The sequence below is a fragment of the Oncorhynchus nerka genome, linkage group LG9b, assembly GCF_034236695.1.
Source record: "Oncorhynchus nerka isolate Pitt River linkage group LG9b, Oner_Uvic_2.0, whole genome shotgun sequence".
Classification (NCBI taxonomy): domain Eukaryota; kingdom Metazoa; phylum Chordata; class Actinopteri; order Salmoniformes; family Salmonidae; genus Oncorhynchus; species Oncorhynchus nerka.
In genome coordinates, this window is record NC_088424.1 from 5,931,214 (window position 1) to 6,074,153 (window position 142,940).

The following is a 142,940-nucleotide window of genomic DNA, read 5'->3' on the forward strand; positions in this document are numbered from 1 at the left end:
TTCCTTAAAGAGGTGGGGTTTCAGGTACTCAGGTGTCGTGAGGGAGTTTGTTCCACCATTGGGGCCAGAGTAGCGAGTTTTGACTGGGCTGGTGGACTGTACTTCCTCAGTGTTCCGGAAGGTGGTGATTGACCGCTGTCCTGGCGTCGTGAACTGTACTTCCTCAGTGGTAGGGAGGCGAGCAGGCCAGAGGTGGATGAACGCAGTGCCCTTGTTTGGGTGTAGGGCCTGATCAGAGCCTGGAGGTACTGAGGTGCCGTTCCCCTCACAGCTCCGTAGGCAAGCACCATGGTCTTGTAGCGGATGCGAGCTTCAACTGGAAGCCAGTGGAGGGAGCGGAGGAGCGGGGTGACGTGAGAGAACTTGGGAAGGTTGAACACCAGACGGGCTGCGGCGTTCTGGATGAGTTGTAGGGGTTTAATGGCACAGGCAGGGAGCCCAGCCAACAGCGAGTTGCAGTAATCCAGACGGGAGATGACAAGTGCCTGGATTAGGACCTGCGCCGCTTCCTGTGTGAGGCAGGGTCGTACTCTGCGGATGTTGTAGAGCATGAACCTACAGGAACGGGCCACCGCCTTGATGTTAGTTGAGAACGACAGGGTGTTGTCCAGGATCACGCCAAGGTTCTTAGCGCTCTGGGAGGAGGACACAGTGGAGTTGTCAACCGTGATGGCGAGATCATGGAACGGGCAGTCCTTCCCCGGGAGGAAGAGCAGCTCCGGCTTGCCGAGGTTCAGCTTGAGGTGGTGATCCGTCATCCACACTGATATGTCTGCCAGACATGCAGAGATGCGATTCGCCACCTGGTCATCAGAAGGGGGAAAGGAGAAGATTAATTGTGTGTCGTCTGCATAGCAATGATAGGAGAGACCATGTGAGGTTATGACAGAGCCAAGTGACTTGGTGTATAGCGAGAATAGGAGAGGGCCTAGAACAGAGCCCTGGGGGACACCAGTGGTGAGAGCACGTGGTGAGGGAGACGGATTCTCGCCACGCCACCTGGTAGGAGCGACCTGTCAGGTAGGACGCAATCCAAGCGTGGGCCGCGCCGGAGATGCCCAACTCGGGAGAGGGTGGAGAGGAGGATCTGATGGTTCACAGTATCGAAGGCAGCCGATAGGTCTAGAAGGATGAGAGCAGAGGAGAGAGAGTTAGCTTTAGCAGTGCGGAGCGCCTCCGTGATACAGAGAAGAGCAGTCTCAGTTGAATGACTAGTCTTGAAACCTGACTGATTTGGATCAAGAAGGTCATTCTGAGAGAGATAGCGGGAGAGCTGGCCAAGGACGGCACGTTCAAGGGTTTTGGAGAGAAAAGAAAGAAGGGATACTGGTCTGTAGTTGTTGACATCGGAGGGATCGAGTGTAGGTTTTTTCAGAAGGGGTGCAACTCTCGCTCTCTTGAAGACGGAAGGGACGTAGCCAGCGGTCAGGGATGAGTTGATGAGCGAGGTGAGGTAAGGGAGAAGGTCTCCGGAAATGGTCTGGAGAAGAGAGGAGGGGATAGGGTCAAGCGGGCAGGTTGTTGGGCGGCCGGCCGTCACAAGACGCGAGATTTCATCTGGAGAGAGAGGGGAGAAAGAGGTCAGAGCACAGGGTAGGGCAGTGTGAGCAGAACCAGCGGTGTCGTTTGACTTAGCAAACGAGGATCGGATGTCGTCGACCTTCTTTTCAAAATGGTTGACGAAGTCATCTGCAGAGAGGGAGGAGGGGGGAGGGGGATTCAGGAGGGAGGAGAAGGTGGCAAAGAGCTTCCTAGGGTTAGAGGCAGATGCTTGGAATTTAGAGTGGAAGAAAGTGGCTTTAGCAGCAGAGACAGAGGAGGAAAATGTAGAGAGGAGGGAGTGAAAGGATGCCAGGTCCGCAGGGAGGCGAGTTTTCCTCCATTTCCGCTCGGCTGCCCGGAGCCTTGTTCTGTGAGCTCGCAATGAGTCGTCGAGCCACGGAGCGGGAGGGGAGGACCGAGCCGGCCTGGAGGATAGGGGACATAGAGAGTCAAAGGATGCAGAAAGGGAGGAGAGGAGGGTTGAGGAGGCAGAATCAGGAGATAGGTTGGAGAAGGTTTGAGCAGAGGGAAGAGATGATAGGATGGAAGAGGAGAGAGTAGCGGGGGAGAGAGAGCGAAGGTTGGGACGGCGCGATACCATCCGAGTAGGGGCAGTGTGGGAAGTGTTGGATGAGAGCGAGAGGGAAAAGGATACAAGGTAGTGGTCGGAGACTTGGATGGGAGTTGCAATGAGGTTAGTGGAAGAACAGCATCTAGTAAAGATGAGGTCGAGCGTATTGCCTGCCTTGTGAGTAGGGGGGAAGGTGAGAGGGTGAGGTCAAAAGAGGAGAGGAGTGGAAAGAAGGAGGCAGAGAGGAATGAGTCAAAGGTAGACGTGGGGAGGTTAAAGTCGCCCAGAACTGTGAGAGGTGAGCCGTCCTCAGGAAAGGAGCTTATCAAGGCATCAAGCTCATTGATGAACTCTCAGAGGGAACCTGGAAGGCGATAAATGATAAGGATGTTAAGCTTGAAAGGGCTGGTAACTGTGACAGCATGGAATTCAAAGGAGGCGATAGACAGATGGGTAAGGGGAGAAAGAGAGAATGACCACTTGGGAGAGATGAGGATCCCGGTGCCACCACCCCGCTGACCAGAAGCTCGGGTGTGCGAGAACACGTGGGCGGACGAAGAGAGAGCAGTAGGAGTAGCAGTGTTATCTGTGGTGATCCATGTTTCCGTCAGTGCCAAGAAGTCGAGGGACTGGAGGGAGGCATAGGCTGAGATGAACTCTGCCTTGTTGGCCGCAGATCGGCAGTTCCAGAGGCTACCGGAGACCTGGAACTCCACGTGGGTCGTGCGCGCTGGGACCACCAGATTAGGTACGCGGCCACGCGGTGTGGAGCGTTTGTATGGTCTGTGCAGAGAGGAGAGAACAGGGATAGACAGACACATAGTTGACAGGCTACAGAAGAGGCTACGCTAATGCAAAGGAGATTGAATGACAAGTGGACTACACGTCTCGAATGTTCAGAAAGTTAAGCTTACGTAGCAAGAATCTTATTGACTAAAATGATTAAAATGATACAGTACTGCTGAAGTAGGCTAGCTGGCAGTGGCTGCGTTGTTGACTTTGTAGGCTAGCTGGCAGTGGCTGCGTTGTTGACACTACACTAATCAAGTCGTTCCGTTGAGTGTGATAGTTTCTACAGTGCTGCTATTCGGGGCTAGCTGGCTAGCTAGCAGTGTTGATTACGTTACGTTGCTAAAAGAACGACAATAGCTGGCTAGCTAACCTAGAAAATCGCTCTAGACTACACAATTATCTTTGATACCAAGACGGCTATGTAGCTAGCTATGTAGCTAGCTACGATCAAACAAATCAAACCGTTGTACTGTAATGAAATGAAATGAAAATGTGATACTACCTGTGGAGCGAAGCGGAATGCGACCGGGTTGTTGAGTGAGGAAGTTCTATTCGGTAGACGTTGGCTAGCTGTTGGCTAGCTAGCAGTGTCTCCTACGTTAAGGACGACAAATAGCTGGCTAGCTAACCTCGGTAAATTAAGATAATCACTCTAAGACTACACGCTCTAAACTACACAATTATCTTGGATACGAAGACAGCAAAGACAACTATGTAGCTAGCTAACACTACACTAATCAAGTCGTTCAGTTGAGTGTAATAGTTTTTTACAGTGCTGCTATTCGGTAGACGGTGGACGTTAGCTAGCTGGCTAGCTGGCTAGCTGCTGGGCAGATAGCAGTGTAGACTACGTTAGGACGACGAAATACGATAATTACGCAATTATCTTTGATACAAAGATGGCTATGTAGCTAGCTAAGAAGAAATTGCTAAGATTAGACAAATCAAACCGTTGTGCTATAGTGAAATGTAATGAAATGTAATGAAAAGTTATACTACCTGCGGGCCGAAGTGCGAATGCGACCGTTCGCTCCAACCCGGAAGTCATAAAAGGAGAGAGTATGCCAACAGGAGAGAGACCAACAGTTTTTCACATGGTCTGTCCTTTCTCCGGGTTTAGCGACCAATCGTTTTTACAACTCCAACCCCTGTATGTTCTTCAGCTTTTTAATTTTTTTATTTGACTAGGCAAACCAGTTAAGAACACAATCTTATTTACAAGGACACAATGGAGACATTATGTAAAAAATAAAAATGTAAAAACGTTACAATCAGCATAAAAAAAGCACAAAATAGCAGAACTGGTCAGGAGCCCGTAAAATGGCTGCTATCCACTGCAGCGCCATCTGGTGCGAGGGTACACAAATAAAGAGCTGGTTTCACCAGACACTGTTTGAAATGTTCATGTAGAAGTACAAGGATGCTTTGCTTACTGTGAATTTGCTTTGACTGTAGTTTAAAAGGGTGGTCGTTTTATTTCCTGTGTTGTGTGTATTGTGGCTTTACCTTCACTATGGTGAAGTTAATAATTGAGAGACCAAAATATGTTATTCTTGCAAAAGACTGACATTTTGCAACCTTGCTTGCACAGGTAGGAGAGACATCAGAGACTGTAATATTCTACCCTCTGCCCAGGCTTTTATCTGGGGGCCGAGGCTAGTAGTCTCCCTAGTCCCCAGGCAGACAGGTTGCCTCCCACATGAACAATGTTCTGTTGCCCTATACAAGCTGCGTTTAGACAAAGAATATATATTATGTTGACAAGATAGTAGTGACTGCTCTAATGGAAATACATGTTCTCAATGATTGAAGGCAGGAGAGAGCAGGTGGGACCACTCTAGCCAATGAGAGGGCAGATAAACGTGTGAACAACAGGCACAATTAAGTTGTTTTTCTAAAAGTTGCAGGAATGCCCCGCGCATCATCCACCTATATAAGTACATTTGTAACAGCCTAAGCATTAAGAAACGTGTATTCGATCAAATAAAGCCTCACGTAATTCGACACTCTCATAGAACGCCATACAAAATGGGTTTATCTCCCGCGGACAGATTTTGGGCGAAGTAAATCCCCTCCGATTGAGACAGGCTGAATCGGGTTGATTTTGATATTGGTGGGATTCGTTTTGCATGACCCGGTACCCCGGTTGAGCTGATTTTGTTCATTTTAGACCGTTCCCTTGGCCCTTAAGTGAAGGTTTTACTCACCTGGTGCACAGGGAAATGCAAAAATAAACTCCACCATTTTTACTATTATCACATCAGGGCGGGATGATCGAGTGACGAATTTTCGGGCAAGGGCGGTCCATTTAAAACCCATTCCTTCCTCCCTCGCCCTGCATACACGTCAGACACCATGTAAAACTCATCAGATATGTCCACTTCATTTGAGGATTGAGGGAATATGGTGTTTCTTTAAAGTGTTTGGAATGCACTAAAGTCAGGGATTTCCCGAGACTACGAATAAAATAATATTCATACAATTTTCCTCCCATCCAGTAGGTGGCGTGCTTTACCGTTTCTATTCATAGAAAGCGGTATCCTGTCTGCGACGTCAGCATTTTTGACCAACTCTGCAGCTACTTGGGAAGACTTTCAACTGTGAAGTTGGACATTTTTCAAAAATGGTCAGTATTTTGTCATAATATGTTGACAATCCTAAACATGTTCCGCGTATACATGTAATATGCATTGTCATGTCGGATAGACGTTTCTTTGGAAATGGATGAGGGTGGATTTGTGCAGCATACTTTCGCGGGTCTGCTGTATGTTTACTGCAGGCTAGGTTCCATCGTGGCGATATGGCGCTCAAAGGCCTACCTCAACATTTCCAATTGCAAAAAAACCTGTTTGTTGTCGATGTCAGCCTAAATGCTGTGTTTAGATGGTACGAGGTAGACGGCAAACCAGATGTCATTGTTTTCAACGAGAACACGATGGTAATGTCATTAAGCCTGGCGGTGAATTCCGCCAGCCTCCACGGTAAAACAGAACTAAAATAATTCAACTTTTGCCTTCGCGTTGTTTTCTGCCTGATTTGTACTGCGTACTGAAATCAATATAGTAATGCATACAGTCGTGCTAGTTTACTTTTGCCCTCAACCAAAAAAGAAATGGAACAAGAAAAAAGTTTCTGCCGAGGTGCACTTTGAAGATGCTACAACAGTCCACATGTAGTTTTCCTCTGCAAGGAAAACTTGTAATAATGAATAGAAAGACAGACGACCCCATAGTAGAATAGTCTATATTTTTACCTAGTGGGCATGTTGTGTTCTCAGAGAAATATTAATCTAGAGACACATTCAAATTATGAATGCAATAGGGGGGAAACGTATATTCGTACAAGCAGTCAATGCATAACTATTCGTTACTATCGCAGTTTTAATGACATGTGTTAAGGTGGGGATCCCGTTTTCCGTTTCTAATATCCACGCGAGCTGTACCATTTTTACACACGGAAGTCTTAGCGGCAGCATGTTAAGTACATTATGCGTTGCAATTTGCGGTGACTTCATACCGGAGAGTGGCGCTAAATATATAACGGGTCAATTGTAGACCAACTTGGGGTAAAACGCCACCCTACCTCAGTCATTTTGGAGTGACATAAATTGTGATGAGACGGATTACATTTTTTGTTGAGCAAGAGTAGTGACAACCAGGAAAGTGTTGGGTTGGGGGTTACATTAAGTGGTTTCTGTGAGAAGCTCCGGCAATATTATCCTCGGTGGCGTTAGGCCTACATTATATTACATGCACTTTATTTGGGGCCCAGACTGCAGAAATGTGTATTGCGTGTTAGCTGACACGCCTGAACCATTCGCCAGAAGTCTGCAATGGCAGCTGTCTCAACTCTTTCTCTCTACAGGGCTTTGTGAAAGTCGTTAAAAGTAAGGCCTACTTCAAGAGATACCAGGTGAAATTCAGGAGAAGGCGAGGTACATTTTTCTTGATATGTAATGCACATTCACGCACCCTTTTATATATCATATTCTCGCCAACTTCTGGCTGCAATTCAAACTCAAAAGACACACCCTATTTGTCTTTGGTACAAATTATTAGCCAAGCAAGGGAAGTTTGCAATGTAAGCCCCTCAGTCCTAGTTTTTAATGGAGTTTGCAAGTGTACAATTATGTACACTTCGGGCGACTAAGTACCGGGCAAGGGTGGTCCATTTAAAATTCACTTGCCCCGAGGGGAGAGGGTGTGTCTGTTAAGTGTTTGGAATGCAGCCACTGACTGAATAGAATGGAGAATAAACATTTGTTTATTTTTATGACTGTGATAAATTCGCTGCTTCTTGATGATGATTCCAAGATCTCTGAGCAAATTGTAGTTGGTCCTTCATTTGCGACGGCTGATGTTTTTTTGTTCTTTCAAGACGGGGCTGAGAGAAGCGAGATGAATGAACTACTAGAAGTGCTGAAGATAAACAGTCAAGTGCTGATTCTGGCATACTAGCCAGTTGTGTGTTTGGTGTGATTGTCTTTGACAGAGGGGAAGACTGACTACTTTGCCCGTAAGCGCCTGGTCATACAAGACAAGAACAAGTACAACACTCCCAAGTACAGGATGATCGTGCGGTTCTCCAACAGAGATATCTGCTGCCAGGTGAGTGCAGTGTGCAGGCTTTTGTCCCTACCCAGCTCTAAGAATCTTGATAAATATTTTTTTTACCACATCCAGACCCTCACCACTTCTATCTCTGTTTCAGATTGCTTATGCCAAGATTGAGGGTGACCAGATTGTCAGTGCCGCCTACTCCCATGAACTGCCAAAGTACGGCATCACAGTGGGACTGACAAACTATGCTGCAGCCTACTGCACAGGCCTACTGCTGGCTCGCAGGGTAAGGGACACACACATACTGTATGCATACACACGCCTCACGCTCATACACATAGAGGAATGCATAGCTGCATGCACACACCCTTGGCAATCCCATAGAGATACACATACGCAAGCGTGCACACTTGCGCAAAAATGTTCTCGTGTTTTCATGAGGAAGCTGGTTGACGTCACTGTAATAAAACTGGAATGACTTCATCCTGAGTAAAGTTGTTTGTCAGGGTATTGTTGGCACCTGTGTAGGTATTCATCTGCACTGGCAAATTAATTTATTTTTAAAATTAAAACCTACCACTGCTTCCTGTACCAGTATCATTATGCTGAAAAGGGAAGACAGATCCGTGTGTACAGTTTTCTGAAGCGTATCATTTTCTCTAATACTTTTTTTTTGCGGAAACCTGTGACGCTGGTATGGGGATATTCTTTACCTGCTTTTACAGTCGTGTGGCCTCCCGTCTATCATTGAATGCAATTAATTTCAGTATAGCAAGCTACTATTTGAGGATATACATTTGCATTTCTCTAATGAAACATCGTTCTCTCTCGCTCCTCAGCTGCTGAACAAGTTTGGTCTGGACCAGGTGTATGAGGGCCAGGTGGAGGTGACGGGAGATGAGTTCAACGTGGAGAGTATAGACGGCCAGCCGGGGGCCTTCACGTGTTTTCTAGACGCCGGGCTCGCCAGGACTTCGACGGGCAACAAAGTGTTCGGAGCACTAAAGGGCGCCGTCGACGGTGGCCTCTCAATTCCTCACAGGTTAGTGCAGGTTGAAGCTGAGCACTAAAGGGCGCCGTCGACGGTGGCCTCTCAATTCCTCACAGGTTAGTGCAGGTTGAAGCTGAGCACTAAAGGGCGCCGTCGACGGTGGCCTCTCAATTCCTCACAGGTTAGTGCAGGTTGAAGCTGAGCACTAAAGGGCGCCGTCGACGGTGGCCTCTCAATTCCTCACAGGTTAGTTGAGTTGAAGCTGAATATGGATCCCCCTTTTTTGCCCATCTAGGACTTGAAATGTTCTATATGACCAACACAGAGGGGTAAAGTATTATAGTTCTCTCATAAACCTGTAGTGAAGGCTGAACACCTCACTGCGGATCCTGTCGGGAGATACAAAATGTGTCCACGTCCTTTCTCTTGCACTTCATCGGGAAAATGTTTGCCCAAAACTAGACTATCAATTCTGCATTAAGACTTTGTTATTTTAAAATGTGATTATGGAAAACGTTTTTTTTATGACTACCGGTATTCAAAGTCGCTGTACACTAAATCAACCAAAGTAATCAGTGTGGTACCTCTCGCTCCTCAGCACAAAACGTTTCCCAGGCTATGACATGGAGAGCAAAGAGTTCAACGCAGAGATGCATCGCAAACACATCATGGGCATGAACGTGTCGGACTACATGAGCTACCTGATGGAGGAGGACGAAGACGCCTACAAGAAACAGTTCTCCCGCTTCATAAAGAACGGCGTCACGCCAGACACAGTAAGGCCGTTTTACACATCCCACTGAATCAGACATTAGTGACGGAAAAGCCTGTACTCCAGATCCTGTAATGGGAGAGTATCAGTTGGTTTGGCAACTCCTATTTAAATTCGCTGCTTCTTGATGATGATTCCAAGATCTCTGAGCAAATTGTAGTTGGTCCTTCATTTGCGACGGCTGATTTTTTTTGTTCTTTCAAGACGGGGCTGAGAGAAGCGAGATGAATGACCAGATAATGCTGAAGGGCTGTTTGTTGGTTTTCTGTGGACCCTGGTCCTGAACTGTTTACCTTACCCCCGCCTGAACAATGTGTTCTTTCAGGTAGAGCAGATGTACAAGAAAGCACACGCCGCCATTAGAGAGAACCCAGTCCACGAAAAGAAACCCAAAAAAGACGTCAAGAAGAAGAGGTGGGTTTGGTACACAGTTGCTGGCTTTACACTTGGGAACATTTGCATATTGTGCATTGGGGTAGTGCTTCTTTATGATGATACGAAGTATGCTGAGCAAAATGTAGTTGGTCCTTCATTTGCAACAGCTGATGTCCATTGTCCTTTCAAGACGGGGCTGAGAGAAGCGACTGTATATTGTAGTTCCACTGGTAGCGTCAACATTGAGCTATCAGCCTTTAATCTCATTCGCTGTGCTGATGGTTAATGGGGGTATTGTTTTTTTTTGTCACAGGTGGAACCGCGCCAAACTCTCGTTGGCACAGAGAAAGGACCGCGTTGCCCAGAAAAAGGCCAGCTTTCTACGAGCACAGGAAGCAGAGGCGGCGGATGGTTAGATGGACCACTGGCTTAATAAATGTATTGCAAATGACTTTGTTTCACCGTCACTTTGCTCCCTGCGGAAGCACCGTCCTGGCAGTTTGCGAGAATGGCTTCCTGTATACTGCAGTTTTTATATTTGAGGGAAATTCTGGTGTGATTGAATGAGTTGATTTAGCAGGTTCTCCCACACATTCCATCTTTTACAAACCTTTTTTAGTCTGCATATTTTTTTTCATACTCACTGCACATACGGTCAGGATAATCCACTTTCAACTTGACTGAGACCACAATGGTGAGTGGTATGTGGTTTTTATTGTGCAAAATCATGCTGGTTCAAACTTCAAGGTAAACATACATCTACATTGCAATTCATCCCTCAACTGAAGGTCACAGCTGCATTTAACTCCTTCAGAATCCACATCGGACTGGGTTTCCATTTTAAAAGATGTACAGTTTGAGTTTAAGGACGTAGAAACAGCAAGTCAAATGTAGTTCATGTACACTACCTCCTTTAGTGGAAGATAACAAGTCTGGTGTTTTCAGCATGATCTATAGCTTGTACAGAATATGGCACTAGGATGCTACATAATGGAAAATGACAAATGTTCATGGTATGCAAACTGGCATTTATCAGAGGGTGTAGAAGAGACTAATTATTAGTCCAGTTGATGCAGCACTGCTATATGCCAATACAAATCATCAAGTGAGGAAGGGTGGTGAAACGTCCAGCAAAGTGGATGACTCCATGGGGTGTGTCCCAGTATCTTACCTCCTGAAGTATACACTCGTTCCACTACTTCCCATGAATCTAAAAGCAAAGGATCAGTCAAGGTATGGACTAACTGGTAATACTGGTCATTTCAAAACATGGCAGGAAAGATTATTGGGAGAAAGCCATAGGCTTATATACGCTTTCCTCAGATATATTGGTCACATTGTCTTCATGTAATGTGCAAGTGTAGTTCATACTATCGCTTCAAAATGTTCCATGAGCTCCTTCATAAACAGCAAATATCTCTACAGTTTCCCAGCATCCTGAATATGAATTGTGGTAGTCCAACGACTCATGCCTAGATTAAATTGGATCAAGCTTTAACCAGCGATAGCCGACACCCACACCCGCATAGCTAATGTTTTGTCTGAGATGGAGCTGTCAAATCGGTGAGCGGCTGCTTTCGATTGTCATGAAGCCACTCGCGTTAGAAGTTCAGAACGAGAAAATGTAGGCTATATAGAAATGAGCTCAAATTGAAAATCATTCATCCGTCTAATCGAGGTGTAGACTACATCTGAAATTAGTGTTTTAATTTAAGGAAAAAATGTGAAAATGGCACATTTGTTACTTAGTAATTTAAAAAAAGGAAGATTTCCAATGACAACCAATTAGTAGGCAATGTCTACTTATAATGGTTAAAATTGCACGATGCTCACCGATGTCACTGGAAACACTTTTCTTCCTCTGTTTTACTACAAAACAAAGTTGTGAAAAAAAGCTTTCGAAAAGGTAGTTCCACATCAATTTCCTTTCAAATAGGTATGCCAGGAGCCGCTTGTGGATTTGACAGCTCCAATGCAGCATAAAAACAGGTGGTAGATAAAACAATATAGTACGTCTTGAATGAACAATCCACCAAAGTGGTTGAGTTTTTAGAAATAATTTCCCCAAAGGCTCCTCTAACCAAGCCAATGTGCCAGTAGCAGACTTGTCAATTACATCATGAGTCTTTAGTATGAGAGATCTGTCTCCACAGCAGAGCTTTGAGGTTGTTCAGGATGAGCGAGTGTTCCATGTCCATCTGGCCCGCTGAGCCCCTGAGGGCCATGCAGGCATACAGCTGCCTCTCTAGCTCCTCCCTCAGCTCCGACGGTGTTCCCCTCAGGAGGTAGTCCCTCAGAGCCCTGCACGCCTTGGCCAGGTTGGGCTGGGTCACCTCCTCCCTGCATCGTTTCTGAGCCACGTCGCACGACGTCCGGCAGTCTGCCCCAAACAAGCAGTCGTCGTCCTTCTCGCAGTGCAGCGCGCGCATGGTTCGCCTGAACGTGTCCTCAGAGACGATGGCCCGCGGGTCGGTGAGGCGGAGGTCGTGGCGGTCCGTGTAGCCGAAGTGGCCGGCGCTCAGGTCGCACATGAGGAAGCTGCCGTAGTTGCCGTGGAAGATGTCCTCCACCAGCTCCAGGAGACCCATGGAGATCTTGGCTTTGCGGGGCCACGAGGGGGTGAACCACTGGTCCATGCTGCGTCGGGCCCCACTGGGGACCCAGGCTTCCAGGGGCCAGGGGAGGCTGACACCGTAAAGGGGGCCATAGGGTACCCTCTCGGTCACGTACAGGTCTCCACAGAAGCCCATCAGACGAGGGGTGTGGCCCCGTTCCTGGAGGAGCAGGCCCAGCAGCACCTCGTCCAACTGGAGAAGAGCCCAGGCCGAACGGGCCTCTGGGAGCGAGACGTGGCCGTCCTTGTTGCCGTCGGCGACGCTGAGTATTTGGGTCACCAGGCTGGCCAGATTAGCTTGCTCGCCCAGTTTTGACTGGAGATGGGAGAGAAAGTGGAAGGAAGAAAGAGGTTTAGCTGGTATCCTCTATAAACTATGCAGATTTCTGGTAAAAATGTTGGTGCAATAAATAACCAAAGCATCAAAGGACTTCGATGGAGACAAAAACTCATGTCAAAACGGTATGCTGATTATTTGCGACAGCATCTGCTGAAGTCAAAAGCGGCAATAGTTCCAAGACCTTGAGGTGATTGAAGACCATCTCTCGGAACTTCTCCACAGATGTTCCGCGGGTGGGTTTGTCGAAGACTGCAGCCTCTCTCCGGGGCTCCGGCTCCTCTCCGAGCTCATAGTGCAGCACCTCCCCCACCTGGCAGCGGATCACCCCGTCCACGTCACCCCAGCCACCTGTGTACACCTGAGAGCCCCAGGCAAGAGGGACAACCAGAGAGTGGCATTACATTATTTATACACCTACAGTCGATAAGAAGAACTGATGGTACTGGATTATTATCCTGAACTGACGGTGCATGGAAATATTGTAGTGAACTTCTACTGAAGACACCACGCCCTTCAATAAAACCATTGGCCACATACAGGAACTTGCTGAAGCGCCTTCTTGAGTCAACATTAGGGCTGTAGGTCCGGGTCCTAGGAGGATGCACTGATCTAAGGTTGGTTTTTACTGATCCTGGACCTGTACTTGGTACAGACCAAGACAACAGCTCAGAGGTAGGGTGCACGGTCTGTTACCACACCTGGTTGTTGGGGCTGGTGGAGAGGCACCTGCCCAGGTAGAGGGTGTCTTTGTCACAAAGGCTGCTGCAGGCCGAGCCGTCAATGATGCCTCTCCTGTATTTGTCACACTGGGGGAGCAGTGGACATGGGTCGGTGTTAGTCTCTCTCTCCATTGCCTTTACTCTACAACAGTACACCAGATTTTACAAAGTGAGATCTATAGAGGGCGGACCACTTGTGACGATGGGTGAGATGCTATGAGATGCGCGCCCCCCACACACACACAGTGTTGTCATACCAATCTGGCTCCACTGCCTGTTCAAAACACTCCTCCTGTCTATCAATAAATACAGCAAAATATGTAAAAGACAACAACAACAAAAACGAAGTGGATCATGGATATGACCGATGTGTCCGTACTCACTATGGCGTTCTTGCACTCATGTCCTCTGCACAGCTCGGTGTAGTTGGAATACTGGACATAGATCACCCAGCCCCCGACAAACACCGTCAGCCAGGTGAGGAACAGGTATTTCACCCGCACAAAGGAGATGCGAGCCTACAGGGGTCAAACAGAGCAAACTGGGTTAGTTGGTTACTTTATTCTTCGCCTTCCCTTTAAAAATGCATAAGCATGCACCAATGCATCAATGAGTAGAGCATTAAGTGCACAATGTTTAACCACCATGTTCAATCTACCACATCGTGTTGTAAAATAGCGTGCCGAGTCCCCCCGCCCTACACAGTAAAACATCACTCCATCTAATTCTAAAGTGCAGTTGAAATGGCGGCTTTTTCATTAATGGCATGAGTTGAGGTATTCCGTTAGGATTCTGGACTTTTAACGGTACACATTCACATGCATCTACAAACAAATGGAGAGAGAGAGAACAAACCCCTATTGTGCAGTGAGAGTCAAAAATGAGGCCAGCCTGGTCAATGGCGGTATACTAATTAGCGCTTCCTAATCAACACCGTCATGTGACCAACAACAGACAACCAGCGGTACTGTAGTTTCCACGGTGACAGTGGGGTTCACATAATCAAGCTATTGATCTCAACCACAGTGGTCCAACAATGACCCGTTGAGACTAAACAAGAGTTCTGGGGTTAAGTGTTGGTTTGATCTTAACGTAACCAGACTCCAGACATGGTTCTCAATCAATTGAGTTACAGACCTAGGCTATAGGCTGCCACAGGCCTCATATCACATGACAAGATAACGAACCCGTGTGCAGTCAGATGCTTACGTTCCAATGTCCACACTAGCATACTACCTATAATAGAATGCATGCCTAATCAGAGATTGATGCCAGGGATCAGAGATTGACTGCCCTGCCAATAAATTGCATCATACTATGTGTGGATATTAAAACAGAATCAGAGTATGTCTGAGAGGTAAACTGTGACCAATTAGATACTTGTGAGGGGAAAGGGACAAATCACCTTTGATTTTCTCTGACTAAGTGTTTCTAATCAGGACTCTATGATCAAGCCTGGAGCAGTGTTGTTTTGGGATGAGAAGAATAAGCTTGAACCATGAGGGAGTTCTGGCTTAAAGGGGTTAGAGAGAGAGGGGCCTCCAGAGGTAGGACCAAGTCACTGTTGGTCGAGTCACAAGCCAGGCCTCATTCTACAGTGAGCAGTAAAGTATTGTTCTAACAGCATCATCTCTTCAGGAGGATGTAATGTTAGAGAACGTTCGGATTGAAATGTTGTGTAAAACAGATAGGATTGCCTGTCAGAAAGAACAAACAAATTCATATGGAGCGATTTAATCATATCTGCTCTACTTGTTCTATTTCTATCTGCAAATGTAATCATGTCTGCTCTACTTGTTCTAGTTCTATCTGCAATGTTCAGAGCATTTCACATCACTGAATACAGCAAAACATGGGAACAGAATACAGTTAGAGATGGGGGGGAATCAAAACAGTTACATATTGGGATATTATTTTGACAATATATCATATCGTTTTGACAATATTGGAATATTATTTTTGCACTAGTTGCCTGTATGTTTGCACCAAATGCCAGTATATTCCCTTCTTAGCTAGTTCTCCATTTATTTTTATTTTTAAAGGGAGCCAATTTGTTTTCAGAACTTTTATTTCCATGACTAATCAAAACTTGTTTTCTCAGGCTCTCTCGTCTCTTTGTAGTAGTCATATGGTGAGCAATATGTTTGGAACATTGAATCGCCATAAAATCACAGTACTGAACTGCAACACATATAGAATCGTGAGAATTGCAATACATATCCTATCAGCACCTAAGTATGGTTATAATATCGTATCATGAGGTCCCTGGCAATTCCAAGCCCTAAATACAATCATGTGCTATTGAATGCACTCATCATACTGCAAAAGAAAGTCCTCTAAAATGTATTCTGTGGTTTGAATAAGTTACATATTATATAAGTCTATTACATATTTAACAAAAACATTGGGCTCCCAGGTGGCGCAGCAGTCTAAGGCAGTCTCAGTGCTAGAAGCGTCACTACAGACACCCTGGTTCAATTCCAGGCTGTATCACAACCGGCTGTGATTGGGAGTCTCATAGGGCGGCGCACAATTGGCCCAGCGTCGTCCGGGTTTGGCGGGTAGTCATTGTAAATAAGAATTTGTTCTTAACTGACTTGCCTAGTTAAATAGAGGTTAAATTAAAACAAATTATAATAATAAGCAAAGCAAGCATGTCAGACATTGAGAGCAATGTCAACATTACCATAGTGATGGATTGGGAATCATAGTAATAGGCTGTGCATCACCGGCCAGAGTCACATGCAAGCAAAATATTATTTTTTACATTCTATCCAACCCAAAACAGACAGACACACTCACAGCGCGTGTTCCGTACATTAGTGCATATGGTCCGTCTCGCCCTCTTCCCACTAAGCCTCTTATGGTATAGGGCTAGGTTCCCCCATACATACATATATTTTTTTTAAAATCACTGTTGGACATAAAAGACTAAAAACACCAGGTAATCAGCTCCAAGTGATTTTAATTTTGGAAATCTGTACAAGTATTCCCACGCATAATAGAGAGACGTGACAGTATACAATTGTAAGCAAGGTTTGAAATTACTAAGTTTTAGACAGATATTATATCAATTTTGGCTTCTACGTTCCGGCTCCCCATCTGCGTAAGAAAAAGGCTGAATCTACACTAAACAAAAATGTAAACTGAAATAAAAGATCCCATAAATGTTCCATACGCACAAAAAGCTAATTTCTCTCAAAATGTTCCACAAATTTGTTTACATCCCTGTTAGTGAGAATTTCTCCTTTGCCAAGATAATCTATCCACCTGACAGGTGTGGCATATCAAGAAGCTGATTAACAGCATGATCATTACACAGGTTAACCTTGTGCTGGGGACAATAAAAGGTCACTCTAAAATGTGCAGTTTTGTCACAACACCACAGATGTCTCAAGTGTTAAGGGTGTGTGCAATTGGCATGCTGACTGTAGGAATGTCCACCAGAGCTGTTGCCAGAGAATTTAATGTCAATTTCTCTGCCACGTTGTTTTAGAGAATTTAGCAATATGTCAAACTGGCCTCACAACCGCAGACCACGTGTATGGCGTTGTGAGGGTCAGCGGTTTGCCCCAAGGTGATGGTGGGGTTATGGTATTGGCAGGCATAAAAGCTACGGACAACGAACACAATTTAATTGTATCGATGGCAATTTCAATGCACAGAGATACCGTGAAGAGATCCTGAGGTCCATTACCATGCCATTCATCCAACGCCATCACCTCATGTTTTAGCATGATATAATGCCCCATGTCGCAAGGATCTGTACACAATTCCTGGAAGCTGAAAATGTCCCAGTTCTTCCATGGCCTGCATACTCACTAGACATGACACCCATTGAGGATGTTTGGGATGCTATGGATCGACGTGTACGACAGCGTGTTCCAGTTCACGCCAATATCCAGCAACTTCGCACAGCCATTCAAGAGTGGGACAACATTCCCCAGGCCACAATCAACAGCCTGATCAACTCTATGCGAAGGAGATGTGTCGCGCTGCATGAGGCAAATGGTGGTCACACCAGATACGGACTAGTTTTCTGATTCACGCCCCTACCTATTTTCTAAGGTATCTGTAACCAACAGATGCATTACTTCTTTATTCCCAGTCGTGTGAAATCGATAGATTAGGGCCTAATGAATGTATTTCAATTGACTGATTTCCTTCTATGAACTGTAACTCAGCGAACTCTTTTAAACTGTTGCATGTTGCGTTTGTATTTTTGTTCAGTTTTGTTGATGATCCCTGGTATATGGGAATTGCAGCCCCCCCCAGTGCCCAATACTCTTGGTTCAGCCTTATTATCCAGCACAGCAGATCATTCCTGCCGCGGCACTGGATAAACAAACTGTTGCAGCTGCAGAATCACATATTCCACTGGTGGCCTCAGGCAAGGACAAAGGTGGTAGCCCAAATGAATTTGAGTACATTCAATGTGTATTAAGCTATATGTAATAAAGTGTAGCATAGTGCCTTAGTCCCATAACATAATAATAGGCCTAATTTATTTCTGCTAGTTTTTAGGGAGACTATTTTTCCAAACCAAATTGACGCATCTCATGGTAGCGTCAACAATTTCAGCATGCAAGAATATGCATCGCAGCCAAATGTTTTCTACCTCCATGAACTGCTGGTGTAGGCTACTATTAAATGAACATTTTAGTCCCGTCAGAATTGTAAGAGTCTGCACGACGAAATGCATACACTAGTTACAGCAATCAATGACAGTAACCACACGGTGTCAATCTTATTGACTGCAAGCTCTGTCAATATAAAATGTGTAAAACGCGTTAGAATAGCACTGTTTACCTGGAAAAATAATGATTTCTTTATCCAGGCCCGTGGAAACAGACCTCTCGCCATCACAAAAATAGACCATCTCAATACGTGGAACTGCGAAAGAGAATCCAAATAAATGGAGTGAAGCTGGAGCTCATGAAGAGACTGTCCGTGTTCGTAGGCTACACAATTTTCAGTTTCCAATGCGTTTTAAGCGCATTCTAGATTTCACAAAATATATTCTGACATCGAACATCTCCCGGTACCCAATTATTCTTAGTTCTCCATTTGTGTAGAGCCAAAGACCGGCTCCTTTACGCAGTTCACGGGTCTGGCAGCGCTGCTGTCTTGCTCGTGCAGCTGACCAGTAATTCTGCCAGCAGCACAACGGATGACGTCACGCTCATATGGTCATGAGAAAACCTTCAAAATAAAACCACACATTTCAAAATATTGCAATGTGGATAACTCATTCAAAATATATTACATTTTAATCAATGGCCTGCAAGGAAAGGCAATTAGTAATTTATGAAAACAAATACAAAATATGGTTTAAAAAAACATTTTTAACCAACAAATGAAAAAACACTATCGTTGACACTGGTATGTTGAGAATATTGGGCTGCAGAGAGAACTTTTCTACCCTTCTCAGCTAAAGTGGGGTGGAAAATACTCAGTTGGTTCTCAAATATGTGTAGTTTTGGAGGGGGGACTGTGCCAGACATATCCTGTAATAGCCTGTACACGGGATACATATTGGCTTGTAGAGAGAACTTTTCTATGTTTTGCAGACTCAACCAAGTAATTCCAATAACATGCATTTGTGTATTTCTTTAAATACAGTCTACACAACAGCTTTCAACATACGAGTATGTGTGTGTGTAAACTTTCAAAATGAATGATGGTGTGAATAAAACAATAAACAACAAAAAATAAAATGTCATTATTCACAGGCCTTCCTCTGACACCGCCTGGTATTGAGGTCCTGGATGGCAGGGAGCTCAGCCCCCAGTGATGCACTGGGCTGTACGCGCTATCCTCTGTAGCGCAGCTAGCGCCTTGTGATCAGATGCCAAGCAGTTGCCATAACAAGTGGTGATGAAGCCAGTCAAAGATGCTCTCAATGGTGCAGCTGTAGAACTTTTTGAGGATCTGAGGGCCCATGACAAACCTTTTCAGCCTCCTGAGGGGGAGAAGATGTGTTGTTTGTGCTCTCTTCATGACTGTGTCGGTGTGTGTGTGGTCCACCATCGTCCTCTGTAATCAGGCCCACCACTGTCATTTCGTTGGCAAACTTAATAATGGTTTTGGAGTTGTGCGCGGCCACGCAGTTGTGGGTGAACAGGCAGTACAGGAGGGGACTAAGTGTGCTGTTGCCTACCCTGGCCACCTGGGGGCGGCCCGTCAGGAAGACATTTCACTGTACTTGTGCACGACATTAAAACTTGAAACAGTTTCTGAGGGAGGTGTTCAGTCCCAGGGTCCTTAGCTTAGTGATGAGCTTGGAGGGCACTATGATGCTGAACGGTGAGCGGTAGTCAGTGAATGGCATTCACACATAGGTGTTCCTCAGTGTATATTGTCCATGTCCTTGTTCAGCCACGACTCCGTGAAACATAGGATATCACAGTTCTTCAGGTCTAGTTGATAGGATAGACTCGAATGAAGTTTGTCCAATTTGTTCTGCAGTGATTGTACTTTCACCAATAGAACAGAGGATAGAGGCGCTTTTCATGTACTCGCCAACGTAGTTTCGTCAGGGTACTGGCGGTGTCTCTTACGCCGCCTTTTTCTTTTGAGGATTAGGCCCTGGTCCAGGGTGAGCAGTATGTCCTGCGCCTCCGACTCGATGAGTTCATCCTAATCGAGGTTAGTGATCGCTGTCCTGATCTCCAGAAGCTCCTTTCGGTCATAGGCAAAGATGACGGAAACATTATATACAAAAATGGTTTAGATTATCCATTTATTTTTTCAAGGTTGGTAGCAATGGTTTGAAAAACAGTTTTACTGCACCAGAGTGCAAAAAAAAAAAATCGATAGTCACAAAGTTTAGCATGTCTTTGCAAGGGGACTCTTATTTTGAGAAAAACATTTATCCGCAACCGTGCTGCCAACATAATATCCTGGTGCAAGGAGAAAGGATTTTACCACTAGCAGCCAGCCACATGCTGTATCTCACAAGGACTGCAGAAAATAAAGGCTGAGGGACGATTTTTTTGCCGACGCAAAAGCTTTGATCCCCTCTGTTTATAGCAATAGATAGCCATCATTTCCTGTATGAAATCTATGATATTAAATCATTATAATTACTAGGAAATAATCATACATTAATAAATTATAACTATTTTTCTCTGTCACTAATTCAGAATTTCATGAATGCTGGAATTTGCCATACAATGTAAATGTTTGAAAAGGGATAGCCTACAGCAGCTCGCAGTTTTAAAAAAAGCAACAATGTCGCAGCTATTAATTTTAACAAATAAGGAACTGTTACAATATATGAATGTTACTACTTTGTTACATTGTAACGCCGCGGTGAAAATGGTCCAGTTCATGGTTCTCAAGCGCCGACAAGTGGACGGTTGATGCATCCATATCCTTGATGGGAAGTAATATTATTTTTTAAATTCCCATCAAAGATATGGATGTATAAACCGTATTATTAATAATACTAATGATAGGCCATTCTACTACAGCTCTACATTTCCTATAACTTTCCCCCCAAATTCCAGAAAAGTAGGTTAGAATGAAGTTGTGGGCTCACGACCTAGATATACAGTCAAGGTGAGACTATAAAATGAATGTAGATCATCAACGTTGGATCGGTCCTTCGACTCTAGTCTAAATCATAAAAAAAAGGTTAAAGTGGGTCGTGGAGGAAAAAGTCCTGCCTACATTTTCAAATGTATGAAAAAAAAGTGGTTAGTGGCTGGTCGAGCGAACGACTCCCACAATGCACTCCCAGATCAGCGGGAAACCAAAATGGCGAATGTATTAGGGGAAAATGACCCGTTTGTTATTTTCTAAAAAACCTTGGTAGTGTGTCATATTAAGAGAAGTGCATTTCAAAGAGATTTAACGCTACTCGGACACGAGGCCAAGCACCGATTACGACCGAGTATTTCAATATATGTGGCATTTTGACCCTCCGAACTGACCGAATGAGGTACCTTATCAACATTACGATGTTTTTATATTGGGGGTGTGGGTGCGCTCCAGAATCATTCCGTCTGTGATAGCTCGAGACCTGTCTGTCACTTGTTTTTAGCCTAGACAACCGCTAAGACTAATTGCATGCATGCTGCATCGAACTTACTCGTTGAACTGAGAACGTATGTGCAGGTAAATGTATCCATTCATTAATTCATCCTGGATGCAATGTCCTGACAGCCCACGAACAAAAGGAAACGGTGACGGTGCACAGTGGGATAGGGTTCGAATCGAACACCCCCATTTTAAAACCAATTAATGCTTTTTATTAAATTTTCTCACAACTTGTTAGTCTGATTAATCAGGCTGTTATAAACAAGTAATTGTATATACAGCCTGAAACTAATACCTGCAAAATCGTGTCAATGTTCTTTACAAGCCAGAATATTGAATACAATTACATTTTAAAGTTACTAGACCGGTTGTCTGCGGTTTCCTCTTCAATAATTAATGATATATTCTGAATCAGGGGAGGATGCAGAACAATTGACACTTGTTATGTGTGATTTAAAAAATATATTTAAAATGTAAATCTTGTCATGCTTGGGTCAATATCTAATTGACGAAAGAACCGAATATCCAGTATAAAACGAGTTTTACCTCGGGGTGCCAAACTGAACCACATACTACCGACTGGCTAGCCAAAAAGTAGGGCGAACAATACTTTCCAGTGGATATTTGTCTCAAATTTAGAGCAGCTAAAGGACAAACTGCACAGACAACCGGTAGAGTAAGTTTAAAGGTGCCATATGCAGGAATCGCTTCGCAATTTCCTGGTCACTAAAATTCTAATAGTTCGCCTAATTTCAGGATATGACACAAAAAAAGCAATGTATAGAAAACCATTGTACCATCTAAACCCCTGTGCGAAAAAAATATATTTTCAATACACAAAAAATATTGTGTATTTTCAGCTTGTTTGAAGTTGATGTACACGAACTAAAGTAAAAGACAAACTAAACGTATCAGGCTAGAAGGTCGAGGGTTCGATACCTGCTCCCTGCCTGTTTCATTACAATATCAACCGCTTCCTAGACTTGCATTCAATGAGAATGACAGATATATAACTCATATTTCTATGTGCATTTGGTTGGGTTTCCCAAAAAGTTACATACTGCAGCTTTTAAATGTAATTTATTCAACCATCTAGCCTGTAAGGAACACTCATGATTTTGCAGGTATTAGTTTCAGGCTGTAAATAGCGATCAATTGTGTATTACAGCCTTGTTAATTGGAACTAACAGTTCGTATGATGAGTTACTTGGCAGCTGAGTTGCCAGCCTGTCAAATTCTATGCAACTATTCTAATCTGCAACAGTTTCTCAAAAATATGTGATTTAGGCTTTCCAGTGTTTCTGTTGAAATAATCCTCCTTTATTCTGTGTCTCCCTTGAATATTTTGGCAATGTCAGAGATGCTCTCATGGTGAGACTCCACTCGCCTGTAGCTTTAATACAATGACAATGCTTGACAGTGACACCTATTTTTTTGGGGGGTACAATGTAGGAATTAGGCTAATTCACCTCTCTCTTCCAATATGACAGAGACTCAACAGAATTAGAGCATTTGCCGGTCCACCAGCGGAAAGCAAATTCTCATCGGCAGCACAAGACGCCAGTGTCCCTGACCAGCGTCAAACCTGCCGAGGATGGACATGGAGGGAATATGGACACCAACCTCAGCGACAAGTTTAAAGAGGGACAAGAGGTCCTAGCCCGATGGTCGGATGGCCTGTTTTATTTGGGGATTATCACTAAGGTAAGCAGCTGTTGCTAATAGGTGGAAAGTTTCCATTTGATGTTTTTGTTCACATGTTCTATAAAATGCCATTTCAGCCGTATCTTATGTCATTTTGCAGAAAAGGATCATGTACTAAAAAATGATCCCTCCCTCAGATAAATAAGGGGAAGCAGCGCTGTTTTGTTGTCTTTGAAGATCGTTCGAAGTCCTGGGTCCTGTGGAAGGACATTCAGACAGGCAAGTAGTTCTCCTCCCAAGACATGGCGCCATGTTAAGTTCCAGCCATTTTGTTCTATAGTCAACGGGATGAACAGTTTTGCGCTTGCTTGATATGTTGACCGTGCAACTTGTTGCATATTTGCCATCTGTGTAATATGCTTGTATTACACTCTAAATAATAATAAAAAGCCATCTGCTAAGAACAATACATTCCTTTCTATTTTCCCCACAGATATTACCAATACACGATGGGCAGAATCCTTTGAATTTTGCCTTTAGAACGTGTAATTATTCTCCGGGCTGTACAGTTTTCAGTTAAACATGTGTTCATTAATGCCGTTTGGCTTGCCCTCATTCATTCTATCTCCGGTTGGGTTGATATCCTTGGTTGAGTTTTCTTCTATCTCCTCCGTTCAGGCCGGGTTTATCTTTTGTAATCTTGTCCCTGACAGTCAACTGACCACAAAGATTCTGGGCTCACGCCAAACGTTAAGTTCCCCACGGAGCCGCGAGACAAGCATAGGGAAGGTACTCCTCAGCTTGTATTACTACTGTGTTCATTGTTCAGTTCACATGCTAATTGGTTACACTTCAGTGAGGGCCCTAGACATTAGACGGGCATGCCTATTTCAGTTAGATGACACATGACTAATGTTTGACATACTGGAATTGGGCAATCTTTCTTTGGTCTAAGTGGCAGGAAATGGGATCTCGTGACTGTGTTATGTTGAACCTCAAATGGCACCCCCAGTGGTATTTGAGTATGAATTCTTATGATGGTAGGCCCCTCAACTGAAGTCCCTCTAAGTAGTAAAGGTTAGGGCCCTATAGAATCCAGACATTAAAACAGAATTCAACTATATTAAAAAAATGTAGGGAATCAACCAAATGTATTGATTTGCCCAAGTGTATCATAAGACCTGAACAGAATGCATCCGTGATTCATATTTCTTGCAAATTTCTGTAGAGGCAACGAGCAACTGCTTTGTGTGTAGCCGTATGCGATGATGCTAATGGAAAGTCTTCTGGTAGATGGAAAGGCTTTCCCAAAAACCTTCTAAATTAATTGATTGTTGATAACAAAAAATAAAAATGATTTTATAGGGCCCTAGAAAGTAATTTTCACTGTTGTTTATCTTGTCATTTTACTCTGCAAGGTTGCAGTTGTTGCCCCCCAAAATGTCCCTTCTCTGTTTGGGCTGGATATGAATGACATATTTTAATTGATCAACTTTGGGTGAAAGCAACAGCTTATTCGATTTACGTTGGATTGGAAGCAAATGGGGATGTGTTTGTGGAGATGTGCACACAGGATATATGAGGTCATATCACATTAGTAAAATGGGGATTTCCCACCTCGGTCTCTCACTCTTTTTTTTTGTCAGTTACAAAGCACAAGTGTGAACTGTTCTGCGTTATTGAGTTATCGTTCGTTCTATCTCTTCAATCTCCTCCCTGAAGCTCTCTCTTTCTTGAAATGTTCTCTCTTTTCTTTGCTGTGTGATGCTGGTTGCCCGGCTGTTCCCTTTTATGAATTAAAGGGCGGTGTGCGGTTATCTAGAGGAGTGACCCGTCCTGTCTGTTTTCAGGGGACGAGGGAGGGGAGGACATGGTCTGCACAATATGCCAGGACGAGTGCTCCGAGGAGCCAAACGAGATTGTCATCTGCGACAAGTGTGGACAAGGTTAGGGCACAATCACCATCCTGACCCCTTCCTTCCTTTTAACCTAACCAGGTTCAGAAATTTCACCTGGGACAAAATGTTTGCTGGTTCATATCCAAGTTAAGGAGTCCTTGTTTATCTGGTCATTAGAGGTCCCACCTCTGGAAACACATCAATACAATAGTAATTCTCTCTTAACTGTGATCTAATCTTTCCCTTTTCAGGATATCACCAGCTCTGCCACTCCCCCGTCATCGACTCCAGTCTGATCGACACCGACGAGAAGTGGCTCTGTGGGGAGTGTGTGTTGGCCACAACAGCAAATGTACGATAACTATACAATAACTTATATTTCCATGGAAATTCATTTTGTGAGTTCAGCATGCAAGGTACACAAACCAACACACTATTATACAAATAATGCAATATGACAACACCGGAAAGTGAGCATACGCATTCACATGTCTTGACCTTACAGACTCAGAACCGCTGTGTGAAAAGGTCGTAATAAATGTTAAAGTGGGGACGCTCCAACCAATTGAGCTCACAGTCGGGTGTGTGTGTGTGTTCTCTGACAGAAGGGCGCGCTGAAGGGTCCCAGAGCCCAGCAGGAGATGAACCACTCTTTGCCTTATGCCCTGGAGTACCTGGTGTGGGACCAGGGCCACAAAACCAACAGCCAGCAATGCTACTGCTACTGTGGAGGACCTGGAGAGTGAGTCTCTCTCACTCTCTCTCTCACTCACTCACTCACACACACACATCCTTTGTTTTAAGCCTTCTCCCCTCTCTCCTTTAGCTGGTACCTGAAGATGCTGCAGTGCAACAGGTGTAAGCAGTGGTTCCACGAGGCATGTATCCAGTGTTTTAAGACGCCCATGCTCTATGGAGACAGGTACGAAACAGCCCCCCCCCCCCCCCCCCTTTTTTTTAAAGCCTCACGATACGTCATCTTTCAGGAAGCATGTGCTGGCTACCAATGCGGTGCCAGAAAATAAACAAGCGCTTGTGCTTCTTTCTCACCAGGTTCTATCTATTTATTTGTTCAGTTTGCAATAGTGGACCGGAGTACCTCAAACGACTGCCTCTTAGATGGTGAGTGGAACTCGTATAGAAGAGATTTTTTTTACGCAATGGATTGATGTTCTTCAATTGATCTATTATTTCCTGTATTGGAACAAGCAAGATCAGTGTATGGATTGTTTGATGAAACAGAAGTTCCCTCTAGGAAAAATTGAGCAATTCAATTCTATTGCACACGAATCGTTTAAAAAATCATATTTAATTTTGACCGTTTTGAGCTTCCATCTTTGTTTCTCTCCAACAGGGTGGACGTTGCACACCTGAGCCTCTACAATCTGAGTGTGATTCACAAGAAGAAGTACTTTGATTCTGAGCTGGAGCTGATGACTTACATCAACGACAACTGGGATCAACTACAGCTCCGGGAGGTAGGACAAACCTTGACGCAGTTAGAGAAACATTAATTAATTAACTTAATTAACTTCTCAAATATAAAAAATTTAAAAAATTCTACACTGAACAAAAATATAAATGCAACATGTAAAGTGCTGGTCCCATGTTTCATGAGCTGAAATAAAAGATATGTTCAGAAATGTTCCATATGCACAAAAGCTTATTTCTCTTTTAATTGAGGAGTATTTCTGTCTGTAATAAAGCCTTTTTGTGGGGGGAAAACTCATTCTGATTGGCTGGGCTTTGTCTGGGCCTTGCTATGCCTATGCCCACCCATGGCTGCGCCCCTGTAAAGTCATGTGAAATCCATAGATTAGGGACAAATGACTTTATTTCAATTGACAGATTTCTTTATATGAACTGTAACTCAGTAAAATCTTTGAAATTGTTGCGTGTTGCGTTTTATATTTTTATTCAGTATATTTTATTTGACACCGCAATATATGAAATTCCAACCTCTCGAATTAATCTTACTATTGCCTTTTTCCAGCTTTCAGCTACTCCTCAGTCGGACCGATATGAAAGTATTCTGGAAGCACTGAATAGCAACCACAGCATGTGAGTTACACCCTCTCCCTATGATTTCATGATTGTTCCAATCATGTCAGCATAACTATTCTCATGTACAATCCATCCCCTCTCCCTTCCTCTCTCATTCATGTCCTCCACTTCTCCATCCTGCTCTCTCTCTCTCTCACCCCCTCTCTCTCCCAGGTTCATGTCGGGGAAGGAGATTAAGAAGAAGAAGCACCTCTTTGGGCTGAGGATCCGTTTTCCTCCAGGTCCCCAGAGCTCTGAGGTGCTGGCCGACAGAGGGGAGCCAGAGAGGGCCTCCAATGAGATCAAAATCAAAGGCAGGAAGGCTATCCAACCGCTGACCAACACCAGGTGAGACCCATCTTTCTATGAGAAACCCATTAGAAAAATCTATACTTTTGCATGCTATATACCCTGTTAAGGCTTTTTTTTTAGTTTTAGTTTTTGTTTGGGTGGCCACAGGTTTTAAAGTAGCAGAAGGGAAACTGATGACTCAGTTTTACGATTTTAAATCTTGTTCCAGTGAATTAACCAATGGCGTGGTGAAGAAAGCCAAGAAGAGGAAGAAGCAGGGAGGTCACTCGCTGGAGACTCTGGCCAAGCTAAGGCGCTCCAGTGAACTTTTGGCGCAGGTAACACCTTTTACCCAAACTTAAAACATTTGAGGCATGTTGTTTATAAATTGAGATGTCATGTCTTTTTATTCCCCCTGAAGGATGTGACGCCACCACCATTGCTTGATTCCCACTCGTTGGATCTCTTAGCCTCTAGGTTAGTTATCCCCCCAAAATTAATTTGTGAGAACAGTTGCTCAATTTGTGAAAACTGTTGAATGGTGTTGTTAACAGTGTTGTTAACAGTTTCCCCTTTACTCCCAGCAGCAGGACCGACAGATCTCTGCCATCCTCCAGTACCTCGGACGTGGACTCCGTCGGTGCCGTCAGCACCACTGAAACTACCTCAACTAACCTCTCCAGGCAGTCCAGGTACATTCTACATGATCAGATTCACACTCAGGCTCTCACAAATTCACATAGAAAGTAATTGTACTGTTGTATTGTAGTCATTGTACGGTAGGTAATTGGGAGTACCTCCTAAGTGTTTTTCTAATCTTTCTCCCTCCCCTATTCCACCCCAGCCTGTGCATCTCCAGTAAGACGCGCACGGGCCGCCACTGGCCCATTGCCAAGCCCCCCCTGAAGAGAAGACGGGGCCGGCCACGACGGGTCCCCCTGCAGCCCCCCAACCATGCGATTCCCCCTCAACACCCTGGCCCCCATGCCCCAGAGCCCCAAAACACCTTGCCGGGGCTCCACTCCACGGATATAGTGCACGGCCTGGGCCCAGGCGGCCAGTTGTCCCACCTCAAGAGCTCAATCAGCAGCTACTTTGGGGCGGCAGGCCGCCTGGAGTGCGGGGAGAAGTACCGCGTCCTGGCCCGCCGGGTCACCCTGGATGGCAAGGTCCAGTACCTGGTAGAATGGGAGGGCGTCACTGCCTCCTGAACGTCTCGCAGCGCTTACTTAGTTTATTACGTGTTTACACAGCGCTTATAAAGCATTATACAACGAGCGGGTCTAATCCTGAATGTTGATTGGTTAAAACCGCATTCCTGCCAGTGTCTATTCCGCAAGTTACCACCGGCTAAATTTACTCAGTTCCATCTGACTGCGCAATCCACTGTCTCTTCAGCCCAGCCAAGCGATTTATAAACAAGGTCTCCACTATAAAAAGCATCTAGATATTATCTAACTTTTCTTTTAGACTAACGTTTAGTTTTCAACAGTGGAGATTTGTATAAACCTTGCTGTCTGTCTCCGACATTTGCAACATTGTTTCAATATTCAAATTCGATCACCAGCTGTCGCATAGTAACGAATGTGTCAAGAATCGGGATGAGACCGGCAGGCAGCTTTTCTCAGTCGGTCGAAATCATGAATCCGCATCATTTTTATCGATATATACAAAGAGATATCAATAGAAAACAGGTAAAATGAAACTAGGTGCAGCTAGTTTGCAGTCAGTTTGAAGTTATTGTGTTAGCTGTGTTGTTGGCTAGCTCCTCTGAACAACAGTGTCCTGACAAGAGAGCACATTTTCAACGCCAGGTGAAATCGCACATCCTTAGCTGATTGTTATGGATGTATCCAAATAAATGTCACTAGAAAGCTGCTTAAACAAACGCCAATGCAGCTACTTTGTTATTCTGGCTGCACTGTTTGGCGTGACTGTTAAGTTAGCCATAGTTGGCTAGCAAACGAGCAAGGGGTAAGAATGTTACCAGCCAGTATGGTAATAAAACATTTAGAACGAACGACTCGGTCGTGTCCATAGATTCAGAACCAAATGTAATGACTGCCAACCAAACCGATAGAACGGATGACCAGCCGGCTTGGGTAGCAACCCTAGATTTGTGTCGGGACTATATCTTGTGGAAGGATGAAAATGGTATGAATAAATTCATAAAAGTAACGTTAATGAAAATATGTAAATCATCATTTTTAATATGTTAACCCGTTGTATAAAAGTGATAATGCCCTCGAAGCCAGAGTTAGGAGGATGTATTGGCACCGTTTGCCAGCCCTTGACTTTGTCTCGGGCCTAACACTCGTGCCAATATATCCTCCCAAAAAACTGGCTTCACGGCCATTATCACTTTTAACCCTCGCCTTCTGAGAACGGGCCTCTGTGTTGCCCGGTCAGGGAGGGAGCTTGAGTTTCCCTATTTTAGTGTTTCCTTTTCGTCCAGTGATATGCTCTTTTCTGTGACTCGTTGACTTCAGTGTTTCAGATCTGTTTAGATTTTGTGAACTGAAGGGGGTGAGAGACCAGTTTAGGCAGAATGTAAAAGGGTTAGATAGGGGGGGTTTGAATGGTGTTTGGGTGCCTTGGCGCCTGACCTGGTGTGTCGAAAGTGTGCCTGTTTGCAAGTAGTTGATGTTCGAGAGGGACTCAACGACAGAGATTTGTGCTGCTGCAAACCAGTTTTATTATGTCGATTTACTTTTCTACTTGTATTTACTCATGTCAGTGTCCAGTGAGGCGCAGTACATTTCTTTTTTCCCTTTTTTTTTACAATTTGGATTTGATTGCACATCAAGTTCAGCCTGTTGTACCGTAAAACCATTCTCCTAAACACGTGATAGGCGAGCTTATTAATTCACAGAGGCGGAGATGCGCGTTGTCTCCTTTCCCTCTCTCAGCTGAAAGTGTGTAACCTCTAGCTCGAACCTCTGCTTCATGTTCTGCAAATCATCTCACTATGAACAGTGTTATTTTCACTGTGTTATAGTTCAAGTGTCCAGATTTACTTACAGGGGCTTTTTTTTCTCCGAACACACGATTCATGAATAAAACAAGGTGAATTTGCTTTGAGGGCTGAGCTTGTGAGAAGGAATGTTAAGAGTGAGTTCAAGTGTAAAGCGGTAACTTAGTTGGACGTAAGGTCTTCGTGTTATTACATTTGAAAGGTTGTGTAATGTACCTACATGTGTTCTATATGTTCTGAAGATCTAAATCTTTGCTGTATTTTGCATACTCAATCTACCCCTTACATTTTATAAACGCCTCAACCAGGACTTTGTTCCTTCATTTCTGTCAGGCTGCTGTTGTATTTTATGACATTGATAAGTTCGTTAGAACACTGACTACAAAAAGCTCTTGGACCTTGTACTTTTAAAAACTGAATTCAGTTCTCATAGCCGCCTATGCAACTCGACCCTAAAAAATGGTTGCTTTTGTATTTCAATCACCTAACGGCAACAACAATATTTTTTGCTTAAGTCAGTCTTTGATTTTATTTCAGGTGCTATTTATTTCACTTTCTCCTCAACTGTGCACTTAGACTTCTGCTGGTACAGCCAAGCTCACCTAGAACCCACTCAGGACATGCGCAGTAACTTCACTGTATGTATAACGTGCTCATAGAACTCCAGCAAAGATGTGGAATGTAAAATTGAGGTATTAATGGGATGGAACATTTTGTGGTGTTAAGTATTTCATTGATATGTTCATTTAAAAAAAAAATGGTAGCATTAATTTAGACATTCCTATGTGACTGGTTGTTTTGAAAAATACTGAAATTCAGTCCATTATGCTACAGGGTCAAAAATGATTTGTTTATCCAATAACATTTCTTCCACTTATCTCTGGAAAATAAAGTTTCTTCTGAGTTCCTTGTTTCATTTTAAGAGTTCAAGCAGTTAATGCCTCTTGGTGTTGGATGTGCTACGTTATTCTCAGAAAAAGCCATTTTCCCCTTCAGGCAGTGGAGTTGGATCTTGATGTTCTCTTTATTTAATAAAAAATAAAAAATAGTTTTTATTTGAGGCTTTTCTCCTGTATGTCATTGTGCCAGTGTTAGACCCTAGATCTTTTTTTCTACTGGCTTTGAGCAGGCTTCTTCAGCCACATAATAAATATTTAAAAGCCCTAGTTCTGAATTCATTGTTTATTTTTTGAAAAAGACTTGCAGTCTATTAAATTGGCACTTTTGATAGAAATAACATGATTTCCACTGCATGTTTATGCCAGTTAGATGTATTATTTTATGAATCAGGTCATCTTGACAGAAAGATATGAATGGCATGTAACATTTACTTGAAGATGATGTAGATTAGTCATTCCGGTGATGCATTATTACCAGCTAGCTCATTAACATTACACCAGAAATACATTCTTAGAGGTCCAGTGCATTCAAACATGATTTTCCATTTCCACACAGGTTGGAATTTAGCATAAGAGCTGTTTGAAAACACCACCTGAAATTTCAGCCTGTTTTTGGTTGGATGGAGTTTTGGCCTCCCTGGTGACATCACCAGGCAGTTAATTAGGTAATAGTCCAATAGGAAAGAGTTCCAAACCCCTCTGCCAATAACAGCTTGTTTTCATTTCTCAACACAGAACACTCCCAGACAGTGCTGAGAAATTGCTCTTTCGTCGAAGCTGTTTCTTTTTGCCGATTAAAAACAAAAAAAAAATCACAGTAAAGTACTTACAGTGCATTCAGCAAGTGTTCAGACCCCTTCGCTTTTTCAAATCAAACTTTGTCACATGCGCCGAATACAAGTGTAGAGCTTTTTGTTACGTTACACCCTTATTCTAAAATGGATAAAAGTACCTCCCCCCATCAATATACACAATGTCCCATAATGACAAAGTGAAAACAGGCTTAGAAAATGTTGCTAATTTATATATATATATTTTTATTTACATAAGAATTCAGACCCTTTGCTATGAGACTCGAAATTGAGCTCAGGTGCATCCTGTTTCCATTGATCATCCTTGAGATGTTTCTGCAACTTGATTGGACAGGATTTGGAAAGGCACACACCTGTCTATATAAGGTCTCACAGTTGACAGTGTATGTCAGACTACCTTTATAAAGCAAGGACTTCCCTACAGGATGCTAGACTGAGGTATTGAACAGGAATATGTGGTATTGAACTACAATAATCTGTGTCAGATATTGGACTTGGAAGTGCTGGAGAGGGTGGAGGGCCATGATAAAATGCCCCCAACACGCTCTGGGGGAAACGGATGGATGGAAATGCCATGTCATGGAAAATCTAATAGAAATAAACAAATCTGGTGTGCCTGAATGATGGCTGAGGGACCAGGATTGATGTAACCACAGGGAAAGAGTGCCTTGGACCTCACTGGTATCTAGTGCAATGGCAGGAATCTGTGAGTGGGAGAAATGGGAGGAGTCGACAGTAGGGAGTGATCATTACCTCATAGTATGCACAGTAGGCCGGAAGGAGGAGGAAGTGTCAGTGGATGGGGTAGGCAGGTGGGTGTTTGGAAGGGCAAAGTGGGATCAGTTTCAGGAGCTGAGTGAGCAGGTGATGGCTCGGGTGGATATGAGGGGGGGATGTGGATAGTATGAATAGCTGGGTGGGGGAAGCTACTGAGGCTATACTTTAGAGTTCAGGGAGGAGGATGAAAGCAGTCCCAAGTTGGATGGAGGAGTTTGGGGAAATGGTGAGGTGTAGGAACAGGGCATTTAGTATACTGAAAAGGATGCATAACTTCCAACATCAGATTCAGTATAAGCAGGCCCTGGTGAAGAGAACTATTCGTCAGGCAAAGAGGTCATGTTGGCGTCGGTTCTGTGACACAATTGAAAGGGTGACACCAGTGGGGGATGATTAAGAGGATGAGTGGGGTCAGAAGGGAGTGGGATTATCCAGTGTTGACTAGTGGGAAGGATGTGGCAGTAACCGATGAGAAGGAAGAGATGATGGCCAAAGCGTTTGTCGAAGTGCATAGCTCGGCCAATTTGTCAGAGTAGGGGCAGAGTGGGAGAGAGATAATGAGAGAGGAGCATCCTGAAGTGCTGGGTAGGAGGGAGGATGTAAATGATGCATTGAATGCACCATTTACCATGGCAGAGGTGAAAAGGGCAATAGGTAAGGCTGGGTTCATTTCACCTGGGAAAGAGGAGGTGGGCTATGTTATGTTGTCCCATCTTAGTGATGAGGCACTGGATAAGGTTTTGGTGTTGCACAACACAGTGTGGGAGGAGGGGAAACTACCAGGCAGTTGGAAGGAGGCAGTAGTGGTACCAATCCGGAAGCCAGGGAAGGACCCAACGAGGCCAACAAGCTATCGGCCAATAGCTTTAACATCACATGTATGTAAGATTATGAAACGTATGATTACAGAGAGGCTAACTTACTTCCTGTAGAGAAGGGGGCTAGTATCGCTACATCAGAGTGGGTTCAGGAAGGGAAGGGGAACTTTGGACCCAGTGTTCTGCTTAGAAGCAGAGGTCAGGAAGGCTCAGGTGAACAAGGAGATTGTTGTAGCTGTCTTTTTGATGTGGAGAAGGAGGGATTGTTATTCAAGCTTGATATTATGGGGGTAGGAGGAAGAAGGTACAACTAGATAAAGGATTTCATGTTTGGAAGGTCGATCCAGGTGAGGCTGGGAAAGTCGGTATCAGGCAACTACCTGTGGATAACGGTACACCACAGGGGAGTGTGATTAGTCCTCTGCTGTTCTCAATCATGATCAATGGCGTTTGCTCTCAGGTACAGCGGGATATTCGGAGGTCGTTATTTGCAGATGATGGGGCCTTATGGAAGAGGGGAAGAAATGTGCCATACATAGTCAGGAAGGTCCAGGAAGCGATTGATGTGGTAGAGCGGTGGGCATTAATGTGGAGATTCAGGTTCTCTGTAGAGAAAACTCAGTGTTCTTTACCAGGAGGAAGGTGGGAGATGAGGTATGCTTGAGGTTATATGGGAGAAACTTGGAGAGGGTGGGGGCCTTCAGGTTTCTTGGTGTATACTTTGACACTAGACTGACATTTACATTTACATTTAAGTCATTTAGCAGACGCTCTTATCCAGAGCGACTTACAAATTGGTGCATTCACCTTATGACATCCAGTGGAACAGTAGTGCATCTAAATCTTTTAAGGGGGGGGGGTGAGAGGGATTACTTTATCCTATCCTAGGTATTCCATAAAGAGGTGGGGTTTCAGGTGTCTCCGGAAGGTGGTGATTGACTCCGCTGTCCTGGCGTCGTGAGGGAGTTTGTTCCACCATTGGGGGGCCAGAGCAGCGAACAGTTTTGACTGGGCTGAGCGGGAACTGTACTTCCTCAGTGGTAGGGAGGCGAGCAGGCCAGAGGTGGATGAACGCAGTGCCCTTGTTTGGGTGTAGGGCCTGATCAGAGCCTGGAGGTACTGAGGTGCCGTTCCCCTCACAGCTCCGTAGGCAAGCACCATGGTCTTGTAGCGGATGCGAGCTTCAACTGGAAGCCAGTGGAGGGAGCGGAGGAGCGGGGTGACGTGAGAGAACTTGGGAAGGTTGAACACCAGACGGGCTGCGGCGTTCTGGATGAGTTGTAGGGGTTTAATGGCACAGGCAGGGAGCCCAGCCAACAGCGAGTTGCAGTAATCCAGACGGGAGATGACAAGTGCCTGGATTAGGACCTGCGCCGCTTCCTGTGTGAGGCAGGGTCGTACTCTGCGGATGTTGTAGAGCATGAACCTACAGGAACGGGCCACCGCCTTGATGTTAGTTGAGAACGACAGGGTGTTGTCCAGGATCACGCCAAGGTTCTTAGCGCTCTGGGAGGAGGACACAATGGAGTTGTCAACCGTGATGGCGAGATCATGGAACGGGCAGTCCTTCCCGGGAGGAAGAGCAGCTCCGTCTTGCCGAGGTTCAGCTTGAGGTGGTGATCCGTCATCCACACGGATATGTCTGCCAGACATGCAGAGATGCGATTCGCCACCTGGTCATCAGAAGGGGGAAAGGAGAAGATTAATTGTGTGTCGTCTGCATAGCAATGATAGGAGAGACCATGTGAGGTTATGACAGAGCCAAGTGACTTGGTGTATAGCGAGAATAGGAGAGGGCCTAGAACAGAGCCCTGGGGGACACCAGTGGTGAGAGCACGTGGTGTGGAGACGGATTCTCGCCACGCCACCTGGTAGGAGCGACCTGTCAGGTAGGACGCAATCCAAGCGTGGGCCGCGCCGGAGATGCCCAACTCGGAGAGGGTGGAGAGGAGGATCTGATGGTTCACAGTATCGAAGGCAGCCGATAGGTCTAGAAGGATGAGAGCAGAGGAGAGAGAGTTAGCTTTAGCAGTGCGGAGCGCCTCCGTGATACAGAGAAGAGCAGTCTCAGTTGAATGACTAGTCTTGAAACCTGACTGATTTGGATCAAGAAGGTCATTCTGAGAGAGATAGCGGGAGAGCTGGCCAAGGACGGCACGTTCAAGAGTTTTGGAGAGAAAAGAAAGAAGGGATACTGACCTGGGCAGAACACATTGAGAGAGTGGTGGGAAAGTGTAAAAAGGTGCTAAATGTGATGGGCTGTCTGACGTGGAAGGAGTGGGGGGGCTGGGCGTTCCTCATTAAGGACCATGTACGTTGCATTGATCCGATCTGTAATCGACTATGGCAGTATACCGTATGGTTCGGCAGCCCGGACATCCTTGGAAAGGCTAGATGTCACACAGGGGCAAGGACTCGGAATATGTAGTGGGGTGTTTCGTACGTCCCCAGTGGCTGCACTACAGGTGGAGATGGGGGATATGCCATTGCAGATTAGGAGACAGCAGCTGGCAATTAATTATTGGGTCAATCTACAGGGACATGGGTGTCTCATTCTGCAAAAGGGATTTTACAGGCATGCTGGGGACATGAGCGAAGACAGAACACAAGCTTTTGGTGGGTGGGTGATACCCAGAGGAAGAAGATGGAACTGTATGGAAGGGAGTTTTTCCCAACTGTAGCTATTCCTGTTAATCCACCATGGCTCCTCCCACCTCCAGTAGTTGATCTAGAAGCATTGGAGAGACTACAGAAAGATAGGGAGGGGGTTGATCCATCTGATTTGTTTAAGAGACTTCTGGATTCTGTGTATCAGGATTTTGTGGCCATTTACACAGATGGTTCAAAAGATCCAAGGACAGGATGTACTGGGTCAGCATTTGTGGTGCAGGAATATAGTGTAGAAGTCAGGAAACGTATTACAGATCATCTGGCTGTATATATGGTGGAGCTGGTGGTCATACTGTTGGCCTTGCAGTGGGTGGAGGAAGTCAAGACAGACAGAGTAGTTATTTGCTCTGATTCATGTGCAGTGTTAATGAGTCTCCAGTCCTTTAGGTCATGTAGCAGACAAGACCTGCTTTATGAGGTGCTACAAACCCATGGTAGGATTAGGCAGATGGGTATACAGATAAAATTTACTTGGGTCCCAGCCCATGTGGGGGTGAAGGGGAACGAGGCAGTTGACGTACTGGCTAAACAAGCACTTAGAAGTGTGAATGTTGATGTCATAGTTTCAATGAGCAAGGCAGAGGGAAAAGCCTGATATGGACAGTGACGGTGCAGAGATGGCAGGAGCAGTGGAATAGAGATACTCAGAGCAGGCATTTATTTCAAGTACAGAGGAAAGTCACGGAGGGGAGGATGGCAGGAAGGGACAGAAGAGAGGAGGCTATTTTACAAGATTAAGGGTGCGACACAGCCGGTTGAATACGACGTTAAATGTGATAGGAAAGCATTCAACGGGAAAGTGTGATTATTGCCAGGAAACCGAGACCATGGAGCATATATTGATACATTGTGGACTGTATCAGAGGGAACGAGAGAGGTTGAGATCTAGTATGAGGGAGAAGGAAATACGGGAAATTAGTTTAAATAGTATATTGAGTAGAACGTCATTAGATAGAGTCTCAAATATGTTATCTTTTTTTAAGAGCAACGGGGCTGGCAGGTAGGATTTAGTTTCTCCCTGCCTCTGGCTCACACTCCAGTACAGTAGGTGGCGGTAATGCACCATAATGTTGGATGCCAACCAGCGATAAACCCCACCGAAGAAGAAGTGCATGTCAGAGCAAAAACAAAGCCATGAGGTCGAAGGAATCGTCTGCAGAGCTCCGAGACAGGATTGTGTTGAGGCACAGATCTGGGCAAGGGTACCAACATATTTCTACAGCATTGAAGGTCCCCAAAAACACAGTAGCCTCCACCATTCTTTAATGGAAGAAGTTTGGAACCACCAAGACTCTTCCTAGAGCTGGCCTCCCGACCAAACTGAGCAATCGGTAGAGAAGGGCCTTGGTCATGGAGGTGACAAAGAACCCAATGGTCAATCTGACAGCGCTTCAAAGTTCTTCTGTGGAGATGGGAGAATCTTCCAGAAGGACAACCATCTCTGAAGCACTCCACCAATCAGGCCTTTATGGTAGAGTGGCCAGACGGAAGCCACTCCTCAGTAAAAGGCACATGACAGCCCGCTTGAAGTTTGCCAAAAGGCACCTAAAGGACGCAAACCATGAGAAACAAAATTCTCTGGTCTGATGAAACCGAGATTGAACTCTCTTGCCTGAATGCGAAGCGTCACGTCTGGAGGAAACCTGCACCATCTCTACGGTTAAGCATGGTGGTGGCAGCATCATGCTGTGGGGATGTTTTTCAGGGGCTGGGACTGGGAGACTAGTCAGGATTGAACATCTCTGGAGAGACCTGAAAATAACTGTTCAGCGATACTCCCCATCCAACCGGACAAGGCTTGAGGATCTGCAGAGAGGAATGGGAGAAACTCCCCAAATACAGGTGTGCCAAGCTTGTAGGGTCATACCCAAGGCTGTAGTCGCTGCTAAAGGTGCTTCAACAAAGTACTGAGTAAAGGGTCTGAATAGTTGAGAGTAATCTGCATAGCAATGATAGGAGCGACCATGTGAGGATAGGACTGAGCCGAGTGACTTGGTGTATAGAGAAAAGAGGAGAGGACAGAGAACCGAGTCTTGGGGGACCTCAATAGTGAGAGCATGTGGTGCAGACAGATCCTCTCCACATCACCTGGTAGGAGCGACCTGCCAGGTAGAATGCAATCCAGGAATGTGCAGAGCCTGACACGCCAGGTCTTGAGAGGGTGGAGAGGAGGATCTGATGGTTCACGGTGTCGAGGCAGTGGATAGATCTAGGAGGATGAGAACAGAGAGAGAGAATCAGCTTTGGCAGAGCGGAGAACCTCCGTCACAAAGCAGAGCTGTCTCAGTTGAGTGAGCCGTTTTGAAGCCTGACTGGTTAGAGTCAAGAAGATCATTCTGAGAGAGATAACATTATTATTTATTATAGACAGTACGCTCAAGTGTACAGGGACACTAATCTGTTTTTCAATATTTTTTGCAGTGTTTCTTTAGTGCCTTGCCGCAAACAGGATGCATGTTTTGGAATATTTGTATTCTGTACAGGCTTGCTTTTTTTCACTCTGTCAAGTAGGTTAGTATTGTAGAGAAACTACAATGTTGTTGAGCCATCCTCAGTTCTCTTATCACAGACATTAAACTCTGTACCTGTTTTAAAGTCACCATTGTCCTCATGGTGAAATCCCTGAGCAGTTTCCTTCCTCTCCGGCAACTGAGTTAGGAAGGACGCCTATATTTGTAGTGACTGGGTGTATTGATTCAATACAATTACAGATAATTGTATGCGTGGGGTACAGAGATGAGGTAATCATTCAAAAATCATGTTAAACATTATTACTGCACACAGAGTGAGCCTATGCAACAGATTATGTGACTTGTTAAGCACATTTTCACTACTGAACTTAGGCTTGCCATAACAAAGAAGTTGAATACTTATTGACTCAAGACATTTCAGCATTTTAATTTTTAATGAATTTGTATAAATATCGAAAAACATAATTCCACTTTGATATTATGGGATATTTTGTATAGGCTAGTGACAAACTCAATGTAATCCATTTAAATTCAGGTTGTAACACCACAAAATGTGGAAAAAGTCAAGGTAGGTAAATACTTTCTGAAGGTACTGTAGGTGGTCGATTCCTGGAATCAAGCTGTATATTGCATGTCTAACGAATGAAGCCACACGTGATAGAAACATATGTATGTGAAATGGCACTCATACATCGTGGCATATTGGCGCATTCAATTGAATATTGTATTAAACTGTATATATGGCGTTTCTTTCCTTCCTCTTAAATTACTTTCAAAGTAAATGCAATTTTTATGATTGGGCTATCAATGATGACTTGTGTCAAAAGGTTCCTGTGAGAAACGTTTTCTCTATTTATTAAGATGTCTGAGGGTCAGTCTCACATTTTGAAGGGAATTTATTCAGCTATGACTCATGATATGATATGTTGTTGTCAACTACATGAATCAAAAGTAAACATATCTATGCATCATTTTTTTCTTTCTTATTATCCACTATATTTCGTCATTCTGCATATTTCTGCTCCACAAATTGAGATGAATAAGAATTTGCCAGAAACCAACACAGACAGAAAGGAAAGTTCTAGGAGGCCGGGATGCATATGCTTTTGAATTGGTCCGCCAAAACGCGCCACCATTCGCGGCCTTTGCAGTTCACGACCTCTTCGTGAAACCAATCACTTTTCACACAGTTCCCTCTCGTCCAATCGAATGACGCGATGCTGAGCGATGTTTACATTTTTGGCAGTGAGCGACTGAACTGCCAAGCAGTAAAAGATGTTTAAACTTTATGAACCTTTTCAAAGATGACCGCGTATGTTCCTATTCCACTAGCGAAGTAACTTTATCCAGAGTACCACAGCACATAGTTGCTATACATCTTCAGTTAGCTAACTAGCTAGCTAACAAATAACCCTAGCAACCTGTTGATTGATAAACTGGCTACGCGAGTTGTTGATGTTAGCTAGCTAGCTAACGTTAGCGTATGCAAATGACAGCCACCAATGTTTAACAACAACGACGAGGATCTTATCGAAGATGTGGCCAGTTTAAGGAATCAATTGCGATTGACGGAGATTAGTTTGCAAAGTTTGGGAGAACAATTAAGGTAAGCGACGCTAACTTGCTGCTAGGTGTCAATATAACGTTACTTGGCTAACTCGATTTCCCCAATTTAGTCACAGGTAGGTGCAAGTCAATGCAACTTCCTCACGCACATAGCCCAATTGACTAACAGACTGTTAGGTCCTCTGAAAGTCCAACAGGTGTAGCACTTACTTTGACATGCCTTTTTGCCATCCTCCAAGTCACTCAGGACATGAGAGTCACAGTGAGCGGTCTGAGAGGAGTTTAGTACATGGGTTGCCAGGTCTTCTGTCCCTAGAGGACCTACAGCGGCCTGATGTCCCACATCCTCCACCTGACAACCCACGTATTGAGAGACCCCTCCACAGAAGTAGGACAGCTGAGAGACAGGCCTGTGAAAGCCTACCCACCAGTACTGACTCCAGGGTGAGAGAGAGACAGCCACTTTATTTACAGATGGACTGGTCTATGTTACTGTATGTGTGTGGTCATTTGTACACTAACTCTGTAGCTATAATGTCACAGACTTTGTCTGTTTGCTTGACAATCTGAGTTGAGTGTGTTTCTTGTCTTTGATGTTTGTTTGTGTGTGTGTGTTGGGTTTGTGGTTCATGTCTTAACCTGTCTATACCTCTGTATTCATCAGTGCTCCTCGTCTAGGGCAGTGGAGATGGAGGTTGCCCCCCTCAGGAAGAAGCTAGGCTGCCTGCGTCAGGAGAACGCCTCCCTGGCTCTGGAGAACAGACAGCTCATCAGTGACCTGGAGGCGACCCAGATTGAACTGGCCAGCTCTAAAACCAAGGTACTAAGTGAGAACAACCATGCATGTAAAGATCATTGACATTCACTAGGAGAGATGCTAAATGGTCGGTGTATCTGCTTTTTCTTCAGGCCCGTCTCCTGGGCTCCACAGTAGGGGCTAAGACCTCCAGTGTGACTATCATGAGGGAGCAGATCCTGGGCTTGGAGGCTGAGGTGGAGGCCCAGGCCAAAGAACTCCGGTCAGTAGGCATATTTTTTTATTGCTGTGTCTTTAAATGTAAGATTGTGATTAAGTCTCACTGAATTTGTATTTTCCAATATCTTTTTCAGAGTGAAAATAGAACTGAATTGTATGTTGTTGACTTGTTGTTGATTTAGGACTGCAGAGTTGAAGGCAGAGCAGAGCCAGCAGGCAGCAACTCAAAGTGACAGACAGGTAGCCGAACTCAGAGACGAACTGAGCATGCTCAGAACAGAGCTTACCGACACAACCAGACAAGGAAAACGGTAACACTTGGCACTTGTTTCCCCTTGCATTAATTTGTTTTAGTTTTGATTCTCCCCATCTAAAATAATTTGTCCCCTATTGTTCTCAATTGATTTTGTTGCTGGCATCCTAGGATGTTCCTTCAGGTCCTTTGTGCCCGGACATAGGCAACAATCCAACTAAGGAAAACACTGACACTTGTTGCTCATTCACAGGCATAACAATGTCTTTTAGTGTGAAATAACGACAATGTACTGAGCTGTCTCGTTTCTTACAGAGCGGAGCAACAAAGGAACCAAGCCCTTCGCAATGCGGAGAAACTCACAGACGCTTTCAAAGACTACAAGACAAATATTTCCATTAAGCTGAAAAAGGTAACTAATTGAACCCTTACTTAGTTCAGCATAGGAAATAATGAGTAGTGACCGCCCCTTTGACCTTATGCCTCGACTGTGTTTCCAAGGTCATGGAGAGCGAGAGCAAACTGAAGGAGAGTCTCATCGTGTGTGACCGAGAGAGAGAGGAGCTGGAGAGCAAGTGCACCGTGTTGGAGAGAGCGCGAGAGGAGCAGGGCCAAACCATCAGGTGGGTGTGGGCATTATCATCAACAGGGCCTAAAATTACCACCTGCCAAATGCAGGTAGAGTTGGACATTGGCGGGTAATATCTCTACTTTTTTAGCCTATTCATTGGTGGAAATACCAGTCGATGGAAATATTTTTGTTTATTGAATGGGCATGCTTATCAGTCTTTAAGGGAATTTCAATAAGATTTGTGGAATTAAATTAGGTTGTGTGTACGGTATTCGTTATGCATCTTATTTATCACACGCGTACAGCATACAGATACAGAGTGGAACATTTGAGCTGCTGCAGCATCTTGTTGTTCTTCCAAGACAACTGGGAACTCTGAAATATACAAATTCCGATTTGGATGACCATTCAAATCAAATCTTATTTGTCACATACACATGGTTAGCAGATGTTAATGCGAGTGTAGGGAAATGCTTGTGCTTCTAGTTCCGACAATGCAGTAATAACCAACGAGTAATCTAACCTAACAATTTTTCACAACAGCTACCTTATACACACAAGTGATGATACAGAACGGCATGGGCAAGATGCAGTAGATGGTATCGAGTACAGTATATACATATGAGATGAGTAATGTAGGGTATGTAAACATATAAAAGTGGCATTGTTTAAAGTTGCTAGTGATACATGTATTACATAAAGATGGCAAGATACAGTAGGTGGTATAGAGTACAGTATATACATATGAGATGAGTAATGTAGGGTATGTAAACATTATATTAAGTGGCATTGTTTAAAGTGGCTAGTGATACATTTTTTACATCAATTTTTCCATTATTAAAGTGGCTGGAGTCGAGTCAGTATGTTGGCAGCAGCTACTCAATGTTAGCGATGGCTGTCTAACAGTCTGATTGCCTTGAGATAGAAGCTGTTTTTCAGTCTCTCAGTCCCTGTTTTGATGCACCTGCACTGACCTCGCTTTCTGGATGATAGCGGGGTGAACAGGCAGTGGCTCGTGACATCGGGTGGTGTAGGTGTCCTGGAGAGCAGGTAGTTTGCCCCCGGTGATGCGTTGTGTAGACCTCACTACCCTCTGGAGAGCCTTACGGATGTGGGTGGAGCAGTTGCCGTACCAGGCGGTGATACAGCCTGACAGGATACTCTCGATTGTGCATCTGTAAACGTTTGTGAGTGCTGCTGCGCCTTCTTCACCACACTGTCTGTGTGGGTGGACCAATTGTTTGTCCGTGATGTGTACGCCGAGGAACTTAACTTTCTACCCTTTCCACTACTGTCCCGTCAATGTGGATAGGGGGGTGCTCCCTCTGCTGTTTCCTTAAGTCCATGATCATCTCCTTTGTTTTCTTGACGTTGAGCGTGAGGTTATTTTCCTGACACCACACTCCGAGGGCCCTCACCTACTCCCTGTAGGCAGTCTCGTCGTTGTTGGTAATCAAGCCTACCACTGTAGTGTCATCTGCAAACTTGATTATTGAGTTGGAGGCGTGCATGGCCACGCAGTTGAGGGTGAACAGGGAGTACAGGAGAGGGCTCAGAACGCACCCTTGTGGGGCCCCAGTGTTGAGGATCAGCGGGGTGGAGATGTTGTTACCTACCCTCACCACCTGGGGGTGGCCCGTCAGGAAGTCCAATGCCCAGTTTCACAGAGCGGGCTTGAGACCCAGGGTCTCGAGCTTGATGACGAGTTTGGAGGGTATTATGGTGTTAAATGCTGAGCTGTAGTCGATGAACAGCATTCTCACATAGGTATTCCTCTTGTCCAGATGGGTTAGGGCAGTGTGGTTGAGATTGCGTCGTCTGTGGACCTATTGGGACGGTAAGCAAATTGGAGTGGGTCTAGGGTGTCAGGTAGGGTGGAGGTGATATGGTCCTTGACTAGTCTTTCAAAGCACTTCATGATGACGGAAGTGAGTGCTACGGGACGGTAGTTGTTTAGCTCAGTTACCTTAGCTTTCTTGGGAACAGGAACAATGGTGGCCCTCTTGAAGCATGTGGGGACAGCAGACTGGAATAAGGATTGATTGAATATGTCCGTAAACACACCAGCCAGCTGGTCTGCGCATGCTCTGAGGACTCGGCTGGGGATGCCGTCTGGGCCTGCAGCCTTGCGAGGGTTAACACGTTTAAATGTTTTACTCACGTCGGCTGCAGTGAAAGAGAGCCCGCAGGTTTTGGTATCGGACCGTGTCAGTGGCACTGTATTGTCATCAAAGCGAGCAAAGAAGTTGTTTAGTCTGTCTGGGAGCAAGACATCGTAGTCCGCGACGGGGCTGGTTTTCTTTTTGTAATCCGTGATTGACTGTAGACCCTGCCACATACCTCTTGTGTCTGAGCCATTGAATTGCGACTCTACTTTGTCTCTATACTGACGCTTAGCTTGTTTGATTGCATTGCGGAGGGAATAGCTTCACTGTTTTTATTCGGTCATATTTCCGGTCACCTTGCCCTGGTTAAAAGCAGTGGTTTGCGCTTTCAGTTTTGCGATAATGCTGCCATCGATCCACGGTTTCTGGTTTGGGAATGTTTTAATAATTGTTGTGGGTACGACATCGCCTATGCACTTGCTAATGAACTCGCTCACCGAATCAGCATATTCGTCAATTTTGTTGTTTGACGCAATGCGGAACATATCCCAATCCACGTGATCGAAGCAATCTTGACGCGTGGAATCAAATTGGTCGGACTAGCTTTGACGAGACCTGAGCGCGGGAGCTTCTTGTTTTAGTTTCTGTCTGTAGGCTGGAAGCAACAAAATGGAGTCTTGGTCAGCTTATCCGAAAGGAGAGCGGGGGAGGGCCTTATGTGTGTCGCGGAATTTAGAATAACAATGATCCAGGGTTTTACCAGCCCTGGTAGCACAATCGATATGCTGATAGAATTTAGGGAGTCTTGTTTTCAGATTAGCCTTGTCAAAATCACCAGCTACAATGAATGCAGCCTCAGGATATGTGGTTTCCAGTTTACATAGAGTCAAAGAAAGTTTGTTCAGGGCCATCGATGTGTCTGCTTGGGGGATGGGTATATGCGGCTGTGATTGTAATCGAAGAGAATTCTCTTGGTAGATAATGCAGTCGACATTTGATTGTGATGAATTCTAAGTCAGGTGAACAGAAGGACTTGAGTTCCTGTATGTTGTTATCATCACACCACGTCTCGTTAATCATAACACATACCCCCCACCCCTCTTCTTACCAGAAAGATGTTTGTTTCTGTTGGTGCGTTGCGTGAAGAAACCAACTGGCTGTACCGACTCCGATAACGTGTCTCGAGTGAGCCATGTTTCCGTGAAGCAAAGAACGTTACAGTCTCTGATGTCTCTCTCGAATGCTACCCTTGCTCGGATTTCATCAATCTTGTTGTCAAGAGACTGGACATTGGCGAGTAGTATGCTCGGGAGCGGTGCGCGATGTGCCCATCTCCGGAGCCCGACCAGAAGACCGCTTCGTCTGCCCCTTTTACGGGGTCGTTGTTTTGGTTCGCCGGCTGGGATCCGATCCATTGTCCCGGGCGGTGGGCAAAACACAGGATCCGCTTCAGGGGAAAGTCGTATTCCTGGTCGTAATAATGGTGAGTTGACGTTGCTCTTATATCCAGTAGTTCCTCCCGACTGTATGTAATAAAACCTAAGATTACCTTGGGTACCAATGTAATAAATAACACGTAAAAAAAACAAAATACTGCACAGTTTCCTAGGAACGCGAAGCGAGGCGGCCAATATTTTCCCAATCAGAGCACTCCCCCCACAGTTCCCAGTTGCCTTGAACGCACTGAAGTCGGAAGTCTGAGATTTCCGAGTTCCCAATTGTTTTGAACGCGCCATCGATCGGCTACGTTAAGGCAGGCTGTCACACACCACTGCAATGAGCTGGAGGCAGTATGCATTTTGAAAACATACACCTAATTGGGGTCCCGAGTGGCGCAGCGGTCTAAGGCATTGCATCTCAGTGCTAGAAGCTTCACTACAGACCCTGGTTTGATTCCAGGCTGTATCACAACCGGGCCGTGATTGGGAGTCCCATAGGGCAGCGCACATTTGGCCCAGCATCGTCCAGGTTAGGGTTTGGCTGGGGTAGGCTGTCATTGTAAATAAGAATTTGCCTAGTTAAATAAAAGGTTAAAGAAATATTTAAAAAAATGTTTGAAACCTGAACTTTTTAATGCATATTATGAGGCATACTTCAAAGTAGCCTATTAGATATCTTCTCTTTCTAAATTTAATCTCTTGTCACATGAAACCGCTCGCGTGCAATGCCCTTTTGACAACTGTGTTCCCTCTAAATGCATTATGGAACGAAGATTTGTGTGTAGCCTACTGCCTTGTGAGCTTTGCTGCGCATACAATGTGAAGAAATAATAGTTTATCAACATTTTAAGCTAAACTTTTTGATCTGTTGGATCAGACTCATTTCTTTTTTCATTGTATTTTTTCCAAATGTAGCCTTGGTTGTTTGAATTTGGGATCTATCGTGCCACGACTGTCCCAGAGTCTGTTTGGAATAGGCTATTTCTTTCTTGAATTTGGGATCTATCGTCCCACGACTGTCCCAGAGTCTGTTTGTAACAGGCTATTTCTTTCTTGAATTTGGGATCTATCGTCCCACGACTGTCCCAGAGTCTGTTTGTAACAGGCTATTTCTTTCTTGAATTTGGGATCTATCGTCCCACGACTGTCCCAGAGTCTGTTTGGAACAGGCTATTTCTTTCTTGACAAGCTGACCAATAGAATAGGTAGCCTATACTTTTCTACTAAAGTAGATTGACATAGGTGAGTGATTTTGCTGTTTTTTACTCGTCTTGTTGGCTCAGAATTCGGTAAGAAAAGCCTGCATATCGTTGTATCCTCGATTTACATGTTCTGTTAAAACCTCTAAATTTTGACCACTAGATGGCAGCAGTGTACACTACCATTCAAAAGTTTGGGTCACTTGAAAACATACATGAAATGAGTTGCAACATGAATAGGAAATATTGTCAAGATCTTGACAAGGTTATAAAAAAATGATTTTTACTTTAAATAATAATTGTGTCCTTCAAATGTTGCTTTTGTCAAAGAATCTTCAATTTGCAGCAATTACAGATGGGGACTTCTTACGTGTACCATACGGTCAAGCTGTTCCCACAACAGATCAATAGGGTTGCGATCCAGTGACTGCAGGCCATAGACAGAATACCAGCTGACTGCTTCTTCCCTAAATAGTTATTGCATAGTTTGGAGCTGTGCTTTTGGGTCATTGTCCTGTTGTTGGAGGAAATTGGCTCCAATTAAGCGCCGTCCACAGGGTATGGCATGGTGTTGCAAAATGGAGTGATAGCCTTCCTTCTTCAAGATCCCTTTTACCCTGTACAAATCTCCCACTTTACCACCACCAAAGCACCCCCAGACCATCACATTGCCTCCACCATGCTTGACAGATGGCGTCAAGCAGTCCTCTAGCATCTTTTCATTTTTTCTGCATCTCACGAATGTTCTTCTTTGCGATCCGAACATCACAAACTTAGATTAATCTGTCCATAACACTTTTTTCCAATCTTCCTCTGTCCTGTGTCTGTTCTTTTCCCATCTTAATCTTTTTCTTTTATTGGCCAGTCTGAGATATGGCTTTTTCTTTGCAACTCTGCCTAGAAGGCCAGCATCCCGGAGTTGCCTTCACTGTTGACGTTGAGACGGGTGTTCTGCGGGTACTATTTAATTAAGATGCCATTTGAGGACTTGTGAGGCGTCTATTTCTCAAACTAGACACTCTAATGTACTTATCCTCTTGCTCAGTTGTGCACCGAGGCCTCCCACTCTTTTTATTCTGGTTAGAGCCAGTTTGCGCTGTTCTGTGAAGGGAGTAGTACATAGCGTTGTATGAGATATTCAGTTTCTTGGCAATTTCTCGCATGGAATAGCCTTAATTTCTCAGAAGAAGATTAGATTGACAAGTTTCAGAGGAAAGGTCTTTGTTTCTGGCCATTTTGAGCCTGTAATTGAACCCACAAATGCTGATGCTTCAGATACTCAACATGTCGAAAGAAGGCCAGTTTTATTGCTTCTTTAATCAGAACAACAGTTTTCAGCTGTGCTAACATAATTGCAAAAGGGTTTTATAATGATCAAGTAGCCCTTTAAAATTATGAACTTGGATTAGCTAACACAACGTGCCATTGGAACACAGGAGTGATGGTTGCTGATAATGGGCCTCTGTCCGCCTATGTAGATATTCCATTAAAAGTCAGCCGTTTCCAGCTACAATAGTCATTTACAACATTAACAATGTCTACACTGTATTTGTGATCAATTTGATGTTATTTTAATGGACAAAAAATGTGATTTTCTTTCAAAAACAAAGAAACATGTAAGTGACCCCAAACTTTTGAACTGTAGTGTACAGTTGAAGTCGGAAGTTTACATACACTTAGGTTGGAGTCATTAAAACTAGTTTATTAACCACTCCACAAATTTCTTGTTAACAAACTGTAGTTTTGGCAAGTTGGTTAGGACATCTACTTTGTGCATGACACAAGTAATCTTTCCAACAATTGTTTACTGACAGTTTATTTCACTTATAATTCACTGTATCACAATTCCAGTGGGTCAGAAGTTTACATACACTAAGTTGACTGTGCCTTTAAACAGCTTGGAAAATTCCAGAAAATGTCATGGCTTTAGAAGCTTCTGATAGGCTAATTGGCATCATTTGAATCAATTGTAGGTTTACCTGTAGATATATTTGAAGGCTTACCTTCAAACTCAGTGTCTGGTTCATCCTTGGGAGCAATTTCCAAACAAATCAAATCAAATTTATTTGTAACATACACATGGTTAGCAGATGTTAATGCGAGTGTAGCGAAATGCTTGTGCTTCTAGTTCCGACAATGCAGTAATAACCAACGAGTAATCTAGCTAACAATTCCAAAACTACTACCTTATAGACACAAGTGTAAGGGGATAAAGAATATGTACATAAAGACATATGAATGAGTGATGGTACAGAGCGGCATAGGCAAGATACAGCAGATGGTATCGAGTACAGTATATTCATATGAGATGAGTATGTAAACAAAGTGGCATAGTTAGTGGCTAGTGATACATGTATTACATAAAGATGCAGTAGATGATATAGAGTACAGTATATACGTATACATATGAGATGAATGATGTAGGGTATGTAAACATTATATTAGGTAGCATTGTTTAAAGTGGCTAGTGATATATTTGACATCATTTCCCATCAATTCCCATTATTAAAGAGGCTGGAGTTGATTCAGTGTGTTGGCAGCAGCCACTCAATGTTAGTGGTGGCTGTTTAACAGTCTGATGGCCTTGAGATAGAAGCTGTTTTTCAGTCTCTCGGTCCCAGCTTTGATGCACCTGTACTGACCTCGCCTTCTGGATGATAGCGGGGTGAACAGGCAGTGGCTCGGGTGGTTGTTGTCCTTGATGATCTTTATGGCCTTCCTGTGACATCGGGTGTCCTGGAGGGCAGGTAGTTTGCCCCCGGTGATGCGTTGTGCAGACCTCACTACCCTCTGGAGAGCCTTACGGTTGTGGGCGGAGCAGTTGCCGTATCAGGCGGTGATACAGCCCGCCAGGATGCTCTCGATTATGCATCTGTAGAAGTTTGTGAGTGCTTTTGGTGACAAGCCGGATTTCTTCAGCCTCCTGAGGTTGAAGAGGCACTGCTGCGCCTTCTTCACGATGCTGTCTGTGTGGGTGGACCAATTCAGTTTGTCTGTGATGTGTACGCCGAGAACTTAAAACTTACTACCCTCTCCACTGCTGTACCCTCTCCACTACTGTTCCATCGATGTGGATAGGGGGGTGTTCCCTCTGCTGTTTCCTGAAGTCCACAATCATCTCCTTAGTTTTGTTGACGTTGAGTGTGAGGTTATTTTCCTGACACCACACTCCGAGGGCCCTCACCTCCTCCCTGTAGGCCGTCTCGTCGTTGTTGGTAATCAAGCCTACCACTGTTGTGTCGTCCACAAACTTGATGATTGAGTTGGAGGCGTGCGTGGCCACGCAGTCGTGGGTGAACAGGGAGTACAGGAGAGGGCTCAGAACGCACCCTTGTGGGGCCCCAGTGTTGAGGATCAGCGGGGTGGAGATGTTGTTGCCTACCCTCACAACCTGGGGGCAGCCCGTCAGGAAGTTCAGTACCCAGTTGCACAGGGCGGGGTCGAGACCCAGGGTCTCGAGCTTGATGACGAGTTTGGAGGGTACTATGGTGTTAAATGCCGAGCTGTAGTCGATGAACAGCATTCTCACATAGGTATTTCTCTTGTCCAGATGGGTTAGGGCAGTGTGCAGTGTGGTTGAGATTGCATCGTCTGTGGACCTATTTGGGCGGTAAGCAAATTGGAGTGGGTCTAGGGTGTCAGGTAGGGTGGAGGTGATATGGTCCTTGACTAGTCTTTCAAAGCACTTCATGATGATGGAAGTGAGTGCTCCGGGGCGGTAGTCGTTTAGCTCAGTTACCTTAGCTTTCTTGGGAACAGGAACAATGGTGGCCCTCTTGAAGCATGTGGGAACAGCAGACTGGGATAGGGATTGATTGAATATGTCCGTAAACACACCAGCCAGCTGGTCTGCGCATGCTCTGAGGGCGCGGCTGGGGATGCCGTCTGGGCCTGCAGCCTTGCGAGGGTTAACACGTTTAAATGTTTTCCTCACGTCGGCTGCAGTGAAGGAGAGCCCGCATGTTTTGGTTGCGGGCCGTGTCAGTGGCACTGTATTGTCCTCAAAGCGGGCAAAAAAGTTATTTAGTCTGCCTGGGAGCAAGACATCCTGGTCCGTAATGGGGCTGGTTTTCTTTTTGTAATCCGTGATTGACTGTAGACCCTGCCACATACCTCTTGTGTCTGAGCCGTTGAATTGAGATTCCACTTTGTCTCTATACTGACGCTTAGCTTGTTTGATTGCCTTGCGGAGGGAATAGCTACACTGTTTGTATTCGGTCATGTTTCCGGTCACTTTGCCCTGATCAAAAGCAGTGGTTCGCGCTTTCAGTTTCACGCGAATGCTGCCATCAATCCACGGTTTCTGGTTTGGGAATGTTTTAATCGTTGCTATGGGAACGACATCTTCAACGCACGTTCTAATGAACTCGCACACCGAATCAGCGTATTCTTCAATGTTGTTATTTGACGCAATACGTCTGAAGGTACCACGTTCATCTGTACAAACATTAGTACGCAAGTATAAACATCATGGGACCACGCAGTCGTCATACCGCTCAGGAAGGAGACACGTTCTGTCTCCTAGAGATGATGACTTTTGTTCGAAAAGTGTAAATCAATCCCAGAACAACCGCAATAAACCATGTGAAGATGGAGGAAACAGGTACAAAAATATCTATAATCCACAGTTAAACAGGTCTTTTATCGACATAACGTGAAAGGCCGCTCAGCAAGGAAGAAGCCACTGCTCCAAAACCGCCATAAAATAGCCAGACTACGGTTTGCAACTGCATATGGGGACAAATATTGTACTTTTTTGGAGAAATGTCCTCTGGTCTGATGAAACAAAAATATAACTGTTTGGCCATAATGACCATCGTTATGTTTGGAGGAAAAGTGGGGAGGCTTGCAAGCCGATGAACACCATCCCAACAGTGAAGCATGGGGGTGGCAGCATCATGTTGTGGGGGTGCTTTGTTGCAGGAGGGACTGGTGCATTTCACAAAAATAGATGGCATCATGAGGGAAGGAAATGATGTGGATATATTGAAGCAACATCTCAAGACATCAGTCAGGAAGTTCAAGCTTGGTTTCAAATGGGTCTTCCAAATTGACAATGACCCCAAGCATTCTTCTGAAGTTGTGGCAAAATGGCTTAGGGGACAACAAAGTCAAGGTATTGGAGTGGCCATCACAAAGCCCTGACCTCAACCCTATAGAAAATGTGTGGGCAGAACTGAAAAAGCATGTGTGAGCAAGGAAGCCTACAAACCTGACTCAGTTACACCATTTCTGTCAGGAGTAATGGGACAAAATTCACCCAACTTATTGTGAGAAGCTACCTGAAACATTTCACCCAAGTTAAACAATTGAAAGGCAATGCTACCAAATACAAATTGAGTGTATGTAAACTTCTGACCCACTGGGAATGTGATGAAAGAAATAAAAGCTGAAATAAATAATTCTGTCTACTATTATTCTGACATTTCACATTATTAAAATATTGTGGTGATCCTAAAACATGGATTTTTTATTGGGATTAAATGTCAGGAATTGTGAAAAACTGATTTTTAAATGTACTTGGCTAAGGTGTATGTAAACTTCTGACTTCAACTGTATATGCAACGTTTTAGACTGATCGTTGCATTTCTGTAAAAGATGTTGTTTCAAGACTGACTAAATGTGGCTAATTGGTTTGTTAATTCATTTTCAAGTTCATAACTGTGCACTCTCAAACAATAGCATGGTATTATTTCACTGTAATAGTGACTGTGATTTTGGCAGTACAGTTAGATTAACAAGAATGTCAGCTTTCTGTCAATATCAGATATGTCTATGTCCTGGGAGATGTTCTTGTTACTTACATCTTCAGGCTAATGTGATTAGCATATGTTAGCTCAACCACCGATCCTGTAGAGGTTTTAATTAATATGAATTAATAATATATTTAATTAATATGAATTACCATATTCTAAGTGTCATTTCTGTCATTCTGAGCAATGTAGGTGGATGCCCTAATCAGGTTAAGAACCCAATGCATATGGGTCTGGTACATTTCTCAAATGTCAGGCAAATTTAAAATGTCAAGCGCCACATTTTCCTAACGGAAACCCTGCCCCAGTCAGTACAAAGATACAGGTGTCCTTCCAAACTGCTGGAGAGGAAGAAAACTGCTCAGGGATTTCACCATGAGGACAATTGTGACTTTAAAAAGTTCATGTCTGTGAGAGGAGAACTGAGGATGGATCAACAACGTTGTAATTACACCACAATACTAACCTATTTGACAGAGTGAAAAGAAGGAAGCCTGTACAGAAAACAAATATGACAAAACATGAAATCTGTTTGCAACGGGGCACTAATGTATACTGCAAAAAAATGTGGCAAAGCAATTCACTTTTTGTCCTGTATACAAAGTGTTGTGTTTGGGGCAAATCCAATACAACACATTACTGAGTACCATAGTCCATATTGTCATGCGTAGTGGCGGCTGCATCATGTTATGGGTATGCTTGTAATCATTAAGGACTGGGGAGTTTTTCAGGATAAAAAAGAAATGGAATGAATCTATGCACAGGTAAAATCCTGGAGGAAAACTTGGTTCATTTTGCTTTCCACCAGACACTAGGAGATGAATTCACCTTTCAGCAGGACAAAAACCTGAAACCCAAGTTGCTTACCAAGAAGAGCGTGAATGTTTCTGAGTGGCCGATTTACAGTTTTGACTTAAATTTACTTGAAAGTCTATGGCAAGACCTACAAATGTTTGTCTAGCCAATCAACAACCAATTTGACAGAGCTTGAATCATTTTTTAAAGAATAATGGGAAAATATCTAGGAAGATGGTGCCGGAGGGGAGGGCTGCCGTTTTATTGGCTCTTAACCAACCGTGCTATTTTGTTTGTTTTTTCGCATTTTTAAACGTATTTTGTTCATAATGTTGCTGCTACTGTCTCTTATGACCGAAAAGAGCTTCTTGGACATCACAACAGCGATTATTCACCTCGAATTGGACGAAGAATCTTTCTTTAATGAGACGGGCGGGAAGGATATACTCCAAACACCTGAACAGGCCCTCATCCCCATCATTTGCAGGAGAAAGAAACAGAGATTTCACGGAAAGAGATCGGGGTACCTTGTGAGGATAAGGCGACAAGTGGCTAATCTGCCGCTGCCATCTGTACTGTTAGCTAACGTTCATTTGGTAGAAAATAATTGGGACAAAATTTCCTACCAATGGGACATTAATAACTGTAGTATCTTATGTTTCACCAAGTCGTGACTGAACGACGACATTAATAACATACAGCTGGCGGGTTATACACACTATCGTCTGGATAGAACAGCAGCCTTTGGTAAGACACGGGGCATATGCATATTTGTAAACAACAGCTGGTGCACGATATCTAAGGAAGTCTCAGCTGTTGCTCGCCTGAGGTAGAGCATCTCATGATAAGCTGTAGACCACACTATCTACCTAGAGAGTTTTCAGTGTATTTTTCATAGCTGCCAACATTCCACCACAGACTGATGCTGGCACTAAAACCTCACTCAATGAGCTGTATACCGCCATAAGCAAACAAGAAAACGCTCATCCAGAGGCGGCGCTACTAGTGGCCAGGGACTTTAATGCAGGGACATTTAAATCAGTTTTTACCTAATTTCTTTCAGCATGTTAAATGTGCAACCAGAGGGGAAACAAACTCTTGACCACCTTTACGCCACACACAGAGACGCGCACAAAGCTCTCCCTCGCCCTCCATTTGGCAAATCTGACCATAAATCTATCCTCCTGATTCCTGCTTACAAGCAAATATTAAAGCAGGAAGCACCAGTGACTGTCTATTAAAAAAAAGTGGTCAGATGAAACAGTTGCTAAACTATGGGACTGCTTGCACAAACTGGAATATGTTCCGGGATTCTTCCGATGGCATTGAGGAGTACACCACATCAGTCACTGGCTTCATCAATAAGTGCATCGATGACGTCGTCCCAACAGTGACTGTACGTACATACCCCAACCAGAAGCCATGGATTACAGGCCACATCCGCACTGAGTTAAAGGCTAGAGCTTCCGCTTTCAAGGAGCGGCACTCTAACCCGGAAGCTTATAAGAAATCCCTCTATGCCCTCCGAACTGTCAAACAGACAAAGCGTCAATACGGGACTAAGATCGAATCGTACTTCACCGTCTCCGACGCTCGTTGGATGTGGCAGGGCTTGTAAACTATTACAGACTACAAAGGGAAGCACAGCTGAGAGCTGCCCAGTGACACGAGCCTATCAGATGAGCTAAATTACTTCTATCCTCGCTTCGAGGCAAATAACACAAACATGCATGAGAGCGTCAGCTGTTCCGGACGACTGTGTGATCACGCTCTCCTCAGCCGTTGTAAGACCTTTGAACAGGTCAATATTCACAAGGCCGCAGGGCCGGACGGATTACCAGGATGTGTACTCTGAGCATGCGCTGACCAACTGGCAAGTGTCTTCACTGACATTTTCAACTCCTCCCTGTCTGAGTCTGTAATACCAACATGTTTCAAGCAGACCACCATAGTCCCTGTGCCCAAGAACACTAAGGTAACATGCCTAAATGACTACCAACCTGTAGCACTTGTGTCTGTAGCCATGAAATGCTTTGAAAGGCTGGTCATGGCTCACAACACCATTACCCCAGAAACCCTAGACCCACTCCAATTTGCATACCGCCCCAACAGATCCACAGATGATGCAATCTCTATTGCACTCCACACTGCCCTTTCACACCTGGACAAAAGGAACACCTATGTGAGAATTTTATTCATTGACTACAGCTCAGCGTTCAACACCATAGTGCCCTTAAAGCTCATTACTTAGCTAAGGACCCTGGGACTAAACACCTCCCTCTGCAACTAGATCCTCTTTTTGCTGATGGGCCGCCCCCAGGTGGTATGGATAGGTAACAACACAACACGCTGATCCTCAATATGGGGGCCCCACAGGGGTGCGTGCTCAGCCCCCTCCGGTACTCCCTGTTCACTCATGACTGCACGGCCAGGCACGACTCCAACACCATCATTAAGTTTTCTGATTACACAACAGTGGTAGGCCTGATCACCGACAACAATGAGACAGCCTATAGGGAGGAGGTCAGAGACCTGACTGTGTGGTGCAAGGACAACAACCTCTCCCTCAACGTGATCAAGACAAAGGAGATGATTGTGGACTACAGAAAAAGGAGGACCGTGCATACCCCCATTCTCATCGCCAGGGCTGTAATGGAGCAGGTGGAGCTTCAAGTTCCTTGGCGTCCACATCACCAACAAACTAACATGGTCCAAGCACACCAAGACAGTCGTCAAGAGGGCACGACAAAGCCTATTCCCCCCTTAGGAGACTGAAAAGGTTTGGCATGGGTTCTCAGATCCTCAAGTTTTACAGCTGCACCATCGAGAGCATCCTGACTGGTTGCATCACTGCCTGGTATGGCAACTGCTTGTCCTCCGACTGCAAGGCACTACTGAGGGTAGTGCATATGGCCCAGTCCATCACCGGGGCCAAGCTTCCTGCCATCCAGGACTTCAAAACCAGGCGGTGTTAGATGAAAGCCCAGACTCCAGCCACCCTAGGCTCCAGCCACCCTACCTCACGGCAAGCGGTACCGGAGCAGTCCCCCCTTCTACGCTGCTGCTACTCTGTTATTGTCTATGCATAGTCACTTTAATAACTTTACCTACATGTACATATTACCTCGACACTGGTGCCCCCGCACACTGACTCTGTACCGGTACCCCCTGTATATAGCCTCGCGGTGTTTACTGCTGCTCTTTAATTATTTGTTATTCTTATGTCTTACTTTTTGGGGAGTATTTTCTTTAAAACTGCATTGTTGGTTAAGGGCTTGTATGTAAGCATTTCACTGTAAGGTTGTTGTATTCGGCCATGTGACAAATATATATTTTTTTATATTGGCAAATATTGCACAATCCAGGTGTGGAAAGCTCTTAGAGACATACCCTGAACGACTCAGTTGTAATCTCTGCCAAAGCTGATTCTACAAAGTATTGAGTCTGGTGTGAATACTTATGTAAATTAGTTATTGCTGTATTTAATTTTCAATATATTTGCAAACATGCTTTTTCTTTGTAATTATGTGGTGTTGTTTTACACACTATCTATTGAATCCATTTTGATTTCAGGCTTTAACACAACAACATGTGGAATAAGTCAAGGGGTATGAATACTTTCTGAATGCACTGTATGTCATTGAAACCATCTCTTTAGTGAGCTGAAGGAGGAGGTCACCCAGGCGCGCACACTCAACACAAAAACCTCTGAGCTCCAAGGACGTCTGGAGGAGGCTGCCCAGCGGGCCTCGCGGCTGGAGATGGAGCTGGGGGAGCGGGCCTTGGAGGCCAGGGAGCTGACCTCTCTCCACAGGGAGACGGAGGACCTCCGGGCCCTTACCCAGTGCCAGGAACACAGGCTGGTCCAATGCCAGAGAGAGGCCCAGCAGAGCCTGGCTGAATTATCTAGTCTGGAGAGTATATTGGCTTTGCTGCACCTCCGAGAGGTATGGAGGATTGGGGACATGCGCACGTACACGCACGTACGTTGACACGTACAGTCACTCACATTCAGACATATATTTATATGCACAAAAACAGACCGTCAACTTGGGGTGATAGGGAGATACTTATTTAGCCACTTGATGGGGTTGTGCTGTTACAGGGTGATGAGGGACCTCTCTGTGTGAAGCCCTGTATGCTGCTCCCAGTGGATTACACAGGAACGACAGACCCACTCAGACCCAAGCCAGGTGTGTGTGCAGTACAACCGAATCCCAGGCGGCTGGTGGCACATTCATTGGGGAGGAAAGGTTCATAGTAATGACTGGAACGGAATTGATGGAATGGTATCACAAGTTTGATACCATCCCATTCTCGCCATCATTATGAGCCGTCCTCCCTTCACCAGCCTCCTGTGAACCAGATGTATGTCTTTGTACTGAGTTGATGTATTTATTTGGTAGCCTATGGTTGTTGGGCTGTGTGATAAATAAAAAATAATCTCGTTCTCTTCTACCTACCCCCTCTTCCAATCCATCCATCTCCCCCTTCTCCCTCTACACCCCCCTCCCCCCACTCCTCCAGGTGAGCGATACCAGCAGCTGCTCCCAGTGCTCCAGGCGGTGGAGGCAGAGCGGGGCAGACAGAGCTCCCTGGCCTCCAGGCTCCAGGAGAGGCTGTCTAAAGCCCAGGAGGAAGTCTCCTCCCTGCACAACTCCATGGCCCAGAGGGCCTCCCACTACCAGCAGGTCCACAGTGAGCTGCTCCAGAGGGCCAGCCTGGCTACCGATGCCGAGAAGGAGGTGAGGAGAGTGAGTGGGGAAGGGGAGAGGTGTGCCGAGTGTGTGCGTGCGTGCTGCGTGTATCTGATGTGTGAGTCGTATTTGTTGAATTCTGACCGTCACCCCACGGTGGTCTTGCTGTCCTGCTACAGTTGAAGAAGAAGAGTGCTCGTGTGGCGGCTCTGGAGAAACAACTGCAGGAGAAGAGCTCTGCCTACTCACTGGCTGCTCTGAAGAACACTCAGCTGGAGCAGGAGCTGCTGGTACGCGCACATACACATACATACACATACACACACACACACGTCACATTAAGTGACTCATAAAGCATGCTCATTGTTATGAGGTACTCTCTTTCTCTACTTCTTTCTCTCTCCCTTTTTTTTCTCTCTCTCTCTCTTTCTCTCATCCCAGGAGAAGGCCAGTGCTATCCAGCACTACCAGTCTGTGATGAACAAGAAGCAGAGGGACTTCCAACAGGCTCTGGACAAAAGTAAAACGGCCCGTGCTGACCAGTGCAAGGAACTGCAGGACAGAGTGGAACTGGTGAGTCTGGTGTTTGTGTGTGGATCTTTCTTCCTCATTGTTATGTACAGTTCCTGATTCATCGTCAACTTCCTATGCCGCTTTATCGTTGACTTTTTATGGGGCCAGACAGTCTCCCTCTTCCTTCTCTCATTTCCTCTATTTTCTAGGAACTGTACAAATAATGGAATCAAGCAAAAGTAAAAAATAAAAATAAAAACATGTCGTTGTGGGCTCTCTCGGTAGTAGTGGCTTTCTCCCTTTTTATCTCTTTGCCTCTGTCCCTCTCTCCCTCTGTTGCTCCTTCCCTGTCTCCAGCTGCAGTTGTCTCTGGACCAGACCCGGGCCCAGGTCTCAGAGCTGGAGCAGGCTGTGTGTTGTGCCCAGAGGGAGAGACACGAGGCCCAGAGCACAGCCCACCTATTGCAGGTCTCCCTGGACCAGCTCACACAGGTCAGAACCACCGCAGCTATACAGTTTAATCCTACACATCCTCTCAGGAACCACTACTATGTAAATGGGATGCATGGCACGGCAGCCATTTTGTGCCAGAACACTCATGAAATGACATTTCATGACCGTACGTGAAGCCCGTTAATGGAATGAATGGCTTGCTTGTGTGCTGTGCACCTTGTCATGAGATCTCAATGTACTTATCACCAGGAGAGAGAGACCAAAGTGAGACACGGTGAGGAGGCTCTACGGAGTGTCAGAGAGCAGGCCACCGAGTCTTCCACCAAGGTAACAATAAATGGAAGACACTGTATTGAATGCTATACCCAGGTTTTTCTAGCACTCAGTTTAAATGCATATCAACTGTACCGTACTGTACTCTGCAAAGACGCTTGGTGACGACATATCAATATCAAATCGAGTGTCTTACCGCCATCTTACCGTAGATCGTTGACAAGGGCGTGTACGAGCTTGGCAAAGGAAAGAGGACAGGAACATGTGTGGCTTGAGACGGACCGTATTTATGTTCTGTGTTTGTGACGTGTGTCAGGTGAGGCAGCTGGAGATAGCCCTGTCGTCCTGTCGGGATGAGCTGAGCTCCCGCCTACTGCAGACGGAGGACGCTAAGCAGCACTATCAGAGACAGCTGGACGTCAAGGGCAAAGAGGTGTGCGTCTATGTTCCGTGTTGCTACCGCCCTGTTGCTTATACTCCATTGTGACTGTCTGACACGCTCCGTTACCATGCTTGTGTGTGTCTCACCTTGTCGCCTGTGTGTACGTGTGAGAGAGTCCATGTTTGTGTGTGTGTGTGTATAAACCCCTGTCTCTCTCTCGCTCTACTCCACAGCTGTCGTCTCTGCAGGAGGAGTTGCGTAGCAGCGCTCTGGTGTGTGGCCGCTCCAGTGAGCGCTGTGTCCAGCTTCAGTACTCCCTGCAGCGGCAGCAGAGCATGCTCCAGGAGAGCAGCACCCGTGTGGCCGAACTGGAGGAAAGCCAGAGCCAGCTACAGGGACAGGTACGGATGCCTGCTTGGAGAGACTGACGGATGCTCTACCTAGACGCCAGGTAGGAACATGTGTCTTGTAGACAGGGCGGCCGCTGACATCGCAGTGACAGCGAAGGTAAAAACACACATTTGTCATGGAGCTCCCTACCGGGACATGGGGACTTGACCCAGGTTGTATCTCAATGGTCAAGTAGTCTTCATGCAGCTGAATAAGCAGGACACAGCCTATTATATTGACCTCTGTGTTAAAGTGCAAACCACTTCCAGAAAGACTCCCTGAAAAGCAAATGCGTATATTCTATTAATTCACTTCAACTCATTTTAGTATTTTACTTGCCACACTGTTAATTTTTTTTCTTTTTCTCAAAACTCCCCTCACAAAAAAAACATATTACAATGACTCCATTAACCAAAGCCAGTATAAATCTATTCACTTGCAGGCAGGACTTTTCTGTCTACAAAGCGTGGCTTGACAGGGAACATGAGAGCTGAATTTCCCACAGGCAACATGCTTTCTGTGTAAACCTTTTGTCAACTAGGTTATCATCAAGTCTTCCATTTGTTTTAAGGTGAATAATTTAAGTGGGTATTTTACCGTATGAAAAACCATTATACACAGAAATGCAACTTAAAGTAAAACCAGTTGTATTACAGTATTTGGTATTACTAATTGAATATGGGATATATATATACACACACACGCACACACTACCGGTCAAAAGTTTTATAACACCTACTCATTCAAGGGTTTTTCTATTTCTACATTGTAGAGTATTTGTTAAGACATCAAAACTATGAAATAACACACATGGAATCACGTAGTAAACAAAAAAGTGTTAAACAAATCAAAATACAGTATATTTGAGATTGTTCAAAGTCGTTCTTCCTGATTCTCATGGACACTTCCTGATTTATCATCAACTTCCTGTATGCCACTTTTATCTTTCAATATTTTTGGCCAGACAGTCTCACTCTCCCTTCTCTCATTTCTTCTCTCTTTCTAGGAAAGAGAACGACAGATCAAATAATGTAATCAAGGAAAAGTACATTTTAAAAAAGCCTCCTTGCCCGTCCAATGTTTCCTCATCTCCTACAGAACAGAACAGGGCTCCGGGCAGCCGAGCGGAAATGGAGGAAAACTCGCCTCCCTGCGGACCTGACATCCTTTCACTCCCTCCTCTCTACATTTTCCTCTTCTCTCTCTGCTGCTAAAGCCACTTTCTACCACTCTAAATTCCAAGCATCTGCCTCTAACCCTAGGAAGCTCTTTGCAACCTTCTCCTCCCTCCTGAATCCTCCTCCCCCTCCCCCCCCTCCTCCCTCTCTGCAGATGACTTCGTCAACCATTTTGAAAAGAAGGTCGACGACATCCGATCCTCGTTTGCTAAGTCAAACGACACCGCTGGTTCTGCTCACACTGCCCTACCCTGTGCTCTGACCTCTTTCTCCCTCTCTCTCCAGATGAAATCTCGCGTCTTGTGACGGCCGGCCGCCCTACAACCTGCCCGCTTGACCCTATCCCCTCCTCTCTTCTCCAGACCATTTCCGGAGACCTCCTCCCTTACCTCACCTCGCTCATCAACTCATCCCTGACCGCTGGCTACGTCCCTTCCGTCTTCAAGAGAGCGAGAGTTGCACCCCTTCTGAAAAAACCTACACTCGATCCCTCCGATGTCAACAACTACAGACCAGTATCCCTTCTTTCTTTTCTCTCCAAAACTCTTGAACGTGCCGTCCTTGGCCAGCTCTCCCGCTATCTCTCTCTCAGAATGACCTTCTTGATCCAAATCAGTCAGGTTTCAAGACTAGTCATTCAACTGAGACTGCTCTTCTCTGTATCACGGAGGCGCTCCGCACTGCTAAAGCTAACTCTCTCTCCTCTGCTCTCATCCTTCTAGACCTATCGGCTGCCTTCGATACTGTGAACCATCAGATCCTCCTCTCCACCCTCTCCGAGTTGGGCATCTCCGGCGCGGCCCACGCTTGGATTGCGTCCTACCTGACAGGTCGCTCCTACCAGGTGGCGTGGCGAGAATCCGTCTCCACACCACGTGCTCTCACCACTGGTGTCCCCCAGGGCTCTGTTCTAGGCCCTCTCCTATTCTCGCTATACACCAAGTCACTTGGCTCTGTCATAACCTCACATGGTCTCTCCTATCATTGCTATGCAGACGACACACAATTAATCTTCTCCTTTCCCCCTTCTGATGACCAGGTGGCGAATCGCATCTCTGCATGTCTGGCAGACATATCCGTGTGGATGACGGATCACCACCTCAAGCTGAACCTCGGCAAGACGGAGCTGCTCTTCCTCCCGGGAAGGACTGCCCGTTCCATGATCTCGCCATCACGGTTGACAACTCCATTGTGTCCTCCTCCCAGAGCGCTAAGAACCTTGGCGTGATCCTGGACAACACCCTGTCGTTCTCAACTAACATCAAGGCGGTGGCCCGTTCCTGTAGGTTCATGCTCTACAACATCCGCAGAGTACGACCCTGCCTCACACAGGAAGCGGCGCAGGTCCTAATCCAGGCACTTGTCATCTCCCGTCTGGATTACTGCAACTCGCTGTTGGCTGGGCTCCCTGCCTGTGCCATTAAACCCCTACAACTCATCCAGAACGCCGCAGCCCGTCTGGTGTTCAACCTTCCCAAGTTCTCTCACGTCACCCCGCTCCTCCGCTCCCTCCACTGGCTTCCAGTTGAAGCTCGCATCCGCTACAAGACCATGGTGCTTGCCTACGGAGCTGTGAGGGGAACGGCACCTCAGTACCTCCAGGCTCTGATCAGGCCCTACACCCAAACAAGGGCACTGCGTTCATCCACCTCTGGCCTGCTCGCCTCCCTACCACTGAGGAAGTACAGTTCCCGCTCAGCCCAGTCAAAACTGTTCGCTGCTCTGGCCCCCCAATGGTGGAACAAACTCCCTCACGACGCCAGGACAGCGGAGTCAATCACCACCTTCCGGAGACACCTGAAACCCCACCTCTTTAAGGAATACCTAGGATAGGATAAAGTAATCCCTCTCACCCCCCCTCCCCCTGAAAAGATTTAGATGCACTACTGTTCCACTGGAGGTCATAAGGTGAATGCACCAATTTGTAAGTCGCTCTGGATAAGAGCGTCTGCTAAATGACTTAAATGTAAATGTCTCCCTGCAGGTGGTCACGGAGTCCGAGGTGCCAAAGGAGCTCCCTTTCTTCTTTAGGGTTGATGCTCCTATCATCTCCAAGCCTATCGCTGACCTTTTTAACCTGTCTCTCCTCTCTGGGGAGGTTCCCATTGCTTGGAAGGCAGCCACAGTTTGTCATTTATTTAAAGGGGGAGATCAAGCTGATCCTAACTAGGCCAATTTCTATGTTGCCCTGTTTATCAAAAGGGTTGGAAAAACTTGTCAATAATCAACTGACTGGCTTTCTTGACGTCTTATAGTATTCTCTCGGGTATGCAATCTGGTTTCCACCCAGGTTATGGATGTGTCACTGCAACCTTAAAAGTCCGAAATGATGTCACTGTTACCCTTGATTTTAAGCATGTGTGGTGTTGCTATTTTTATTAACTTGGTCAAAGCTTTTGATACGGTAGACCATTCCATTATTGTGGGCCGGCTAAGGAAAGGGAAGATTTTTACCTTGTCAGCCTTTCGGTTACTGGCCCAACGCTCTAAAGCCAGCTGACACCCCTCAGGTATATTGGTATCTCAGAAGGGTCTTTGGCCTGGTTTGCTAACTACCTCTCTCAAAGAGTGCAGTGTATAAAGTCAGAACATCTGCTGTCTCAGCCGCTGCCTGTCACCAAGGCTTGATCCTAGGCCCCACGCTCTTCTCAATTTACATCAACAACATAGCTCAGGCATTAGGAAGCTCTCTCATCCATTTATATGCAGATGATACACACTTATACTCAGCTGGCCCCTCCCTGGGTTTTGTGTTAAATGCTTTACAACAAAGCTTTCTTGGTGTCCAAAAAGCTTTCTCTGCCCTTATCCTTGTTCTGAACACCTCCAAACTAAGGTCATGTTGTTTGGTAAGAAGAATGCCCCTCTCCCCACCGGTGTGACTCCTTCATCTGAGGATTTAGAGCTTGAGGTAGTCACCTCCATACAAGTACTTGGGAGTATGGCTTGATGGTACACTGTCCTTCTCTCAGCACATATCAAAGCTGCAGGCTAAGGTTAAATCTAGACTTGGTTTTCTCTATCGTAATCGCTCCTCTTTCACCTCAGTTGACAAACTAACCCTGATTTAGATGACCATCCCACCCATGCTAGACTAATTCATAGATCGGCAGGTAAGGGTGATTTCGAGCGACTCAATGTCCTTCACCATTCGGCCATCAGATTTTCCACCAACGCGCCTTATAGGACTCATCACTGCACTCTATACTCCTCTGTAAACTGGTCATCTCTGTATATCCGTCGCAAGACCCACTGGTTGATTCATATTTATAAAACCTTCTTAGGCCTCACTCCCCCCTATCTGAGATATCTACTGCAGCCCTCACCCTCCACATACAACACCCATTCTGCCAGTCACATTCTGTTAAAGGTCCCCAAAGCGCATACATCCCCGGGTCGCTCCTCTTTTCGGTTCGCTGCAGTTAGCGACTGGAATGAGCTGCAACAAACACTCAAACTGGACCGTTTTATCTCCATCTCTTCATTCAGACTCAATCATGGACACACTTACTGACAGTTGTGGCTGCCTTGTTTGATGTATTGTTGTCTTTACCTTCTTGCCCTTTGTGCTGTTGTCTGAGGCTATATACAGTAGCGAGGCTACATACAGACACCGGTTAGTCGGGCTGATTGAGGTAGTATGTACATGAATGTATAGTTAAAGTGACTATTCATATATGATAAACAGAGTAGCTGCAGCGTAAAAGAGGGGTGGGGGGGGCACACAATGCAAATAGTCCGGGTAGCCATTTGATTACCTGTTCAGGAGTCTTATGGCTTGGGGGTAAAAACTGTTGAGAAGCCTTTTTGTCCTAGACTTGGCACTCCGGTACCGCTTGCTGTGCGGTAGTAGAGAGAACAGTCTATGACGGGTGGCTGGGGTCTTTGACAATTTTTAGGGCCTTCCTCTGACACTGTCCTGGATGTCAGGCAGCTTAGCCCCAGTGATGTACTGGGCCGTACGCACTGCCCTCTGTAGTGCCTTGCGGTCGGAGGCCGAGCAAATAATAATAAGGCAGAACAGTTGAAACCGGAGCAGCAGCACAGTCAGGTGGACTGGGGACAGCAAGGAGTCATCATGTCAGGTAGTCCTGGGGCACGGTCCTAGGGCTCAGGTCCTCCGAGAGAGAGAAAGAAAGAGAGAATTAGAGAGAGCATATGTGGGGTGGCCAGTCCTCTTCTGGCTGTGCCGGGTGGAGATTATAACAGAACGTGGCCAAGATGTTCAAATGTTCATAAATGACCAGCATGGTTGAATAATAGTAAGGCAGAACAGTTGAAACTGGAGCAGCAGCATGGCCAGGTGGACTGGGGACAGCAAGGAGTCATCATGTCAGGTAGTCCTGGGGCATGGTCCTAGGGCTCAGGTCCTCCGAGAGAGAGAGAAAGAAAGAGAGAAGGAGAGAATTAGAGAACGCACACTTAGATTCACACAGGACACCGAATAGGACAGGAGAAGTACTCCAGATATAACAAACTGACCCTAGCCCCCCGACACATAAACTACTGCAGCATAAATACTGGAGGCTGAGACAGGAGGGGTCAGGAGACACTGTGGCCCCATCCGAGGACACCCCCGGACGGGGCCAAACAGGAAGGATATAACCCCACCCACTTTGCCAAAGCACAGCCCCCACACCACTAGAGGGATATCTTCAACCACCAACTTACCATCCTGAGACAAGGCCGAGTATAGCCCACAAAGATCTCCGCCACGGCACAACCCAAGGGGGGGGCGCCAACCCAGACAGGCTGACCACAACAGTGAATCAACCCACTCAGGTGACGCACCCCCCCAGGGACGGCATGAGAGAGCCCCAGTAAGCCAGTGACTCAGCCCCCGTAACAGGGTTAGAGGCAGAGAATCCCAGTGGAAAGAGGGGAACCGGCCAGGCAGAGACAGCAAGGGCTGTCAGCAAGGGTTCGTTGCTCCAGAGCCTTTCCGTTCACCTTCCCACTCCTGGGCCAGACTACACTCAATCATATGACCCACTGAAAAGATGAGTCTTCAGTAAAGACTTAAAGGTTGAGACCGAGTTTGCGTCTCTGACATGGGTAGGCAGACCGTTCCATAAAAATGGAGCTCTATAGGAGAAAGCCCTGCCTCCAGCTGTTTGCTTAGAAATTCTAGGGACAATTAGGAGGCCTGCGTCTTGTGACCATAGCGTACGTGTAGGTATGTACGGCAGGACCAAATCAGAGAGATAGGTAGGAGCAAGCCCATGTAATGCTTTGTAGGTTAGCAGTAAAACCTTGAAATCAGCCCTTGCTTTGACAGGAAGCCAGTGTAGAGAGGCTAGCACTGGAGTAATATGGTCAAATTTTTGGGTTCTAGTCAGGATTCTAGCAGCCGTATTTAGCACTAACTGAAGTTTATTTAGTGCTTTATCCGGGTAGCCGGAAAATAGAGCATTGCAGTAGTCTAACCTAGAAGTGACAAAAGCATGGATTAATTTTTTCTGCATCATTTTTGGACAGAAAGTTTCTGATTTTTGCAATGTTACGTAGATGGAAAAAGCTGTCCTCGAAATGGTCTTGATATGTTCTTCAAAAGAGAGATCAGGGTCCAGAGTAACGCCGAGGTCCTTCACAGTTTTATTTGAGACGACTGTACAACCATTAAGATTAATTGTCAGATTCAACAGAAGATCTCTTTGTTTCTTGGGACCTAGAACAAGCATCTCTGTTTTGTCCGAGTTTAATAGTAGAAAGTTTGCAGCCATCCACTTCCTTATGTCTGAAACACATGCTTCTAGCGAGGGCAATTTTGGGGCTTCACCATGTTTCATTGAAATGTACAGCTGTGTGTCATCCGCATAGCAGTGAAAGTTTACATTATGTTTTCGAATAACATCCCCAAGAGGTAAAATATATAGTGAAAACAATAGTGGTCCTAAAACAGAACCTTGAGGAACACCGAAATTTACAGTTGATTTGTCAGAGGACAAACCATTCACAGAGACAAACTGATATCTTTCCGACAGATAAGATCTAAACCAGGCCAGAACATGTCCGTGTAGACCAATTTGGGTTTCCAATCTCTCCAAAAGAATGTGGTGATCGATGGTATCAAAAGCAGCACTAAGGTCTAGGAGCACGAGGACAGATGCAGAGCCTCGGTCCGATGCCATTAAAATGTAATTTACCACCTTCACAAGTGCCGTCTCAGTGCTATGATGGGGTCTAAAACCAGACTGAAGCATTTCGTATACATTGTTTGTCTTCAGGAAGGCAGTGAGTTGCTGCGCAACAGCCTTTCTAAAATTTTTGAGAGGAATGGAAGATTCGATATAGGCCGATAGTTTTTTATATTTTCTGGGTCAAGGTTTGGCTTTTTCAAGAGAGGCTTTATTACTGCCACTTTTAGTGAGTTTGGTACACATCCAGTGGATAGAGAGCCGTTTATTATGTTAAACATAGGAGGGCCAAGCACAGGAAGCAGCTCTTTCAGTAGTTTAGTTGGAATAGGGTCCAGTATGCAGCTTGAAGGTTTAGAGGCCATGATTATTTTCATCATTGTGTCAAGAGATATAGTACTAAAAGACTTGAGCGTCTCTCTTGATCCTAGGTCCTGGCAGAGTTGTACAGACTCAGGACAACTGAGGTTTGGAGGAATACGCAGGTTTAAAGAGGAGTCCGTAATTTGCTTTCTAATAATCATAATCTTTTCCTCAAAGAAGTTCATGAATTTATCACTGCTAAAGTGAAAGTCATCCTCTCTTGGGGAATGCTGCTTTTTAGTTAGCTTTGCGACAGTATCAAAAAGGAATTTCGGATTGTTCTTATTTTCCTCAATTAAGTTAGAAAATAGGATGATCGAGCAGCAGTAAGGGCTCTTCGGTACTGCACGGTACCGTCCTTCCAAGCTAGTCGGAAGACTTCCAGTTTGGTGTGGCGCCATTTCCGTTCCAATTTTCTGGAAGCTTGCTTCAGAGCTCGGGTATTTTCTGTGTACCAGGGAGCTAGTTTCTTATGAGACATTTTTTTGTTTTTAGGGGTGCAACTGCATCTAGGGTATTGCGCAAGGTTAAATTGAGATCCTCAGTTAGGTGGTTAACGGATTTTTGTCCTCTGGCGTCCTTGGGTAGGCAGAGGGAGTCTGGAAGGGCATCAAGGAATCTTTGTGTTGTCTGTGAATTTATAGCACGACTTTTGATGTTCCTTGGTTGGGGTCTGAGCAGATTATTTGTTGCAATTGCAAACGTAATAAAATGGTGGTCCGATAGTCCAGGATTATGAGGAAAACATTAAGATCCACAACATTTATTCCATGGGACAAAACTAGGTCCAGCGTATGACTGTGACAGTGAGTGGGTCCAGAGATATGTTGGACAAAACCCACTGAGTCGATGATGGCTCCGAAAGCCTTTTGGAGTGGGTCTGTGGACTTTTCCATGTGAATATTAAAGTCACCAAAGATTAGAATATTATCTGCAATGACTACAAGGTCCGATAGGAATTCAGGGAACTCAGTGAGAAACGCTGTATATGGCCCAGGAGGCCTGTAAACAGTAGCTATAAAAAGTGATTGAGTAGGCTGCATAGATTTCATGACTAGAAGCTCAAAAGACGAAAACGCATTTTTTTTTTTGTAAATTGAAATTTGCTATCGTAAATGTTAGCAACACCTCCGCCTTTGCGGGATGCACGGGGATATGGTCACTAGTGTAGCCAGGAGGTGAGGCCTCATTTAACACAGTAAATTCATCAGGCTTAAGCCATGTTTCAGTCAGGCCAATCACATCAAGATTATGATCAGTGATTAGTTCATTGACTATAATTGCCTTTGAAGTAAGGGATCTAACATTAAGTAGCCCTATTTTGAGATGTGAGGTATCATGATCTCTTTCAGTAATGACAGGAATGGAGGTGGTCTTTATCCTAGTGAGATTGCTAAGGCGAACACCGCCATGTTTAGTTTTGCCCAACCTAGGTCGAGGCACAGACACGGTCTCAATGGTGATAGCTGAGCAGACTACACTGACTATGCTAGTGGCAGACTCCACTATGCTGGCAGGCTGGCTAACAGCCTGCTGCCTGGCCTGCACCCTATTTCATTGTGGAGCTAGAGGAGTTAGAGCCCTGTCTATGTTGGTAGATAAGATGAGAGCACCCCTCCAGCTAGGATGGAGTCCGTCACTCCTCAGCAGGTCAGGCTTGGTCCTGTTTATGGGTGAGTCCCAGAAAGAGGGCCAATTATCTACAAATTCTATCTTTTGGGAGGGGCGGAAAACAGTTTTCAACCAGCGATTGAGTTGTGAGACTCTGCTGTAGAGCTCATCACTCCCCCTAACTGGGAGGGGGCCAGAGACAATTACTCGATGCCGACACATCTTTCTAGCTGATATGCACGCAGGAGCTATGTTGCGCTTGGTGATCTCTGACTGTTTCATCCTAACATCGTTGGTGCCGACGTGGATAACAATATCTCTATACTCTCTACACTCGCCAGTTTTAGCTTTAGCCAGCACCATCTTCAGATTAGCCTTAACGTCGGTAGCCCTGCCCCCGGGTAAACAGTGTATGATCGCTGGATGATTCGCTTTAAGTCTAATACTGCGGGTAATGGAGTCGCCAATGACTAGAGTTTTCAATTTGTCAGAGCTAATGGTGGGAAGCTTCGGCGTCTCAGACCCCGTAACGGGAGGAGTAGAGACCAGAGAAGACTCGGCCTCTGACACCGACCCGCTGCTTAATGGGGAAAACCGGTTGAAAGTTTCTGTCGGCTGAATGAGCGACACCGGTTGAGCGTTCCTACAGCATTTCCTTCCAGAAACCGTGAGAAAGTTGTCCGGCTGCGGGGACTGTGCCAGGGGATTTATACTACTATCTGTACTTACTGGTGGCACAGACGCTGTTTCATCCTTTCCTACACTGAAATTACCCTTGCCTAACGATTGCGTCTGAAGCTGGGCTTGCAGTACAGCTATCCTCGCCGTAAGGCGAGCACAGCGGCTGCAATTAGAAGGCATCATGTTAATGTTACTACTTAGCTTCGGCTGTTGGAGGTCCTGACGAATCGTGTCCAGATAAAGCGTCCAGAGTGAAAAAGTTGAGGAAAAAATAAATAAATATATGAACGGTAATTAAAAAGTGAAAACCGTAAAGTTGTCAGGTAGCAAAATAGGTTGGCAACAAAACGCACAGCAACTCGAAAACAAGCCTGCCAATTGAGATGGTTTGGGATGAGTCGGACCGCAGAGTGAAGGAAAAGCAGTCAAGAAGTGCTTAGCATATGTGGGAACTCCTTCAAGACTGTTGGAAAAGCATTCCAGGTGAAGCTGGTTGAATTTAAAAAAAAAAAAATATTTCACCTTTTATTTTACCTGGTAGGCCAGTTGAGAACAAGTTCTCATTTACAACTGTGACCTGGCCAGGATAAAGCAAAGCAGTGTGACAAAAACAACACAGAGTTACACATGGGATAAACAAACGTACAGTCATTAACACAATAGAAACATCTGTATACAGTGTGTGTAAATGAAGTAAGGAGGTAAGGCAATAAATAGGTTAATAGTGGCGAAGTAATTACAATTTAGCAATTTACACTGGAGTGATATATGTGCAGATGAGGTTGTGCAAGTAGAAATACTGGTGTGCAAAAGAGCAGGAAAACAAATATGGGGATGGGGTATGTAGTTGGTTGGATGGGCTATTTACAGATGGGCTATGTACAGCTGCAGTGATCGGTAAGCTGCTCTGACAGCTGACGCTTAAAGTTAGTGAGGGTGATGCAGTTGAAGTCGGAAGTTTACATCCACTTAGGTTGGAGTCATTAAAACTTATTTTTCAACCACTCCACAAATGTCTTGTTAACAAACTATAGTTTTGGCAAGTCAGTTAGGACATCTACTTTGTGCATGACAAAAATAATTTATCCAACAATTGTTTAAAGACAGATTATTTAACTTATAATTCACTGTATCACAATTCCAGTGGGTCAGAAGTTTACATACACTAAGTTGACTGTGCCTTTAAACAGCTTGGAAAATTCCAGAAAATGATGTCATGGCTTTAGAAGCTTCTGATAGGCTAATTGACATCATTTGAGTCAATTGGAGGTGTACCTGTAGATGTATTTCAAAGCCTACCTTCAAACTCAGTGCCTCTTTGCTTGACATCATGGGAAAATCAAGAGAAATCAGCCAAGACCTCACAAATTGTTTTTGTATACCTCCACATGTCTGGTTCATCCTTGGGAGCAATTTCCAAACGCCTGAAGGTACCACTATCATCTGCACAAACAATAGTACGCAAGTATAAACACCATGGGACCATGCAGCCATCATACCGCTCAGGAATGAGACTCATTCTGTCTCCTAGAGATGAACGTACTTTGGTGCGAAAAGTGCAAATCAATCCCAGAACAACAGCAAAGGACCTTGTGAAGATGCTGGAGGAAACAGGTACAAAAGTATCTATATCCACAGTAAAACGAGTCCCATATCGACAACCTGAAACTCAGCAAGGAAGAAGCCACTGTTCCAAAACCGCCAGACTACGGTTTGCAACTGCACATGGGAACAAAAATCATACTTTTTGGAGAAATGTTCCCTGGTCTGATGAAACAAAAATGGAACTGTTTGGCCATAATGACCATCGTTATGTTTGAAGGAAAAAGGGGGAGGCTTGCAAGCGGAAGAACACCATCCCAACTGTGAAGCATGGGGGTGGCAGTATCATGTTGTGATGGTGCTTTGCTGCAGGAGGGACTGGTGCACTTCACAAAAAAGATGCTAATCTTGAGGGAGGAAAATTGTGGATATATTGAAGTAACATCTCAAGACATCAGTCAGGAAGTTCAAGCTTGATTCCTAATGGGTCTTCCAAATGGACAAATGACCCCAAGCATTCTTCCAATGTTGTGGCAAAATGGCTTAAGGACAACAAAGTCGAGGTGTTGGAGTGGCCATCACAAAGCCCTGACCTCAATCCCATAGGAAATGTGTGGGCAGAACTGAAAAAGCGTGTTCGAGCAAGGAGGCCGACAAACCTGACTCAGTCACACCATTTCTGCCAAGAGGAATGTGCCAAAATTCACCCAACTTATTGTGGGAAGCCTGTGAAAGGCTACCCAAAACGTTTGACCCAAGTTAAGCAATTGAAAGGCAATGCTACCAAATACTAATTGAGTGTATGTAATCTTCTGACCCGCTGGGGATATGATGAAAGAAATAAAAGCTGAAATAAATCATTCTGTCTGCTATTATTCTGACGTTTCACATTCTTAAAATTAAGTGGTGATCCTAGCTCACCTAAGACAGGGAATTTTTACTAGGATTAAATGTCAGGAATTGTGAAACTGAGTTTAAATGTATTTGGCTAAGGTGTATGTAAACTTCCGACATCAACTGTATAAGTCTCCAACTTTAGTGATTTAGAATGCCAAGAGTGTGCAAAAGCTGTCATCAAGGCAAAGAGTGGCTACTTTGAAGATCTTTAACACTTTTTTGTTTTTTGGTTACTACTACTTACTACATGATTCCATATGTGTTATTTCATAGTTGTGATGTCTCCACTATTATTCTACAATGTAGAAAATGGTAAAAAGATAGGAAAACCCTTGAATGAGTGTAGATGTGTCTGAATTTTTGACTGCTACTGTATAATATGAATGATATTTGTTGCCAGGTGTCTGCATTGGAGCAGGAGGTGGAGCGGGCGCGCTTGTCTCTGGAGGAGGAGCTGAGGAGGAGAGAGGAGGTGGTGCAGGAGGCTGACAAGGAGGTGCAGGAGAAGAGGCGACAGGCTGCACAGCTCTCTGGCTCTGTCACGTAAGACACGACAGAAGATTTTGTATTTATTCCAATTAAGCATTTGTCATTGCTTAGTTTGATATAGAATGCTTCAGTCACACAATTCACTAAATGTGATTGAATTCAGACATTGCACTAACGTCTGATTCGTTAATGAAGCCATTCAAAAAAGCTTATTTGTTTTGCTTACCCCCCAAAACAAACACATTTTTTATGATATCTGAGCCGTTGAAAGATAGTGTCAAATAATTTTCAAGCTTTTGCGCCACGTTGATGCATATCATACTAACTTTGTATGACCTTAAGATAAGACCTCACAAAATCCTCTCCGTGTGTATATTGCAACTGTTCTCTGTCGGTCAGTGGGAGTGGTTGGAGTTCAGGCCAGACCGAGCAGTTCCTGCCCTGTAGCAGAAAGAGAGCGAGGAGGAGAGAAATGTTCCCATCGGCATAGTGCTGACAGAATAAGACAGTCCCATGACTCTAGTGCCTCAACAACCAGGGGGTTTATTGTGTGTGTCTCATCTCCACCCCCCCACCCCCCCACGCGCTCCTCCCTTTGTCAGGGGGTATATATTGGGGGTATATATACACCGCTCCACTCTGAAGCGTTCTCCTTAGAGCGAGAGCTTATTTTAGGGTGGAGTTTAACACTTAATGAGGGAGCATAGCGAAGCATAGAGGAGCACTTTGACTAGGAAAGAACATTGCTTTGTCTATTAAATCACTACTTAGGGAGGATCGATACAGAGATCTTACTCAGAGTTCTAACTCTGGTTACTCAGTTAGCACTCTAGTTCAGGTTACTCAGTTAGTATTCTAGTTCAGGTTACTCAGTTAGTACTGTAGTTCAGGTTACTTAATTAGTATAGTAGTTGTTACTCAGTTAGTACTCTAGTTCAGGTTACTCAGTTAGTACTCTAGTTCAGGTTACTCAGTTAGTACTCTAGTTCAGGTTACTCAGTTAGTACTCTAGTTCAGGTGACTCAGTTAGTACTCTAGTTCAAGTTACTCAGTTAGTACTCTAGTTCAAGTTACTTAGTACTGTAGTTGTTGTTAGTCAGTTAGTACTCTACTTGTTGTTAGTCAGTTAGTACTCTACTTGTTGTTAGTCAGTTAGTACTCTACTCTACTTGTTGTTAGTCAGTTAGTACTCTACTTGTTGTTAGTCAGTTAGTACTCTACTCTACTTGTTGTTAGTCAGTTAGTACTGTTCAGGTTAATCCGTTAGTACTGTTGTTCAGGTTACTCAGTTAGTACTGTAGTTCAGGTTACTCAGTTAGTACTGTAGTTCAGGTTACTCAGTACTTTTCAGGTTAATCAGTTAGTACTCTAGTTATTGTTACTCATTTAGTACTCTAGTTCAGGTTAGTACTCTAGTTCAGGTTACTCAGTTAGTACTCTAGTTATTGTTACTCAGTTAGTACTCTAGTTCAGGTTAGTACTCTAGTTCAGGTTACTCGGTTAGTACTCTAGTTCTGTCCAAGTCATATAGAACCTGAGTTGGCTCCATTTTTTTTTTTTTTTTTGCGGGTAGTGCAGTGGCCTAGGTTGCTGAGAGGATTCCTAATGCGGGCACATTTGTGCACAGTTCGGTAGGGGCCAGATGGAGGGTGTCTAGGATGTGTGTGAGTGCAGGGTGTGAATCTCTGCATGTCATCTGTACATGTATCTTGTCCGTGTTGGCATACAAGTATCCTAACAAGTATCCTAACTGTGTGCGCGTGTGTATTCCAGTCAGCTGTCGTCTGAGATGAATCGGTGTCGTGGGGAGCTGTCATCCATGGAGCAGGAGCTGCAAAGGCTGCGGAAGGACGCCAGCATGAAGTCCTCCCAGCTCAGCTGCATGGAGGAGACCCTGCAGCAGACCCAGGGCCTACTGGAGAAGAAGAATGACGCGGGTAAAACACACTAGGGGGGGGGGGGGGGATTGGAGATTATTTTAGTTTCTGTTCTTTCTTCAATTCTTCATTCAATCAAAGTTGGGGCCAATTTTATTTCGATTTTTCGTGATTACTGTATATATCCGCCACGGTCTGCATTCCACTGACCTCTCTACCACATCTATAGTCATCGTGGAAGCCCTTTCTCCCCTCCTCCCTCCCCCTTGCAGTTGTGGACTTGGAGGAGAAGCTCCACCGCTGCGAGGAGGACAGGCGGAACTCTGTGCAGCGGGCGGAGACTCTGGAGGGACAGCTACAGGGGGTGCGCGGTGAGATGCACGACACCCTAGAGAACCTACAGGAGCTGAGAGAGCTGTTACAGCACACGCAGGTCAGCGCAGACGAACGACAGACATCACTGGAGAAATTGTCGGCCGAGCTCAGGTGAGCCTCTCTCTGCCAACCTCCCGACGGGGGGAGGGGCCTTGACCGGGGTTGTCCATTTGTTGCTCTGCTGAATAGAACACGTCTCCCCTCAAATCTTTAGGAAATGCTTCCTAAACAAAATAAACTCAGAACACATAAATAAAAATCCAAGTAATTTTTGCAGAGCAGTTTTGAAGGTAAAGATATTCATATCATTGAAGAAGCCCTGCCCACACGCCGGAAGTCACACACGCTTTCAATGGACCGTGTAACCATGGCAACCACTGACAGGTCAAGGTCTGTGGATTTGTGTCTGAGACCTCGTTGACGGGCGATTTGGGAAGACTGAAATCAAAAGTCATATGTTTAGACGTTCTTTGGTCAGGTTTAAGAATAATTGATTTTGGGTGACCTTTTTAGTCTTTAACTGTCACATTTGATTATATAATTAGTAAATATAATATATTATGTAATATGTCTAGAAATATATAAGTAAATATTATGTACTGTGCACATTTGTGTTTGTTGAGCATTAGTTGCAATGTTAAATAACGTAACTTTTCTTTGCACTAAAACCTGATGTGAGCTCATCATCAAGAGAATAGGCTAGCTATGTGTAGTTAGGCTCTGGCTGAGCTAGCCTCTGGCTGAGCTAGCCTCTGGCTGAGCTAGCCACTGGCTGACCTAGCCTCTGGCTGACCTAGCCCCTGGCTGAGCTAGCCCCTGCCTGAGCTAGCCTCTGGCTTACCTAGCCCCTGCCTGAGCTAGCCCCTTGCCTGAGCTAGCCCCTGCCTGAGCTAGCCTCTGGCTGACCTAGCCCCTGGCTGAGCTAGCCCCTGGCTGAGCTAGCCTCTGGCTGAGCTAGCCCCTGGCTGAGCTAGCCCCTGGCTGACCTAGCCCCTGGCTGAGCTAGCCTCTGGCTGAGCTAGCCTCTGGCTGACCTAGCCCCTGGCTGAGCTAGCCCCTGGCTGAGCTAGCCCCTTGCCTGAGCTAGCCCCTGCCTGAGCTAGCCTCTGGCTGAGCTAGCCTCTGGCTGACCTAGCCCCTGGCTGACCTAGCCCCTGGCTGAGCTAGCCCCTGGCTGAGCTAGCCTCTGGCTGAGCTAGCCTCTGGCTGACCTAGCCCCTGGCTGAGCTAGCCTCTGGCTGAGCTAGCCCCTGGCTGAGCTAGCCTCTGGCATTCATAATATGTATCATGCTCTTATTATTTTGTTGAAATGTATTATTTTCATAATAAATTGTGTATTGTTTTGAGGTTTTGTTGCAGTCAGTGAACAAACTGCAGTTTACTTTGGTGGCACACACACACGGCCCACACGGATACCAAGCACCCACGGGACTCATAAAACGATTCGTAAAATGATTTTATTCACATGATCTCTTTGTGTAAATAGGAACACAGAACAGGAGTTATAATATCACTCGTATCTGTCTGCTATGGATTAAAACCCTCCATCTGACACCAACCAGTTCATTTCTGGTGAACATCTTTGTTAAATACACAATTGTCCCCCACCCAACATGCCACCAGCCAATATGACGGTGTCACAAACTGTCTAAGGGCACGTTCTAATTAGGTGAATGTAATGGCTAGGTATTATTGTGAAGCTTTGACAGTTTTACAAGTGGATTATCTCTCACTGTCATTCAAACATATAACAGGAACAGTAACACCTGATCTGTAAACCCTATTGAGCAGCTACATTGCTGAACCTCAACCACTGATGCAATATAATTCAAGAAATGTATGTAAAAGTAAAGGCCTAAAAAAAGAAAGTATGTTTGGGGGGGGGTCATTTTGAGCAAGGCACTGCGCAGAATCACCCGTCTTGACCACACAATGAGTAGTTATTTGGGATGCAAGGGGATTTTCACATCAACTACATTGAAGTCTAAACCACTGATCTCAAACACGCACAATATCGCTGCGTTAGTCTCAAGTAGTTTTCCTTTGAGTCCCGTGTGTGTGTGTGTGTGTGTGTGTGTGTGAAACAAAATGCCTGCTACACAGCTGCGATCAGCTGTTGAGATCTTCTGTGTGAAATAGGACATGCCCCTGGTGTACAGTGATTTCACTGTGTGTGTGCGTGTGCACTGCAGGGAAAGCCAGAGGGAGTTGGAGGAGAGGAACCACGAGGTGTTGGACATGGACACAGCATTGAAGGAGAGACAGGGGGAGCTCCAGCAGAGAGCACAGCTGGTACGTACACACACACACACACACACTAAACGGAGGCAACATTTCATGGCGTGCCATATGAGGTTTATTCCACTTGAATATGGTCATAGTCTTTAATGAGTGGAATGCGAAGAAATCCAGAGCTTCTCTCATATGCGTGTCTCCCTCTTCCTCAGCTGGGCCAGTTGGACGTGGCCATCAGAGACCATAAGGTGGAGATGGACAAGAAGGTTCAGGCCCTACAGCAGACTCTGGACCAGAGAGAGGGAGAGGTCAAAGCCCGAGACAAACGGGTAAAAGGCCCCATTACACACACACCTCTATTCTTCCATCTGTGTAATTCAATTCATTTGTTGCCCCTGGAAAAGCATATTCCCGTTAGAAGTACTCTCCGTTCTGCTATAGTGTTATAGCTGAAGTACTGTAGTTGACTATCGCCTCATGTTTTGCCTCCCCAGGTGGCGTTTTTGAGTGAGAGGTTAGACCTGCTAAAGGCACAACTACAAGGGAAGGAGGATTCCGAGAAGGTATGGTGGGATGAGGCGATGAATGGATCTGTTGATAGATGGAGGCTTAAGTTGAAGTACGGAAAGATGGGTAATACTTATGGTATCATTATTCTCATGGAGGGACAGATAGATGGTTGAACAGAGAAGTTAAATAAATACCACCGACAGCATTCAACTTAGAAGCTATAGCAATTGGCAAGATGTCTCTGGATCGATAACCTCATAATGGACTATCATGCATTGTTCAGTGTTCCCTTTCCGGGAACCTTTTTGAATGAACCACAGAATGAACCCTAAACTATCTTAATGTCTATTTGGAGTAATCCATAAAGTAAATGCTCTAAAAAAATCTATGGACTGACCGTCTAGACTCCGTCTGATTTAACCTTTGACCTTTTGCTCCAGGACTCTCTGGAGCAGGGCCAGAACCTGCGTGTGTGTCAGGAGGAGCTGCAGAGAACAACGCAAGAGCTGCGGGACACACAGACTCGCTGCGAGAGCCTGACCGAAGAGCTGGACAGCATCACTCAACATGCCAGGGAAAAGGTGAAACCTTCATTTGGTTGTCTGTAAATGCCCAATAAATCCATGTATTCTTGCTGTTTATCCATAATAACAAATTGTGGTATTTCTGTTCATTCTTCTATGGCCAGATGATGACCTTAACTGTGTTGTTGGGTCTCATATAGGAGGCGCAGGTGAGGAGTCTAGAGGAGAAGCTGTCTGCCAGGGAGGGCCGCTGGGTCCAGGGGGAAGCCAGACTGCAAGTCACCATCTCCTCCCTACAGCAGGAGCTGGAGCAGGAGAGGGAACAGCACAGCAAGGAGGTACAACGGGGCCCCAGGAACTGTGGATGTCTATGCAGCCTCTGTCCATCTCTGTCTGTTCATTTGGCTGTCTCTTTCTCTCTCACACGCACACTCCCATCTTCCTCTTTCGCCACTGTTCTTCCGTTTCTGTCGTCCTCTACTGCAGGGTTCTTCTACGAGGTCCGAAGCCTGCTGTTTTTCTGTTCCCACCTGATAATTAGTATCACCCACCTGGTGTCTCATGTGAACAATGGGGGGGAGAGACGCAGTGGAACTGGCTTCGAGGTCCAGAGTTGAGTTTTTGAGGGCACTACTGTATATATCACCTCATCAATCTCTTCCCCAGTCCCTCTTTCACTTCTTTGTTTCTCGTCATTTCCCTAATCGCCAGTCCTTTTACACATGCAATAACTGCTAAAGTTCCTACAGTACGCGCTTCTAACTTCGCTCTCCTCCTTCCTTCCTCCTTTCTCTGTTGCCCCTCCCCCAGCTCTACTCCCTGCAGCAGACGCGGGGCCAGCTCCTGAAGGTGTCGGAGCAGATGAGCTGCAGCCTGCGGAGCTCCCAGGAGCACCTGGCCTCCAGACTGCAGCAGAGCCAGCTGCAGCTAGAGCAGACCAGGGCCCAGGCGGCCCACCTGCAGGCCCAGCTCCACGCCACCCAGACCAGCCTGCAGAGCGCCCGCGAGGCCCTGCTCATCAAGGTAGAGTACCGTAGGCCTGGGACTGGGCTAGTGAAAGTGTCCCCCCCCCCTCCCCTTACTGGGCATGAACATATACTCCAGTTTCATTGTGCTGTCTTCCTATTTTTAGAGAGAAAAAATTGCCTCATTCTACAAGGTATTAAGAAATGGTGAAGGAGTCAGGGCAGCTTCTATTCAAATGTGATTAGGGTCCCCTGGGAAACACTGACCAACACTTTGGTTCCTAGATTTAAAAATTCAATTCTTCTGGTGCGCCTTTATTTCATTTGATGTTATTAACTATTGGCCTAGCTGATTTTTACCTCATTTACCTCAGTTTTACCTCAGTTTTACCTCATTGTCAGTAACCAGGTTTCTATCCATCCATTTCATGCGGATGAATGACCTGACGTATAAAAGAAGTCACAACAGGCCATTTATAATGAAAATGTCCTAATGTTGACAGAATAAAATCCGCTGGACAAGGAGAATTTGGATTTGGAAATGGATTATGCGACAATTTGCGGTGGAAACACATTTATACACAAATATTCATATGATAACCATCATATCGAAGTAAACTTGGAGTCACGCAATGATATGTTACGTTGTAGGTCTACCACCATGACGTGGAAAAGCATTCAACGTTAATAGGCAGGTTAAATGAGTTATGATGCATTTCACATGGTTCAGTGCACGGTGATCATGCACATTTTCATTAAATATCGAAGGTAGACCATTATTTGAATGCTTGTGACATGATGATAGGTGATTGGCTGCCAATTATCAAATAAAATGACCTCACCATATAACCTGCCCCTTGTCTAGAGAGCATGCCTCAAAACCAGATTGGGCAAATTTGCTATTTATCCCAACAGTTTGTGTCACAAAACCATCGGTAGAGTTGAAAATGTGACGAAAAGTTAAACTTCTGTTGTTTTTGTTTTGTTTTTTTATTCGGAAATTACGCGTGAAAGTGCTTTTAATGTGACCTACGTTGTCACACACAGCCTTTTATCCGCAACAAGTCAGGTTGATGGAAACACCTCTGGTGGAAAAAATAAATCCTACTGAATGACTGACTCTTCTCATCCCTTCAGGAGTCCGAAGTCACCCGCCTACAGGCCAGAATTTCCAGTCTGGAGAGAGCTACAGAGCTCCACCACGCCACGTTCCACCTTCACCCAGAGATCACCCTGCCCTCATCCCCTCCGCCCCCTCACACACACCACCATTCTCCCCCACACACTCACTCATGCACCCACTCTCCTCATAAACACACCTGCTTCTCCCCACCCACTCACACCCACTCCCCTCACAAACTCTCCCACCCTTCTCCACCACCCACTCACTCTCACACCCGTTCCCCTTCACCCCACCACATACAACACCACTCCCCTCCTCGCCCACCTCAAACCCACACTCCAGACTGGCCCGTGGAGGGCAGCAGTGTGGACTCCTCCCTTGATCTCCCTCAGAACCTGAAGGCCACGTTACGGGAAGCCCTGGGTCAGCACCTCCCCTGGGACACCTCCTTCATGTCCCCCACACCGTACCAGCCTGACCACAGCTGGCAGGGCCTCAGCCGACTGGAGGCCACCTCTGCCTCAGACCTCTCCTTCAACCCCCTCACCTACATGGTGGACAAAATGTCGGAGGAGAGGGAGGAGAGAGAGTCCCCCCTCAGGCAGGAGACCCAGGAGGAGATGGACATGAGCTCCCTGACGGGCATGCTGAGTTTTGTCAACCAGACGCTGGCCCTGCAGGAGGACCCGTCCCTCTGTGGCTCCGCGGGCCTCTGAGAGGCTGAGCACACCCTCACACTGCAGGTTAGCATGAGCAACTCTCTCTGGGGTACGAAGGATGAAACGAGGTGGTACACGTAGCTGTAGTTTTAGCATTGGCAATGTGTAATTGTGGTGATTTGATGAAATGGTTGGTGCTTGTTTAATGGCTTTTGTATAGGTAGTTGAGAGCCGGCTGCCTCTCTTAACAAAAAAACGTTGTAAACAGACCGAAAACTGTGGCTCACCTTACACACTCACACACACACACAAGGATCTCTCAAATAATGACACACCTGCTGTTAAAAGCGGTTCCTTTAATAATTAGGTCAGAGGCCTGTATTCAAACATCCACTCAATTAACTAACCAAACAGGATACAGAACCGATTAGGGAAGAGGTGCAATTGACGGAGTATCACGTTATTCGGAACCCACGTGGTTCTCAGGGGCAGGCCTGGCGGTTTTGACTAACAGAAGTGACTTTTCGTAGCAGGTTAGGAGAATTAACGTGGCAGGTTCGGCAAATTGGTTAAGGTTAGAGAAAGGGTTAGCTAAAATGCTAAAATTGTCCTCAACGCGGCTTGAACATATCCAGCTCCATCCAGACCAGCACCGAGAACACCCTACGTGGCGACAGGGGTCCAGGTGAGTCGCGGGACGACATCGATATTAAAAATAAAAAAAACATTTTCGGGATAGGAGAACATTTTCAGTGTGAACTTAAAACGACTAAAACTATGTAGCAAAGATAATGGACCTATACATTTTTCAATAATGGCCTACAATCTTTGAGAATTTACAATCCGCAAAATAAAAGCTAGACAATTTAGCCCCCATTTCATGTTGTAATGTTTTGTGCGTGAGAACGCCAGCCATGCCAAAATACATAGCAATTTCCAAACCAATTTCCTACAATTCTATCTTTTTTTTTCTTATTCTTTGATCTCTGTGTCTAAAAAACAAAAAAAATACCGCTCAACCCTTATGGTAGGTCGCGACTCACGACACCTCAATTGGTGGGTCACAAAGCAAAAATGTTTGGGAACCCCTGCCCTACGTTTCCAACGATGCAATTCTGTGCAATTGACATTGTAGCTATAGTATTAATTGCATGGAATGATGAATGGTTCAAATGAAAGGGATTCTGCATACAACTTGGTTTATCCAATAAATAAGCAAAAAATACATTAACTAAACAATGTCCTTGTAGTGAAGAGCTCACCCCTTCGCAATAGTATAGTAATGCTGTTTTACGTTTAGGCTCTAATCAACAGAATTATTTTCTCCCACAATGGACACCTCTGTTATTTCACTAATCCTTATCGGTCTTTCATTTTCAGGGGGACCTTTAAAGATGGTGGATGCTGATCTACGGGGGAACGTATGATAGTGGGACCCATTTAGACTTTTGAAGACTTAATGTGTGGTTTTGTTTTGTTTGTGTGTTTGTGAATGAAGCATCAGGCCACACTACTGTCTGGTAGGAATTGGTTTCATTACATTTCACTCCAGCTCAGGCTTGCCCTGTATATGGCTGCCAAGGTTCATGCTCTTTTACCTAGACACATGTTATGTATATACAGTGAGCTCCAAAAGTATTGGGATATTGATACATTTGTTGTTGTTTTGGCTCTGTACTCCAGCACTTTGGATTTAGAAACGATACAATGACTGTGAAGTTAGTGCAGACTGTCAGCTTTAATTTGAGGCTATTTTCATCCATATCGGGGGAACCGTTGAAAAATTTACAGCACTTTTTGGACGTAGTCTCACCATTTTTGGGGAACAAATGTATTGGGACAAATTCACTTATGTGTATTGAAGTAGTCAAAAGTTTAGTATTTGGTCCCATATTCCTAGCACGCAATGATTACATATACTATGATTACGGATAGTCCTGAATGATTCGTGACTAATGATGAGTGAGAGACAGATGCACAAATATCATACCCCGAAGACATGCTAAGCTCTCACCATTACAATAACGGGAGGTTAGTAGTTTTTTGGGGCAGGGGGAGGTATGATATTTGTGCGTCTAACTTTCTCACTCGTCATTATTTAGAATTCATTCAGGAATATCCGTAATCATGGTAGCATCCACATTAATGTACAAGTGTTTAGAAACATTTGATTTCTATTTACAATAAAAGTGACTCCAAAATGACAATACATTATTTACCATTAACTTCTATTGGGCACAAAATAATCTGAAACCAACAGCAAATGCACTCAACAAGCTTGATGTAGTCAGTGCATGCAAGGAATATGGGACCAAATACTAAATGTTTAACTACTTTAATACACATATAAGTGAATTTGTCTCTATACTTTTGGTCCCCTAACACGGGGGGACTGTGTACAAAAAGTGCTGTAATTTCTGAACGGTTCACCCGATGTGGGTGAAAATAGCCTCATGTTAAAGCAGACCGTCTGCCCTTTAACGTCATAGTCATTCTATAATTTCCAATCCAAAGTGCTGGAATACAGAGCCATAACAACAACAAAAAATGTCACTGTCCCAATACTTTTAGAGCTAACTGTATATCTTTTAAGTATAAATGTGTATGGTATCTATTTTCAATCTGAATTCAATTAAATCATTTTTAGTAAAATACATTTTTGATATTTAAATATGACTTCTTGTGTGAAATGGGGCTCCTCATTTTATTTTAACAAAAGAAAATGCACTTAAAAAAAAAAAACTGAACTTCCCTTTGATGCTTTTGGAACTTGCAAGGCCCAACTAAGAATTTGTGGTCTAGACGGTGGTCATGTTGGAACAAAATGACAGCCCGACTTGCTGCATTTGATTGGGCGCCCAGAGGGGATTTAAATAACAAGAATAAAAGTTGTGTAGAATTAGTATTTTTAGCATCCCAAACTCTTGTGGATAAGCCAATTGTCAAATGTTCAATACTCAAGTTAGAGTTGATGGAAAGTTCAAACTAGAGAAAAATAATATTTTCGCTAACAAGATTGTAAGCTACGTTATTGTGATTTTTCTGTGCTCAACACATGCCCACCAATTGAATACATATGATACTCCTAGTTATTTCTTTACAAAGAGGGAAAAAATGGGATTTTACTGAATTAAAATTCCACTGATGATAGGGGACCTATGAAATGTATAATTGACATTTACAAGCCTAATGAATTGCAGCAGAGTAACATCAATGTCATGACAAGCCAAAAGGAAACACAACCGATACCGCTACACGAAACACAATGCTTGGTGTACAAATGTGGGTTTGGAATTTGGACAGTCTGCCTTTGTGTCTGTGTGTTTGTCTGCCTGTATGTGTTGCCTGCCTGTGCCATTTGTTTCTGAAGGTTACTGGAAAAATTCCATTTTTTTTCTCTCTGTGTGTGTGGGTGGGGGCGTAATGTTTGTTGACACTTCAGACAAAGACGGAACATGGACATCATCGTTAGCAACCAGCCTGCATGACTTTCTCTGTGGGATAACAAAAACCTCTTTTCCAAAAGCAGCAGCACTGGCCCTTTTTCCCCCTACAATGTTAGTACTGTGACGCGTTTTAATTGGTGCTCTTGATCAGTGAATCTTTTGTACTGAACAGTTTTTGGGTGCGGATCTATTTCTTCCAGCCGCCACTAACAAGCTGTTTTAGTACTTGATTGTAGTGTAGATATGTGTGTGTCTCTCCCCTCTTCCGCTCTCACTGTCGTAGATTCCTAAGGTGGAGGATCTGAGTGTGCAGCTCTCAGTAAATAAAGATGTGGTCACATTTTGAAAATGTCTTGTGGTGCAGAAGCAACCTAATACGTCTTTTTTTTACTATTCAAATTCCTAATTGTATATATAAACCCCTGTCTTCCGCTTCTAACTTCCCACTGTTGTCATTCTTGTGTGTGTGTGTGTGTGTGTGTGTGTGTGTGTGTGTGTGTGTGTGTAGTAACGTTTTAAATTTGAGACATTTTGTAAGATGCTGACATTAGCTTATGTAGCAATACATGTTGGTGAAAAAGGACCCTCTTGCATTGAGCTCATAGATGGTTGAAAATGCTTGGGTACAGTGGTTTGTGCAGGCCGGGGATGATTTGAGGTAGATGTGAAAGAGAGAAGTGTGGGTGGTTCCTGTGCCACACGCTCACTCACCACATCTGGTACCAGTTGTCCCGGTTACGACAGTGAAACTACAGCTCTACAAAAGAACATCTTCCGTTCTTGGCACCATTGTTTTATACGTGGCAAGGGTTTTGTGGCCTACTTAAAATGGAGGTATTCTAATGAGGAAAAAGAAACAAAATCGTACTGAACCGTTCAGTGATGAGCACTCAAACTTTGACAGGGTGATCAAGCAGAACTCAGCAGATTTTGTTTTGCCAATGACAAATTCTACACTGAAGAAGTTGGCGCCATCCCAAATTCAAACAGCTATTTATTTGGGACTTGGCAACAGCCAAATTATTAAATGCTACTTAACCAGGCCGTGCCCCTTGGCTTTCAGCACAATGCTCAGCCACAGGAGGTGGGATAGTAAAGTCTATTCCAATAGAAAACCCTGCCTTGTTTTGAATGTCTTTTTAATTTTTTTTATTTTAAAGAGCGACTGCCCCTAGAAAGCAACTTTTCATTTTGAAAATGGCCTGTGGCATCGATATGAGTCAGACATTTATTCTGGTGTCAACACTGACTACAAAGTGTCAATAGGATCAATAGGATTGGGTTTGCCCACAGCTGGCAGTACTCAAGTAATTATCAATAGGATCATAATGCCCATATATTGTCATAGAGATAGGACTCCTCATGGATATTTAATCAATAAGGCCCGAGGAGCTGTGGTATATGGCCAATATACTACGTCTAAAGGCTGTTCTTAGGCAGGATGCAATTTGACATGAGAATGTGCTCGCCTCCCTGTAAAGTTTAGACCGTGCATATACACATCTGCTGGTGGTGTTGTCGGCTACTGCAAGCTGGCAAGTAAGTATTTTGTGCAAATGGGGGATATGATGAAAAGCTGATTAATAACAAATAAAAGTCAAAACAGGACAACCATATAAACAAGTATGCAACCATTAGTGAGAGGAGCGAAAATCCCTTCTCTTTTTAGATTCTAAAATAATTTAGACAGGAATCTTTTTCCAGGTGGAGTTGTAAATGCTCGTTCAGCGCGTGGACCGTTTTATGTCCGGTCTGAGTTATAACGAGGAACGTGGTATGACGTGCCTTTATACATCTCAATATTTTTGTATTGTGCGCGGACTTTTCAGAAATGGCGCATGCATAAATGTTGTACACAGTGGCGGTTCTAGTTTGTATGGCTCCCCCCCCCCCAAAAGCACCATTCTGCACTAACTGTAATTTTTATTCAGACATTTGGAACAACACAAATAAATAATCATGTCATTTAAAACTATATCAATATAAAAATATGTACAAAAATAAGACTCATAAATATAAAAAAATAGAAACAAATTTGATTTGGTGCTCAAGCATCAATACATTACCCATCCCCCAACACTATCAACCAAGAGGCAAGACCAAACCCAATTCACTTTGGTGGTGTGCAGACTGGTTTTATATTATTCTTAACAATTTTGCACAAACCAGAAAAAAAATGCAACAATATGTCTGAAACTATATATTCACAGTATTATGAATGAATAATATAAAACCAGTCAGTTGACTTCCCAGCTAGCACATAATGTTCTGAGAACCATATGTTTCTTAGGTGGGAATTTCAGTGCTTCAGCATAACGTTTCCTCATGGTTCTATATAAAGTAATGTTGTCAAATTGTTCAGAGAATATTAGGAACAACGTTCTTCTGTGGGAATTTCAGTACTTTAGCATAACGTTTCTACAGGTTTCCTAATGGTTCTATTTAAAGTAATGTTCTCAGAACATTAAGATAATTTTTCATAAAAACCACAAGAAAACATTAGTAACATTCAAAGAACGTTTTAAGAATGTTAATTAAACATACATTCCGTTCTCAGCCTCAACAAAACTCTCCCTATCCTTTATCTTGTTAAGTGTGTTCAGGTGGGTTGGCCATGCTTACTAATTGGCCACACCTGATCTTATTAAGTGCCTGTTTCCTTTGAAATGGGATCTGTTTGAATAGACTAAAATTAACAGCTTTGTATGAGTTTAAAAAAAACCATGGCATGCTATGTTTTCCATTCTCGGAACGTTAATAAAACCTCCCAGAAAAAACTTTCATGGAACCATAGTAAAAATGTTCTTAGAACCTCCCAACAACCTAAAAATGTATGTTCCAAGAACAAGCAACGTTTTCACTTCCGTTCTCAGAACGTTTGAAAACATTCCGTTTTACTGCTCAGGAAACATATGGCTTCAATCCCAGAACCAATGGGGAAACTAAAAACGTACGTTCGCACATTCCAAGGAACCAAATGTGCTACCTGGGTTGGGCTTATCTGACAATAGGGCCCTTCTCTTGACTGTCTCCATCCCAATACCAGCACTGTTTAAAAAGAGACAGATTTCAGATTCTGGAAGGATATCAGTCACTCCCACTCACTTACAGAAGCATTATCTCATGTGCAATTACTTCCCTCATCCTCACTTGAAATGGCAGTTGAACAATATAACCAGGGACTGTGCACAGTTATTGATATCACTGCCACATTAAAAACTCTGGAGATATCTACATTCTGCTGCTGAGTGTAAATTGGAAAGAATACGGAGGAAAACAAACCTAACTGCATGCCATATCATTGGACTGCATACAAAGAGGCACTGAAGTTATACTACCAATCTCATTTCAAATGGAAAGGGGAACCCCAGAATTCTATTTTCTGTTGGAAAGAAATGTTAAACCCCCAGATAACTCTTCCATTGAGCAATCCAAGAATTGTCTTGACATTTTCCCATCCAAAATCAAGGACATGTACTGTACAAATGACCCCTTGCTTGGGACCTGCTCCTCTGCTTCATACTGAGCCTCCCAGCTGCAGTTTCAACAAATTCTCATTGACACCTCCAACATCTGTATCTTAAATTGTAAAAAAAATATGAAGTCAAAAATCTGACCCTTGAACCCTATTCCCACAGCGCTCATAAAATCCAGACCCTCTCTTCTCAGTTCAACTATAACCAAAATCATACACCACTGGTCCAAAGGTTTAGAACACCTACTCATTCAAGGATTTTTCTTTATTTGTACTATTTTCTACATTGTAGGATAATAGTGAAGACAAACTATGAAATAACACATGGAGTCATGTAGCAACCAAAAGAAGTGTTGACCAAATCCAAATATATTTTATATTTGAGATTCTTCAAATAGTCAACCTTTGCCTTGATGACAGCTTTGCACACTCTTGGCATTCTCTCAACCAGCTTCATAAGGTAGTCATCTGGAATGCATTTCAATGAACAAGTGCAGTCGCAAAAACCTTCAAGCGCTATGATGAAACTGGCTCTCATGAGGACCACCACAGGCATGGAAGACCCAGAGTTACCTCTGCTGCAGAGGATAAGTTCATTAGTTACCAGCCTCAGAAATTGCAGCCCAAATAAATGCTTCAGAGTTCAAGTAACAGACACACCTCAACATCAACTGTTCAGAGGAGACTGTGTAAATCAGGCCGTCGTGGTCGACTTGCTGCAAAGAAACCACTACTAAAGGACACCAATAATAAGAAGAGACTTGCTTGGGCTAAAAAACATGAGCAATGGACATTAGACCGGTGGAAATTTGACCTTTGGTCTGGAGTCCAAATTGGAGATATTTGGTTCCCATCTTTGTGAGACGCTTTGTGGGTGAACGGATGATCTCAACATTCCCAAAATAAGCATGGAGGGGGAGGTGATATGGTGTGGGTGTGCTTTGCTGGTATCACTGTCTGATTTATTTTGAATTCAAGGCACACTTAACCAGCATGGCTACCACAGCCTTCTGCAGCGATACGCCATCCCATCTAGTTTGGGCTGAGTGGGACTATCATTTGTTTTTCAACAGAACAATGACACAACACATCTCCAGACTGTGTGGGCTATTTGACCAAGAAGGAGTGTGATGGAGTACTACATCAGATGACCTGCCCTCCACAATCACCCGATCTCAACCCAATTGAGATGGTTTGGGATGAGTTGGACCGCAGAGTGAAGGAAAAGCAGCCAACAAGTGGGAACTCCTTCAAGACTGTTGGAAAATCATTCCAGGTGTAGCTGGTTGAGAGAATGCCAAGAGTGCGCAACGCTGTTATCAAGGGAAAGGGTGGCTACTTTAAAAAATATATTTTTGATTTGTTTAACACCTTTTGGTTACTATATGATTCCATATATTTTATTTGAGAGTTTTGATGTCTTTACTATTGTTCTACAGTGTAGAAAATAGTCAAAATAAAGAAAAACCCTTGAATGAGTAGGTGTTCTAAAAACTTTTGACCGGTAGTGTAAATCACTTTCTTAATTCAGGCACTGTGCCTAATTCCCTGAAAACTGCCTCCATTATACCAACCTTGAAAAGACCTGGACTGGACACCTGAAGCAATTACATATTAATTTCCACCTGCCCTGTCGATCAAAGGTCCTTGAAAGTGTGGTCTCAATACAGCTACATAACTACTGTAACTTTCTACCAACAACCTGCATGAACCCTTCTAGTTCAGCTTCCATGCATGGCACAGTACAGAGACAGCCCTAAAAAGAGAGTTGTGTCAAGTTGAATGGTTTCGAGACCTTGTCGAGTCCATGCCCGATGAATCGAGGTTATTCTGAGGGCAAAAGGGGGTACAACTCAATATTAGGATGATGTTCCTAATTTACATTTACATTTAAGTCATTTAGCAGACGCTCTTATCCAGAGCGACTTACAAATCGGTGCATTCACCTTATGACATCCAGTGGAGCAGCCACTTTACAATAGTGCATCTAAATCTTTTAAGGGGGGGGGGGTGAGAAGGATTACTTTATCCTATCCTAATGTTTTGTACAGTCAGTGTACATGAGGACAAAAGTGGACACTGAGAGCATAACAACCAAACTGACAAACTGTTTAGATGCAATTAAGAGATGGATGCAGTTGAACTTCCTAAAAAATGGATTGCACTAAAACAGAGCTTGTGCTTATTGGCTCCAAGAGTGCATGGAGCAAGATGAGCACATTCTTTCGCTAGCTGATGACACCATCAAAGCTTTCCCAACTGCAGAAGCCTTGGTGTTTAGACTCTAGCCTCATTTGAAGCAGACATCTGCAACATCATGAGTGTTGTTTTCCCACCTGCGCAACATCAACTTGAATCGGGTCCTTGTCCGTTGCGGCTGCTGAGAAGCTTGTGCCTGCCCTGGTAACATCTCAGCTTGACTGCTGTAATGCACTGCTGACTGGCATCCCAGTAAGACGAGTCTCAACTCCAGAGGATCCAGAATGCAGCTGACAGGATGCTCACGAACAACACAAAAAAAACTCACATCGCCCATGTTTTATTCAACCTCCATTGGCTTTCTGTTCAATACAGGACCAAAAGTAAGATTCTGCTGCTCACCTTTAACCAATGGTGTAAAGTAACTCATTAAAAATACTTTGAAGTACCACTTAAGTTTTTTTTTTAGGGGGATCTGTAATTTACTTGAGAATTCATATTTTTTTTTACAACTTTTACTTTTACTCCACTACATTCTTAAGGAAAATACGTGCTTTTTACTCCCATACATTTTCCCTGAAACCCAAAAGTACTCGTTAGATTTTGAATACCCAGGCAGGCCAGCAATATGGTCTAATTCCATACCTATCAATGTTATGTATTATCTTCCCAGTTCTGTAAAGTACTTAAGTAAAAATACTTTAAAGTACTACTTAAGTCGTTTTTTGGGTTATCTGTACTTCACTATTTATATTTTTGACTACTTTTACTTCACTACATTCCTAAAGAAAATTATGTATTTTTTACTCCACACATTTTACCTGACACCCAAAATAATTAGTTACATTTTGAATGCTTAGCATGATAGGAAAATATTCAAGTTCACACACTACTGCCTCTCATCTGGAAGATTCACTAAACACAGTGTTGGAGTGTGCCCCTGGCTATCTGTAAATACTTTTTTTTTTTACTAGAAAATGTGGCCGTATGCTTTGCTTAATATAAGGAATTTGAAATTACTTTTACTTTTGATACTTAAGTATATTTAAAACTAAATCATTTTAGACTTTTACTCAAGTTGTATTTCACTGGGTGACTTTTACTTGAGTCATTTTCTATTAAGGTATCTTTACTTTTATTCAACTATGACAATTGGGTACTTTTCCCACCACTATGTCTTCCCTACTGCCTCTGATCTGGCGGACTCACAAAACACAAACAATGCATTTGTAAATGATGTCTGAGTGCTGGCGTGTGCCCCTGGCCGTAAAATACAAAATAAAAATAGTGCCGTCTGGTTTGCTTAATATAAGGGATTTGATGTATAGCATTTAGTTTTACTTGTTACTTTTACTCAAGTACGACAATTGAGCACTATTCCAGCACTGCCTTTAAGGCCCTAAAGGGTGATCCACCTAAATACATATGCCAACTTCTGAAGATACACTGATCATCAGACTCAAACAACGTGGAAACACCAGCCACAAACCTTTTGCAGCATGGGTGACGGGGCCTTCTCACGTGGCCCCTCCGCTCTGGAATGCTCTACCTACACGTCAAGGAGGCAGCTTCAATTTCCTTGTTTAAAACACAACGAAATACCTACCTATTCAAGCTACAGGTAACAGCCAAAATAATGGAAACACTTGAGTAAATGAGGGATACAGAGTACATTGACAGCAGGTGCTTCTATACGAGTGTTGTTCCTGAGTTAATTAAGAAATGAACATCCCATAATACTTAGGGTCATGTATAAAAATGCTGGGCAGGCCATTCTTTTGGCTACCTGGCTATGCCCTGGGAAAACAGAAAGGAAAATGCCGCACACTGCTTCTCATGCTCCCAGGTGATATTTATTTATAACGTTTTGACCCTTAGGTGTTCATCAGGCATCCATATCCCAGGTGGGGGTGGAAGGTCCTATATATAGGGGCAGTACTCGCTGACATCACTTCCTGAAACAGGAGGTAAAGAATGTATAACAGTTTCACAATATTAACATTAAATGTTTCAAAATGTATGATCATACACAAGGAATGTGATCAATATTTACAGTAACATGCATACAATTATTCATTTAGGATTTTTTTTTTAAAGCACAATTTGGTCATTTTAAAACTATAAAAACGGTTTTAAGTCAAACTCCTCGTTAAGGCCAAGAGGAAGCAGTGTGTTGAGGCTGTGGATTCAGAAAGATTCCCTTTGAAGAAGTTTCCTGTCATTGTCCCCTCCCCTGTGTGATATCTTGTCCATTTATATTCCAATGTATCTCAGAGAACTAATAGGATGTCCAGCGTGTACAAAATGAACAGCAAGCGGAATTGTTGTCTCACCTGTCTGTATATGTCTGCGGTGTTCACTGATCCGTGTCTTAAGGCTTCTACGGGTTTTCCCTATGTTTTTTATTTATTTATTTATTTAACCTATTTAATCAGGTAGGCAAGTTGAGAACAAGTTCTCATTTACAATTGCGACCTGGCCAAGATAAAGCAAAGCAGTTCGACAGATACAACGACACAGAGTTACACATGCAGTAAAACAAACATACAGTCAATAATACAGTATAAACAAGTCTATATACAATGTGAGCAAATGAGGTGAGAAGGGAGGTAAAGGCAAAAAAGGCCATGGTGGCAAAGTAAATACAATATAGCAAGTAAAACACTGGAATGGTAGTTTTGCAATGGAAGAATGTGCAAAGTAGAAATAAAAATAATGGGGTGCAAAGGAGCAAAATAAATTAATTAATTAAATACAGTTGGGAAAGAGGTAGTTGTTTGGGCTAAATTATAGGTGGGCTATGTACAGGTGCAGTAATCTGTGAGCTGCTCTGACAGTTGGTGCTTAAAGCTAGTGAGGGAGATAAGTGTTTCCAGTTTCAGAGATTTTTGTAGTTCGTTCCAGTCATTGGCAGCAGAGAACTGGAAGGAGAGGCGGCCAAAGAAAGAATTGGTTTTGGGGGTGACTAGAGATATACCTGCTGGAGCGTGTGCTACAGGTGGGAGATGCTATGGTGACCAGCGAGCTGAGATAAGGGGGACTTTACCTAGCAGGGTCTTGTAGATGACATGGAGCCAGTGGGTTTGGCGACGAGTATGAAGCGAGGGCCAGCCAACGAGAGCGTACAGGTCGCAATGGTGGGTAGTATATGGGGCTTTGGTGACAAAACGGATTGCACTGTGATAGACTGCATCCAATTTGTTGAGTAGGGTATTGGAGGCTATTTTGTAAATGACATCGCCAAAGTCGAGGATTGGTAGGATGGTCAGTTTTACAAGGGTATGTTTGGCAGCATGAGTGAAGGATGCTTTGTTGTGAAATAGGAAGCCAATTCTAGATTTAACTTTGGATTGGAGATGTTTGATATGGGTCTGGAAGGAGAGTTTACAGTCTAACCAGACACCTAAGTATTTGTAGTTGTCCACGTATTCTAAGTCAGAGCCGTCCAAAGTAGTGATGTTGGACAGGCGGGTAGGTGCAGGTAGCGATCGGTTGAAGAGCATGCATACAGTTTTACTTGTATTTAAGAGCAATTGGAGGCCACGGAAGGAGAGTTGTATGGCATTGAAGCTTGCCTGGAGGGTTGTTAACACAGTGTCCAAAGAAGGGCCGGAAGTATACAGAATGGTGTCATCTGTAGAGGTGGATCAGAGACTCACCAGCAGCAAGAGCGACCTCATTGATGTATACAGAGAAGAGAGTCGGTCCAAGAATTGAACCCTGTGGCACTCCCATAGAGACTGCCAGAGGTCCGGACAGCAGACCCTCCGATTTGTCACACTGAACTCTATCAGAGAAGTAGTTGGTGAACCAGGCGAGGCAATCATTTGAGAAACCAAGGCTGTCGAGTCTGCCGATGAGGATGTGGTGATTGACAGAGTCGAAAGCCTTGGCCAGATCAATGAATACGGCTGCACAGTAATGTTTCTTATCGATGGCGGTTAAGATATCGTTTAGGACCTTGAGCGTGGCTGAGGTGCACCCATGACCAGCTCTGAAACCAGATTGCATAGCAGAGAAGGTATGGTGAGATTCGAAATGGTCGGTAATCTGTTTGTTGACTTGGCTTTCGAAGACCTTAGAAAGGCATGGTAGGATAGATATAGGTCTGTAGCAGTTTGGGTCAAGAGTGTCCCCCCCTTTGAAGAGGGGGATGACCGCAGCTGCTTTCCAATCTTTGGGAATCTCAGACGACACGAAAGAGAGGTTGAACAGGCTAGTAATAGGGGTGGCAACAATTTCGGCAGATCATTTTAGAAAGAAAGGGTCCAGATTGTCTAGCCCGGCTGATTTGTAGGGGTCCAGATTTTGCAGCTGTAAAAGACATTTCAACATGGAAATAACATTGGTGGACATGCAGGTAATCAGGCCCTTGATCTTAAATCGTTGTCCTGTGCTGGGGTGAGTAAATGAGTTACATTTGTACGTGAAGCTGCATTGAGCACATTTTTTTCTTTCTTTTGGAAATGTTTTATTAACACATTTCCTTTAAAAACAGCTCATACATTTTTTTTGCATTGAGCACATTTGCTACATTTGTAATTACCCTCCGGAACCTTGTCCAAGAAAGTTTCCCTTTTCTCTGGAGGGTAATCAGATTTAAACCGCAATGTCTCTCACTTTTGGGGATCTTTTAAAAGACCATATATGTGGGGGACATGTAAAAATGGGTTTCAATTGTGAGTCAATTTTTCCTGATAATCGTCCTTAAATGCCTTCCCCAATGGTGAGTGTTGGGTGAAGCATGATGGGACATGTTCTGCTTTTTCTTTAACTTTTGGTTGAAGGCTTTCCAACTGTGTTAGTCCTTCAGAACGATCATTGTTTTACCCAATTGTCTTTGTACTCCGTTTCCTTCAACCTTAGTGTGAGGTCCCTGGTCCGTTTCTGAGAAGAAGCATCGGACCTGCATATTCTTCCGATGTGGACTGAATTTACTTTTATTAAGTAGACGAAAGCTGTCACCTCTGAGGGTATTCTTCTCCGTAGGTTCCCTATAGAAATCTATAGAGGGAGGTTTTGTACCTAATATTCATCACATCAAGAAAAGTGATTTGTGATGGGTCATAGTTAAAGGTGAAATGAAGGGGTTCATTCATAGAGTTTAGAGAAGCATGGAATTCGCTATACTCTGCCTGAGAATGTATTATTGGCAGACTTTCAGTAGAAGTAGAAGCTAGTTGAGGACACATTGGCTATCTGTTTGCTTGCTGGAGGATCAAACTGAAGTGTGTGTGTGTGTGTGTGTGTGTGTGTGTGTGTGTGTGTGTGTGTGTGTGTGTGTGTGTGTGTGTGCGCGCCTGCTCTGTGATCCTTTAGTATTGTCGTTGACCCTCTATCTAAAAAATCCTTATCATGGTCGTTTTGGACACTTCCACCGCGTGGTCTTTGGTTGAGGGGGATACTTATCCGGTTGTGCTTGTGGTGAAGCCACATTGCTGTCTGAGCAGTCAAGGCCTGAAGAGAATGCAGAATATTCATTACTGTGTCATTTTACTAACCATGGTTCCAAGGCTTAAACCTCAGACAAATCAGCATTTTTACGCCTGGTTTTCAAGTTCATTGGGTTCGTTGGACTCGTCATAAAGTCCAACGTTCATTTTGAGTCTAAATCAATTTCAGGAAGCGTTAGCTACTTAACCAGCGCTACAAACAAGCACCTGCTTCTGTACTGTTTGTGAAGTGATGTGTAATAACACGTGTTTTAAGTGTGAGCGTATTTCGATCGGACCATATTATGGCAGACAGTGGGTGGCTTAGCGAGGCAAATCCCTAAAGCCAGGGTGGTGAGGTGGTTGCATTGTCCCTCAGGGTCTGTAATACTCTGTATCAACTCCCTGTCTGGGTCCCTTATTTTGACCAGAGTCCTATGTGCACTATGTAGGGACTCGGGTGCCTTTTGGGAACGGAAGTCCTATCAATGTGTGGCACACTACATTCCGGTCAGCCAGGCGACTGCCACTCAGTCCTGCAGTGACATCACTTTCCCCTCGTGCTTCAAAGACCGTGACAGCTCCCGCAGCCATCACTGTCATAGTGAGGCTATCGTGAGAGACAAAATTACTTCCTCTTGTAATCGGATATCAAACACAAAGACAGTAGCACAGATGTTTCCCCTATTGCTGGTTGCTGTGTAGATACATGTTTTGGGTTGTTTTGGGACATTCGCTTTCTGTGGTTTCACTGAAACGGGTCGAATTTGCATATGTACCCATTATCAGTCTATCAATCTCTGTACAGCATATCTCTTATCACCAGCATATGGGTTATGTTGAATTGGACACAGACTTTCTGAATAGGAATGCAATTCACTGGTCCTGAAATGACCATGGTAAAAGCTGATGCAGACTATTTTGTGGAATGTTCCAGTCATTATTAAATCAACTGGTCCAATTTTTTAATATTTTTTTTTATATTAACTTCAGAGGGAGTTTCTACCAGACAGACTGCAATCACTGCAGATCATGAGGGAGTCTTTAAGAACAGGCAGTTCTCAGAAAGTTCAATTGAATTTGGAGCTAAGTTTGGTGAGTCATCCTTTCACTGTGAAGCCTTCAGCTCTTTGAGTTTTTGGTATCTTCAGAGGCCATTCTGAGAGGATTGTCTTTTGGTTGAGCCAGGGAACTGAGAATCTCTTACTGGCATTGACCAGCTACTTTCCCATAGCATCTGTTTTAGTTTACCATGCCTTTGTGTGGGTTCGCTCCTCCTGTGGGTTGTATACCCTCATTCACAGGATCACATGCTATATAGCACTTCCCAACCAGGGCAAGGCACATATCTCTCCTATTACTCACTTCTAGTGTGAACGTTGGGAATCTTAGTGTGTAAACATCTCTTTACACACACACAAAAAGGAGCTATCTAGAACCTTTAAGGGTTCTTCGGCTGTCCCCAATAGAACCCTTTGAATAACCCTTTTTGGTTCCAGGCAGAATCCTTTTGGGTTCCACCTATAGCCCTTTATACAGAGGGAGAGAGGGTCAGTGGGTGTGAGCTGGTAACATACTTTTAGGCTTGATTTGGGGGAATGGTTTCTGTGTGTTTGTTTGACTAACTGAACTGGTTACTGGGTGTGTGGTGGGGGGGGGGGGGGCGTTGGATTATAGGTAGTGGGTTATAGGCTAGTGGGTTATAGGCTACCCAAAGTCATAATCTGTATGCTACCTCTAGTGGGAAGGGAAGTCCCTCAAACGCAGCCTAAATATTACCCTGGTCCAGGAAGCAGCTCATGATGTCAATGTCCTTTATCTCAAAATAAGATTGAGTTTTTCTGTACTGTTTCAGTTGGCTCTGACCAAAGAGCTGCAAGTCAATCAAGTCGAAAGGTTACAGAAGGAGAATTACATGCTTGTTTCTGACCTTGACCATTTACTGGCTGCATTAGCCTCCTTCCTTGTGTGTGTGTGTGTGTGTGCGTGTGTGTGTGCGTGCGTGTCTGTGTGTGTGTGTGTGTGGGGGGTCAGTAGGGTGCTCCCATAAACGGCTAAACCCTCCCACAAGCAATTAACAAGGCTCTTTGCCTCTGGAAGAGAAGTCGCATACGCGTCCACATCTGCTCGCTCAACACACATTCTCGTACCCTCCGTTATACATCTGTCAAGCGGTGAGTTACTTTTTATATTAATTAATGCATTTTTTATTATAATTTGGTTGACTTTTATTCGTTGTTGCGTGACCTCTTGTTTGAACCTGCAAAGGTCCATATGGAAACTGTATAACGCATAGATTTATATCGAGTTTTGTCAAAATTGTCGTGCGCAATATATGTTGTAGGCCTGTTGAAGATTGGCCTTCATTCTTCAACAGTTTTGCGCAAAGTTTCACATGAATTCATATGTGAGACTGATCGTGCATTCGCTCTATTCCTCTCTTGTAATCTAAATTTGAACCAAAATCGACTGAAACATGATCTCTTCAACTGCTTATTGCTTTTTGTAGTTGTCTAAAAGCCAAACTAATGCCTTTATTTTACCAGTTGTGTAAATAGGTCAGTCATAGTGAAAGAGAGTCGTGCACGGACAACTTGTTACTAGGCTTGATATAATTTCCAGGCATAGGCTGCGTCAGATATACAACACATTCCTTGGAAGAGAAAAGTGTCATCATTGAGTTGTGTGTTGGTGTGGGTGTGTGTGCGTGTGTCTCAGATTCTCGGTCTGTGTCTGTGTGAGAGAGAAATGTATTTTAATATTTGGTCATGCACAGTGACAACCAAATGTATGTTCAGTAGATAGTTATCATATCTCACCTAACACATTTGCATTATCCCAAGGTGTTGTTGATTTGAGTGCAAAGATAGTTTCTCATCTATCTCGTCCGAGCAGAACCAGCTGAGGTTACTGGTAGAGGAGCGCACTATTTCTACAGTGTCACATGTTTCATGGTTTTACATGTTTATAACCTAAATCTCAGTCTTTAAAACTGAAACAATACGCATTAATATTTTGCCAATACGTGTTCTCATCTTAAACACAGGTGTTGAGAATGCAAGATTAAACATGATATGCAGATTTTTCGAGTCAGTTTCCAACCAGGAGAACATATATATCTCCTAAGTGATCTTTCACGTTCACTAGAAAGGCATGCTGGGAAATATGCAAATATACAGGGGTTTTACATCATACAGTGTTCAAACAACACCCCCAGTGTTTAGTGTTTAAAATCCTAATGCCTTGTACTGTGTTCATGTGATTAAAAAGTCACACAGCAAATAAATATGTTCTGGTGTTTACAATCTAAACACTGGGACAGGTTTTCATTTAAATGTTCAATACCTTCACAGTGTTACAGAAAAGTGTTTAATTATGTGTTCAGATCCTAAACACTTGGTTTTACAGTGTAATGATGTGTAATGATTGGTTTTACAGTTATCATACAATAACATCGCTGATGTGAAATGCATCAGTCGAAGTAGTGGTTTCATAATTATCTTTGCTTCTATTTTCAGTTGAATCTGAACCATTTTCTTTATGTTCGTATTCTTATATTGTATTAATTCTTATTGTCGTTGCATTGTCGAGAAGGAACTTGTAAGTAAGTATTTTGTTGGACAGTGAATACCATGTGTATCCCGTAGCATACATAAGCCACATAAAGACATGTAATTTTAAACTTAAATTAGTCTCCCTCATCGTCCTTGTGTCATTTAAATGTAAAGAAAGCATACTGAAGCCAGGTTTATGTCACCATAATCTTGTCCTGTGCGCCTGTGATACCAATCTAATTTCTTTGTAGTAGGCCACCACTACTTTCAGAGGAAGTAGCACGTTTTCACATATAGAGTTGTGTTAATGCTTTCGGTATCTAGGGCTTCAAATATAATCGCTTCTCACAAAATGATCAACTAGGTGGTCAAGATAACATGGGTATTTATAACCTCAGTAATGACTGTTGTTAGTTGACTACTACAACCCTAGACTAACAAACCCTACCTGAGGTCCTGTTGAGATAGGCGATAGCTTTGGTTCCCCAAACAACATTTATGACAGGTCTGCCTCTCTCTCTCTCCTCTCTCTCTCTCGCTCTCTCTTTTTCTCTCATTCTTTGTCCATTTCTCTTTAAAAGCCTGTCTTTTTCATTTAAAAGATGGTATATACAGTCAAATTACAACAGACAATGCAATGATGAAAACAGTGACGGTAAAGGTTAGAAATGAGAAACTGTCACCATTTTTGAGGAACATTGAGATACGATCATGTTCTCTCTTCCTCTCAGAGCCATCATGGTGTCCCACAAGGAATTTGTGGCCGCTGGGAAGGAGACAGGGCTGCAGGTGTGGCGTATTGAGAACATGGACCTGAGGCCAGTCCCCAAGGCCCTACACGGCAACTTTTTCACAGGAGACGCGTACATCCTCCTCTACACCACCGCAGCCCCCTCCCACTACATACACATGTGGATGGGTAAGACACACACACACACACACACACACACACACACACACACACACACACACTACACCTACTAGGCTCTTAACAGCCATTTCTTTAGATGTTGAAGAAATGTCACTGACCCCCCCCCCCAGCTCACATGCTTTGATAATACTCACATTCCTCAAAGTAACTACTGATCAGAGATGGACTGGACTTGAGAAAGCTATGTAGTGGAGGCTATGTAGTAGTGAAAGCTATGTAGTGGAGGCTATGTAGTAGTGAAAGCTATGTAGTGGAGGCTATGTAGTAGTGAAAGCTATGTAGTGGAGGCTATGTAGTGGAGGCTATGTAGTAGTGAAAGCTATGTAGTGGAGGCTATGTAGTAGTGAAAGCTATGTAGTAGAGGCTATGTAGTAGTGAAAGCTATGTAGTGGAGGCTATGTAGTGGAGGCTATGTAGTAGTGAAAGCTATGTAGTGGAGGCTAGTGAAAGTAGTGGAGGCTATGTAGTAGTGAAAGCTATGTAGTGGAGGCTATGTAGTAGTGAAAGCTATGTAGTGTGAAAGCTATGTAGAGGCTATGTAGTAGTGAAAGCTATGTAGTGTGAAAGTGGAGGCTATGTAGTAGTGAAAGCTATGTAGTGGAGGCTATGTAGTAGTGAAAGCTATGTAGTGGAATGTAGTGGAGGCTATGTAGTGGAGGCTATGTAGTAGTGAAAGCTATGTAGTGGAGGCTATGTAGTAGTGAAAGCTATGTAGTGGAGGCTGGAGGCTATGTAGTAGTGAAAGCTATGTAGTGGAGGTAGTAGTGAGTGGAGCTATGTAGTAGAGGCTATGTAGTAGAAAGCTATGAAAGCTATGTAGTGGAGGCTATGTAGTAGTGAAAGCTATGTAGTGGAGGCTATGTAGTAGTGAAAGCTATGTAGTGGAGGCTATGTAGTAGTGAAAGCTATGTAGTGGAGGCTATGTAGTAGTGAAAGCTATGTAGTGGAGGCTATGTAGTAGTGAAAGCTATGTAGTGGAGGCTATGTAGTAGTGAAAGCTATGTAGTAGTGAAAGCTATGTAGTGGAGGCTATGTAGTAGTGAAAGCTATGTAGTGGAGGTATGTAGAGGCTATGTAGTAGTGAAAGCTATGTAGTGGAGGCTATGTAGTAGTGAAAGCTATGTAGTGGAGGCTATGTAGTAGTGAAAGCAATGTAGTGGAGGCTATGTAGTAGTGAAAGCTATGTGTAGTAGAGGCTATGTAGTAGTGAAAGCTATGTAGTGGAGGCTATGTAGAGTGAAAGCTATGTAGAGGCTATGTAGTAGTGAAAGCTATGTAGTGGAGGCTATGTAGTAGTGAAAGCAATGTAGTGGAGGCTATGTAGTAGTGAAAGCTATGTAGTAGTGAAAGCTATGTAGTGGAGGCTATGTAGTAGTGAAAGCTATGTAGTAGTGAAAGCTATGTAGTAGAGGCTATGTAGTAGTGAAAGCTATGTAGTGGAGGCTATGTAGTAGTGAAAGCTATGTAGTGGAGGCTATGTAGTAGTGAAAGCTATGTAGTGGAGGCTATGTATGTAGTGGAGGCTATGTAGTAGTGAAAGCTATGTAGTGGAGGCTATGTAGTAGTGAAAGCTATGTAGTGGAGGCTATGTAGTAGTGAGAGCTATGTAGTGGAGGCTATGTAGTAGTGAAAGCTATGTAGTGGAGGCTATGTAGTAGTGAAAGCTATGTAGTGGAGGACTTGCTTTCTTCCAGTCTTCTTAGGTCAATGGTTACTTTGAGAAAGAGAGGAGTTATTGGATCTGGGTCACTGGCAGACATGACACAGACAGACTAGTATGGACATATGGATGGGTTATAGATATTCCCACAGACAAATACACCAGAGGAGGCTGGTGGGGGGAGCTATAGGAGGACGGACTCATTGGAATGGCTGGAATGGAATCGATGGAACCGAGTCAAGCACGTTGTTTCCATGCGCTAGATGTGTTTGGGACCATGTCATTGATTCCATTCCAGACATTACAGTGAGCCCGTCCTCCTATAGCTCCTCCTACCAGCCTCCTCTGAAGTACACCCGTATGAATTTCAATAAGAGCGGAAGTCGTGTTCTTTCCCAATCATGAGTTACACTCGTAGAAAACGTGACTTTTTCAGAGTGTATATGTGTGTAAACAGTAACACCCTTTAGCTGTGGTCAATTTACATGTAGACATTTTGGTAAATCTATATATAGCAGGTATTGCTTGTGCAGAAAATGTTCTGTTTTCTCACACTTGGTTTGAAGTGAGGTGACCACATGAGAAAGCATTCCCAGCAACACATCACTATGATGCTTTGGCAATGTTGTGTTGCGATAACAGTGATGTTGAAACTCTCTTTCCTTGTACTCACACTCATGTGTGAAATGTATTTGTGTAAATCTATTTGCCCTCTTGCTTTCCTGTCTTGTCTATTAGCTTAATTCAATTGGCTAAAGATCTTTCGGGGCATGGTAGGCTACATACAAGTACACTTATCTTCAAAGAAAGCCCACATCAAATTAGAAAACTCTCTCTCCTCTCATTTCCTTGCTTCTCTCTCTCTCTGTCTATCTCTTTCTCTCTTGCTGTCTTCCCTTCCCTTCATCTCTCCTCTGCTATAAACTTCTAGTTTGTCAGTTTGACTTCACATCAAGACAAACCAGAGTGAACCCAGTGTGCGTGCCGAGCCGCGCTCGCGCACATGGCATACCAGTTCCAGGTAGTCATTACCCACTCACAATAGACAGATGGGTCTGGACGTGTTTATGTGGTACCTTGCTAACAAGGCTTCATTTCTTTACTGTGGTGCTGGCATTACAGATCTGACATTCTCTATCCCCCCGTTCGAGATCTGAGAGGGGTCAATGCAAAATGGCGAACAACTCCACCCACCACGGTTTAACCCCATGTTGGAGCCCTAGGGCCCAACCACAGCAACGTTTACCCGTAATAAAGGATAGACTGGACCTTGGTGGATCTGATCAAACCAGTTCTACTATAGGCATTTTCTTGTACTCATTATTTGTATGTAAACTGTATGTAAACATTCCGTTAGCTTGGAGCAAAATCTCTAAAGAATTGTCCAGAACCAAAACAGGTTGTCCTCAGACTATACTCCGCGGTTCAAATGAGAACACTTTGAATAAATGCTTGGAAGCAAGTCTTTGGTCTGTGCATGATTTTAGCAATTTCTCTTGTCAATGATGTCTCACTTTCTCCCCTCTTCTCTTTCTTTTCTCCAGGTGATGAGTGTTCTCAGGATGAGAGCGGAGCGGCGGCCATCTTTGCCACGCAGCTGGATGACTTCCTGGGTGGAGGGCCGGTCCAGTTCAGAGAGGTCCAGAACAATGAGTCCATCACCTTCATGGGCTACTTCAAGTCTGGCATCAAGTACAAGGTCAGTCGCTTTCAACTAACAATCAGACAGATATGAGTTGGGAGAGCAACTATTTTCCAATGTATGGTCCACTAATGACATTTTGAATGATATCAGTCATTTGAATGAGAGCAGTCATTTGAATGAGAGCAGTCATTTGAATGAGAGCAGACATTTTGAATGAGATTAGTCATTTGAATGATATTAGTCATTTTGAATGAGAGCAGACATTTTGAATGAGAGCAGTCATTTTGAATGAGAACAGTCATTTTGAATGAGAGCAGTCATTTTGAATGAGATCAGACATGTTGAATGAGATCAGACATGTTGAATGAGAGCAGACATTTGGAATGAGAGCAGTCATTTGAATGATATTAGTCATTTTGAATGAGATCAGTCATTTTGCATGAGAGCAGTCATTTTAAACGAGAGCAGTCATTTTGAACGAGAGCAGACATTTTGAACGAGAGCAGACATTTTGAATGAGAGCAGACATTTTGAACGAGAGCAGTCATTTTGAATGAGATCAGACATGTTGAATGAGATCAGACATGTTGAATGAGAGCAGACATTTGGAATGAGAGCAGACATTTTGAATGAGAGCAGTCATTTTGAATGAGAGCAGTCATTTGAATGATATTAGTCATTTTGAATGAGATCAGTCATTTGAATGAGAGCAGTCATTTTGAATGAGAACAGTCATTTTAAACGAGAGCAGTCATTTTGCATGAGAGCAGTCATTTTGCATGAGAGCAGTCATTTTGCATGAGAACAGTCATTTTAAACGAGAGCAGTCATTTTGCATGAGAGCAGTCATTTTAAACGAGAGCAGACATTTTGAACGAGAGCAGACATTTTGAATGAGAGCAGACATTTTGAATGAGAGCAGTCAGTTGATGATAAGGAAGTGGTTTTAGAAAGGTAAGGGTTAGAGCAAGAGGGGTTGGTCGTAGTGGCCTGTAATACAGTAACATCTCTGTTATAATACTACAACCATGGGGTTTGAGAGTTTTGCCCCGTGTTGTTCCTCTCACCATCTGTTTTATGTTTCCACAAAAGCCACAGTAATTGAACCATTTCTGTTTACCATTGGAAACTGGAATCTTCCTTCTATTTTAGAGTTGCACACTGTGTCCTTGAGGGAGAGAGAGAGAGCATAAGAGAGAGAGAGCGTGAGAGAGAGCATAAGAGAGAGAGAAGCTAGGGCTGAATATCTGAGGCCTTTGTTACACTGCAGTCATAAAACATTCCTTCCTGCTGCATCTATGCCATGGAAAGTTCTCTGTTTTTCTCAGGAGAACCTCTCTTCCTCAGACTGGATCGGTTTCTCATTTTGGGAATTTGATTAATAGCCACATGACAACAAGCTTTGAATTCCCTTAAGAGGAAAAGAAAAACCAAGAATTATCAATGGTGGAAAACTAAAATGATTTGAGTTAAATTGTAGTTTGGACAGTGATATCTATGATTTGCAAACGGAAATATGTTTTTATATTCATATCTGGCAAAGTCTGTGTCTAAAAACGACAAATGAATGCTCTTGAAAGTGCATTCACTTTCCTCTCTCCTCAAGAACCTTCACTCCTTTCTCCCAATGTGCTTTGAGAGGTAGGTGAGGAATGGGGGAAACCAGGGAAGGACCTCTGACCTTCTCATCCAATGGGTTTTGAGATGGAGTGCGGATGCGAATAATGAAGAAAATGCAATTGAGATTCAACTATTAAAGCCCCATGCAGTCTTTTTTTAATCATCGCTGTATGTCTAATAAATCACTGTGTGTGTTTATTTAATGAAAATAACTTTCCCTGAGCGGATAAGAGGCAATCCGTCATTTTGATATCGACATTAATGAGCGAACTAGCACGGACGCTAGTCAATATAACTATTTGTTCAGCACTTTTGAAATGTACAGCGATAGAATTCAGTGTTCTCCCTGTACACCAAGTCCGAATCATAGGAAAAATAAAGGGGGCATATAAGCAAACAATGAAAGCTCTTACAATATTCTATGATTACATTTCTCAAAAACATGTGCATCACCAAGTCAGAACAGTAGGCAAAATTAAGAGGGGAAAATAGACCAAATTATTAGGGTGAGGCAAATGGGCTACTAACAGCTTACTACACAACATACACTTAGTATTACTTTCTTAGCTACAGTATATATATCTCCCTGGCATATTACATCATTCATGCAACAGCATACAATACATTTTTGGACTCACCTTGTTGTGCTGTGCTCACAGGAAGGTAGCGGTCGAACAGGAAGGTAGCGGTCGAACAGGAAGGTAGCGGTCGAACAGGAATGTAGCGGTCGAACAGGAAGGTAGCGGTTGAACAGGAAGGTAGCGGTCGAACAGGAAGGTAGCGGTCGAACAGGAAGGTAGCACGGCGGTGCTTCGTGGGCAAATTTCGTCATCAAACTTTGTCATCAAAGTCTGGCATTCTCTGGATTTATGGTGCTTTCAAGACAACTGGGACCTCTGGAAAAAATGTCAAATCATGATGACAAAGTTCCTCATTTACAATTCCCGAATTGGATTAAAGTTCAGAACGTATTTTCCCATTAGTAGCTTGTTTTCCCGAGTTCCCAGTTGTCTTGAACTCACAGATTCCTTCCAAAACCACTCATTGTTGAATTTGCGATTTCCAACTTGTGTAATGTTTATGTCCAATGGCCGATGAGCACCGATACGTTTTATCTATAATATCTCGTCATTATTTCTCTTCATATGACAAGGATTAAAAAGGATTTGCCAGTAGATTGTCAACTTGATTTGTGATGATAATGATGACTGCTAGCTAAGATTTGGAAAGTATGATGTTGACAGTCCAATCAAAGCTACTGTAGATATAACGCGAAATGACGTCATTTTATCTGTGGCCAATGACCTTGAGCCTTCATGGATGGGCGCTTTGTAACTCTATGGCATCACCGAAAGGGGCTAGAATTTTCTAAGTCCACAATTAGACTTGGAGGTGACATAGTGTCCCCATGAATGAGGGTTTTCTAATGATCAATTAGCCTTTTAAAATGATTATCTTTGATTAGCTAACACTACGTGCCATTTGAACACAGGAGTGAAGGTTGCTGTTAATGGACCTCTGTACGCCTATGTAGATATTCCACACACAAAAATAAGCCGTTTCCAGCTACAATAGTCATTTACATTTACATTTACAACATTAACAATGTCTACGCTCTATTTCAGAATATATATTTTTTTTTACATTGTTTGCAAACTGATATGTGACATGTATTAATGCCAAAATAAGATGCAAAACAGGCAAGACCAATAAAAAACGTGTGGCTCAAAACAGGCTCTGCTCCACCTGCCCTGAATGACTGGTCTCCACTGACACTGGCTGTTTATCACTTGATTCTCATTCAGAAAATTCTTTCCTGAATCGGCTGATGTTGCACGGTAATTTCCCCACATAACTAAAGAGCTAGACATCAAATGCGCATCAAACAACTGTTATGCGTAACAATTAAAGAACCCCTTTAATGACAGGGTTGATTTTTGTTTGATTCATCTGGTTAAAGTTACAATATTCTTTCTGTTAGAGGCATTTGACTTTGCAATCCATACATTGTTTGGGATATGTGTGCCCATGAAAACTGTTTTCACACAGTGCACTTCCGAGATCGCCATACAAGGAGTCCAACAGCAATATCATGGATTTTGTCATTCAATGTGTAATTCAATTGTTAAATGCTTAGTATATGATATAATGACAGCAGTATGATAAATGCAAGGAAAGAAAGGTAGTTTAAACATAGGTTTTGATTCAACTCATGAATTATATTGAATGTATCTATGTCACCTCTTTATATCTTAATGTATTCACATGAGAAAAAAAAGGCAAATGATTACTAATGACTTTGTAACAGCTCCAAACAGTTGTCCACTACAAGAAACACTCACTGGTACCCTAGTTTATCGAGAGACCCACCAGGAAAAAAAGACTCTGATCTCCTCTTCACGCTTTCACCTAATTTGACCCCTCCCATCACAGCAAGGGGGTGTGGCCTCAGGCTTCCAACACGTCGTGACCAATGACATGAGCGTGAAGCGCCTGTTGCACATCAAGGGGAGGCGGGCCATCCGAGCCACAGAGGTGGCCCTGTCCTGGGCTAGCTTCAACCAGGGAGACTGCTTTATCGTGGACCTGGGAAAGGTAACACTCGTCTACGCAGTACAGCCTTGGTGAAATGTAGACCTGTGTATATACACTACCGATCTAATGTTTTACAACACCTACTCATTAAAAAGTTTTTTCTTTATTTTGACTATTTTCTACATTGTAGAATAATAGCAAAGACATCAAAACAATGAAATAACACATATGGAATCATGTAGTACCAAAAAAGTGTTAAACAAATCAAAATATATTTTATATTTGAGATTCTTTAAATAGCCAACCTTTGCCTTGATGTCAGCTTTGCACACTCTCGGCATTCTCTCAACCAGCTTCATGAGGTAGTCACCTGGAATGTATTTCAATTAACAGGTGTGCCTTCTTAAAAGTTAATTTGTGGAATTTCTTTCCTTCTTAATGCGTTTGAACAGTCAGTTGTGTTGTGACAAGGAAGGGGGTATAGAGAAGATTTGGTAAAAGACCAAGTCCATATTATGTCAAGAACAGCTCAAATAAGCAAAGAGAAACGACAGTCCATCATCTCTTTAAGACATGAAGGTCAGTCAATACAGAAAATGTCAAGAACTTTGAAAGTTTCTTCAAGTGCAGTTGCAAAAATCATTAAGCGCTATGATGAAACTGGCTCTCATGAGGACCGCCACAGGAATGGAAGACCCAGAGTTACCTCTGCTGCAGAGGATAAGTTCACTATAGTTACCAGCCTCAGAAATTGCAGCCCAAATAAATGCTTCACAGAGTTCAAGTAACAGACACATCTCAACATCAACTCTTCAGAGGACACTGTGAGAATCAGGCCTTCATGGTCAAATTGCTGCAAAGAAACCACTACTAAATGACACCAATAAGAAGAAGAGACTTGCTTAGGCCAAGAAACACAAGCAATGGACATTAAGCCAGTGGAAATCTGTCATTTGGTCTGGAGTCCAAATTGGAGATTTTTGGTTCCAACTGCCGTGTCTTTGTGAGATGCGGTGTGGGTGAACGGATGATCTCCGTATGTGTATTTCCCACCATAAAGCATGGAGGAGGAGGTGTTATGGTGTGGGTGTGCTTTGCTGGTAACACTGTCTGTGTTTATTTAGAATTCAAGGCACACTTAACCAGCATGGCTACCACAGCATTCTGCAGCGATATGCCATCCCATCTGGTTTGGGCTTAGTGGGACTCTCATTTGTTATTCATCATGACAATGACCCAACACACCTCCAGGCTGTGTAAGGGATATTTTACCAAGAAGGAGAGTGATGGAGTGCTTTATCAGATGACATGGCCTCCTCAATCCCCCGACCTCAACCAAATTGAGATAGTTTGGAATGAGTTGGACCGCAGAGTGAAGGAAAAGCAGCCAACAAGTGCTCAGCATATTTGGGAACTCCTTCAAGACTGCTGGAAAAGCATTCCAGATGAAGCTAGTTGAGAGAATGCCAAGAGTGTGCAAAGGGGTGGCTATTTGAATAATCTTAAATATAAAATATATTTTGATTTGTTTAACACTTTTTTTGGTTACTACATGATTCCATATGTGTTATTTCATAGTTTTGATGTCTTTACTATTATTATAGAATGTAGAAAATAGTAAAAATTAAGAAAAACCCTTGAATGAGTAGGTGTTCTAAAACCTTTGAATGATGATGTAGGTGTTGGTATTTGAAAGCTAGAGTCAGAGCTTTTAGCTAAGTTATATGATGAGCAAAATGATGTGGCTACACCTTTGAAGGGACTCTGTAGTCGGTAGAATTGGTGAAATGATCACCATTAACCTGAACACATATTTACAGCACCTCACATCTCTGTGTAAATCATGCATTGACGTCAATGATTATTTGTATAACATTTAAAGTTAGGCGTCTCAGAATAGGAGTTCAAGCCTGAAGGGCTATAGCTAAGTAACATGAGAAGCAAAAATGATGTACACCAGAAATCACATAGCTGAATTTCAATACACCTATAGATCCCTTAGGCATCGAAAAGACATGTAACTAGGTGACACTGGAAAGCTAGCTAAACCTTTTAGTTCCTCATCTTCTCCACTCTACCTCTTCCTCAGGATATCTACCAGTGGTGTGGCAGTGAGTGTAACCGTTTTGAGCGTCTGAAGGCCTCCCAGGTGGCCATTGACATCAGGGACAACGAGAGGAACGGCAGGGCCAAACTCCACATGGTGGAGGATGGGGCTGAGCCACAGGCACTTACTGAGGTGAAGGATAGGGATACACACACACACACACACACCTACACACACACAGACACACACACACACACACACACACTCACGCATGCATGTACCAACGCACACACACTCAATCATACTTATACATGTACAGTATCCAAGTAACATTCAAACAACATTCAAATATTCATCATTGGACGTGGTAATTACTGTATAACATATCATAAAATGGCACTATACATTTTTTTAGGCGTTTCCTGGTTATTGAAATCGCCTTCACCGTGGGAATGCAGATGGGTACAAATGCCTTTTTTTGTACCCTGTGCCACTTCTATGCCTTAGCCTTTTGCTAAACTGCCCCCCCCCAAACAAGTATATGGCAATTGTCTCTAAGACTAACGAGAGAGAAAAGGATAAATAAAAAGGGGGAGAGAGATAGAGAACGAGAATAAGAGAGAGAAAAGAGAGACTGGCCATGCATGTGTATGGGGCCAGGAACAAGGACTCTCTGTGTTTCTGTATGAAGCTAATCTTCCATGTTGGATCCTCATAGGCTCTGGGGCCCAAACCCAGTATCCCCCCTGGCACACCCGATGATGAGAAGGTGGACACCTCCAACAGGAAGAAGGGTGCCCTCTACATGGTAACTGATGTTTCTGCACTTTGGTGTTTAGCATCAGCATCGTGATTTCTCATTGTTCTTATCTCATTGTTCTCTTCTCTTGATTATGGGGTTATCCATTTCAGTTCTCACGTATCGTTGATCTCTCAAGCTTATTGACGTACATTGTAGATCTCTGATGTTGTATCTATTTGTTGATTCCATATTGATCCCTTATTTATACATGGGAATCCGTAGAGAAGAACACATTGCTTTTCAAGGGAGTACTGTCAACGTATGTACAGGATGAGTATGTGTCTGTTGATATCTAATCCCTGTGTTTTGTAGATCTCCGATGCCTCTGGCTCTATGAAGTCGTCGTCGGTGGCCTCCTCCAGCCCCTTCAAACAGGCCATGCTGACCGCTGAGGAGTGCTACATCCTGGACAACGGAGTGGACAAGAACGTCTTTGTATGGAAAGGTAGGCTACTCTTCTCCTCTCCACTCTGCTTTTGAAACATTTGCCAGGATATTGATCATTATGTGACGCACTTCGACGAGGCAAAATATGTAACTTCTGGGGAAACGGCTCCGTCTGGTCAAAAATGGTTTCGGGGCATAAATGGCTACCTCAACGTGTAATGTTTTACAGCATTCTTTTCAGAGTTCTCTCTTTACGTATTTGTTTTCGCGATCGTCTGTGTTTTTTTAGAGTCTTGTTGGGTTGATAATTCAGCATCCCTATCTGTTTCCCCATCACAGGACCCAAGGCCAACACATCGGAACGTAAAGCAGCCATGTCAGCAGCCCAGAAGTTCATCAAAGAGAAGGGCTACTCCGATAAGACACAGGTACACTGATGGAATAACGGGAAGTTTAATTTTGAAAAAATATTTGGACCATTCCTAGGTCTTGCTCAGGCAATGGAAATGGTCCAAATGTTGTTAGCCATGTCCATTTTCAACAAACAAAAAAGTGACTTAAACTTTTGAATATAAAGAAAGATTGATAGTTTCACATAACCGTAATTCCAAGTCTCATTTATCACTCAGCTATTGGAACGAACATGAGATGGATTTGTGGTTTATGGCAAACAAAAAAATGTGTTTCTTCTTCGGCCCTGCAGATCCAGGTACTTCCAGCAGGAGGCGAGACCACTCTTTTCAAGCAGTTCTTCAGTGACTGGAAGGACAAGGACCAGACCACAGGTCCCAGTAAGGCCTACAGCATCGGCCGCATTGCCAAGGTGGAGCAAGTGCCCTTCGACGCCTCCACCCTCCACTCCAACAAAAACATGGCCGCCCAGCATGGCATGGTGGATGATGGTAAAGGCAAAGTCCAGGTAAAACACATAATACTGGACTACAATGGAAATAACTAAGTCAAGGGTCTCAAACTAATTTTTCCCATGGTCTGTCTGTTTATATTTACATAGACAACCACGGGCCGTATTATATCGGCTTGTGGGCCGGATGTGGCCCACCACCCGAACGTTTCAGACCCCTGAACTAAGTCAGCAGTCAGGGTGCTGGGCACTTTCAGAACAAATCAGGGCAGGAACATAAACGTTGAAAATTATATTGTGATTGAGCACCCCTAACTATTGCTTTGGTTTCAGATCTGGCGTGTTGAGGATGGTGATAAAGTGGCTGTGGATCCCTCCTCCTATGGCCAGTTCTATGGAGGAGACTGTTACCTCATCCTCTACAGCTACAGACTGGGAGGCAGGGAGCAGCACATCATCTACACCTGGTCAGTACATATGACATCATCCACAACTATGCTGTAAACATGACATCATTTATTTACACCTAGTGAGTGCAAATGACTAATCATCTACTGTGCACCTGGACAGTGCAAATGACATCGACGCCAGGTTTGTGTACAACAAATCAATTACACAAAGGGGGCATTTTACCTAACCCGAACCTGTTCTTGAATATTCTGAAACACTTCCACGTGTCCTGTATCTGAAATGTATCTGAAATGAGCATGGCAAACTGACTCAATACTTTTATCCCATATTTGATACCTGTTGGAAGGCCCCAATACGGTGTGGTTAACATGTTTGTTGGTTTGTGTGTGTGTGTGTTTGTGTGTGTGTGTGTGTGTGTGTGTGTGTGTGTGTGTGTGTGTGTGTGTGTGTGTGTGTATCAGGCAGGGGCTGAAGTGCACCCAGGATGAGCTGGCTGCCTCTGCCTTCATGACAGTGAAGCTGGATGACTCTATGGGAGGAGCCCCTGTTCAGGTGGGTCTCTTTACTCTCCAGCTCATCTTCCTGTCCCCAACGCAATCCGTGTCAATAGCACAGCACAGTCAATAGCTATGACGGTGTGGCATTTTTATTCGTAAGGGCACTGGACAAAGCACTTTCAGTCAATAGTTCAAAGGTTGTCAAGCCGTAGCATTTATTGTGGTTCATAACGCCGATAAAATAAAAAATTATAGAAAATGATTAACCAGGTAGGCCAGTTGAGAACAAGTTCTCATTTATAACTGCGACCTGGCCAAGATAAAGCAAAACAGTGTGACAAAAAACAACAACACCGAGTTACACATGGGATAACAAAAGTACAGTCAATAACAATTGAAAAATCTATATACAGTGTGTGCAAATGGAGTAAGGAGGTAAGGCAATAAGGCAATAATATGGGGATGAGGTAGGTAGTTGGATGGGCCATTTACAGATGGGCTGTGTACAGCTGCAGCGATCGGTGAGCTGCTCAGATAGCTGATGCTTAAAGTTCGTGAGGGAGATATAAGTCTCCAGCTTCAGCGATTTTTGCAATTCGTTCCAGTCATTGACAGCAGAGAACTGTAAGGAAAGGTGGCCAAAGGAGGTGTTGGCTTTGGGGATGAACAGTGAGATATACCTGCTGGAGCGCGTGCTACGGGTGGGTGTTGTTATGGTGACCAGTAAGCTGAGATAAGGTGGAGCTTTACCTAGCAAAGACTTATAGATGACCTGGAGCCAGTGGATCTGGCGTCGAATAGGTAGCGAGGGCCAGCTGACGAGAGCATACAGGTCGCAGTGGTGGATGGTATACGGGGCTTTGGTTACAAAACGGATGGCACTGTGATAGACTGCATCCAGTTTGCCTGTGCATGTATGATCTTTTGCCAAAGGCAGCTGCTGCGTTGGTATCCAGTCTCAAGCAAACGAGGTCATATTATTAAGTCTCTTATGCACTTTGTCCTGTCTTTATAGACGGAATAATTGCTTGGAAAGGTTTGGATTACTGACCAGCAGAGGGCAATCACTCTTGGTTTTGCTTCCAGTTGGGTGTTTCAAGCAGTTTTGTGTTTAACATTTTAATGGGTACCACCATATTGGCACATAATGTTACATCGTGACAGTTCGGTATATTAAGGAAAGCAACCTTTGCCTCAATTTTCATTAAATCAACAGAATGACACATCACTTTAGAATGTTTTTTCTTAATCTACATCATTATGCGTCCATGTTTGTCTATTTCCCCCTACAGGTGCGTGTGACCCAGGGCCAGGAACCCCCCCACCTGATGAGCCTGTTCCAGGGCAAGCCCATGATGGTCCACATTGGAGGAACGTCCCGTAAAGGAGGACAGACGGGCACTGGCAGCACACGACTCTTCCACATTCGGCAGTCCTCCACCCGCGCTACACGAGCTGTAGAGGTGAGTTCTCAGTGTGTCTATGTGTGAAGGAGAGGAACAGATAAGTCCGGTCGGGTTCAACAGGGGTGTATTATTTACGGGTACAAGAAAATATATGTGAAAATATGAAATGCAAATATGATAACTGAATATATGAATATATCTGAATTAATATGACTTTGAATGTTATACCTGTACCCGTAACTAGGGCTGTTGGGTTAATCATTTTACCGCCACACTGGCAGTCATGTGTCATGACCGCAGTCAAATTCCACGGGACCGCTGAGTAACGGTAATCTCCTTTTATGCACCCTGGGCATGCTTGGTAGTACCCATCTCGCTAATGACCATCAGGTCGCCAATAGTCTGGTACTCAGGGCTCTATTGTCCCTCCATCAGGTCCTAATGGCCTGGTACTCAGGGCTCTATTGTTCCTCCATCAGGTCCTAATGGCCTGGTACTCAGGGCTCTATTGTTCCTCCATCAGGTCCTAATGGCCTGGTACTCAGGGTTCTGTTGTCCCTCCATCAGGTCCTAATGGCCTGGTACTCAGGGCTCTATTGTCCCTCCACCAGGTCCTAATGGCCTGGTACTCAGGGCTCTGTTGTCCCTCCACCAGGTCCTAATGGCCTGGTACTCAGGGCTCTGTTGTCCCTCCATTAGGTCCTAATGGCCTGGTACTCAGGGCTCTATTGTCCCTCCATCAGGTCCTAATGGCCTGGTACTCAGGGCTCTATTGTCCCTCCATCAGGTCCTAATGGCCTGGTACTCAGGGCTCTGTTGTCCTTCCATTAGGTCCTAATGGCCTGGTACTCAGGGCTCTGTTGTCCCTCCATTAGGTCCTAATGGCCTGGTACTCAGGGCTCTATTGTCCCTCCATCAGGTCCTAATGGCCTGGTACTCAGGGCTCTATTGTCCCTCCACCAGGTCCTAATGGCCTGGTACTCAGGGCTCTGTTGTCCCTCCACCAGGTCCTAATGGCCTGGTACTCAGGGCTCTGTTGTCCCTCCACCAGGTCCTAATGGCCTGGTACTCAGGGCTCTGTTGTCCCTCCATCAGGTCCTAATGGCCTGGTACTCAGGGCTCTATTGTCCCTCCACCAGGTCCTAATGGCCTGGTACTCAGGGCTCTGTTGTCCCTCCATCAGGTCCTAATGGCCTGGTACTCAGGGCTCTATTGTCTCTCCATCAGGTCCTAATGGCCTGGTACTCAGGGCTCTATTGTCCCTCCATCAGGTCCTAATGGCCTGGTACTCAGGGCTCTGTTGTCCTTCCATTAGGTCCTAATGGCCTGGTACTCAGGGCTCTGTTGTCCCTCCATTAGGTCCTAATGGCCTGGTACTCAGGGCTCTATTGTTCTTCTAACCACTCTGACATCAATGCAAATGCAATTGAAAATCACATCAAACACTTATCAACGCAGTATCATTCTTTTAAAACTCACCTCACTGTAATGATCAATTTGAAGAAAGAAACAGAAAGAAAACATGGTCATTGTGGATGTTGTTTTAAATCCTCACACAACCAAATGGACAAATGGCTTCTTAAGGTGATGATTAATTCAAAACATCCAAACGCATATTAGAGCTTATGCATACGCATATGCCTATGTATATATGAGCCCATGCCCAAAATAATACCGAAATTAAAATATTGATTGTGCCATTACACAATACATAGCCTATCACATATTGCACATGTCAGAAAAAAATATAAAAAACAGATTTAAGATGTCCTACGTACATAATTGATCTAGAATATACTTCAAAATTAAACTAATTATAGTCATCGCCTTTGATTGTGGACTGTATTGTTATGCATATTGGATGGACTGGTTACCTTATTCTACGCTCCAAACGTCCTATTTAAGAGTCTGGGAGAGAACGTACTGAATAGGCCTAGGCGATGCTGTTGGATCATTGATTGTGCAGGGCGGCTTATAGAGTTAGCCTACAATTATAGTGCATTTGTATTTGATTTGGAATAGCCTAGTAATATGGATTTAAAAATATATATTTTAAATTAATTAATAGGCTGTCACATTACCTTTAGCTACAGAATATCTCATCATCATGCGTTTCCATCTCATGCCCTCTATCCTTCATTCCATTCTCAAGTGCGCAGAGAGAGGGGCTGGCAACAGTTTAATGAAATATATTTAGTTGCTATTGATGTTTCAGAACAAATTTCACTTGGTTTCCCAAATTGAGCACTGGGTACCTGCAGGAACAGGGTTGGAGAGCCCATGGCATGGAGTTTGGTCGGAATATAACCTGTAGCCTAGCGTGGTTGATGCGTGAGGTGAAATAACCGGAGGAGCCTACCTGGCATGATTGAAAAACGAACAGGCGGGAAAGTGGCCTCCATTCGCTATTCGAGTGCATATGGATGACGTTGTTTTTCCCCTGTTCCTGCCCATTTGAAAATGGTCCATTCTAAATCGAAACTGATTTGACATATTATTAAAGATAAGATTACATTGAGAATTAGTCTGATGGGTGAAAATATGATCACTTGATGAGAGAACAACATGTGCAGCCTGAGGCAAGGAGCAGAGCGCATGCTTTTTTTGCGACTTTCTCAAATCATCAGTAGCCTGTAGTCGCATCGTGCAGCCCATATATGTTTTGATTTCTACGAAGTTCTTAGGTTTGTATCATTCACAACTAAAGATGCCAAATAACTCTAAATCTAGTTTATAGGACCTGTTTCAAATGAGCACTTTTATGCTCAATTTAGCCACTTCATCTGCACACTCGTTCTGGAATGGGAAAAATATCCTCTCTATTTTATTCAGCTAAGATCAATTATATTCTTCTTACTATAAAATCATATAATATAAAATAATGACATGGGACTTATAAGCGTAACTTATCTGCTAAATAAACAAGCCTACAGCCTATGGCATGGCGCATAGCCAGACAAAGAGGAGGCCAACTCATATTCTGTTCTTCGGAAATACATTTTCTTCATATCATAATGTTTCTTTAGACCTGCCTAAAAATAAAGAATGGAGTTATTGTTATGGCGTATATTAAATTGCTTTATTAGACTTTTGTCAATGTAGATGTTCCAAAGGCTCGCATCAGTGGCTTGTATGCGTGGAGGCCTGGTGATGCTGAATGTGTTTATATGAATTAACGGGTCAATTACCGTGAGAACAATAACCGCCTGACAGCGCTATGCTGTAACACCCTTCTGAATAAATTACAAACCAAATAAAAAGTTGAGATAATGACCAACGGTGTGGGTGGAGGATTGACAGGCCCTTAGAAGAATATCTAAGACTATAATATAGTAGAAGTATAGAAACAGTGTAGGATAAGAAGTAGGATTCTAATTTTACCAGACCACTTCTGAACACCTCTTGTCTTTTTCTCCCTGTCAGGTAGAGCCCTCCGCTTCCTTCCTGAATGCCAATGACGTGTTTGTGCTCAAATCTCCCGATGCCATGTTTGTGTGGAGGGGGGTGGGCGCCAGCGAGGAGGAAATGGCCGCCGCCAAGCATGTAGTGGGCATCCTGGGTGGCAGTGCCAGTGATGTGTCTGAGGGCAAGGAGCCAGGTAAGGATTCCATGTAGTTTTCCATCTTTATTGTATTAGTGGGGTGCATCTTGATAGTCCAACGTGTCTTCCTCTTCTTGTCTTATCTCCTTCATCTACACTAGGCTGAAATCACAGGATAGGTAAAGGCTATTTGGTGGTGGCTTCCTCTCATGTATTTGCTTGACTATCTAACTTTTTTTCAGATGTGTTGATGAAGGAAAGGTTACAAGGAGAGGAAACAACTTTAGACAATTGAAATGTGCCCCTAAAACAATACAGGAAAGAGATAACATCACACATGCTAATATCACAACAAAGCATGATAGTTCCGAAGAACCAATGAAATGAATCTATGCTGGTCTTACCTGTCCTAGCTGGGTTCTGGTCTGCCCTTGGAGGAAAGAAGGAGTACCAGACCTCCAAGGGTCTGCAGAACATGGTCAAACCTCCACGCCTGTTTGGCTGCTCCAACAAGACCGGATGCCTCAGTGTAAGTGATGGGAGTGTTGATGAGTGTGTCTATCGTAGTGTCTCGCTTGGATAGATAGATGACTACTCAATTCAACCCGCAATGAGAAATTCAGTGTCACTCAGAAGGAGAGAACATTGCATAGGTAACACAATGTGGAATACTACAATGCAAAAGTCCAATGTGCCCATGTTCCACAGTGCTGTATTTTAATCCTCCAATCACCAGGTGGAAGAGGTTCCTGGAGACTTCCAACAGTCTGACCTGGCCACTGATGATGTCATGTTGCTGGACACCTGGGACCAGGTGAGTGAAGCTCCCCCATCATAATCATAATTCACAAGCTTGTTCATCTTCTGCTCTCAAAAAACAATGCAGAGTGAATCTGAAAGTCTACAAGCTAACAGCATGTGTGGCCTCCCGACAGATCTTCCTCTGGATCGGTAACGATGCGAATGCGGAAGAGAGGTCTGGAGCACCCAAAATAGGTACGAGAACACGCAGAGAAACAAACTTTTACAGTGGCCCCTACTTAGGATCCAGACGGGGTCACAACTGATTAAGAAGAACATGAGTTATCTTATGACGCTCATTGTATCTACCTATATAATCAAAGGATGACCTTTATATTTGTAAAAGGTTGTTTTCTCCCTCCGACGCTCACCATTGCATACAGTTGAACTTGAAATTGGTTTCAGCCTATGGTTAAAGCTTCACTTTCTGTGGCCTTCATAAAAATATTTTCTGGATCAAAGCATACGAGTTCCTTTTGTGACATAACATAACAGTACTGTATTTCTGGTTTCTCTCTTTAACTAGAGACTTGGACTGTCAATATACAGGAATAATGTTTATGCTCCCTCCCTCCCTCCCTCTCTCGCCCCCTCCCTCTCTCCCTCTCTCTCCCCATCCCTCTCTCTCTCTCCCCATCCCTCTCTCTATCTCCCTCTCTAGCTAAGGACTATGTGGACTCAGACCCCTCTGGACGCAGAGGGCTGCCCATCTCCACCATCAAACAGGGGGCAGAACCCCCAACCTTCACTGGCTGGTTCCAGGCTTGGGACCCCAAAATGTGGGAAACAGACCCTCTGGAGAGAATCCGTGCAGCGTTCTAAATGCATAACTCCACCCACCCCCTTACCTATCTGCCACTTGCCCATACCCATTCCCTTGCCACTCCCATGCACTGCTGTTTGGGAGTTTCTGCCTCTATTCTGTACCAGTGCATTGCACCGCTCTGTTACTCTAGCTTGAAAAAAATGACATAATGTTGTCGTTTTTAAAGATGTATGAAATGTCTGCCTAGCATGTTTTTAAATTTCCTGTTAGAGCATATATTTGGGAGCCTTCTCACTCCAGTAGGCCTAGTGTTTTGAATCCAAAAGGTATTTTTTGCACTTCGTCTTGATATGTGATGCATGCTGCATTTTAACAAGATAAACTACATGGCCAAAAGTATGTGGACCTGCTCATCGAACATCTCATTCCAAAATCATGGACATTAATATGGAGTTGGTCCGTTTGTCTATGGAGATTGTGTGCTCGTTTTGATACATCCGATTTGATACATCCGTCAGCAATAGGTGTGGCTGAAATCCACTCATTTGAACGGTGTCCACATACTTTTGTATATGTAGTGTATCTAACTGAAGAAATACATGATATCTTTTTTACATTATATTTTGATTATTCTGAAATGCTATTACAGATGGCTTTTAAATAAATTCCTAGTATTTTAAAGGATTGTCTTCTGTGGACTGTGGTAGAAATAAGAACATGTTGGTAGCCTACATTTTCTATGTTGACAGGAGGCCACACGGACAGGAATGACAGCAGACCCGTTTCACACTTTTAATATCAGTACATTTAACATTAACATTTAAGTCATTTAGCAGACGCTCTTATCCAGAGCGACTTCTTCCATGTAACATTTCTCTGTCTTCTGAAGTTGGTCAAATGGTGGGGGAAAAAACGTATCTAACTTATGAGAACAGACAACCATAGTAGCCGTCTAGGATACTTTAAAAAAGGAAGACGCCAAGAGAATGTTACCCCTTTACGCTTCATTTGGCTAAGGAGAATTGCCTGAATTCCTTCTTCCCGCTTGTAGAGCTACAGTGGCAGAGCGCTTGGCATGATTGACAGGGTGACCTTGATCGAACTGCTCATCAGCCAGTCTCGCGGGAGCCTGGGCGGACAGATCTTTCCCGCCACTCTTCGGGAAAGTGAAAATGGTTTGCTGCTTGCCATGGCTCGAAGAAATGACATGAAAGCTTCTTATACAATCGCTTTCACAGCTGTACAGGCCTACGGGGACTTCATGAGAAACTGAGAAAGGTTCATAGAGAAACAAAGAGCTGAAAGCTTTCTGTTTTTCTGCAAGAGAGGAATAAGCCTATAGGGTAGGCCTATATATATATATATATATATGAGTGAGTGACCCACATGGCAGGCCTGTGTAGGTAAGGCATTCTGGTAAAATAAATATGCCGAGTGCCTTTTAATAGGTTGAAAGCTTTTGGTTATGCCTCATCTAAGTATTTGATATTGTAGCTAGGCTTTTAATCTTCAGTAGGATATATCAAGTTCATTAATTGGGACTCAGGTAGTCTGGCTCCCGAGTGGCACTGCATCTCAATGCAAGAGGTGTCGCTACATACCCCGGTTCGATCCTGGGCTGTATCACTATTAGCCCAGCATCGTTCGGGTTAGGCCGTGGTAGGCTATCAATTTAAAATCAAAATTGGTTCTTAACTGGCTTGCCTAGTTAAATAAAAATACTGTCTTCTACCACAGGTGTAGGCTTCTGTAGCTAGGCCTTGGACTTATTAAAGTTTAGAGACCTCCCAAAATCCACATGCTAAAGTGAGGTGGGAAAAGCATAGAATATCCTTGCACCCATGTCACTGTGAACATGGCGGTCACTATATATGATAATTTGACCTGTTTCTTAGACTAGGCTTCCTTCTCTTGTCACCAAGTAAAGTGACATTTGTCCTGTAACCGCTTGCGCTCGTGACAAATACGCCCCTCCAACACTATCTAAAAAAAACCGATAAGTGACTTATAGGTGGTTTTAGCCTCTCAATAATAGGCTATCTTGGGCACCGAAGACAGAGATGTGATCACACAACAAAACAGTAAGCTAAAGTGTGCATAAGCTTTAATATTTGCATAAGGAGTTCATAACTTTCCATTCAATAATTTGCATGAAATCTTCACACATTAATTTCTCTAAATAAAGAAACGTGATATGATACTTTTTTTGTATAGGCTCATCCATAAATATCACACATATTCAGACTTAGGACATTTATGGACTGATAGAGTTTTTAACATTGGCAATGAGGGGAAAATCACGTCAAGATCAAAACACATCAAGCTTCACTGAAAACGTTCCTTTGCATAGCCCCTGGCTGGCATAATAGAGGCTGTTATGTTATTATTCGGACAAAAGCAACCTGGCATTACGAACCACTATTGCTACGCTGCGGCGCTCCACAGATATTCCTGCAGTGTAGTGTTCGAGAAGGGATAGGCAGGCGTGCTATTCCGTCATGTGATTCTCCTTTTTTCTTCCTACAGTCCTCCTTCGAAGTTGATTTTCAAGCGAGGCAGTGCTGGTGCCCCCTCAATCTCGGCATCTGGAGTGCTAACTAGATGCGGTGACTTTCGTCCCGACTCACCTTATTTTTCCTCACCCGGCGTAGTTTTCAACAACTTTTTAAGATGGCCGGGGCAATTATTGAAAACATGAGCACCAAAAAGTTGGTGATCGTGGGAGTGATTCTGCTTTTGTTCCAAGCGTTTTCTTTTATGGTCGGTGGCTTGATTGGTAAGCATGGTTTTCCCAATTGTGTTCTCTTCTGTTGCAACCTTTGGCTTTGTTATTCGACATCGGCGGTTGAATGTCCACTATTTGTCGAGTACATTGAATATTCTATGTAGGCCTATCAAATAATGAAAACAATTTAATTATTTAGTCTATCACTGTTGTGATTTGTCATGTGAAAGTGTTGTCTATGTAACTACTAACAATGTAGCCTTTAACGAAGTTACATTGTATCAAACGTATCAACTTTTGATAAGTTGCAAGAAAAATAACTTACTGGTGGTATTCGTCTGCCTCCAACTCAATATTTCCCTCTGTATTTGCATTTACTAATACAAAGCACCTTTCCTATATTTAATAATACCGTTATTGTAAAGTATTGAGTGAATTCACTTTTAATTTGCAGTTTTGTTTTCTCTTGAAGAATGACATTTTTTACTGTAAAACACCATAGGAATTGGTGTGTATAACTTCACTCCGATCCAGCACAGAACGTTGTCTGCCCCACTTCTCTCCACCTTCTTCTCATTATGTATGTCTGCTCCGTAGCCCCAGGCAGGCACCACCTCTTTATTTCCCCCTTGCATCTCCTTCTCTCCCTAAATCACAAACCCCTCTCAGCATTGCATATTTTGACTTCTGCAGGTGCCATTTGCATGACTCTGCTCACTGACACACACACACACACTCGCGCACATACATACTCATACAAACTGCCACAAACTCAATGCCTCAGTAGTTGAGTCCTATGAGGCCTGTTGTTACAGATCCCAATCTCTGGTTAGTTTTGGCAAAACACTCCAGTCAGTCAGTCAGTCAGTCAGTCTGTCTCCTCTCCTTTCTAGAGCTGGGTGGCTGCTGATAAATGAGCTTGTTTGGGCTACTCCTGCCCAAGATAGTTTTAATGAAGCCGGATGCCTTTTGTATTTGCCCGGTGGCCGGGGCCAGCCAGGGTAATTGAGTAGAAAGGCGTTCGTCTCCCCCTGTTATTGAACAACTCCAACACAGCGTGAGGTCACTGGGCTGAGAGACGGCCATTATTGCGGACACACTGGGGTGGAGACTGGAGGAGCCGTGTGCTCCCAGATTCTCAGGGTGCCAGGATAATTTAACTCTGAGGGGTTCCGTGGAGCTGGTTTAATTCAATTTGGCGTGTCTGTGCTTGTTCCCGAGTAGGCCCAAGTCCATTGTGAGGCGACATTGGCGCACCTAGCTAAGAAGACATCTCTCTCTCTCTGCGAGTGTAGTTGATACTCTTCTCAAGATGGCCTTGGATTACTTCTGAGGGGGGTGCCAAAGGCCTAGCCTCAAGGGTTATTTTATGCTGTGTTATGTTTTTGTCTGTTACCCTATTGAGAGTAAATGGGCTCAACGTCTGCTAGTAATGGAGACCGGTCACACTTGATTTGGATAGTCCATCTGTAGATGCTCTACATGGTCAAACTATCTAATGATAAGCAAAGTTGGTTGCTAAGGTTACGCTTAGGGTTAGCATTAGGTTTAGAATAAGGGTTAGGATTGGTAGATGGTAAGTTGAAATGTCACTCAGTCTGTAGAGCAACTAAAAATGGACTATCCAAAGTGTTAAGTAGGGGCGATCAGCACAGACCATGGCATTGTAATCAGACGCGTTTCCTTGTTTTAGCAGGATAAATTATCAAGAGTATATGAGATTTTAGAACTGAAGTAACTCCTGCGAACTCGGTGCATTGCAGGTGCAGGTGTCTCATATTCCTTCACTTTGAGCAGGTTTTAAAGTGAATTATAGGCACTGTAGTATACATAGTAGAGTTTAGAAGTTATTTTGTTCATGGCTGATGTCTGTATCTGGCCCTAAGGGCGTGGTCTGGCTCTTGTTGATACCTATTATCAATATACCCGGGTCCTTTTTATGGACCTACGGTCCCCTTAGTGACCAAGAGGGTCTTAACCACTGCTTAATCACACCTCCGACACCTTTTCTTACCCTGTCGATACCCTTTTCTAGTCCTCAAATCTATTCCGTCTTTCATCCCTCAAGCCTCCTTGCTCTATCTACACGGCACAGTTCATGTTTTTTTTTTTTTTTTACCTCAACCATATCCTCAGCTTTCTAATGCTAATGTTTAGTACCTTTCCCAACGACTAGTGAAATCCTATGAGAGAGTGGCCAACCTCATCTGGCTCATGAATCTCTATATGGATACAGTATTATGACTTGAGTGCTGGGGGCTTTCCCGGGAGCCACCTTTTAAAGGGATTGGGCCTTTACTACAGGGTGTTCTGTCAACATGGTTAGAATGAATTGTCACTTTGTTTAACCAGGATTTGGCTCGGTTTGATCTTAAACTCAACTTCTTCGCGTGTGCGTACTTTGTTGAGCTTGGTAGCCGTCTGACACAAGTTAAACTCCGGAACAACGCTTTGATTATGAGGTTGGAAATGTATTAATGTTTAAAACCTCACCATTAGCCTAACTGTGAATGAATTATTTGTAGTGCATTCTGTAATTGAAGAATATAATAGGCTTTTAAATTTTTTTCCCCCGATGATTGCACATGGGCTTTATGTTTCAGCACAATAATAAAAAGTTACACAATACACATACAGCATATATATATATATATATATATTTTTACACCTTTATTTTACTAGGCAAGTCAGTTAAGAACAAATTCATATTTACAATGACGGCCATACCCGCTGGGCCAATTGTGCGCTGTCCTATGGGACTTCCAATCACGGCCGGTTGTGATACAACCTGGAATTGAACCAGGGTCTGTAGTGACGCCTCTAGCACTGAGATGCAGTGCCTTAGACTGCTGCGCCACTCGGGAGCCAAGCATTGAAATGAGAACCTCAACAAAATTGCCAGTGTGGTCCGCAAAGAAAAATTCCCCCAAAACGCTTATTCCGTTATTCTATAGCTTATACCATCAAACATAGTATTAGATGAGAATTACCATTTTTTATTTCTCCACAAAAGGTCTCATCCTCAGGACAGATGACTAGGACATCTTATGGATCTAGGTCAACCACCATAGTGATTGGGCAGTAACTTAGCAACTCCCCTCTCCCTGTAGCTCCCAGCCCCACCACGGCAGTCCACTACCTGGCTACCAAATGTGTGGACGCGGTCAAACGTCACCAGAGTGGCAGGTGGTTCATGCCCTGGGGCCCTAACCAGTGCGACAAGATCCAGGACTTTGATGAGGCTATGTCCAAGAAGATCGAGGCCAACAACATCGTGTTTGCCGTCCACATCCCCCTGCCCAACAAGGAGATGAGCCCCTGGTTCCAGTTCATGCTGGTCATCTTGCAGTTTGACATCGCCTTCAAAATGTACAACCAGATAGGTAAGGGGAAACTGCAGACTCAATGTGATTGGTGTTGATTTTCTTTCATTTTTTTGACTGTGTGTTATTTTATTGTCAAGTCATTCTTATCTTTGATCGTTGTCTCTTTTTGTGTTATGTTGTGTCTGGGCGGGGGCAATATGTTGTTTCTGTCAATTGTGTTTTTTTTTAGGATGTTAATTGTCTGTCTCTCTGTCTGGTATGTATTTGTTGTGTCAGTGATTCATGACGATTCACAAGTACAAGCATCTGTATTACCGCAAAAATATTTGGGTGCTTTGCCCTTTTAATTAAATTTTTACATGTTTTGGTTGCTAGCCCTTACGCTCCTTGTGGATCCAATTGATAAAGTATTCAGATGTGCGTGTATGTAGATGCTGTTAATATTAGTGTCCCCCTGTCACCTCAGGGTATTGCCTGCTTTTGTCCTCTTTATTGTGGCGAATGCATGAGCACCCAGAGGAATGTGCCTTTTCTCTTCTCTCAGTAGATTGGATTTCCCTCGCACTGAGAGAAAGGCCTAACAATGATGGATATGCTGCTGGTTCTCCATAGCGATACAAGCCTCAGGGCTCCATGTCAGTGGCTTATAGTCTCTATAGAACAGGTAGCTGGGGGCTGCTCGAACTGTGGTGGGCTGTCTCAAATTGGACACTGATAGCTTTGCAATTTCCTATTATGGAGTGGAATAACACTTTGCTGTGCACATTTTTCACCCCTTCTCTTTGCTTATCCCTACGATGAATTGTAACATGGTACATCACTTGGAGTGTTGGGGAGGAGTTTCTCACTTTCCATTGCAGGGTAGTGTATCCTTGAGGTCAGTGTAAAATGAGAAAATAAAAGCCCTTGAAATATTGAGTCATTTTTGGCAGCTGGTGTTTGCTCAATTAACTGTCACCTGATCTGATAAAATCTACATCATCAAAGCAAACATCCCACATCTCCCTGTATCTCTTAACATTCCTTTATGTTCAGACCAGGAAGGGTTTGCCATGGTCCTTATCTGAACATGGTACCCTTCAGATCTGTGCCCAATTTCAATCTGAACCCAATGTACTTCCTGTACACCCATTACAATATGGCAATAGACATAGGAAAATGTCACCATCTTTCTTACACCAATTCCAGTCCCTTTCTCCCAGAAGAGCTCAGGTGTAGGGATGAGGGTTTGTTTTGGAAGTGTGCACAGTTATTACATTCAGACAAGGATTCAGACATGGCAACCGTCTTCTGATCTGGCATTAAGGGTCATATGGAAGCTTGAGCTTGCTTCTCCCTTCCTTGACTTCCTTGACGGCAAGTGGAATATCTCTGTGTGCGTGGTTGTTAAGGAGAGGCCACTGACAGGGCGGGATCGGAGCTGCGCCAGATCTGGGGCTGTGAAAGAAGGGATTAGAGGGATAACGGAGGACTAGCGAAGGGGGATTGGCGTGCCGGCCTGGGAAAGTGACGGGGGCAGAGATGGGGACCAACTTCTTATGTTGTTACAGATGTCTTGCTAACCTAGCGCAGGATGCACGGCATGTACAGTAGGGCACGAGGCACTCTGTAACATCCTCCTCTCAACAAAGATACGTTGCAAAGTATAGTTTAGAGCAGTGACGCACTGCATTTTTACTACAATAGAAAAGCTAAAAGTAAAGTTTGATCTTGTTTGACTCTAGGTTAAACTGTATACTCCAATTTGAACTATAGCTGTGTTTCAGTATGTAATGTTACTCCTCAAAATGTCGAGTCATTAAAAACAAAAAACCTCCAGTCCCCAGCTGGGCGTGAGCTTGTTTACAGCTTGTGCTGCCAGACTAGTCATCGACTCAATACCCCGTCCAAGAATTCCACCCACCCATATATGGGACGGTTGTCCACCCCACACTAATCCGCCTGGGCAGACTGCCTCTGATCACCTGCCAGAGGTTTTACTGTGTGGGGGCCTGAGGATCACCCTGATGTCAACAGCTGTCTATGACCGAGCCACAGAGGAGAAATGGACAGATTGCCTGTGCTTTAAAAATAAATACACATCTAAGAGTCGCCATGCACAGAAATAGCATGCGGCTGCATATAAAACGACGCATTCAGCTTCAGTGCTGAAACGTGTAGCTGTAATGTAACCGATCGCAAATCAAATCCAGGTTGTCCTTGCCACTCGACCACATTAGCTTGCTGAGCTCTTAGGTCTCATTTTGGTCTCAACAGAGGTCAGATGGTCTCAGGCAGGAATGTTCGTCATTTGTGGCTCGCTCTGCAAACTACCTCTGTAACATTAACAAGGAGCGGAGTTGCAGTTTGTTCAAAGAATAGAACTTCCAGCAAGCTATTGACATTGAGCTCTTCGTGATTTACTTTCTCACGGCATCCAAATCTCTCTGAGAGGTAAGCAATGAAAACCATAACCCTTCGTGTGTCAAAATGGCATCGGCCTTTCTATAACTCAAACAGAACCACTTTCTTTAGACATTTACCATGCCGAAGGTTGGTCCCTGAGATGAATTGTCCCCTTTTCTTTCTCCCCCTCCCCACTCCACCCAGGCAACAGCCACCCCTGGCAGGGGTCCAGCAATAACACAGCTGTTGAGAAGGCTTAGTGGCGATGGGCACTGCACTAGGGTGGAATGTTTGTGTGCGGTAAGCTGACATTCAGGATATTTGGCGGTGTTCACTTGAGGGGTGGGAAAGAGGGGTATATGGAGACAGTAGAGGAGAAAGGACTGCCAATAACTCCCCCTCCCTCCTTTTCCTCTCTTCCCCCTCTCCCGGTCAGGGCACCGGGTTTCTTTCAGGGCTCTCCAACTTGTTTCATAACCACATGAGTCTCTTTGGAAGGGTGAAGCACAGATCTAAAGCCTCTGTTGGCATTCTGACAGCCATTTTGTTTCTCTAGGCACTTAAAACCAGGTTCAGCTCAGCGTTTTGCACCTTCAAGTCAGTAATATTGTATCATTACCAACTGTATAGGAGACTGAACTGAAGGCCTTACGTACATGTACGTAAACTATCTTTAAGCCCCTCAACAGGGAAATGTTTTGGATCATTAATCATCCTTGGACTATTTTGGGATCAACATGGCATGCCGATGTGAGATTTTGGTGCATCTGTTCTAGAGGTCGACAGATTTATGATTTTTCAATGCCGATACTGATTATTGGAGGACCAAAAAAAGCTGATACCGATTAATGAGGCCGATATTTATTTTATTTTATTTATTTATTTATTTGTAATAATGACAATTACAACAATACTGAATGAACACTTATTTGAACTTAATATAATACCTCAATAGCCTCAAATAAATAATGAAACGTGTTCAATTTGGTTTAAATAATGCAAAAACAAAGTGTTGGAGAAGAAAGTAAAAGTGCAATATGTGCCATGTAAGAAAGCTAACGTTTAAGTTCCTTGCTCAGAACACGAGAACATATGAAAGTTGGTGGTTCTTTTTAACATGAGTCTTCAATATTCCCAGGTAACAAGTTTTAGGTTTATAGGACTATTTCTCTCTATACCATTTTGTATTTCATATACTTTTGACTATTGGATGTTCTTATAGGCACTTTAGTGTTGCCAGTGTAACAGTATAGCTTCCGTCCCTCTCCTCGCTCGAACCAGGAACACATTGACAACAGCCACCCTCGAAGCAGCGTTACCCATGCAGAGCAAGGGGGACAACTACTCCAAGTCTCAGAGGGAGTGACGTTTGAAACGCTATTAGTGCGCACCCCGCTAACTAGCTAGCCATTTTACATCGGTTACACCAGCCTAATCTCGGGAGTTGATAGGCTTGAAGTCATAAATGCACAAACCGCACAAAAGTGCTGTTTGAATGAATGCTTAAGAGCCTGCTGGTGTCTACCATCGCTCAGTCAGACTGCTCTATCAAATCATAGACTTAATTATAACATAATAACACACAAAAATATGAGCCTTTGGTCATTAAAATGGTAAAATCCGGAAACTATAATTTCTAAATCAAAACGTTTATTCTTTCAGTGAAATACGGAACCGTTCTGTATTTTTTCTAATGGATGGCATCCATAAATCTTAATATTCCTTTTACATTGCACAAACTTCAATGTTATGTCATAATTATGTACATTTCTGGCAAATTAATTACGGCCTTTGTTAGGAATAAATGGACTTCACACAGTTCGCAATGAGCCAGGCGGCCCAAACTGCTGCATATACTGCTTGCACGGAACGCAAGAGAAGTGACAATTTCCCTAGTTGTAAGAAATTCATGTTAGCAGACAATATTAACTAAATATTCAGGTTTAAAAATATATACTTGTGTATTGATTTTAAAGAAAGGCGTTGATGTTTATGGTTAGGTACATTGGTGCAACGACAGTGCTTTTTTTTCACAAATGCGCTTGTTAAATCATCACCCGTTTGTTGAAGTAGGCTGTGATTCAATGAGAACTGAACAGGCACCGCATCGATTATATGCAACGCAGGACAAGCTATATAAACTAGTAATATCATCAACCACGTGTAGTTAACTAGTGATTATGTTAAGACTGATTTGTTTTTTATAAGATAAGTTTAATGCTAGCTAGCAACTTAACTTGGCTCATTGCTGCCCTTGCGTAACAGGTAGTCAGCCTGCCACGCAGGCTCATCCTGGAGTGCAATGTAAGGCAGGTGGTTAGAGCGTTGGACTAGTAACTGAAAGGTTGCAAAAACGAATCCCTGAGCTGACAAGGTAAAAATCTGTCGTTCTTCCCCTGAACAAGGCAGTTAACCCACCGTTCCAAGGCCTTCATTGAAAATAAGTATGTGTTCTTAATTGACTTGCCTAGTTAAATAAAGGCGTAAAAAAAAATATATTTTTTAAAAATCGGCAAATCTGTGTCCAAAAATACCTATTATCGATTGTTATGAAAACAACATGAAATCAGCCCTAATTAATCGGCCATTCCGATTAATCGGTTGACCTCTAATCTGTTCTGTCTTGTTAGTATTTTTCATTACATGCATTCTTTCCTGCATACTTTGAAAGTTAAAGGGATAGATCACCCCTTGAAAGTTTCTCCAACGTTTTCATATCTCAAACAGTCTCAAACTCCAGATGAGCCACCTTTTTAGGACACATTTTCAAGATATTAACTGAAATCTAACTGACAAACTTTTTGTGGGCTGATCTATCCCTTTTAATAAGCCCAGTACCACATGTTGTAGCCTTTGGAATAGTTTAAAGTTGCACTCGTCGTCTATAGTGGATGCATTGTCTAGGAAATGAATAGCATTTCATGCAAGTGAAAGCAAATGAAGTGTCTGCTAATTTGACGGCATGAAAATGACCCAGTGTTGCTCTTAGCACAGATTGTATGTGTAGCAGTCCAGATTGTGGATTTACAGTGTTGAATGCATTCTTTTCATAGCTCTAGACGTTGCTTCCTCTGGTCTTTTCCCGAAAGGCTGTGACTGTCTGTCATCCGAGACTTATTTCACCCCAGTCACCGCTGGTTTACACCAAAGTAATGTTGTCATAGCTATAAATTGAGTTACGCAATAGGGAATTGCAGGCGGAGAATTTGATTTCATTGCAAATCCACACTTCAATGCTGACCTGCTTGTTAAGACACGCGTAGAGCAAAAACAGGATATATATGCCATTATAATGAAGTCTCCCCAACTGTTATTTGGCATCTATATAAAATTTGGTAGTCGGTAAACCTTTAGGATCTCCCTAAAGTGTGATGTATTGACATCTTCCTCCTACAGAGGATGGAGCAGTGGCCACCATTGATGTAGGTGTGGCCTACAGGGATGACATGCTCAGTGAATGGACAGAGATGGCCCACTCCATAGAGCGAAGGAAGCTTAGCTGCAACTTCACCACCACCAAGGTAAACACAGGACACTGTGGAGTGTTCCAACTCTTCCCTTCCCTCTGGGGTTAAACACTTCCAGTCCTAAAGGGTTTTTTGTGCTACTGGTTTTAATCACTTGATTGCTCTGGTTTTTATTATAGTATTGGTTGGTTAGTCCACACGTGATCATTCAGGTTTTAAATCAGTCTCCCAAAGTTCTGTGGTTTCGGCTGATTTAAATTTAATTTAGTGTTTTAAAGAAATTCCGTATAGTTTGTGTCCCGTCAGACGTGTCTAAGTCATCTCTCGCTGTGCCCTGTAGACGTATGAGAACGAGGGTCGCTACTACGAGTGTGACCTGCTGCCCTTCATGGAACTGGGCAATGTGGCCCACAAGTACTACCTGCTCAACATCCGCCTGCCCGTCAGCGAACGCAATAAGATCAACGTGGGCATTGGGGAGATCAAGGACATCCGTCTGGTGGTTAGTAGTGTGTGTGTGTGGGTGCTGGAAGAGCGACTCAATGAAGTCAAATCTATTCATAAAATATCTGCGATCATTGAATATCCTTTACTTTTGTCTTGGACACGTGTGGAGATGCTTAAAAAACAAAGTTTTTCACATCCTAACTGATTGCCAAAATGGCCAAACGAGATGTTGAGGTGAACTGTGTGAAAGACTGGCTGACGTTTTTAATTTCCTATCCTATCAGGGTATCCACCAGAACGGCGGTTTCACCAAGGTGTGGTTTGCCATGAAGACCTTCCTCACGCCCAGCATCCTCATCATCTTGGTGTGGTACTGGAGACGCATCACCCTCATGACACGACCTCCTGTGCTGTTGGAAAAGTAAAAGGCCGCCATATTGTTTATGGGACTGTGAACGGGATGGTTCTTTCTTGTGTATTACGGCGTTCAGTTCTATTGGCGCTGGTTGCTTCGTGAGCTGGTGCACCGTGTAGGTGTGCATTGAGAATTGATCTCTAATCCAAAATGGATATCCTTGTCCTAGCTTCATACACACGAGTAAGGCCTTCAGACAGGGTAAAACTCACTAACCCCCAGTGGATACCAGTTAGGCCTTGGGCTTATGGCAACGTTAGCAAGTACAGGAGGAGACCTGCCGTTCGATTAGCTATGGATGGATTGTGCATCTAGGTCAGATGTTCTCAGTCCTGGGCCCCGTATTCATGAAGTGTCTCAGGGCAGGAATGCTGGTCTAGGATCAGGTCCCACTTGTTTGTCATGTAATCTTATTCATAATGATCTAAAAAGACAAAACTGATCCTAGAGCAGCAGTTGGGCAGCTACACTGTTAAATAAAAATGAGAACCAGGTGTAGCTTTTTCAAGACCTGTAGTGGTGACAACTTTATTCCAAACGATAACTAACGCCAGATTGAAATGATGTACCAATGTAATGTAGACCGATACCCTGTGCCGAGAGCTATGTGTTCAGTTTGGTTTGTCCCCTGCGGCGCTGGGAGAGTATATCAGTACGTCGCTGCGTTCACCCCAGCAGGAACGTTCGTCCAAGCGCGACACGCGCTCCACAATCTTCTAGCACTCCGCTAACACTTCTACTCCCAACCTCTCCTCCCGCTCTCCGTCTTCCCCGTCGGCTCAGAGCCCTCGTTCCCAAGTGACCGCGCAGCTCTCAGAAAATGGAACTCGAACTCTGTTTGTGGAAAGTACATGAAGGTCATTTATCAGTAATTGGCCTTGTTAAAGCACTGGAAGAAATGGCAGTAGTCCACACTGAAATAATAAACGAGTCTACACAGAGTACAAAACATTAGGAACACCTTCCTAATATTGAGTTGCACCCCATTTTGGGCGACGGAAAATTCTTGACACACACACAGGAAACTGTTGAGCATGAAAAACCCAGCAGCGAATCGCTTCGTGACTGGCAAACCGGTGCGCCTGGCACACACCACCATACCCCGTTCAAAGGCACTTAAATCTTTTGTCTTGCCCATTCACCTTCTGAATGGCACACATGTACAGTCCTTGTATAGCTTTCACCTGGTCAGTCTGTCGTGGAAAGAGCAGGCGTTCCTAATGTTTTGTACACGCAGTGTATGTCAAGTCTGTTTCCACCAAAGCTATTCCTTTATATACGGCAGTTAGTGCTCTTATTTCCCCAGGTTGTAGGTTCAGTCCTCTTGCTGCTTATGTCTCTCTTACAAGTTATGGAGCTAGCTCTGCAGCTTGTTTAGTTTAAGTGCTCTTTATACAAACACACACCTCTATCTCTCCCATCTGTATATTCGCAGAGCGCAGGACATTCCATTCATACTAGCCCAATGGAACGTATCTCGCTGCCGGCTCTTCTGGAATGTGATTAATGTTTTTAAGAGTCAATTGCACCCCCCCCCCCTCCTTCCCCCTCCCTGCAATACACCCTCCTTCTCTATCCCTCAACTGCACCCCTCCCTCCTTTTCTCCCCTCTATGCGATTATCCTTTCATCTTGTCCCGGCATGCGGGGACTTGCAGCGGTTGAACAGAGAAGCCTTGTTCTGTGTCTGTAATAGGTTGGTTTGATTTATTTATTTTAGCCAGTGTGATTTATCATAGCAGCGTGGTCCAGTGACTGGAGAGATGGAGTATGGAGTCTCCCGGAGGTCCTACCCCACGGCTCCCTGAGGGGTCTACGGAGAAACGTCCAGGTATAAGTTCTCCTGCTACACACTGGGGTTCTGTGTCCCAAGTATTTCTGATGGCGCCAATGCCTTCTCAGCGGAAGTCGTCTATTACCGAATGAATGGCCGCGCACAACTCCCAACACCATTATTCAGTTAGCTGACGACGGCACGGTGGTAGGCCTGATCACCGACGACGATGAGACCCCGCCTATAGGGAGGAGGTGAGAGAACTGGTAATGTGGTACCAGGACAGCAGCCTCTCCCTCCCAACATCAGCAAAACAAACAAGCTGATCGTGGACTACAGGAAATGGAGGGCCAGGCCAACTTCCATTCACATCGACGGGGCTGTGGTGGAGATTTGGCATGGGCCCTCAGATCCTCAAAAGTTCTACAGCTGCACCATTGAGAGCATCTTGACTTGCTGCATCACCACTTGGTATGGAAACTGTCCGACCGCAAAGCGTTACACAGAGGGTAGTGTGTACGGCCCAGTACATCACTGGGTTCGAGCTCCCTGCCATCCAGGATCTCTATACCAGGCGGTGTCAGAGGAAGGCCCCAAAAATGTTCAGACTCCAGCCATACGTCATAGACTGTTCTCTCTGCTACCACACGGCAAGCGGTACCGATGCACCAAGTCTGGAACTAACAGGTCCCTGAAAAGCTTCTACCCCCAAGCCATAAGACAGATAAATAGTTAGTCCGGGTAGCTATTTGGTTAACAATTTAACTATCTGCGTTGATCCTTTTTGCACAAACCTTTTTCACTCATCACATACGCTGCTGGTACTGTTTCTCTATCCTGTTGCCTAGTCACTTTATTCCTAGTTATGTACAGATCTACCTCCATTACCTGGACTCGGTTCCGCTACCCCGTGTATACAGCCAAGTTATCGTTACTCATTGTGTATTTATTATTACTTTTCTATCGTCTCTTTTCTTTCTCTGCGTTGTTGGGAAGGGCCTGTAAGTAAGCATTTCACTGTTAGTCTATACCTGTTGTTTCTCTCTGCGTTGTTGGGAAGGGCCTGTAAGTAAGCATTTCACTGTTAGTCTATACCTGTTGTTTCTCTCTGCGTTGTTGGGAAGGGCCTGTAAGTAAGCATTTCACTGTTAGTCTATACCTGTTATTTCTCTCTGTATTGTTGGGAAGGGCCTGTAAGTAAGCATTTCACTGTTGTTTCTCTCTGCGTTGTTGGGAAGGGCCTGTAAGTAAGCATTTCACTGTTAGTCTATACCTGTTATTTCTCTCTGTATTGTTGGGAAGGGCCTGTAAGTAAGCATTTCACTGTTAGTCTATACCTGTTGTTTCTCTCTGCGTTGTTGGGAAGGGCCTGTAAGTAAGCATTTCACTGTTGTTTCTCTCTGCGTTGTTGGGAAGGGCCTGTAAGTAAGCATTTCACTGTTGTTTCTCTCTGCGTTGTTGGGAAGGGCCTGTAAGTAAGCATTTCACTGTTAGTCTATACCTGTTATTTCTCTCTGTATTGTTGGGAAGGGCCTGTAAGTAAGCTTTTCACTGTTAGTCTATACCTGTTGTTTCTCTCTGCGTTGTTGGGAAGGGCCTGTAAGTAAGCATTTCACTGTTGTTTCTCTCTGCGTTGTTGGGAAGGGCCTGTAAGTAAGCATTTCACTGTTAGTCTATACCTGTTATTTCTCTCTGTATTGTTGGGAAGGGCCTGTAAGTAAGCATTTCACTGTTGTTTCTCTCTGCGTTGTTGGGAAGGGCCTGTAAGTAAGCATTTCACTGTTAGTCTATACCTGTTATTTCTCTCTGTATTGTTGGGAAGGGCCTGTAAGTAAGCTTTTCACTGTTAGTCTATACCTGTTGTTTCTCTCTGCGTTGTTGGGAAGGGCCTGTAAGTAAGCATTTCACTGTTGTTTCTCTCTGCGTTGTTGGGAAGGGCCTGTAAGTAAGCATTTCACTGTTAGTCTATACCTGTTATTTCTCTCTGTATTGTTGGGAAGGGCCTGTAAGTAAGCATTTCACTGTTAGTCTATACCTGTTGTTTCTCTCTGCGTTGTTGGGAAGGGCCTGTAAGTAAGCATTTCACTGTTAGTCTATACCTGTTATTTCTCTCTGCGTTGTTGGGAAGGGCCTGTAAGTAAGCATTTCACTGTAAGCATGTGACAAATAGTATTTTGATTTGAATGACAAAGGAGATTGTTCACTTTTTTTAAACTTTTTTTTTTACAATTCTGACCATTATATAAAACTAACGGACATAATAATGATGATGATATTGATTATGATCATTATGTTAATATAGTGCTTTATGGTGATGACTGGTATTTTAATTTAACCTGTTAATTTTGGTGGTACCGCTGCTGCTGATGATGCTGCTGTGTCCTCCAGGGTGATCTTTGCCCTGGGCTTGTGCATGACTTTCATCAACATCCCGGTGGAGTGGTTCTCTGTGGGGTTCAACTGGACCTGGATGCTGCTGTTCGGGGATATCCGGCAGGGCATCTTCTACGCCATGCTGCTCTCCTTCTGGATCATCTTCTGTGGAGAGCACCTCATGGTTTGTCGCCGGTCTTTTCACCTCTCCCAAGTATTCTTCTGATGTCTTAGTATCTATCCATTTGAGTTAATATGGCTGAGTGTGACTTAAGGAGAATATAAATTTAGCCAACTCGGAAGAGATAAGTACTGTGAATTCAAATTTGGAGCATGACGTGAGTGTGTTGGAGGGCGTTGGCTGACATTCTCCCGGAAAATCTGATGAGGTCGTCAGTTTGACACTAGCAAATCAGGAGCCAATCACTACAGAACAGGGGGTGTTCCCAAAGCATGTCATTGGTCCCACGTGGGGGAATATGGAGCGTCTTGATATGGAGCGCAGTTCACAATGGATGTATCTCACCAGTTGGTAACTTTTTTGTTGTATTTTCTTGTGACAGGTCAATTTGCTGCAGCATAGCCTATAGTAATATCATTGCTTTAAATCAGTCCATTCAAATTGCATTTCTGTACCTTGTAAACTGTCGAGTAGACTTCTCCAAGTGGTTGCCTAACTTGGCCTAGGCTAGATGCAGTTAATTCGGAATGAAACGTGTATTCAAAACGTAGAGCTTTTGAGCGTTTTATTTCAAATACATATTCGCTGCAGTTTACAGCTGAGACTAGAGTTTTGTACTCCCTTTCAAACAATAATACAATTCTTCTTTGTTTTTGGAACCTACGTAGGATAATTTTATTTGAAGAGAAATGCAAGCTTGACGACATACTGTATTAGGTTCTCAGTCAACTTACCTTGTAAAATAAAAATAAATAAGCTTGCTCTTGTTTGCTGAATGTAAAAGACGGCCGCCAAAATAAATGTTGAAAGGAGAGAATGTGTGATGGTCTGAATGGATATAGCAGTTATTTATTTAGACCGTAACTATTCCATCTTTGTGAAGACACAAAAGCCGTTGGATCCTATTCTAGTCCTATATTATTCAAGCATGTCGCTACAATAATAAAGAGAAGGACGACACGCAACATTCTGAAAGGTGAAATTCGGAAAGTATTCAGACCGCTGGACTTTTTCCACATTTTGTTACGTTACAGCCTTATTCTAAAATTGATTAAATTGTCCCCCCCCCCCCTAAATCTATACACAATACCCCATAATGGCAATGAAAACAGGTTTTTAGAAATCTTTGCAAATGTATTAAAAATAAAAAACAGATCACGTTTACATACAGTTGAAGTCGGAAGTTTACATTACACCTTAGCCAAATATATTTAAACTCAGTTTTTCACAATTCCTGACATTTAATCCTAGTAAAAAATCCCTGTATTAGGTCAGTTAGGATCACCACTGTATTTTAAGAATATGAAATGTCAGAATAATAGTAGAGAGAATGATTTATTTCAGCTTTTATTTCTTTCATCACATTCCCAGTGGGTCAGAAGTTTACATACACTCAATTAGTATTTGGTAGCGTTGCCTTTAAATTGTTTAACTTCGGTCAAATGTTTCGGGTAGCCTTCTACAAGCTTCCCACAATAAGTTGGGTGAATTTTGGCCCGTTCCTCCTGACAGAGCTGATGTAACTGAGTCAGGTTTGTAGGCCTTCTTGCTCGACCACGCTTTTTCAGTTCTGCCCACACATTTTCTATAGGATTAAGGTCAGGGCTTTGTGATGGCCACTCCAATACCTTGACTCTGTTGCCCTTAAGCCATTTTGCCACAACTTTGGAAGAATGCTTGGGGTCATTGTCCATTTGGAAGACCCATTTGCAACCAAGCTTGAACTTCCTGACTGATGTCTTGAGATGTTGCTTCAATATATCCACATAATTTTCCTACCTCATGATGCCATCTATTTTGGGAAGTGCACCAGTCCCTCCTGCAGCAAAGCACCCCACAACATGATGCTGCCACCCCTGTGCTTGACGGTTGGGATGGTGTTCTTCGGCTTGCAAGACTCCCCCTTTTTCCTCCAAACATAACGATGGTCATTATGGCCAAACAGTTCTGTTCTTTCCATCAGACCAGAGGACATTTCTCCAAAAAGTACAATCTTTGTCCCCATGTGCAGTTGCAAACCGTAGTCTGGCTTTTTTATGGGGGGTTTGCACTTTTCGCACCAAAGTACGTTCATCTCTAGGAGACAGAACGCGTCTCCTTCCTGAGCGGTATGACGACTGGTGGTCCCATGGTGTTTATACTTGCGTAATATTGTTTGTACAGATGAACGTTGTACCTTCAGGCGTTTGGAAATTGCTCCCAAGGATGAACGACTTGTGGAGGTCTACAATTTCTTTTCTGAGGTCTTTGCTGATTTCTTTTGATTTTCCCATGATGTCAAGCAAAGAGGTACTGAGTTTGAAGGTAGGCCTTGAAATATATCCACTGGTACACCTCTAATTGATTCAAATTATGTCAATTAGCCTATCAGAAGCTTCTAAAGCCATGACATCATTTTCTGGAATTTTCCAAGCTGTTTAAAGGCACAGTCAACTTCAGTGCATGTAAACCTCTGACCCACTGGAATTGTGATAGATTATTTCACTGTATATTATCAATTGTTGGAAAAATTACTTGTCATGCACAAAGTAGATGTCCTAACCGACTTGCCATAACTGTAGTTTGTTAACAAGAAATTTGTTGAGTGGTTGAAAAACAAGTTTTAATGACTCCAACCTAAGTGTATGTAAACTTCCAACTTCAACCTTAAGTATTCAGACCCTTTACTCAGTACTTGTTAAAGCACCATTGGCAGTGATTACAGCCTTGAGTCTTCTTTGGCATGCCACTATGAGCTTGGTACACCTATATTTGGGGAGTTTCTCCCATTCTTCTCTGAAGATCCTCTCAAGCTCTGTCAGGTTGGATGGGGAGTGTTGCTGCACAGCTATTTTCAGGTCTCTCCAGAGATGTTCGAACGGGTTCAAGTCCGGGCTCTGGCTTGGCCACTCAGGGACATTCAGAGACTTGTCCCGAAGCCACTCCTGTGTTTTCTTGGCTGTGTGCCTAGGGTGGTTGTCCTGTTGGAAGGTGAACCTACGCCACAGTCTGAGGTACTGAGCACTCTGGAGCAGGTTTTCGTCAAGGATCTCTCTGTACTTTGCGCCGTTCATCTTGCCCTTGATCCTGACTAGTTTCCAAGTCCCTGCCGCTAAAAGACATCCCCACAGCATGATGCTGCCATGCTTTACTGTAGGGATGGTGCCAGGTTTCCTCCAGACATGACGCTTGGTATTCAGGCCAAAGAGTTCAATCTGGTTTCATCAGACCAGAGAATCTTGTTTCTCAGGGTCTGGGAGTCTTTTATGTGCCTTTTGGCAAACTCCAAGCGGCTGTCATGTGCCTTTTTCTGACGAGTGGCTTCCTTGTTGGTTCCAAACTTCTTCCATTTAAATAATGATGGAGGCCCCTGTGTTCTTGGGGGCCTTCAATGAATGCATCAGTCATTTTTTGGTACCCTTCCCCAGATCTGTGCCTCGACACAATCCTGTCTCTGAGCTCTGTGGACAATTCCTTCGACCTCATGGCTTGGTTTTTGCTCTGATATTCACTGTCATCTGTGGCACCTTTATAGACAGGTGTGTGCCTTTCCAAATCATGTCCAATCAATTGCATTTACTACAGGTGGACTCCAAGTTGTAGAAACATCTCAAGGATGATCCATGGAAACAGGATGCACCTGAGCTCCATTTTGACTCTCATTGCAAAGGGTCTGAATTATTAAGGTGTTCCTGTTTTTTATTTTTAATAAATGTGCTAACATACCCATAATGAAGTAGGGATTTTTTAAAATTATGTGTAGAGGATTTTAAAAATATATATTTTATCCATTTTAGAATAAGGCTGTAACGTAACAATCTGGACAAACTGAAGGGGTCTTAATGCTTTCCTACTGCACTGTACGTGTTAAATAGGCCCTGTAATTATAAACAAATTCACTCAAATTGACTAACCTATCATTTGAACTTTGTAGGCTGCATGTCCTGCACAAATCAATGAACCATCAGCATTGCATGTTTTATCCCAGCTTCATTATTTGAAAGAGGTGTGTAATTCCAGTACATATAATGCAGTCCACATGCAATGAATAAGATGACTAGATGTTCCCAAGACAGCATACATCCATGGGGTTTTTAAGATTTGATGTCTTGTGTAATGTAGCCTATCATACACTATATATACAAAAGTATGTGGCAACCCCTTCAAATTAGTGGATTCGGCTAAACTCACCCGTTGCTGACAGGTGTATAACATCGAGCACACAGCCATGCAATCTCCATAGACCAACATGAGCAGTAGAATGGCCTTACTGAAGAGCTCAGTGACTTTCAACGTGGTACCATCATAGGATGCCACCTTTCCAAAAAGACCATTCGTAAAATTTCTGCCCTGCTAGAGCTGCCCTTGACAACTGTAAGTGCTGTTATTGTGAAGTGGAAACGTCGAGGAGCAACAGTGGCTCAGCTGTGAAATGGTAGGCCCCACAAGCTCACAGATTGGCACCACAGAGTGCTGAAGTGGGTAGCGTGTAAGAATTGTCTGTCCTCGGTTGCAACACTCACTACCGAGTTCCAAACTGCCTCTGGAAGCAACGTCAACACAACAACTGTTCCTTGGCCGAGCAGCCGCACAAAAGCTTAAGATCACCATCCAATTTGTAAGTCGCTCTGGATAAGAGCGTCTGCTAAATGACTTAAATGTAAATGTAATGCACAATGCCAAGTGTTGGCTGGAGTGGTGTAAAGCTTGCCGCCATTGGACTCTGGAGCAATGGAAAGGCGTTTTCTATAGTGCTGAATCTCACTTCACCATCTGGCAGTCCGACAGATGAATCTGGGTTTGTTGGATGCCAGGAGAACTCGATCTGTAGTGTTTGGGGGAGGAATACATTTCTGGGGCTGTTTTTCATAGTTCAGGCCCCTTAGTTCCAGTGAAGGGAAATCTTAACTCTACAGTGTACAATTTACATTCTAGACGATTCTGTGCTTCCAACTTTTTGGCAACAGTTTGGGTAAGGCCCTTTCCTGTTTCAGCATGACACTGCCCTCGTGCACAAAGAGTGGTCCATAAAGAAATGGTTTGTCGAGATCGGTGTGGAAGAACTTGGCTGGCCTGCACAGAGCCTGTAGGGGGTGGGTCCCAAAGACCCTCCCCATTATTGATTAAGGGGACCTTAAGATTCCTATGTTTTTCCGCAGGCCTTATAATAAGATACTGTTGCTATGTGTCTAAAAACTCTGCCACTATACGTTGCACAAGCCATCTATATTAGTCTTTGTGGTTAAGCCCTGGCTGTTGCGAGAGTGTGCTTGCAGGCTGGGTGTGAGTCAGACTGAAATTAGATAAAGAGAAGTAACCACGGTCAGGTTTTGATATTTTGATCTTGTGATTCAAATAAATTCACAGAGAAGCTACTGAAAAAGTTTGCCTAATAAGGTAACCTCAGGCTTATTGATACACACATACATTGACGTAGCTGATCACACCACTAGGGAGTGATCACATGTATAAAATGAGCTGTGTCCTTAGGTGGGGTGCAGAACTTACTCGGAAACATGTGCGCTATGTTCCTGTTGTCAACTTCTGTCTACAATTGCATTAATTAAGGTTTTTGATTTAATTAAAGATATTGTCTGAATGCTAATTTCACCAATGAGCCAACAATTGACAAGGAACGAACCCCAACGAGCCCTGACCTCAACCCATCGAATACCTTTGGGATGAATTGGAACGCCGACTGCGAGCCAGGCCTAATCGCCCAACATCAATGCCCGACCTCACTAAATGCTCTTGTGGCTGAATGGAAGCAAGTTCTCACATCTAGTGGAAAGCCTTCCCAGAAGAGTGGAGGCTGCAAAGAGGGGACCAACTCCATATTAATGCCCATGATTTTGGAATGAGATGTTCGATGAGCAGGCGTCCACATACTTTTGGTCATGTAGTGTATGTATTGGTTAACGGCACAATCATTTTGGCTTTTTCTGGCTTGGACTCAAAATGTATTTTTGTAGGGCTCATTGGGTTCAGGTAACATTATATTTGATGTTTCAGGCCGATCAAGGCTCCTATACATATTGTACAGGCCTGTCCCCTAGACCTTGCTCCTTTTTTGCAGGACATCAGGACCATATCGGACTGATCCAGTTCGGTCATTGAGTGGGGCATTCTGATGAGTTGGGTTTGGGGGAGTCTGGACCGAATTTGAATGATTTTAAAACTACCTTGAGTATCCATTGACTTGGTATGACTTTTAGTATCCATCGACTTACTATGACTAGTATCCATTTAATTCGGGCAGCAGGTACCCTAGCGTTGGACAGGTAACCAAAAGGTCGCTGAACCCAGGTGAAAAGTCTGTGCCTTAACCCTAATTGCTCTTGTAAGTCGCTCTGGATAATAACGTTGACTAAAATGTAAATGTATCCATGGTAGGTGGATACATTTTTATTTTTAACTGCATTTTATTATTTTATCCCCCTGTCTTGTCTTATTGTTCTGTCTCACTTTTTTATAATTTCCCCTCCCCCCAGGACCAGATGGAGAGGAACCGTTTCTCAATCTACTGGAAGCAGGTGGGACCCATTGTCTTCGGCTCCTTCTGCCTCTTCATCTTCGACATGTGTGAGAGGTGAGGCTGAACCGCGCGCACACACACACACACTTCACCACACTGTCAAAACAAAGCTCAGAGCTATTTAAAGGTTATCCCCACAGATTTTCAGCGACCATTTCTGACGTATTTGTT

The 142,940-nt window shown here is 44.0% G+C and overlaps 6 protein-coding genes and 1 non-coding gene across 11 annotated transcripts in view; 6 read left to right on the top strand and 1 right to left on the bottom strand.

The window, feature by feature from the left end:
- Positions 1-5,424: 5,424 nt before the first annotated feature.
- On the top strand, positions 5,425-10,053 carry LOC115114184 (large ribosomal subunit protein uL18-like). 2 transcript variants are annotated; one of them, XM_029642240.2, is made up of 8 exons: positions 5,425-5,531; positions 6,770-6,839; positions 7,397-7,512; positions 7,616-7,750; positions 8,304-8,506; positions 9,054-9,231; positions 9,553-9,641; positions 9,916-10,053. In XM_029642240.2, the coding sequence occupies exons 1-8, from the start codon at positions 5,529-5,531 to the stop codon at positions 10,016-10,018; spliced, it is 897 nt and encodes a 298-aa protein (XP_029498100.2). In that variant the 5' UTR covers positions 5,425-5,528; the 3' UTR covers positions 10,019-10,053. The 2 variants fall into 2 exon arrangements, with proteins under 2 accessions (XP_029498100.2, XP_064869378.1); XM_065013306.1 differs by lacking the exon at positions 5,425-5,531 and having other exon boundaries at positions 6,792-6,839; positions 7,283-7,512.
- LOC115114895 (small nucleolar RNA SNORA26) lies at positions 8,739-8,862 on the top strand. The gene has a single exon (XR_003861291.1). It is a non-coding gene; the product is annotated as a small nucleolar RNA SNORA26 (small nucleolar RNA).
- Positions 10,054-10,296: 243 nt separating the features above from the next.
- Positions 10,297-18,443, bottom strand: LOC115114183 (divergent protein kinase domain 1A-like). Its single transcript, XM_029642239.2, has 5 exons — positions 18,085-18,443; positions 13,659-13,793; positions 13,255-13,362; positions 12,738-12,914; positions 10,297-12,532 (listed from the first exon to the last, which is right to left on the bottom strand). The coding sequence occupies exons 1-5, from the start codon at positions 18,136-18,138 to the stop codon at positions 11,720-11,722; spliced, it is 1,287 nt and encodes a 428-aa protein (XP_029498099.1). The 5' UTR covers positions 18,139-18,443; the 3' UTR covers positions 10,297-11,719.
- Positions 18,444-21,005: 2,562 nt separating this feature from the next.
- On the top strand, positions 21,006-31,334 carry LOC115114185 (metal-response element-binding transcription factor 2-like). Of its 3 annotated transcripts, none has more exons than XM_029642241.2 (15): positions 21,006-21,220; positions 22,809-23,022; positions 23,160-23,241; positions 24,813-24,908; positions 25,112-25,212; positions 25,466-25,602; positions 25,687-25,782; positions 25,914-25,982; positions 26,215-26,338; positions 26,854-26,921; positions 27,078-27,251; positions 27,424-27,532; positions 27,616-27,671; positions 27,779-27,886; positions 28,039-31,334. In XM_029642241.2, the coding sequence occupies exons 1-15, from the start codon at positions 21,216-21,218 to the stop codon at positions 28,403-28,405; spliced, it is 1,806 nt and encodes a 601-aa protein (XP_029498101.1). In that variant the 5' UTR covers positions 21,006-21,215; the 3' UTR covers positions 28,406-31,334. The 3 variants fall into 3 exon arrangements, with proteins under 3 accessions (XP_029498101.1, XP_029498102.1, XP_029498104.1); XM_029642242.2 differs by having other exon boundaries at positions 27,782-27,886; XM_029642244.2 differs by lacking the exons at positions 21,006-21,220; positions 22,809-23,022; positions 23,160-23,241 and adding an exon at positions 23,249-23,751.
- Positions 31,335-39,843: 8,509 nt separating this feature from the next.
- ccdc18 (coiled-coil domain containing 18) lies at positions 39,844-83,817 on the top strand. Of its 2 annotated transcripts, none has more exons than XM_065013307.1 (27): positions 39,844-40,221; positions 40,421-40,625; positions 40,846-41,001; positions 41,091-41,200; positions 41,340-41,468; positions 41,726-41,822; positions 41,912-42,033; positions 56,931-57,255; positions 57,378-57,465; positions 57,800-58,017; positions 58,149-58,259; positions 58,411-58,542; positions 58,840-58,974; positions 59,185-59,262; positions 59,525-59,641; positions 59,824-59,991; positions 72,790-72,932; positions 74,652-74,815; positions 75,028-75,241; positions 77,323-77,422; positions 77,578-77,694; positions 77,860-77,928; positions 78,316-78,456; positions 78,600-78,737; positions 79,210-79,422; positions 80,502-81,230; positions 82,527-83,817. In XM_065013307.1, exons 1-26 carry the CDS (start codon positions 40,118-40,120, stop codon positions 81,201-81,203), a joined length of 4,296 nt encoding a protein of 1,431 aa, XP_064869379.1. In that variant the 5' UTR covers positions 39,844-40,117; the 3' UTR covers positions 81,204-81,230; positions 82,527-83,817. The 2 variants fall into 2 exon arrangements, with proteins under 2 accessions (XP_064869379.1, XP_029498105.1); XM_029642245.2 differs by having other exon boundaries at positions 56,931-57,219.
- Positions 83,818-97,764: 13,947 nt separating this feature from the next.
- LOC115114187 (gelsolin-like) lies at positions 97,765-119,844 on the top strand. The gene is made up of 17 exons (XM_029642246.2): positions 97,765-97,872; positions 99,984-100,171; positions 103,388-103,542; positions 107,542-107,703; positions 109,733-109,882; positions 110,409-110,498; positions 110,805-110,937; positions 111,219-111,307; positions 111,583-111,798; positions 112,075-112,208; positions 112,614-112,704; positions 113,942-114,112; positions 117,479-117,653; positions 118,010-118,125; positions 118,333-118,410; positions 118,532-118,592; positions 119,059-119,844. Exons 2-17 carry the CDS (start codon positions 99,991-99,993, stop codon positions 119,217-119,219), a joined length of 2,163 nt encoding a protein of 720 aa, XP_029498106.1. The 5' UTR covers positions 97,765-97,872; positions 99,984-99,990; the 3' UTR covers positions 119,220-119,844.
- Positions 119,845-121,606: 1,762 nt separating this feature from the next.
- Positions 121,607-142,940, top strand: part of LOC115114188 (protein wntless homolog) — a 27,992-nt gene continuing 6,658 nt past the window's right edge. Inside the window, exons 1-7 of the mRNA XM_029642247.2 lie at positions 121,607-121,939; positions 124,999-125,271; positions 130,996-131,120; positions 131,407-131,568; positions 131,798-131,934; positions 136,090-136,258; positions 142,726-142,823. Coding sequence (XP_029498107.1) covers positions 121,834-121,939; positions 124,999-125,271; positions 130,996-131,120; positions 131,407-131,568; positions 131,798-131,934; positions 136,090-136,258; positions 142,726-142,823 — 1,070 coding nt within the window. The 5' untranslated portion in view covers positions 121,607-121,833. The remainder of the gene's footprint in view (positions 121,940-124,998; positions 125,272-130,995; positions 131,121-131,406; positions 131,569-131,797; positions 131,935-136,089; positions 136,259-142,725; positions 142,824-142,940) is intronic.

Excerpts from the sequence above, each read along its gene's own strand:
- LOC115114184 (XM_029642240.2), top strand. Across the intron at positions 6,840-7,396 it reads GAAATTCAGGAGAAGGCGAG|AGGGGAAGACTGACTACTTT; the intron begins GTACATTTTTCT and ends TGTCTTTGACAG. Across the intron at positions 7,513-7,615 it reads ACAGAGATATCTGCTGCCAG|ATTGCTTATGCCAAGATTGA; the intron begins GTGAGTGCAGTG and ends TCTCTGTTTCAG.
- LOC115114183 (XM_029642239.2), bottom strand. The coding sequence starts at position 18,138 with ATGGCGAGAGGTCTGTTTCCACGGGCCTGGATAAAGAAATCATTATTT. Across the intron at positions 13,363-13,658 it reads ATGAGTGCAAGAACGCCATA|TGTGACAAATACAGGAGAGG; the intron begins GTGAGTACGGAC and ends CTGCTCCCCCAG. Across the intron at positions 12,533-12,737 it reads TGGTCTTCAATCACCTCAAG|TCAAAACTGGGCGAGCAAGC; the intron begins GTCTTGGAACTA and ends TCCCATCTCCAG.
- LOC115114185 (XM_029642241.2), top strand. Across the intron at positions 24,909-25,111 it reads CTGCGACAAGTGTGGACAAG|GATATCACCAGCTCTGCCAC; the intron begins GTTAGGGCACAA and ends TTCCCTTTTCAG. Across the intron at positions 26,922-27,077 it reads CTGAATAGCAACCACAGCAT|GTTCATGTCGGGGAAGGAGA; the intron begins GTGAGTTACACC and ends TCTCTCTCCCAG.
- ccdc18 (XM_065013307.1), top strand. The coding sequence starts at position 40,118 with ATGTTTAACAACAACGACGAGGATCTTATCGAAGATGTGGCCAGTTTA. Across the intron at positions 57,466-57,799 it reads CCCACTCAGACCCAAGCCAG|GTGAGCGATACCAGCAGCTG; the intron begins GTGTGTGTGCAG and ends CCACTCCTCCAG. Across the intron at positions 74,816-75,027 it reads GGAGAAGAAGAATGACGCGG|TTGTGGACTTGGAGGAGAAG; the intron begins GTAAAACACACT and ends TCCCCCTTGCAG.
- LOC115114187 (XM_029642246.2), top strand. The coding sequence starts at position 99,991 with ATGGTGTCCCACAAGGAATTTGTGGCCGCTGGGAAGGAGACAGGGCTG. Across the intron at positions 111,308-111,582 it reads GCTACTCCGATAAGACACAG|ATCCAGGTACTTCCAGCAGG; the intron begins GTACACTGATGG and ends TCGGCCCTGCAG. Across the intron at positions 118,126-118,332 it reads ACAAGACCGGATGCCTCAGT|GTGGAAGAGGTTCCTGGAGA; the intron begins GTAAGTGATGGG and ends TCCAATCACCAG.